The 121444-nt window shown below is 43.4% G+C and overlaps 6 protein-coding genes across 7 annotated transcripts; all 6 read left to right on the top strand.

Moving 5' to 3' along the window:
- The first annotated feature begins 4950 nt into the window (after positions 1 to 4950).
- LOC311031622 (NACHT, LRR and PYD domains-containing protein 3-like) lies at positions 4951 to 18682 on the top strand. Its single transcript, XM_084037993.1, has 11 exons — positions 4951 to 5014; positions 8752 to 9038; positions 10126 to 11884; positions 11976 to 12146; positions 12534 to 12707; positions 12820 to 12993; positions 13549 to 13722; positions 13803 to 13976; positions 14850 to 15023; positions 15734 to 15780; positions 17318 to 18682. The coding sequence occupies exons 2-11, from the start codon at positions 8765 to 8767 to the stop codon at positions 17887 to 17889; spliced, it is 3693 nt and encodes a 1230-aa protein (XP_083894119.1). The 5' UTR covers positions 4951 to 5014; positions 8752 to 8764; the 3' UTR covers positions 17890 to 18682.
- A 4261-nt stretch (positions 18683 to 22943) lies between these two features.
- Positions 22944 to 47342, top strand: LOC311030827 (beta-1,4 N-acetylgalactosaminyltransferase 2-like). 2 transcript variants are annotated; one of them, XM_084036845.1, is made up of 12 exons: positions 22944 to 23017; positions 31301 to 31434; positions 34011 to 34154; positions 34382 to 34488; positions 35316 to 35353; positions 41690 to 41756; positions 42945 to 43058; positions 43323 to 43409; positions 43904 to 44085; positions 44389 to 44532; positions 44749 to 44977; positions 45060 to 47342. In XM_084036845.1, the coding sequence occupies exons 1-12, from the start codon at positions 23015 to 23017 to the stop codon at positions 45257 to 45259; spliced, it is 1449 nt and encodes a 482-aa protein (XP_083892971.1). In that variant the 5' UTR covers positions 22944 to 23014; the 3' UTR covers positions 45260 to 47342. The 2 variants fall into 2 exon arrangements, with proteins under 2 accessions (XP_083892971.1, XP_083892970.1); XM_084036844.1 differs by lacking the exon at positions 22944 to 23017 and adding an exon at positions 28026 to 29096.
- An 861-nt stretch (positions 47343 to 48203) lies between these two features.
- LOC311031484 (beta-1,4 N-acetylgalactosaminyltransferase 2-like) lies at positions 48204 to 66198 on the top strand (the record flags this gene model as incomplete). Its single annotated transcript, XM_084037789.1, has 12 exons — positions 48204 to 48221; positions 50883 to 51016; positions 53015 to 53158; positions 53402 to 53508; positions 56446 to 56729; positions 61142 to 61208; positions 62777 to 62890; positions 63154 to 63240; positions 63735 to 63916; positions 64190 to 64333; positions 64550 to 64778; positions 64861 to 66198. The coding sequence occupies 12 exons, from the start codon at positions 48204 to 48206 to the stop codon at positions 65058 to 65060; spliced, it is 1710 nt and encodes a 569-aa protein (XP_083893915.1). The 3' UTR covers positions 65061 to 66198.
- A 1581-nt stretch (positions 66199 to 67779) lies between these two features.
- LOC311030829 (beta-1,4 N-acetylgalactosaminyltransferase 2-like) lies at positions 67780 to 84050 on the top strand. Its single transcript, XM_084036847.1, has 12 exons — positions 67780 to 67985; positions 70650 to 70783; positions 72614 to 72757; positions 73001 to 73107; positions 73768 to 73805; positions 80756 to 80822; positions 81390 to 81503; positions 81767 to 81853; positions 82348 to 82529; positions 82787 to 82930; positions 83147 to 83375; positions 83473 to 84050. The coding sequence occupies exons 1-12, from the start codon at positions 67968 to 67970 to the stop codon at positions 83646 to 83648; spliced, it is 1440 nt and encodes a 479-aa protein (XP_083892973.1). The 5' UTR covers positions 67780 to 67967; the 3' UTR covers positions 83649 to 84050.
- A 1918-nt stretch (positions 84051 to 85968) lies between these two features.
- LOC311031081 (uncharacterized protein) lies at positions 85969 to 87839 on the top strand. Its single transcript, XM_084037192.1, has 2 exons — positions 85969 to 86470; positions 86601 to 87839. Exons 1-2 carry the CDS (start codon positions 86341 to 86343, stop codon positions 87335 to 87337), a joined length of 867 nt encoding a protein of 288 aa, XP_083893318.1. The 5' UTR covers positions 85969 to 86340; the 3' UTR covers positions 87338 to 87839.
- A 7268-nt stretch (positions 87840 to 95107) lies between these two features.
- coa3b (cytochrome C oxidase assembly factor 3b) lies at positions 95108 to 96924 on the top strand. Its single transcript, XM_084036909.1, has 2 exons — positions 95108 to 95309; positions 96113 to 96924. Exons 1-2 carry the CDS (start codon positions 95141 to 95143, stop codon positions 96217 to 96219), a joined length of 276 nt encoding a protein of 91 aa, XP_083893035.1. The 5' UTR covers positions 95108 to 95140; the 3' UTR covers positions 96220 to 96924.
- Positions 96925 to 121444: the final 24520 nt, after the last annotated feature.

Here is a 121444-nt window from a genome sequence, read left to right as displayed (position 1 = left end):
CTACCCGGGTAGATTTTTTTGAGTGTCAATCTTATCTGTCTGTGAATGAAGGGGGAATCGATGATGCTGTGTTCTGCAGGAATCCTGCGGCTGGCCACCACCGCGTTGCTAGTTCCTCCACAGTCAAACCTTCACTTTAACTGGCTCGCCACTGAACACCAAGTTCAGGTCCCGATCGACTCGGTCTGGGTAAAAAAACAATCGGAGCTAAAGCCCGCTAACAGAGGCGTTCCGTTCCACCTGAATGTTCACACGTTTCACCCGGGAGTTCTCAGTTGGTGAACTGGGTGTTCTCAGGCAATAGGCGAATTCGACTTGATGTAGCCGCCTGCAGCGCGCTACCTAACGTGATGTATTGTGGGTTGAAAGCGATGCATGATGGCTAGAATTGTGTCCGACTTAGCAGCCGACTGCAAAGACGTCACAGGGTCGCGACCATATCACGTGACCCAAAACATCGCGGGAACAAGTTTTTAAGAGGCGCTTCTTGCGGCGCTTGGCAGCGCGGTCTACGGTGGCTGCAACTGGCTTGTCCACACCTCCGCTACAGCGGAATGGTTCTCATTGGTTAAAAGTTCAATGACGTGTGTTCAGGTCCGCACTCGGCGGCCACCTTGTGGTGAAATGATACTTTTTATTTTGATCTCATGGCTTGATCTAAAGTTCCGTGCATTGTGTTGTGAGTAGGCCTATTATATGTGAGGTCTGGTTAATACAAACATAGAATGATAATATATAAATATATATATATATATATATATATATATATATATATATATATATATATATATATATATATATAAAAAACATATCCTCTTTGGTGTGCTGCTGTGTTCTATCGCTTGAGCACCATAGTTGTAGTGTTTTGTGCAGGAGGCAAGAATCAGGCCGGCATGGCTTCATAACACGTCTTTACTTCGAGACTTCCGGGCAACAGACACACACACTACAGGTGCCGCTTGGGCTCAGCAAAACACTACAAATGTGTTGGCCAACCAAAACATAACGCAGCAAACTGGCTTTGCAGTAATGTGAGAACCTTAATTGTAAATCACTTCAATCTATTACATTCCTCCCCTTTTAGATTTTTATAACTTTAACCCTTGTAAGTTTAGGAATAATTAGCAACCGCTTACCTGTGCAGTTAAATCTCACAATAACAAAATAAATATACTGCCCTTGAAATTTTTTTTGAATCTTAGCATAATATTAACTTCCTACTATCAACATAAAATGTCTCTTGGCAGCTAACATTCACTGTGCAGATTTAAATAAACTGTAATTTAGAGACTCAGTCTTTGAGGAGGTACACGGACCCGCTCTGGGTACCGGCGTTTTTCAGTTGAGCTTTTGTTTGCTGTGCGTGAGGATACAGGTGATGATGACACCTCAACAACCTGTTCAGTTGGCTCAGTGAGAACAGTAGGTGGTGTTAGCTTCACTTGTGTACTAGGCAAAACAGCTGGAAAAACACAGTCCATAGTTACTGGTGGCACATTCTCAGCCACTGGTGAGGGCAAGCTCGGTGGAAGTGTCTCAACATTTCCTCGCCATGGCAACATGTGGTCAACATGCACTGTGCGCTGCCTCTGACCCTCTTGTATCAGGTATGTGACAGTTCTCAGTCTTTTAAGTACTTTTGCCTGAATCCATTTCTCCACTCCTCCCCTGAAATTTCGGATACGGACAGCTTCTCCTTCCTGAAAGAACCGAAGAGACGAGCCACCACGGTCATGATGAAGTTTCTGTGTGGCTTGTTTCTCTTCAATCCGTCTGGCAAGCTCTGGCTTAAGCAAACTGAAACGGGTTCGGATCTGGCGTTTCAGAAATAACTCAGCCGGTGTCCGTCCAGTCACGGTATGGGGTGTACTGCGGTACATGAGCAGGAAATTTGCAAGTCTGTGACTGAGTGGCAAAAGAGCCTTTCCCTCCGCCTCCAACACATCCTTCATCAGCGCTCGTTTCAGAATTTGCACTGATCTCTCTGCAGCCCCATTTGACGCAGGATGGTACGCAGGTACAGCAGTGTGTTTGATACCGTTTCTCTCCAGAAACTGTGTAAACTCCCTCGACACCAGCTGCGGACCATTATCTGACACCAGCTCTTCTGGCAGTCCATATGCAGAGAACAGGCTGCGCAGCACTTCAATGGTGTTGTGAGAGGTGATGGAAGTCATGGGAAAAACTTCTAACCACTTTGAATGGCTATCGATGACCACCAGGAAATACTGCTTATCCTTCTCAGCAAAATCAATGTGAATTCTCTGCCACACTCTTTCCGGCCATCTCCAGTGGTGCAGCGGTGCGACTGCTGGCATTTTCTGGACAGCTTGGCAGATGGAGCAACCTTTTACCAGCTCTTCAATGTCCCCATCACAGCCAGGCCACCACATGTAGCTGCGGGCGAGAGCTTTCATGCGGCAGATACCTGTGTGCACATGATGAAGGTCTTCCAGTAGTCGTTGTCGATAACCTGGGGGTATGATGACTCGCTGGCCCCAAAGAATGCAGCCTTGTTCCGCCGACAACTCCTGCCTGCGTAAGAAATAAGGCCGCAGTGCTTCATCCTGCACATGACTGGGCCATCCATTCATTGTGTAGCTCCACACTTTGTTCAGTACAGGATCTTTTAAAGTGGCTCCTTCAATGTCTTTAGCACACACTGGTAGTTCCTCCAAGTGTGAGAAGTAAAAAATACCTTCCTCTTCTCCTATGTTGTCGACTGAGGCTCTGGGTAGGCGAGATAAAGCATCAGCGTTTGCATGATCAGCTGATCTCTTGTACTCAATATCATAGCTGTACGCCATGAGGATGAGAGCCCAGCGTTGCATCCTTAACGCTGCTAAAGTTGGAACAGCTGACTTTGGTCCAAGGATAGTTAACAGTGGTTTGTGATCTGTTATGAGTGTGAATTTCCTCCCATACAAATACTTATGGAATTTCTTTACTCCAAAGATGATGGCAAGTGCCTCCTTTTCGATTTGTGCGTATTTTCTTTCAGCCTCAGTTAAAGTCCTCGATGCAAAAGCCACGGGCCGTTCCTCTCCATTTTCCATGACATGAGAAATTACAGCCCCTACTCCATAGGGTGACGCATCACATGCAATCCGGAGTGGCAAGCGTGTGTTGTAATGCACTAACACCTTATTCTGCTTTAATAGCTGCTTTGCATCCTCAAATGCCTTAGTACACTCAGAAGTCCAAACCCACTTAGCCTCTTTTCTCAACAGGTTGTGTAGAGGGTGGAGGATGGTGGAGGAGTTTTGCAGGAAACGGCTGTAGTAGTTAAGAAGACCCAAGAAGGACTTCAGCTTGGTGACATTTGTTGGCTCGGGCGCTTTGTTTATGGCTGCAACCTTTTCATCAGTGGGATGCAGGCCATCCCGGTCAATGCGATGTCCCAGATACTCCACACTGCTCTGAAAAAACTGACATTTAGACAGTTTCACTCGGACACCATGTTTTTCCAGGCGTGTGAGTACTTCGTCCAGTCTTTGTAAGTGCTTCTCCTCCGATGAAGCAGTGATGAGAATATCATCCAAAAAACATGTCACATGGTCCAGTCCTTGTAAAATCTGGTCCATAACAGACTGAAAAATTGCAGGTGCGCTGGAAACACCATAGCTGAGACGATGAAATTTGTACAGGCCCTTATGAGTGTTGATCGTCAAGTAGTTCTCTGACTCTTCATCCAAAAGCAGCTGCTGGTAGGCATGAGAGAGGTCAAGCTTACTGAATGATGTTCCTCCTGCTAAGGTAGCAAACAAATCTTCTGTGTTAGGTAATGGGTATTGCACTTGATAGAGCATTTACCTGATGAGGCTCACTGTGTCCAGAAAACTCCATTGATTTTTTGGACGCCAGTTCCATTGCTACTGCAACCTCACAAGCCTTCGGAAAAGTCAGATCTTTTTCAGACAGCAACCTGCGCTGCACGGCATCCGAGCGTAGTCCACTCACAAAGCGATCTCTCAGCGCATCATCCAAGTACTGTCCAAATTCACAGGTAGCTGCTAGCTGTCTCAAAGCGACCACATACTCAGAAACAGTTTCATCCTCTTTTTGGTTACGCTTCTGGAAACGAAAGCGCTCCGCGATCACAATCGGTGCCGGCTTGTAATGTGTGCTCAGTACTCTCACCAGTTCCATTGCTACATTGCATAGTACTCGGTACTGTCAGATTCTTCAGCAGCTTATAAGTACCAGCTCCAATCACCGAGAGAAACACACACACCTTCTTTTCATCCTTGATCTCATTTGCCAACATCCACTGCTCCAAACGTTCCAGATATGACTCAAAATCCTCCTTTGCGTCATTGTATTCATCCACACGACCGATTTGCACCGCCATGGTAGATTTTTTTTCCGATGCTAACTGCTAGTCCGACTCGTACCTGGTTCCTCCGCGAGAGAGAAAAAAAAGAAAAAAACTCAGTTTTCTCGACTACGACCAGTGTACGGTGACTTTCACAGTTCATTCACGCAGTGGTTTCATTTAAAATCCTCGTCGCCATTTGTAGTGTTTTGTGCAGGAGGCAAGAGGCCGGCATGGCTTCATAACACGTCTTTACTTCGAGACTTCCGGGCAACAGACACACACACTACAGGTGCCGCTTGGGCTCAGCAAAACACTACAAATGTGTTGGCCAACCAAAACATAACCCAGCAAACTGGCTTTGCAGTAATGTGAGAACCTTAATTGTAAATCACTTCAATCTATTACAATAGTCACGTTGACTTTGTTGTCCGACTTGACGGCGTTTGGCTGCCGTCTCTTTTAGAGCCCGCCCCCTCAGACACCTGCAGCTCTCGTCGGCGTGATAAGTCAAGTCAAGTCAAGCCAAGACCATCCCGAACAAGCCTCTTGTTCCTCCTCAGCTGCTGCTCCTGTGTCAGCTGATTGGCAGATAGCTCACAGACGGAAGTGCGGTCTTCACAACAGCACCACGCAGAGCTGGACTCCCCGCACCGAGGAAAAAGAGCTTCCACCGAGACCTCTGTCTGGTGAGAGAAGGTACTGTTTTCTGCCTCACTGCTTCCACAGAATACCCAATAATCCAATTTAGAAAAGTATTTTTAGCATTATAAGCATTCGATATCAGTGTCGGGCTTCAGACCAGCTATCTTACCTGGTTCACACCAGACGCGGAGCGCCGCGAATACGCGCGGCCCTCCCGCGCCGTGAAGCGATCGTTTCGGCGTCTGCTCTATTTTTTGCGCTGCCGCGAGCGAACGCGTCAATACTGGCAGGAAACCACACAGAAAAACACGAGACAATCCGGTCAATTTTCAAAATAAAATACCGCGATTGACAAACGCGATCATATTTGTGTATCTAAACTCGCACTGGGAAACAGGAAGAGACAATACATTTAATAAATGTGAAGAGTAGATAAACAAATATGTGTATTTCAACGGTATATCTGCACTACTACTGTCTACTACCATACACACACTCTCTGTCTGTGTGTCCCTCTCTCTCTCTGCCTCGCTCTCTTTCTCTCTCTCTCTCTCTCTCTCTCTCTCTCTCAGAGAGAGAGAGAGAGAGAGAGAAAGAACGGATAAATAAAAGAAGTGTACAAACTTCTTGGTTACAGAAACATGGCGTATTAATTTTATGGGGTTTAATGGAAAAAATAGCTCTGAATGAACAACAGCTGAGCAGAAGCGCTTGTCGACCGCCGCGGAGAAATACGCGTCTGGTCTGAACGGGGGGTGCGCGGATCGCTCGCGATTTTCGGCGGCGCCGAAACTGGTTCAGTGAACACACTGGACCTGTTTAACTGGTCCAGTGTGAACCAGTTAAACAGAAAAGGCTATCATACAGTATAATTAATGTTTTTTTCAATGAACGCTGTGGGAACTTAACATATTGAAATAAACATATAAACATATTGAAAGCAGAATGGTTGATAGTGTGATTACATGTATGTTTAATGGTTTGATAGTTACATTTACATTTAGGGCAGGCGCTTTTATCCAAAGCGACTTATAAATACATTAGTTGGAAGAAAGTGCAACCGTGTATTGCTATCAGTACAGTCAGGATTTCACAAGAACAAGTTTCAAGCACGCCCAATTGCTAAGTCAACAGTGCTAAGATGCAAAGTGCAAAATACTAAAGTAATTGCCAGTTCATACAAACAAGGAATGAATACTACGTTTTTGTTGAGTTTATTTATGGGAGGGGGTGGGGTTATAGAGGGAGAAGGCTAAGCAGAGTCCAGGTGAACTCTGAACAACAGGGACTTTAGTCTCGAATGGAATATGGGGAGTGACTCATAGTTAATAGTTAATATTTTTATTTGAATGCTTTATGAACAAGTCACCTTTTCAGCACTTGTGCATAGACATTTTGTTATCTTTTTTTATTCTTTTTATCATTTGGTTATTTTTCTTGGACACCAATCAGAGCAGTGTTTCTTTCTGGCACTAAAATGCCGCAGGTTTATTTGTTGTAAACAGGAACAAGAGAATAGAAAAAGAACAACTTGATAACAAATAACTTTGCTATTAACAAACATTAATTATAACTAATCAGGTTTATTACTCTGACACTGGTTAATCAAGCTTCAATTCTGAGAAAAGAAAAGAGACAGTGTTTATTCGACCACTGGGTGGAGCCATAACACTTAGAATTCACATTCGGACTGATGAAGACCTGATTGTCCATCAACTCGGCTGTGTGAAAGATGAAATGTAACAGGATCCTATGTGTGTGTGTGTGTGTGTGTGTGTGTGTGTGTGTGTGTGTGTGTGTGTGTGTGTGTGTGTGTGTGTGTGTGTGTGTGTGTGTGTGTGTGTGTGTGTGTGTGTGTGTGTGTGTGGAGGGCACAATGTGAAGTCGATCCACTAATTCCAAAATATAACATGGAAAATAAAAAAGTATCGAAAAACATCTATCGTCTGCATAAAACGAGTAGTGGAGTAGCACTGTGGTGAACTGTAGAGAGCCAGACTAAATGGGTAAAATTGAAAAAAAATAAAAAGTTAAAATAACCAGGCGCGACCTGCCGCTTACTCGCACGACAAATAGGACGCGAATGAGGTGAAATGTTTCATCACTCGAGTTGAAATATTTCAATGCGAGGCCTACAGCGGTGAGATTCTTCTCGTATCTTCACTTGTCAGTGAATCGGTAATGGCGGCAAACACAGCGTAGCGGTCTGTGGTCTCCCGGTGCCCTGAGATAGTATCTTATGATTCATACAGAGTCCAAACCAAACTTTGAGTACAAACTAGAGACTCCATGGTACAAACATCAAGGTCGCTGCCGTATTTATGTCGAGAACGCTATTTTCAGCGTTTACGGAGCAGCTATGGTGTTAGCATAGCCTAGCTCTGAGCGAGCCAAAAGCCATCGCCAAAACAAGCAAACTCAAGTTATTTGTGTATCCTCTTAACAGACAAACTTAACAAACCATGACCCACGATTAAAGCCTACGACATGTCCACACTGCGTACCTGTGCATGTGCTCATGCATGAACCGTACCGTATTCAAATCCACCTCGTCCAATCGTGCCAAGTTTGAGGAAGCGTACCGTTTTTAAGTACGGAATTAAGCGCTCACACTGGCCAAACAATCTGGACATTAGGATCAATCGTGCTTGAGCGTGGTTGGCTTTGTCAGAGTGCGCCCTAATGCGGCGTTCACACCGGACGCGATAGACGCGAATACAATCGCTTGGCTTGTATTGCGCCTCTTGATTATTTTGGACTATTTTCGTCATTCGCTTCATTCGCGCATGACGCTCATTTTTGAACCGGTGCCGCTCTAGCGGGGGAAACGAGGGCAGCGCTGGCGGGGGGCCAGCGGGTCACGTCGGCGGACCCTCCTCCTCCGCCTCGGGGTACCCGATGCCAGAGTCCGTGAGCCTCCTCCGGGAGCCACGTCCCTCGCACCTCTCCCCAGGGAGAGTCGGGGCCACATTCGACTACGACCTCAGATCAGACGAGACCCGCTGAATTTAAGCATATTACTAAGCGGAGGAAAATAAACTAACCAGGATTCCCTCAGTAGCGCGGGCGAAGAGGGAAGAGCCCAGCGCCGAATCCCCGTCCGACGGGCAGACGTGGGAAATGCGGCGTACGGAAGACCGCTTGCCCGGTGTCGCTCGGGGGCCTGAGTCCTTCTGATTGAGGCTCAGCCCGTGGACGGTGTGAGGCCGGTAACGGCCCCTGTCGAGCCGGGGTCCGTCTTCTTGGAGTCAGGTTGTTTGGGAATGCAGCCCGTCCATCTCAGCTGCGGAGCGCCTGTCCATCTGTCTGTCGGCTTGAACTCGTCGTTGATTGGATGTCGCGGCGCGATGCCGCCTGAAAAGTTCGATATTTTCAACTTTATTCGCATCACTTCAGACACTTCAGACGCGCCAGATGCTTCATTCGCGCCGCGTCTCATCGCGCCAGACGCTCCATTCGCGCCGCCGCCGCCTGAATCGCGTGTCATCGCGCCATTTACATTGATTTTCAATTTTGATGTTCGCGTCTATTGCGTCCGGTGTGAACGTCCCTTAACAGTCTCTCCCCCTCACATCCCACCACTCGTGAGAACTACTAGTTACGTAGCTAACTAGCCAGCCATCAGTCTCTGGAGCTCCATCCGCTCTCTTCCCAGCTGCAACAACACTGACTTGTGTTGTCACCATAATAACTAATAACAATCACCATTTTTACTAGTACTAGTCAAATGACCACATAAAAAGTTCAATGTCCATTTTACTCCCATTTCTGTCCGTGTAATGGTATTTCAGCAAGCAAGAAACCATGGCAACACCTAGAGAGCTGTTGGCGGCGTTGGAGGATTTGGCGGACGGAGAGTTTAAGAAGTTCAAATGGTTCCTGCAGCAGGCTGACGTCTTGGAAGGCTTCCCAGTGATCCCAAGGAGCCAACTGGGGAACGCAGACAGAATGGACACCGTGGATGAGATCGTAGAGACCCACAACAAAAATGCAGTGGAGGTGGCCATTAAGGTTTTGAAGTTGATCAACAAGAATGACTTGGTACAGCGTTTAACAAACATCAGCACAACATCCAAAGGTATGTGTTGGCATTTTTATTGTTTCTCACTGGAGAAAGTGATTAAAATATTCTCTGAATTAATTAAAAGCATTGATTGTAATTTGGACGATGAACCCATGACTCCAACAAAAATAATTTACAAGACTACCAAATTAGTAATCTCAGTATATTTACTTACTTAATCCCCGTTTTCCCTCATGGTACATAAGGCCATAAGGCTCCTCCCCCACCCCAAAATGCTGGGCATCTACCCCATTGGGTTCATCTCCCAGCACTCATCTGTCAGTTATGTGGTGATTTTTAGTCTTCTAATGTCTATAAGAAGACTATTAGCAATTAAAGTAATTATGAGTCTTTTAATATTTAGTCAGGCTGCTACTCTGCCTACTCAGGAATAGGTTGAATGGGTAGCATGGTTATAGAAATGCGTTTGCAGGGCTCCAGACAAACTTTTTACATTTTCTTTTAGATGCAGTGAAACATTTTCCCTGTGCCTTTTTGCCGTGCCCGCCCCTGCTGCATTGCCAATGAGAATAGTTGAAAAAAACGACTTATAAAATGTCATTACACGCTTTTATGCTTGCAGTGCTGGCATGTGAAAATGTCCAAGGCTATATTTTAAAGTTTACTCCACATGTTAATATAGTACAGATGTGGAAATAATGACAGAGAGATGGTGATAGGAAAAAAGGTAAAGGTTTCTCGTGTTATTCAATTTTATAAACTTTTTGTCCCCACCCCCACTTCTTAAATGAATCCTTTAACCGGGGACAGGGGAGACAGGTGGTGGAGTGACTACCTTCGGCGATGCTGTCGGGTCTGCTCCTATTTCATGGCGGCATTTTTCTTGATGAAAAAACAATCAATAGTTGTCTTCCTTTATGATTGCTGGTATGTTTTAAGGTTGCGATGTCATGTGAGGAGTACAAGGTGCGCAGAGAGACAGACCCTCTAAACGTAAAGCGCACTGTTGCGACCAATGAAAACGTTCAGACACACAGATTTTTGCATGTCATTGCACTCTGGAGCCCTGGTTGGTGTCTATTTGGAAATGTTTGCATTGCTCCACTTAGAATTGATGCCATCTCTTGTGTACTCTATTCAGAAGCTCTCACTGACTGCCAGCGTAAACTCAAATCCAACCTGAAGAAGGAGTTTCAGCATTTGTTCGGGCAAACAACAAAATCTGGGAAGCAGATGTTGATGAATGAGATCTACACCGAGCTCTACGTCGCAGAGGAAAAGTCTGCAACAGCTTCCAACAATACAGTTGATTCGGAAAACACCATCAACATAGAAGACCTCTTCGAACGCTTACCTGGTCAAGATGGATCAGTTAGAACATTGATGACAAAAGGAGTGGCCGGTATTGGGAAGACAGTCATGACACGGAAGTTTGCCCTGGATTGGGCAGAAGACAAAATTAACAACAACATCCAATTCATATTCCCTTTGACTTTTCGAGAGTTGAATTTGCTTCAGGAGAAAAAATTCAGCTGGGTAGAACTTCTTCATCACTTCTTTGCTGATACCAAAGAAACCGGAATATGCAGTTTTGATAAACTCCAGATTGTGTTCATCCTTGATGGTCTTAATGAGTGTCGACTTCCTTTGGACTTTGCCAACAACGAGATCTTGATGGATCTTACAGACTCCGCTTCGGTGGACGTGCTGTTGACAAACCTCCTAATGGGGAAACTCTTCCCTTCTGCCAGCCTTTGGGTAACCACAACACCCGAGGCAGCCGGTCAAATCCCTCCAGGATACATTCACATGATGACAGAGGTGAGAGGCTTTACAGACCAGAAGAAGGATGAGTACTTCAGGAAGAGGTTCAGGAATAAGGAGCTGGCCAGCAGAATCATCACCCACGTCAAGGCATCACGCAGCCTCCATGTCATGTGCCACATCCCAATCCTCTGTTGGATCACTGCAACCGTTTTGGAGGATTTGTTGAAGACCAATGATGGGGGAGACCTGCCGAAGACCTTGACTGATATGTATATCCATTTTCTTTTAGATCAGTGCAAAGTGGCGAATGACAAATGTCATGGAAGAGCTGAGACACATCTACTCTTGAACACCGAGACCAGCAACATGATTTTGTCTCTGGGAAAACTGGCTTTTGAGCAGCTGAGGAAAAGCAACCTGATCTTCTATGAAGCAGATCTGGTAGAGTGCTGCGTTGACGTCAGAGCGGCCTCCGTCTACTCAGGCGTGTTCATGCAGATCTTTAAAGAGGGCCGCGGGCAGAACCAGGACAAACGTTTCTGCTTCGTCCACTCGAGCTTTCAGGAGTTTCTGGCTGCTGTTCATGTCACTGTGTCCTGTGTCAACTCTGGTGTCAACCTCTTGTCAGAAGAACCATCAACCTCCCAACAGTCTGCTCTCATCCCAGGGCAATCTGCAGTACAACACCTATTTCAGAGTGCAGTCAACAAGGCTTTACAGAGTCTAAATGGACGTCTGAACTTGTTCCTCCGCTTCCTCGTTGGCCTCTCACTTCAGACCAATCAAGCACTTCTTCAAGACCTGTTAAAGCAATCAGGTAGCAGCGAACACAGCAATCAGGACAAAGTCCAGTACATCAAGACGATGATCAGGAAGAATCCCTCTCCAGAGCGATGCATCAACCTGTTTCACTGTCTCAATGAGCTGCATGACTGTTCTCTCGTAGAGGAGATCCAGCAGTACCTCAGCTGTCTGTCCACAGACAAATTGTCAGGGGGTCAGTGGTCAGCTCTGGTCTTCATCTTACTGTCATCAGCGAGCAAGTTGGACGTGTTTGACCTGAAGAAGTTCTCTGCTTCAGAGGAAGGTCTTCTGAGGTTGCTGCCGGTGCTTCAAGCCTCCCGGACATCTCTGTGGGTGCACAACTTACTGTACATATTCAGCAGTATAAATGATATATTTTAGGTCCTTGTTCATTCTTTCTGCTGATTTATTTTTTTTCAGGTTGAGTGGCTGTAAGCTGTCCCTGAGAAGTTGCAATGCCCTGGCCTCAGCTCTCAGTTCCCCGGTCTCCAATCTGAGAGAGTTGGACCTGAGTCACAACTTGATGAAACCAGAACTCCAGGAGATCCTGGGTGGCTTAACGTGCCCACAATGTAGACTGGAAACTCTCAGGTCTGCTTGTTTCATTTATTTCTTGAGTCAAACTCAGAGTCAAGCAGAGGAGGTTTGCACAGTTTGCTTGGATATAATGAAAAGTTAGCACGACCCATAGCGTCACAATGGTCAATTTCTTTCAGAAATATGGCAGGTTGAAATGTACTGGAATTTTTGTTTAATGGCACCTCAGTGATGTTATGATAAGGTTATGATGGAATGATTCTAACAATATGTGAATGTTCAGCACCAGCATAATAAAGATTTATGGAAGTAAGAGATGAACAGGACACAATCAAAATGAATAAAAAGCAACTTCTGTGAATAGGAAGTGTGTCTGACTGCATTGAGTCACAACTTACTTTTAAACGGGCATGTCCATCTTCATAATTTCTGCTTCTCCAGGCTGAGTGGCTGTAACCTGACACCCGTGAGTGGTGGAGCGCTGTCCTCAGTCCTCAGGTGCCAGTTGTCCAGTCTTAGAGAGCTGGACCTCGCTTACAACGACCTGGAGGACAAAGGAGTACAGCAGCTCTCTGTGGGATTGCAAAGTGTAAAATGTCGACTTGAAACTCTCAGGTCAGCAGGCTTTTGTTATTAACCACAACCACCTCTGCGCCGCCCCTGGCCTAGATTACGCCTGGTTAAATGGAAAGTTGCTGTTTTTCTGAATGCCATATTTGGTTCCCAGTTTAATTGGCTGCAGGCTGACATGGAAAGGCTGTGACGCTGTGGGCTTTTTCCTGAACTCCCAGTCCTCTGGTCTGAGACAGCTGGACCTGAGTATGAACAACCTGCAGGATTCAGGCGTGCTGGTATTTAGTCCTGCACTGTTGAGTCCAAACTGTAAGCTGGAAATTCTCAGGTCAGCTGCTTCCTGTACTAATCATTATTTGGTCTATGAATGACACCATACATTGTAAGTCATTTTGTGTGCAATAAGATCGTAGGTAGTTCCTCGGTACCAGTCGGGATATGTACGAATTTAAAATCTTGATTTAGTCAGTTAAATTTAATTCTGTTTGTGTGTAAAATTAAACGTCAATCAGGAGTAGTTACAGGTTGGGGGGGGGGGTGCACATTGTGAAATCGAGCCAAATTGCGAAAAGGTAAACAATTATTGGCTTAACACGGGGCTCAAAAGAGAATACCTACATGAACCTCCCATTACATCAGTCTTTTTTCAGCCCTCTCAAGAGTATCTATCTGCCATACAGTGGCATATTTTTGGAGTTAAACAGGATTGAAGGGGACATAACGTTGATTATATGGTTGAAAAGATTAGTTCACCACCTTCTCTCTTTTGAGAAGTTGCATGCATGTAATCTTCATCTTTATACACAGTGAATTTGGTGTCGTGGCCTTTTTGCTTTCCATTTCCAGCATCCACTAATTATATATATTTTTTATTCTTCTTCAGGCTAAGTGCTTGTAACCTGTCAGAACAGAGCTGTGAAACACTGGCCTCGGTTCTCACCTTCCAGACCTCCAGCTTGAGAGAGCTGGACCTGAGTCGAAACAACCTGCTGGATTCAGGAGTAAAGCTTCTTTCTGCTGGACTGGAGAGTCCACACTGTAACCTGGAAGCTCTCAGGTCAGCAGAGTAAAATATGATCTATTATAATTAAATCTTATCTTTAGATACGTGGATGTTTTTCATTGATTATTATCCAGGTTGAGTGAATGTCAGCTGTCAGAGAGAAGCTGTGAAGCTCTGGCCTCAGCGATCAGCTCCCAGACATCTAGTTTGAAAGAGCTGGACCTTAACAGCAACGACCTGCAGGATCCAGGAGTGAAGCTTCTGTCTGCCGGACTTGAGAGTCCTCAATGTAAACTGGAAACCCTCAGGTTAGAACTGACTTAAAAGCTCTAACATGACTCCAGACCAGCTGTAGTATAGATTGTTGTTACTCTTAAATATTCGTTCACACCAAACACAATGCAAATGAGACGAATACGCTAAATTTGGATCATTTGCTTTTTCGGGTTATTTGAAATATTTAACTGGAGTGAAAAAATGACTGGGACGCGGAAGCCTATCAGCATTAAGATTCCCCTCTTCAGAATTCGACCCTAAACACAATGTAGCGGTCTGAGCTCACCGAGAGCTCTACGATACAACCTCACATTAGTACAGTGACCGAGCCAGAGTATGTGGAGAAACCAGAGACTGTCTATGGTACAAACCACGAGGTCGCTGCCATATGTATGTCTATATGATGTCATTTTAAGTGTTAATAGAGCAGATACAGGACATTTTTGGGACAGGACTTTTGGTTTGGTATGTAACAGTATGCCCCGTTACCCAAACAGCGTTTTGTGTCTAATCCTTGCACAGGCAGAACAGAAATTCTGGAGCAAATTTTACCCAGAAAATTGAAGTTCAGAACATTTCAAAGATTTAATTAAGGAAGAGTCCTTCTCCTCACAGCGTTCAGGCTCCTCCCACGACAGATTCACACCAGGACGATGTAATAACTAATGTTATAGTGTTTATTGATGTGTTTTAATGCCAACAGGCCAGTATTTGAGTGCTTAAACTTAAACTTAACTGTTGAATGTTAATAATTTTCTAAATAAATTAATCAAAATGTTATTTCTGCATTTTCCTGGTCTTCTGAAAACATACCGAACCTTGAATTCTGTGTACCGTTACACCACAAACAACAGTGAGGACCTGCATAGTCAAAACAACAGTTGACTATTGATCAATGTTCACAGGTTGTCAGGCTGTCAGGTCACACAGGAGGGCTGTGCTTCTTTGGCCTCAGCTCTGAGGTCCAACCCCTCCCATCTGAGAGAGCTGGACCTGAGCTACAACCACCCAGGAGATGCAGGAGTGATGCTCCTCCGTGATGGACTGGAGGATCCACAGTGGAGACTGGACACTTTAAAGTATTTTTCATAGAGGGCTGAGAGCGTACAGTCTTATATGATAGAATTTGAAAGGGACAGTGTGTAAGATTTTGCGGCATCTGGCCTTGTGGTTCCAACTAACCAGGGGCGTTTAAAGAGGGTCTATGGGCTCCAGGCAAAAGTGATCTCGGGGGCCCAACCAGCCAAGTAAACCCCCTTTACTTTAGGCCTCTGGGTAAAAAGGCAAAAGGCTGTCTCTAGACATTCTAAGCTAATGAAAACACAATGATTCTTAGTTTCAGGTAATTGTACACTAATGAAAATAGTGAAAATAAGAGTATTATATTCTCATTATAGATCCCCTGAAATGCACACTGTACCTTTTAAGGCTTAAGTATGTTTATTACTTCTAGGGTATTGAGCTTAAAGAAAATCGGCAAATGGTAAAATGATCATCTAAACTGTCACACTGTTGGTGCGGTCAGGGTTATAAGTGATGGAAATATTTTCAAAAACTACTACAATTAGACCCATTGCATTGTAATGCTAAAGTTGAGCGGAGATTTCAGGCTAAATATCCTTCTTATCAAGATGATTTTCGGACATGATATTCATGTCCGAAAATCATCTTGATTAGAAGGATATTTAGTATTTTGTGAAATGTTGTGATTTCAGTGTGGTGTTTATTATGTTGTGTTTTACACCAGAGGGCCGCCATAGATTATGCTATTCTTGCTTTATTCTTTCAGAGTGGACCATGGCGGGATGCAGAGATTAAAATCTGGTCTACGGAAGTGTAAGTATATGTTTTTATTGGAATAAGGCTCTCATAAAGTCCACCATCGAAATCTGAGTTGTGGAAGCATCACAATGTCTGGTTGTTGCTTGTTCAGTTGTCAGAATCGATATTCCGATAGGGCTTCACGGTTTTGGAATCAAACTTACTTTTTTCTGCAATATATTTTGAACACATAAGGGAATTCTCAACCTAAATGATGAGCATTTTAAAGTTAAATGCATACATTTTGATGCACTTTGAGGAATAAATTAAGAGGCTAGATCTAGAATTGTGTTCTCTGATAAAATATGTATTCAAAACTCAGTGGTTGTATTGATAAGAAAGCAAATAAGTCACACTCATAAAGCATGGGTAACGAGACTCTGTGTTTCAAGAGGGGTTGCTTGGGTTCAGGCCCCTCCCACTCCGGACAGTCTGTCACGAAACTCCCCACAAGTCAGTTAGAACCAAAGAAGCCTTCAAAACCTCAAGCAAGTCTTTCAACAGGCAGAACCCTCATCATCACTTCATCACGTGGACATGAATTGTCCATCCATCCATTTTCTACCACGGGGGGGCTGACATGTAGAGACAAACAACCATTCACACTCACATTCACACCTACGGACAATTTAGATCATCAATTAACCTATCCCCATCCTGCATGTCTTTGGACTGTGGGAGGAAGCCGGAGAACCCGGAGAGACATTTGCTTATTGTAATTCCTTGAAATGTAACTTTAAAAAAAAAGATTTTTACAACACTGATCTAATACCACACTGTTCAAAAATATTTACTGGTAAATCTCAGGCAACTTTTAGAGAGAATCCCACTCCCATGGTTGTTCCCAAACTCTTTATATGAGTAACAGGACTCAAAATAATTAGAATTAGAAAATATATGGAATATATATATATATTGGTGTCCATCCTAATAGCACGAAGGGACTTAGCATATTAAGTACATTGAGATTGTCATTCTCAGTAACAGTTACAATATCATTAAATATAAAGAAAAGAAAACGAGAGAACTTACTTTACCTTGGCCTTCAGAAGACTTAGATGATGCAAATTTCTCTGAATATGTGACTTGTTTAAGTTTTCACATACTTCAGAGGGGGGAATGTGTTAGGGTAACAGGACGTGAAAAACCTCTCACATCTCATGTGTAATTTAATGAAAATATTATTGATTTATATTTCTGCAGTCCTGGGTACAGAAAAGCCCCCATTTGTCAGTAGTTAACATCTTCACACCAGAATCCAGATGGATCCAGATCCAGTAAGGTTGCTGCTCGGGGTGCTGCTATGCCGCTTGTCTACGTCAGATCCACCTGTCGCTCCTCCGCAGTCCAAATATGGTCACTTCCTTTTACTAGTTGCAAAAATGCCAAGATGGCAATGACCAAAACGTAGTCAAAACTAATCGGCACCATGACTTCGCCAAGTTCTTATGTATAGAGTATGGTTTCCTGATCACTGATCATCATCATTATTGCTGTTGACACATATTAAAAGTGTCTATAACAAGTACGTTCTGTTTCATGTCTCTATCAGATGCCTGTGAACTGACACTGGACCCAAACACAGCGCACAGATGCCTCATACTGTCTGAGAACAACACACGTGTGACGTACGTGGAGGAGGAACAGCCTTATCAATATCATCCAGAGAGATTTGATTACTTCAAACAGCTGCTGTGTGGAACTGGGTTGACTGGTCGCTGTTACTGGGAAGTTGAGATTAAGGGACAGTGTTACATATCTGTGGCTTACAGAGGAATCGGCAGGAGAGGAGATGGTAATGATTGCAAGCTAGGAGGGAATGCCAAGTCCTGGACTGTGAGCTGTAATTATCTTTGGCACAATCACATAGGAACATGCTTACGTTACAAAAACACTCCCAGATCAGCAGTGTATCTGGACTGGCCTGCTGGGACTCTGTCCTTCTACACAGTCTCCGCTGACACACTGACACACATCTACACAGTCTACTGCAGATTCACCGAACCCCTCTATCCCGGGTTTAGCTTTCAGTATAGTTTGGAACCCCACATGAACTTGTCTCAGACAGGATCCTCACTGTCTTTGTGTCAGATAGATGAGAGAACATCTGACAGACACAATTAGACAGAATTTTGACTCTAACAGGATGGTAAATTGCTCTGTGTAGTTATGTGCGTCAGTATTTCCCCTGTTGGTCATCTCTCTCCTCTGACAGAGCAGAGCCCCACACACACAGAGAGACACATTCTCACACTAATGCATCACATAACACAGATTGGTCAGTGTCACCAAGCTTCAAACTACCCCTCTAGCATTAGTTCTACTTGTGTCAGTGACTGCCTATCAGTATCCACTCCTTACATGCATAGTGTCTTTTCAAAATAAATTCTGTCTCCACAGGGAGTTAGGTTTTGGCAACAGAACAACTTATTTTTAGAGAAAGAGCATTTTGATCCCTGATACGTGACTGTCGAAACAAAATGTCAATGTTGACTTTTAGTTTTGCATGGGACATGAGCAGGGTTCTCCTGGATGAAAGTGTGTGTTTCTTTAACCCACCCTCCCTGTGTGAACTATCTGGCACCTTATACTATGTGCAGTTACAATATTGCCATTACTGGGGACGTACCCATTAGGGGTGTAACGATCTATCGATCTAGATCGATATATCAATTTAATGATCAACCAATGTCATCGATGCAAAGGGAAGACATTGATCGATATCGGCCCGCACGCTTATGTTTTGAAATTCCATGGCACATCTGTGACCCTGTTCTACGCGCACCTCCTTCCGAAACGCAAGACAGTCGGCGAGCAGGAAGTGTGAGCAGCTAGCCAGCGCCAGGCAGATGGCGAGCAGTCAAAAAAAAGACAATGAAGAAATATATTCCTCTCGTGGGAATAAAGAAGAAAAGACGAGTCAACAGAAAAAGCTCATGCCATATGCAAACAATGCCGTTACGAGATCAAATACTCACGACGAACCTCACAGTGCAGCTTAAATAAAAACATGGCATTGACACTCATGCAAGCACAGTGTCAAATGATGCTGCCTGCACGCCAGCTGTGACCAGCTTTTCTTTACTGTCTACAACTTTAAAAGGCCGCAGTGAAGAAAAGAAGGTCTATTTTTATTCAAAAGAAAATATTGTTTTTCACTTCAATGCCTGGAATAGTTCAATAATACAAATTTAAAAATATGTTTTTGCTGCTTTTGTGACTTGATATAATGTAACTGATTTTGCTCGATGGGCATATCGTCTCGTATCATATTGTGCAGACATGCCACAGCGACAGGGTTGTGAGGATGTGTTTACTTGTGCTTTAGAACGTAACCGCCGTGAAACAATCAGAAAACATTTTATTCTCATTAGTGACCTATTTTTTATTTACTCTGATTCACTGATTTTTCCTGCTGGCGCCGTCTCTCTCTCTCTCTCTGGCTTGTTGAGTCGAGGAGGCGGGGCTTACTTTGAATGCTGTATGTTTACGATCATGCTACAGCTCTGTTATAGTAAACAAAGTCAGAAATGAGGCAATGAGATAAATGTACACTTGATTACATGCATAGCTCCCTCCTGATGAATCAGTCAGGGGATTTGAATCCAGTGTGGGAATGGCAGACTCTGCTACTAACGATGACAGCTAGGGAGGAAATTAAAGAAAACAAATTGTTGATCATACATGTTTTTAAAACTGGGATTTGATTTCATGAAAATCTTAATGATTTTAACTTTGAGTGTCAGGACTCATTATGCATGCTGCCCTGCTGACCCGGCTCTATGTGTCCCTCCTGTTCTAGGATTGGATCGCATTTGTGCATTTTTTATCAAAACATCTGCCATATGAGTAAATCTTGTGGACTAATACTGAAATAATTAATGAATGTTTCTTTTTGTAAAATTTTCAAAGGAAATCAATATAAATGCTAAAGACCACCTCAGTGGCAAATGCAGCCTCTGTGTTCCCCCTATCCACCTTAAATACTTCATTACTATGCTTTGTATGTAGAAAAGAAACAAGGTCAAATCAAATTAAACATGCTGTTTTAGTGATTATTAGTGTAGTTATGAAATATACGTGACATAGCCTACTGCAATTCCATTGTGAAACTTTCGCTTTGAGGTTTAAAATCATTGTAAAACATTATTTGTCATCACAGTTTTGGGTTTTCATTATACCCGAGTGTAAGACACTGTGACTAAAACACTGTCAAATGATTACTATATAACTGTATTTGATATTAAAAGACAACTGCAAAATCCTTCAATAGATTTGTGTTTTATTTGCAAAATGTAGGTGAATTTGTTTCCAACAACCTGTTGCAGCATAAGTGACGAAAAATTATTCAACTTTTTATAGAAATCAGTATTGCAATAACATTAGTGTAATGCAATGACATACAATTTCACTTTGATTCCCAATTTGGTGTCCAGACTAATGAGTTCCACCCCTGATTCTCCCTCTTCTGCTTGTTTACTGCTAAAATATCACCTATCTACAGTCCCAAACCTGAATCACCTACAGTCTCCAGACCTGAATAACCTACAGTCCACATACCTGAATCACCTAGCTACAGTCCCAAACCTGAATCACATAGCAACAGTCCCAAGACTAAACACTTAACTCCTCAAAATTCAGTGGACTGAGATATTTCAGTCCACTGCCTTGCTTGGCTTGAAGGCTCACTTTTTCTCTTTCTCAACTTTCTCAACGCAGAGCTGGTTCTGGCTGTTAATACTCCATTCTTAACCCAGGTGAGCTTTATTCATGTTATGACACGGTTGTTAGTTATCTTGTGTTAGGCTATGGGAGGAAGACATCCATGGTGGCAGTTTAGGCACAGATAGGCCTGTTTAGGATAACCGGGATTATTTTTATTACCACCTTAACACTTTAAAATCATGCTATAGCTCAAAAATGTCAAAAAAAATATTAGCATCATTTGATATTGAATTGCTTTCTAGAAGCTAGTTAGCTTTGTTTATACCTTATTGGAGCTCCCAGACAAAAGCCTCAGGCAAATCTGCGTTGGCCAACAAATCGGTGCTCGATTCCAGATAGCAAGTGTCAGGATCTATCAGGGACCTACAGCCAAACAGAGTGCAAGACCGGCGTTGAGGGGAAACCCAGAGGGGTCAGATGTCACCGTAGAGAGGCTAAGACACGCCACTTCCTGTGGACAACCATGCAACCTTAATTCAGGCAAAGAAAATGTACAGTAGCAAATAATTTTTTTAATCCCGTTTGAATTGTGGCATGAATAACGCAGATGATGTGTGTATAATTTTGCAAATCATGAAAGTCACATTTTATATTATAACTGTTGAGAAAGTAAAAATATGTAATTAGACGCCACACATAAAAGTCACATAAGTGACATCGATCTAAAGCTATGAGGCCTGTGTGATTCATACCGTGATGTGCCGACACTAACAGGTTAGGAGTCACTGGTAAAACACGTCAGGAAAAATAATGTTACTTTTTTGATGGGACATAACTAAGTTATGTAGCTAGCTAGCCAGCAAGCAAGGCTAACATTTATGACAAAATGTGACTTTCTCGACTTGTTAAATTATCTTTTAAATTGATAAAAATCATATGTGTAATTCATGTTACTAGTGTGGAAGAAAACTCTTCAGGTCCAATTCTGTGGCTGATTCAGATGAGGTTTAATCATTGACAGTGGAAAAAGGCAGTCACAGCGCTGCCATAAAATCCTTTCTAACGAGTGTGGGGCTAGTCAAGAGTTTTATACAGTTTACAGAGAACATGGAGGAAGGTGTGATGAGTGGATTTGCATTGATTCAATACACGTCTGCTTCCGAGAGGAAGAGACTTCAGTCAAAGGTGTGGCTGCTCTCGGGCCAGACTGGTTTCTTTACACAATGTCACAACAGTGGCCATTCATCAGGCCTCGATCAGTCATGTTAGAAAAGGATGTTTCGGAGTCGTTCCAGGAAGGGGGAAAGACCAAAATGATAACAAAATTTAACCACAGTCAAATCGGAGCAGCAGGACATTTGATGAGTACAAGAGAAAGGAATATTAGGATGAGATTAAAATAAAACTGAGGTAACACATTTTCTTCTACAAAATACAAATTGAATAAAAAAAGTGAACTTGTCTCACATAATTGTTTTTCCCGAATTAAGGTCCCAGGGGGACACCAGAAGGGGCGTGACTGAGGCTATCTATAGGAATTTAACTGTTTGTGTTGCATTTGCAACATTGCCCAAAGTTGTTGGTGTTGCACCTTCTTGGATATTTGCATGAATAAACATAACACTTTAAGTGAACACATGTGCTGATTGTTATAAGAATTTTGTATAACCTCATGTCTTAAAGCTTCTTTGTTTAGGTTACAACCTTGAGGGCCTCGTTAACTTTAGGATCCTTGATAAGTTGTACGGCCTTGGCATCCTCGTTGACCTAGGGGGGGCCCATGTCTTCAAGCATGTGTTGAACTGTTTATGACTTTAGTAACCCACTTTAGTAGCCATATCTTAAAGTGACTAATTGTTATCAGGGGCCTTGTGCACAGGATGTCTTGTTCTACACGAAGATTAACTGTCAATGAAGCATTATCTCCTGAACCCTTAAAAGACTCAAGTCATAACACTGATTTGAGCACTTTCTCTGTAGCATCCTCATACGTTGTTGCATTGTAACTGCTCCTCTTGTACAAGATTAAAGTCCGACGTCGACTTTATTTCTCTGTCTCTGATCTCCTCCTTGGTTGATTTGTCTGTTCACGAAGAAATTCTTTTAACACTGATGATATTATCAACTAACGCCAAACCATTTCACGTGTTTTCATGTCAAAATGTAGTTTGGAGCCTTCATCGGGTTCCTACTGGGGACAGGTCTTGTAGGGTGTCACCCCCTGTCTAGCTAGCTGACTTTAAGATCGAGTTGGTAGAAATGATTTGCGTTAATATAACATGAAGCAATGAGCAAGCTTAGTTAGTGCCACTCATTTAGATAGCTGACTTTGGTCTAGGATGCCGAATCTTGAATTTCCTTCGGGATCAATAAAGTATATCTATCTATCTCTATCTAAACTTCAGATTTTTTTCTGTCTGCCTTCAACAGATAACGTTACTGATGAACACGTTTTTCAACATTTGTTGGGAGGGTTGTTTTGACTGTCAGCATTGTCTTGGGGAGGTTAGTAGATAGCAGGTAACTGGAGGAAGTTGTTTAGTGTTTTGCATACTCAACAAGAGTGGAGCGGTGAGAACAGCAAATGGTAAGAACTGATGTTTCTATAATATTTCCATCATTTGAAAATGATAATTTTGCCACCTATAGTACCATTTTCAGTAATATTACACATTGTACCTGTTATAAAGTGTACATTGGTGTGATAGTAACAGCTGTTTCTGGTACTCCTCTCCTTATTCCAAAGTGATTTATAATTTGCACATTGTTTAGGTCTGAACATTTTTTTCTTTGTCTTACTGGATTCTTCATTGAATGATCGTGACAGGCCACCATACCAATGTTTCTCCTTCTTTTTCTGTGTACATTTAGTATGAATTTGAATCTTGCTGATGTTTTAATCCTGGTGTTAGATAAAGGGCTCTCTTGTTTGCATTCATTTCCCTGGCAGCTATCGACCTGCACTGTGCGTGTTATGAAATGAAAGTTAGTATAATAGAAAGTTGTTGGCCATATTTCAGGGGAAAGTGTTGAGCCAGTCTGCCGTTTGTTCTGTTGGAAACCATCTTTAATGGCACAGATATCGTCCCCAGTCACACTCAAATATAATGTCCAAGTTTAGAAACAATCTGATGAAATATGGAGGAATGCTCGCTTCAATGCCTCATACATCTCAGGAAAGTAATAACTAATGATATAGAGAAGAGGCCTATAGTGACACAGTGGAGGGACCCCCTATTACATAATGTATAAAATTGTGTTGTTTATTAACTGGTCAATAATAATGTGTAGTGCAGCTTATAGTGCCATGTCTAAAATAACTGTAATTATGTATGTTTACAATGCTAAGGCATGACAATAATAATTGTTGACAGAATCATATATTTATAGAACATATTTTAATTCTATTTTGGCATTTCTACATCACATTCACCTCATAACATTGAATAAATAGGAGATTTATATCTGCTCATATAGGTTGTATTCATGTTAATGTGTATTTTTGGACATATTTAAATTTTTGGAAGAAATAAAGCTTGGGATCAAATCATTTTGGGGACTCCCTGCAGTAACTCTGAAGGATTTAATGATCTGAAATATTTCTGTCCCCGGGGGAAATTGGGTTAAATTTACATTACAGACATTTCGGTGGTTTATTTATTCATGTCTATTCATGTTAACATTATGCCAGTATTGCGGTGCCTTAACTGTTAAAGCCAATGAGTAGCTGCTGAATGTTTATGATTTTTGAAATTAATTAACCAAAAAGGTTATTTTCTGCCATACCATTACCCTGTTATTTAGTCTTATCACCAGTAGCATACCGTGGGGTTTCAATCAGGGCCTTCAGTAAAAAAACCACACACACAACCACAAAAAAATACACCGTCATGCACTAGGTATATGCACTAACGCCAATGAGACAGTTGATCTTCAACCACCACAGCGCACAGGCACACCACTGTGCATCATAACATCTTTAGGCTACTGCAGCATCACTACCAGATATTCCGTTATTATTCCATAGTCTGTTTGCGCAACTTCAACGGATTCAATGAAGTAAAGCGACAATATTAGTGCACCACCTTCACTTCAATAACAAAATGAAACATTAGTAGGGCCTATATGCCAAATATTTTACAAGAGCTATTCCAGCCAGAAGGTGTAGCCTAGTTGAGAGCCAGTTATTAAGCGGCATCCGCATCCAACTCAGCATCGTATTCTGATAGCAGAGAGAGTAATTATCTTGATTCAGGGACTCTTTCCCCTCGTCGTGTCCTCTGAAAGACAATTCTTGCTGTACCAAAAATATGACAAGGTTGAGGCGCTTCAGGTCTCCGCTGCTCATCCAGCTACAAATCGACCCTGGACTCACCAAAGGTCTTCCAATTTTCCCTCCTATAAGGTGGCGCTCGGATGCCTGATGTTTGATAGCTGCCTTGGTGAAGCTATTTAGGCTGTTAAAACCCGTGCTGTTCCATGCTCCCACACTGGTATTAGAAAACAAACAGGGTCAGCAAAATAGCTTGTTCCGCTTGGTGCTAGCTGTTAGCCAGTCATAGCGGTCGTAGTTACCCTCAGTGAAGTGCCACACAAAACCTTTGCCGGCCTTGGTCCGCCCATCCAGCTTAGGTGTAGGTCTTCCTCTTGAAATCATTTCTGTCTTCTCTCCAAACGAGCGCCTTGAAAAAGGCACACAAAGGAGATCGGAAACAGGATCGATAGGTGGTGTGAAGGCAGCGGCCATAGCTTAGTTCACTCACAATGCTCTAAAAAACCTGCCAAAGGTTCAAGCTTCATTGATGACATCAGCGCCAGACACATCGCTGGGCCACTGGGGCGTTCTGTCACTATGCATCAAAATTTGATTGGCTGATGACACACGTCAGTCAAAGTTATAACCAAATAGGAAATGGCAGCTTCAACGCAAGGCTAGCAATATTACTAGAGCAGGTCCATGGAGCTGTGATGCATTTAAAGACATATGGAAAATCCAGCTCAGCTTCACAAAAAATAACCATATTCTTTCTGCAAATATTATCGTAACGGACTGAAAAAGTAATTGAATTCAGACACGTTCAGACACATTAACTTAATTAAGAGACCCTCTCCACCACCTCTCCGTTGATGCACAGACGGTAGTGGTGTGTTTTTTTAAATTATTATTCCTTTTGTTTTCTCTGTGTTCATGATGAGGTCAGTGTATGGACCTCCTCCCTGAATGGTTGTGTCGTCTGCACATTTGATGAGTGAGTTGTGAGAGGGAGTGCAGTCATGGGTGAAGAGGCGGTAGAGGATTGGGCTGAGAACGCAGCCTTGGGGAATACCAGTTGCTTGTAGTCCTGCTTTGCTGATTGTATGCCTCTGTGTAGGTCTTGAATGCAACCTGAGCTGGAATTAACTTTCATTGTATCTTTTTAACACACAAAGCAACACACACACCCACACACACGCTCAGATTTCGGTTCGTTCGAGAGGAACTGCGCCTGGAATGTAGACGAGAGCAGGCGTCAGCTGTAGGAGGTGGAGTCTAAAAGCTGCGGTCCATTGGCCTTCTAAGAACTGATAACTGAACTGATTTCCTCTTAGATCTAATCTGTAAGGTTTGTGGTACAGCAAGTTGTGCCATATGAGTCAGGGAGGAAGAAAAGAAGGAAAAAAAAGAAAGAAAGAAAAGGATATTGTTTCTTAACAGATTGGACTTTTATTGCAAAACATGAGCCAAAGATCTCACGTTAAATATTAGAATCACGCAGGAAACCACTTAACGTGGTGTTTAGTCTAGATAACAGCAAGTGAATGCTCGGGATCAACACCCGCAGGAAGGAATTTAGACTTGACTCCTCCCCTTCTGCTTTCTGTGCCTCCGTTCTCAAACTCCTTTCGCATCGGGAAACAACAGCAGCAATCTCAGAGCTAGCAACCTTTACTTATGCCCGATGTTGGTCCTTGTTGTGAAACGGCCACCATCAGTCGGAGTTGTCTTGGTACATCTCTTAACTCATTGTTCATTGGTTTTGGTATTGGTTTACAGTGTTGGGCAAGTTACTTCAAAAGCGTAATGCATTATTTATTACTTGTTACTGTCATTTCAAAGTAATTAGTTACATTACAATATTACTGTCTTTGAATTGTAAGGCATTACACTACATTACTTTTGCATTACTTTTCAGAAAATAAAAGGAAATATGGATTCTGTGTTCTCAATAGATCTTTTTGTGTTCAATGCAGCTCATTACACAGCAGGATGTGATGTTTTTCGCTTCAAAATAAAAGAACGAAAAACGGAAAATGACTCGTATCCCGTTATTCGTTTTAAAAACGGAAAACGAGAAACGGAAAGCGACTCGTTAACTGATATTAGATATTGTGTTTATGAATGGGATTCGGGGATGAAATAACTGTGCCATTTTTCATTCCAGATTTGTCTTTTTTAATGACCCGGAAGGCGCTGTGTTATGCTGCGAAATTACCTGAAAGCCTACCTGAGACATTTAGGGGAGCTCTAAAACACTGTTCATTAACGCTCTGACAGCGTCTGACGCTCGCGTTTTGAAGTAAACCTACTGTTTTAAACTCGCACCTAAAGCGTTATGACGCGGACATAAAAGCGGTTCAAAACCAACAGAGAGAATCGGAGCCTCCGCCTTTTCGCCGCCCCCCCTCAGCTGTTGATCCTCGGTGTGACTGCAGGGGTCGGCTGCGCTCTGACCGACCGGGAGCCGCTCCGTGAGTCGGTGTCCAGCTCATGGAGCCTGCTAACAACAGCGCTTAATTAACATAGTGTAGAGTTACACGGGCCGGCTTTCACACTTTTGGCAAATTTGTATAAAAACAACACACCAATTGATCTCGGGTTTAAAATGCATTGTAACGCGCGTTACTGAGATTTGTACCGAGTAAAATATTACCGATTTTTTTTTTGTAATGCCTTACATTACCGCGTTACAGCAAAACGTAATGCATTACAGTAAGGCATTACTTTTGTAACGCGTTACTCCCAACACTGTTGGTTTAGTAATTTTGCAACAGCTACAAACAGCTAGCAAATCGTCTGTGTTTTTATTTAGTCCAGTGAGCTCCTCCAGAGCTAAAGTTTACGGACGGTTACCAACGATCAAATCAGGTGTTTCTTTTGTTTTAATTAAGGTCTCGTCACACAGTCAGCATACGTGCAGGTTTTATGTGGAGTTTTCTTTTATGTGGAATCAGCCATGTTAATGATGGGGCTCGACGTTCCATCCAAACAAGTTTCCTCCTAACACTTTTTTGCTGCCGAACCACAGCGGCTTCCGAAGCTTAGCACCGCCCAAGACCATAGTGATTGGTTGAAAGAAATGCAAACGAGCCAGGGCGTTTTATTCCCTCGATCCGGGAGGTGCGATATACTGTAGCCTAGTTTCGAGAGACATGGTGCCAGTGTCAACATTCCAAAGAATTCCTGTGGCTTCACCTTTCCTGCCAAAATAAGCAACCTGATGTAGGCTTGCAAATGGGATCAACATCCTTCCAACCATCCTACACGCGTCTCCACCTTCTCAATGGGTGGTGTTATGAGTAGCTCAAATGTTGACTTTATGTCTTGAACATGGCTTACTTCCTCTGACTCAGACACACTTCTATGTCACGTTCTCTGACAAAGAGCCGAGACAAAACCTCACAGACAAAAAAAAAAAAAAAGAGGTCATTTTCACTTGAGAGAGGGCATGAAGAGAGAGCCGAGCATGTAGAGACAGGGTTACAAGGCTGCTCTGCAAGTGTTTATATGTTTGTAACATTTTGACATTTCTTATATGTGTAATATTGCTAAAACAACCTGGGGTCAAATTGACCCAAAGGAAAAGTGATGTGTCCAAAGTGTGTACAGGACATAGATCATCATGTTGATTTTTTGTTCACCTATATGCCCCCAGTAAATTCGGAAAAGTCACTGAATATCAAGTAAAAAAAAGGTGTTAACCCTCCTTTTAGAGACTTTAAACATTGAATGGGCTGAAGAGGGGGGGCTGAGCTTGAGGGTAGCCATGTTGCATGTGGTTTAACGTCTGCTTTGTCACCTTTGTTTGCTGTGACTAGCTAATGCGCTTCTGTAACGGCTTCCGTATTGCAAAGTTAATGTTAGCTTACATGTAACTTACCGGTAGAAGCTGTTCATGGCAGTGCATTAGCTTGAAGTCAGTGTTATCTCGAAAACAAACTGTTATCTCTAAGAACTACTTCTTAAAGATCTGCATGGTTATAAAGGTAAATCATCATGAGATAACGAAAAATAATAAGTCGTTCACGAGATAAAATAAAATTCATAAAAAAAATCCACGGCCGTTCTCGGCTTCCAAAGGTGTGTGATCTGAAAGGATTAAGAATGTATTTAAATAAAGCCCTACAGTGGAGTGCTTTACTACAGGTGCAGAAAAAAAGACTTTGTTGTGGCCTGAATAAACATCAGCTGTGAGTGATGTGGCGACCCCTACTGGTGGCAGTGAGTTTGGCCAGTCACTCGGGTTACACCTGTGCCCAGCGTCGTGGTGTTGATTACATGCTGATTGGGTCCAGCTGTGTGTGTGTTTGCTCTGCTGTTCTGTTTGCCTGGCGTCGTGGTCTCGGGAGATGCACCATGCAGCTGGTCCTTCCCCTCTAATGTCCCATTGATGGGTGCAGCACAGAAGGTAGGTTTTGCTGAGACTTGTCTTTAAGCTTCTAAGACCTGACATTTTTCTCTTCTGTATATTACTTGTTGCATTCTGCAGCACACACACATATCAGTCATCCACTTTGTTATCGTAGGATTTCCTCTATTACCTTCACTCTGCATATATACTCTTTATAAGCTGCTAAGTATCATTTTGAAGTACTTATTATTATTATATACTTATTTTCTCCTGTATCTTCATTCTTCTACACATTCCAGAGTGAAATACTGCACTCTTGCACAACCAGTTAGACAATACAACACATTTGTTAGAATGAAACCAGTGGCTCCAAACCTTTTTATAGCATGTGAACCTTTTTAGAAAAGTCATTTGGAACCTGTTACATTTAAGATGTCTGAGTTGTTGGCAGTTTCCAGTTTTATTTCAATAATGGCTGAAGACTTTTTATTGTAATTGGCAGTCGGTAAGGGCATGTGCTTTTTTCATGATAGTGACAGAAACTGCCATAACATGTCCCAACTCACTAAAAAGCAGGTTGTCTACCCGCATACGCTTTTTGTGGGAACAGTAACTTATTTATGTTGTGTAAACGGAACGAAAGGAACTGGACCGCAAATGGTGAGAAAAGGAGTTTTTCCATAATATTGCCATGGCTTATAATGCTTTCAATTTAAATGAGGGAGCTTCTTCCTGGTGGATAGACACTGGAAATTTGACAAATACAATTTGAAGCCGTCTATGAAATGTGAAGATAAAAGTGTGGAGTGCATTTATAATGTGCATATATATATATATATATATATATATATATATATATATATATATATATATATATATATTAAGATTTTGATGGAATAAAAGGAAAATGGCTGAAGTTGGTACAAAAAGAGAGAATAAAACTAGAGCAGGACACAAATCCTGCTGCTGGTGAACTAGGTCCAGTAGAAAAGTGGTGATTCATGAAAGTCATTGTTCAAACGAAATCAATAATTTCGCTCTTGTTGTTCGCATTTGAGGTAAAGGCAGAAAAGATATGAAATCTCCAAACCAATTAGAAAAAAAAACAGTCTAATGCTCTGAATTTTACATATTGTTTCAGCTAATATTTTTCAACCTAATCAATTATATTTTCACCATTGATCATCTCTGAAGCTGTGGCTCTGGAGCTTTCCTGAATTAAAGAGCATTTTGAGCGTGAGAAATGTATGTATTTTATTTCTTAATTAGCCACTAGTTTACTTGTATTAGTTGTTAGTAAAAAGCTGCACTTTGTATGAAAATGTAATTGCGTTGAATGCTGCATCACATCAATCATTACGCATGCCGTGTCATGACTTAGACTACTCAATAATAATTCAACATTATGTATGCTTCAATTTGGGATGCATAAATATCTGAAATTAGTTAAAGAAGGATGAAGTTTCTGTTTCACGTGAGAATCATAACTAACATGTGTTTCTACAACTCAAACATGGAACAGTTGACAGGAGTCAAATTAAAAAAAATTGAGATTGAAATCTACTAATTTGTGTACAGGGACATGAATTGCCCACTTTTTTGTGTCATAACAACTTTAATGCTGATGTTTTCATGCTTGAGGCACGACAAACCACTGGTGTCATGATTGAACATTATTACCAAGTCAGTGGCTTTGATGGTGTCATAGTCAAATGGATTTATTTAATTTATGCGTCCACCATGAAAAGCGATCCCAATTGATTTTCCACTGGCACTGTTTTTGTTCCTAACGACACTTAAAGAAAAGAAAAGCCTGACAATGCTTGTCCCACTACATGAAACCAGTAGATTGCATTTGGTGACTATTTCACAGCCTGCTGCGCAACCTGATTGTGATATAATACATAATGAACATTTTATGAATGTGAACATTTTATTGTATTCATGCTCTATGTACAAAATCAATAAACCCAATTTGAGTTGTTTAACAATCTAAGAGAACAGACGTCAGACTTCCAGGATATAATTTGGTTCAATATACTTACAGATATTATAACATAGCAAACAAACGATTGCGAGAGTAGCAGCAGGTGGTTAGTAAGTCATCTTCTAGGGAACCTGTTTAACTGCAGCGTGCTGTTTGTTCTGTTGTTAACAAGTTATGAAGGGTGCAGATCCTGTTCAGTCTTGTGGCAGTGAACACAAAATCTTCTGCTGAGGGATTAAGAGGCTAAACATTAAGTGTGTTTCTGTCCCTGCAGATGGGTGTGTCTAACAGAGCACTTCAGACGGCCGCTGCTGTGTGTGTGATCGTTCTGCTGACGGTCTACTTCATGATATTCCACAACTGTCTTGGAGAGCGAGACCAAGACGCCCCCAAGACACACAAACTGTGGTAAAGCTCACTCTGTTCCTGCATTTGCACTTCTTACTGATGTACCTTAAAATGACACTTTACACTATTCTACATGACCTTTTATTTTGTTATTGTTCTATTGTGAGAAAAGGTGATTTAGAGACTGTGTGAAAACAAGTACAGGCACACAAACAGTCCGAAGAGAGAAACTGATGTGTGTGTGTGTGTGTGTATATATATATATATATATATATATATATCATGTACATGGTACCTCTCAGATTTTGCTGAAAAGCAGTGAAAATATGCAGTTTCAGTGAAGTTTCAGGTCAATATCTCAAAAGGTTTGCCTGTGGCGTCCATTTGAATTTCAAGTGCCACACCCCTTTTTGACACATTGCAATTTCGCATTTCATTTGTTGGCATTTTTGGAGGCCCATAACTTCTGTTCTAATACTGATAGAAGACTGAAATCTGAACGTTCAACAATGTTTCCAATGAACCAGTCATCATCATAGATATAGGCAATGTAAAATATAGTTTTGTGGTTGATCTGACTGCGAGTGTTCTGCGAGTGTTCTGCCTCCGGGTGTTCTGTATCCAAGTGTTCCGAATCTGATTGTTGTCCTGCATCGACATCTGTGAGTATTGTATCCTGTGATATTCTTTTCATCCGTATCTTATTTTTGGAAATTATGGTATAAAGCAATGATGTGATCGTGTTCTACTGATCGTTTTGGCCGAGGTGTAACGTCTCTCCTCTTTGTACATTTCCTCGTGTTTTTTAATATCTTCTGCACTAACAAAGAAGAATGTAATGTTCTAAATGTTTTCTTTTGCCCACTGAAACATCTCCATTGGTGTCAGAATATGGTTTGCATCAGTGGCCTGCAGACTTGGCCACTGACTTGGAGATAAGGGGTTAATTTGTGAGTGTGCAGTCTAAATATTTAATTGTTTGCCATCGCTGAGCATAATACTCAGTTATTTCCACAATTTTTATGCTTTATCATCACTAAATTATCCCTGATCTACATTCCAGACTTCTGGAAAAAATGTCCTAAATGGTGCATTATGAAGAATAAAATTCATATTATGGAGCTTCATAGTCAAAGGTTTTATTTCATTAAAAATAACAAATATGTATCTTTATCTGGTATAAATCCCATTAGGATCATCAAGTGCCCACATGGTCATTTGGGGGTCCAAATATGGGGTTCCAAAAGAGTCACCTCTACCCGAAAGGGTTTTTGGACCCCATAAAACCCCCACTAGTGGTACCATACCCTTCAAATTAATTTTGGCAAGAGCAAAGTTCCCAAATATAACAAATGATCCTGTTTAGAATAAATATGATAATTAATCGTGGTGCTAGTGGCACCCAAAAAGAGAAAAATCACACATGCCATCAAATTTTTTTCGGACAGGTGACCCACCTCTCACCCAAACAGTAAGGAATGTTGATTCTGCAGAATTGTGTAGTACAAACTACAATGAACTAACAGACACATTTTCAGTCTTCTATCAATATTAGAACAGAAGTTATTGGCCTCCAAAAATGCCAACAAATGAAATGCAAAATTCCAATGTGTCAAACAGGTGTGGCACTTGGCCACGGGCAAACCGTTTGAGATATTGACCTGAAACTCAGCAAAATCTCAGAGGTGTCATGTACATGGGTGGCTGAGTTGGCATGGAATGACCCTATATAGAGGTGTCATGTACATGGGTGGCTGAGTTGGCATGGAATGACCCTATATATAAATATATATATATATATATATAGGAAAAAAATAAGGATTGTATTATGTTTGCATTTCCTTCGAGATGTAGTTGGTTTACAGTGAATTTGTCATCTCTGGTTCAACGCATTGAGCCATATCCTTCAGTTTGTTATTGGCCCCAAATCCAAAATGGCTCCCACCGTCCATGTCACTAATGGTCTTTTCAAGGGGTTGGTGTAAAATGCTGAACATGGATTCTGGGACTTTTTGGGTTGAGGGGATTCATAAACGATGTTGTTGTGTCATGGACTGTAAAACTACAGGTACAAAAGAGGTCAAAAAGGTTTGTAATGGATGGAAATGAACCTTCACTCTCTGTAGTCGTGGAGTATCTGGAGATGACCCAACATTTCTGAATTAATTGAATGATTGTGTTTATTGGAATATATTGGCATACATTCCCATCAGTATCCTACGGAGCCCCGGAGAGGACATCCTGAGAAAAAAATCTATTTATTGAGGCCACGTTTTACTACATTGTTCGCACAAGATACAATTAGTTCCCTCGTTTTAATTAATTTGTGGCCACGAGATAAGTAAGTGTGCATGATTGCCCTCCATCCCCAAAAAAACACACTTGCAGAAAGTTCATGCGTATGCAAAATTATAGTATTAACCAAAAAACACTTCAAACCCTATGGCTCACTGGAAAAGCCCAAACGGACCACGATTGGGCTACAGCATCTTCGACTTGTAATAGGATGTTATATTAGATTGGTTAGGTCTTTAGTTGTTGTTTTGTGCAAGCCCTCCAGCAATGTTTTAGTGTTCTTGATAATATGACAAAACGGAGAACAGAATTGTGTCACGGCTTCCATACGACCCTTCCAGGATTCCACCCTCGAGTCAACCTCCCCCACCGGGTCCATGCACTTGTCCTCGCGGCTCCACGCTTCTCAAAGATCACCTCCCTAAGGACCACTATGAGGAGCTGATGACACGGCGAGCAAAGCAGTTCCAACAACACAAAGCCAGGTATAGATGGGTGGATGGATCACTGAGATGCTCTGTCCAATTACCACTTAGGCATTATTATCCTCATGTTTACCCCCATGAATATCCTATCATGGCATTTAGTACCCATTGTTATAAAAACGTTATTTAAAACACAATAAAAACACAATAAAAAAAAAACTGAAGCGTCAAATGACAAAAAAAAGTTGTTTGCACTTGTTGTGTATAAACCTTTTTCTTTCCAACAGGACTACGTCCGTTTTATCCAGACTGCTGTTTGCTCCGTCCAACTCTCCTCTTCAGTATCCTATCCAGGGTTTTACAGTGCTACCTTTGACCTCCACTCTCATACCAGGTATGCTGCTTTATCTCTGTCTAGTTTTTACAATACATCAAAGTTTTACAGCTTGCTGCAATCATCCATGTGGCAAAGTATAAATGTTGTCTTTGTGCACAAATGAACAAATTTGGCAGAACAATGGCAATGGATTAATGTCCTGGTTCATTAGTACCGTTGGTGTTTTTAATGCAAACCTTCAGACTGTAAGAGAAGATGACACGAAACTCTCTGAAGACAATACGTTTTGCAAGTTATATGTACAGGCACATTTGGCAGAATGAGCTAATGCTTGTTTTTGTTACAAAGTTAAGTTTCAACCGATTTTACAATTTGAATGCTTACTAACACGTCCTGTGTTACATTTAAACTGTTTTGACCAAATTTCTTGACTATATACAAACAAGAAATGTCACAGATAAGCCAACGTCTTTTATCACAATAAGAAAAATGGTAATGAGCTGCTCAGCTAATTTATCTGACTCAATTATTTTGTGTGAAATTCTGTTGTTGAATTCAAAGAATTCTTTAATAAATGTACACATAAAACTAATCAATTCAATAAAATGATTTATCAAAGGTAATGTGTCTGGGTTAGAATGGGTTAATGGCCTTAACTGTGCTCGACAGTGCAGTGAAGGCTGCATTCCAACCTTTTTTGCTTTGAGAATTAAAATTTATTTGTGCCTTATTTCATATCAGGGTAGAGTGACAATGGTAAAGAGGCAGACAGGAAACTGGAGACTTTTACAGTTTACCTGGAGGAAGTCCCCTGTTTGTAAAAGTCATCAAAGCCAGAGGTGAATGTTTCCTTCTGTAAAAGTATGAGGTCACTTTTATTTCAGGTTTAGCACTGCATGCAGGACAAAGAAGCAGCTACAAGGTTGGTGTGATCCCATTGATGCAACAGACTGCTAGAATGGTAGTGTTGGCGGGTTCATACAAGATGGCTGCGTTCAAGATACAGTACATGGGACGTGCTACGTATAGAACATGACTAACGTTGGCTCGTGGGTTATGAACATTTTGCTCCTGCCACTTTGGTTGTGGAGATTAATTTGACTCGGCAAAGATATTTTACAATGTCAAGATCACCTGGCTCATCTGGTCACCATCACTGCTACGAATCTTTACTCATTAATCTTTACTGCACGTAAACTTTACACCTGAATGTTTTCGAATTGTTGGATCTGATTTTAACAATTTATCATTGTACTGTCCAGCAGCCATCTTGTTGCACCCTCACTAACACGTGTTCAGGCCCTGAAACTGCTGCAAAAGATTAATATGATTCCAAAAGCCTTTATTTTGTATTTAGTAAGTTGATATCTTTTTCCAATAATATGTATAGCATGCATAGCATAGCATCTTCAACCGCTTATCCGGTGTAGGGTCACAACAGCTTCAGCAGGGGACCCCAAACTTACCTTTCCCGGCCCACATCAGCCACCTCTGACTGGGGGATCCCGAGGCGTTCCCAGGCCAGTGTGGAGGTATAATCTCTCCACATAGTCCTGGGTCTTCCCTGTGGCCTCCTCCCAACCCGGACCGGCCCGACACATTAACTGTAATTAAGAGCCTGAGCCCAATTTCAACCCGACAATTATTTTTAATGCATGAGGCTGTTGTATGTGCATATCCGTGGGAAGCGGCACCGAGCTCAGTCACAAAAATATAGGCTACAAATAATTTTATAGGCTACGTTAGTGCCGCGATTAGGATATGACTGGACAAAACCAACACGTATGTTATCGCCTTATTCTCCCACTAGTCACTTGAAATGATCCCGTACCTCGGACTTTCCTGATGACTTGCTCAACGTTAATTGTCCTGTTTTTAATTTATCCTTTATGTCTCCAAGTTCAATGTTGCACTTTTCGCGTAACTCCTTTATTCTTTGATTTAGCTGCACAGAGCGGAACCGTTATGAATGATGCACTATGTGTAACGTCTTTTTTTTTTTTTTTTTTACTTTGTGTAACTTTGTACACATTTCTTACGTAGACCTACTCTGCTAAACATATAACCAATAATGCCTAGAGTTCTCCTCAGATTAGGCCAATAAAGCAATGATAGAAAAAAAACAAAACATAAAACGAACGAACGAACAAACACAAACGCTTGTTTAAAGGCCCGACCCGGCCCGAGGGTAGTGGTGGGAAATTTTGGCCCGACCCGGCTCGGGCAGAGAACCTAAACTCTCTACTAGGGAGCCGCCAGGAGGCATCCTTACCAGATGCCCGAACCACCTCAGCTGTCTCCTTGCAACGTAAAAGGAGCAGCGGCTCTACTCCGAGTCCCTCACGGATGAGCTTTTCTCAGGGAGATGCCAGCAACTGATTAACCGAGAGACCGAGAGCATTGCCTTCCGGCTCAGCTATCTTTTCATCACAACGATGCGGTACAGAGAATGCAATGCCACCCCTGCAGCTCTGAATGTCCGGCCAATGTCGCGTTCCATTGTCCCCTCACTTGCGAACAAGACCCTGAGGTACTTGAACTCCTTCACTTGGGGTAAGGACTCATTCCCTACCTGGAGCAGGCAATCCACCGGTTTCCTGCTGAGAACCATGGCCTCATATTTAGAGGTGCTTTGGGCCTGTCGGTACCTTCTTCGGAGTCTTCCTAGATCATTTATTCCGGAATAACTCCTTCTTCAGTCGGACCGCTTCCCTGACAACCAGTGTTCACCACCGTGTTCAAGCGCTATGGCCCTTGAGGCACCTTAGATCTTTAGACCACAGCTCACCGTCGCAGGTAATGGAAGCTTTGAACATCCTCCACTCAGGATCAACGCCCCCAACTTCCACAGGGATGCCAGAAAAGCCCCGCCGTAGATGTGAGTTGAAGATCTCTCGGACAGGGGGCTCCTCCAGCCATTCCCAGTTCACCCGCACTACTCGTTTGGGCTTACCAAGTCTGTCCAAAGGATCCCCCCACCCTCTGACCCGACTCACCACCAGATCAGATGGTGATCAGTTGACAGCTCCGCCCCTCTCTTCACCCAAGTGTCAAAAACATGCGGCCTCATATCAGACGAAACAAGCACAAAATCAATCATCGACCTTCGGCCTAGGGTGCTCTGGTACCATGTACACTTATGAGCATCGTTATGTTCGAACATGGTGTTCACTATGGACAGTCCATGACTAACGCAGAAGTCCAATAAAATACGACTTCTCGGATTTAGATCAGGGAGGCTGTTCCTCCCAATCACGCTGCTCCAGTTATCTCCATTGTTGCCCATGTGCGCGTTGAAGTCTCCCAGCAGAACTATGGAGTCCCCTACTGGAGCCCCAGTCAGGGTCTCCAAGAAAGCCGAATACTCCGAACTGCTGTTGGTGCATATGCACAAACAACAGTCAGAGTTCCCCCCCCCCCCATAACCCGAAGGCCTAGGGAGGCGACCCTCTCGTCCGCCGGGGTAAAATCCAACACAACGGCTCTCAGCCGGGGATTTGTGAGTATCCCCACACCCGCCTGGTGCCTCACACCTTGGTCAACTCCAGAGAAGATAAGAGTCCAACCCCTATCCAGGAGTACGGTTCCAGAACCAAGACTGTGCGTAGAGGTAAGACCCACCAGATCTAACTGGTAGCGCTCCACCTTCCGCACAAGCTCCAGCTCCTTCCCCCATAAAGAGGTAATGTTCCACGTCCCCAGAGCCAGCCTCTGCTGCCTGGGTCTCGTCCGTCGAGGTCCCTGGCCTTCACTGCCACCCGTAGCCCGTGAGCCCACCGGATTGCTGAGAAGCAGGTGGCACGTGGCTTCTTCCGACTGTGCCTGACTGGGCTCTGTGAAAAGCCTGGTCACCAGATGCTCACCGACGGGCCATCCCTCTGGGCCTGGCTCCAGACTGGGGCCTGGGTTTCCTCCGGGCCGGGTCGCTCCTCTTATCCCTTGCTTTTCAAATAGAACTTTTCAAATACAGCTTTTTCCTATTGTCAAATTTAAAGATGATAAATACCAAAGCAATGTAACTATGAATAGGATGATGTTATTGGCATTGGCTTGGTCGTTCCAGCATTTCAATTTTGCAGGTAGTTTGGGCTCTGCCCACATCTAGTATGTCAAATCATTGCCAGTGTCCTATATATTTAACTTGCCGTTTAAACAACGCCTGCAAAACTTCCTTTGTGGAGGAGGAACCAGAGGAGCACTGCCAGAGCCCTACAACGGGACCTCCAAGTCCTGAAAGTGTCTGATGACGCTGTTTGGAATGTTATGCTGCCTGTAACATCATCCAGCATGAGCGGTTTGGTGGTCGGTCAGTGATGGTCTGGGGAGGCAAATCCTTGGAGGGTTGCACAGACCTACTTGTCATAGCCAACGGGACCCAGATTGCTGTTAGGAACAGGGATGACATCCTTAGAGCCATTGTCAGACCTTGCCCGTAGTTCCTCCTGGTGCAGCGGGCCCCAGGTTCCTCCTGGTGCAGGACTAGCCCGGCCTCAGTGAGTGTATAGGCAGTTCCTGGATGCTATTGCGTGGCCCTCATGTTCCCCTGATCTAAATCCAATCGAGCACCTGTGGGACGTTATGTACATCAGTAATGGTTTTTGATGAACTTGAATAATTTGTTCAAAATCTGATGTGTGATGTAAGTATTCCCTTAATTTTTTGAGCAGTGTATATAGAGGTATAGTGTATACCAAGATAGAAGATTTGGTCATATTGTTCAGCCCTAAATGAAAAGATATACACCCCTCTGTGAATAAAATGCTGGAGGGAGTAAACGGCACAGTACAGAGCCAATAAAGTTTGTGCCGCCGGTGTCTGGCTAGTGCTAGCATGTTCCTGGATATTAGCGGTAAGTAGGGTTGGGCATCATTTGGATTTTACCGATTCCGATTCCGATCCCAATCCTCTGTTTCGATTCCTGTTCTAAACGATTCTCGATTCCGATTCTTTGAGGTGCAGGTCAACAGGTCCAGTGTTGCCACAGTTACTTTGAAAAAGTAATCTGACTACTGACTACTCCTTTAAAAAGTAACTTAGTTAAGTTACTGACTACTTGATTTAAAAAGTAACTAAGTTAGATTACAACTTACTTTATTAGTTACATTCAACAGCTGCATCAGACTACCGATTTTGCCAATACTCACTTTATTGATGTGCTTTTTTAACAGTAACATCAACAATGTATCCACTGACATTTTAAGTTGCACTTGAAAACTATTTCCTGATAGAAAATACATGTTTTTATATAAAAAAATAAAGACAGTCTTTCTTGACTTCACTTAACTTAAATAATTGTTTGCATATTGTAATGGCAGTAACATCATGAATGAACATTTTATGAATATTGAACCGGCATTAGAGCAGCAAGGATTGGTTTTATGAAACAAATGAGCACAGTCCTCAAGTATGAGCGGCGTGATGACGAAGGGAGGGGGCGGGGCCAGCAAGCAGCGAGACATTTCTCCACTAAACACTCAAGAGAGACTCCGCTCGCATTTCAGCACAGACGGAGTTAGCAGGAGTTCCGTGAAATCGAGAACTCGTCTTGTTTATTCACACGCTGCGCCTTTTCACCATCACCGGGCGGGACCTGCTCTTTTAATGTGGTTGTGCCATGCTGTGACTCTAAATGTTTTTTTAAGTTTGACGTTGTATTCTTGAAAGTAGACAACACTTTGTTTTTAACACAGAGTGTACAACGAACCTTTATGTTGCCATCTTTTGCTGAGATGAAGTCGAAATAATGCTTGTATTTCCAGCTGGAAAATGCGTATCTCTCCCCCTCCATTGTTTACGTTTCTGCCGGTATAGCCGACTACACGCGACCGTCCGAGACGCAAGAAGAAAGCAGATCTTTTTTTTTACTGACAAAAATAGTAACGCGCCGTGTATTTGGATAAGTAACTTTAATCTGACTACTGGTTTGGCAATAGTAGCGCGTTAGACTACTCGTTACTGATCGTTCTATCGCGGAGTCTCCGCACGCCGGGCGGAGTAATACAAACAAACTAGTGCGAGCGGAGTAAAACAAACAAACTAGTGTGGACGTTTAAGAACCGAAAAAAAAGGATCGCAATTCCAACAGCTTCTTAACGGTTCCGGAACCGGAGGTTAGGAACCGGTTCCTATTTGGAACCGGATCTCGATTCCCAACCCTAGCGGTAAGCTCACAGTTCAACAAATAGACCTAGAACTAGAACCAAGGTTCAGTTGCCCGCCCGGTCCTGCTCACATTGAGCACTTTGCAGGGACCCTCGTGCTCTTTCCTGTACCGACTGCAGGGCCTCTTCTTGCTCTCTCAGCTTCTCTGATCTGATTTTGTGGTTTGGGGATGGCCTTCTTTCAGTTTGGTTATATTGAAGTCATTATAAACACAAACAAATGCATACTAAAAGCCTGGTGTCTTTTTGCTTTTACTCCAAGTTTTTTTTTTTTTTTTTTTTTGGCAAGCAAAATCATTGGTTGTGTCTAGATGGGGGTAACCCCTGATTTGCAGAAACTTGTGAAAACTCTGGCGAGACTTATTTCCCCAATGAACTCTCCTAACCTCGGGACTGAGTCATGCATTTTTGACATCCCTCTATTTGCAAGGTACCATACCAACACACAAAAGTCACATTTTCACACACTCCACGCAAATAGCAACGCTAGTGTGTTCAGTGTCAACAGCATTTAAACAAGAGAAATGTACCCTGTAGCAATATAATTTTCACAGTAGATATGAGATAGTAATATGTTTGTGAATGTTTGACGACTCCAGAGACCGAGGCCGACCACAACGGCTGCTGTTGGGTGAACACAACGCCCGCAGGTATAGGGAAACCAGTTAGTTTGAAAACTAGTTGGGACGTAACACTGGAAATGATGCACATGGTAAATGGTAAAATGGGCCTGCATTCATATAGCGCTTTTCTAGCTAACTAGCTACTGGTTGCACTTCACACTATATTCAGTCACTTTTACCCATTCACACACACACATTCATGCACTGATGGCAAAGGAGCCGCCTGCACATCTAACTCATTCATACACATTGTTTCATACACATTCACAAGCCGATGACGCAACAACATTAACTATTCCAAATCAACGCTCATCTTCAAGCATCTCGGGAGAGGTTAGAATTGAGGGTCACCATCTAGACACGACCAAAAACTATACAAATTACCAATGAATTCATTGTGCTTAGTGATCCTGTGATCTTACTGATCCAAGTACTTTCAGTAGTCCATGGTTTATTCAGAAATCTCTCTTCTAGGTGTCCTTGAATGTGTCCAAAGGGGTCCTCACCACAGAGACTACAGCTGATGGAGTAAAGGTCAAAGGTGAGTTTCCACTTGTGATGTCATGAGAGGCTACACGGCTCTCAGCGGGACAGTTCAAGTAGTGCACGGACACAAAGTTTGAATATCATCAAGGATTTAATAATGTTCTTGGGGATTAACAGAAATGGTGTTTCAAACTTAAACTGTAAATAAGGTTTCAGCTGCTCTCTAATGGTCCAAAGGTTAAATTAATGTCTGTCCAGCCCTTTAACGGTGGAATCCCAACTCAGGAACATAAACAGCCTTCGGGTTCAACCCAGTCAAACAATGTTCCGTCAGTGGGGAGGGGAATTCAGCCTCCCTCCAAACTTCGGCTCTCACCACTGTTGAAGTCTACCCCCGTAAACGCTTCAATCCACACTTAAGTATCCCAGTCTCCAGGTAGGTATTCCACCCGGTAACTTCCACACAGGAAACCCTCTTGTACTGGCTGGTCCTCTGCAGAGGAGACAACATGGAGCCCATCTCCACCACCACACTCTCGCACTCCCTGCGTCTCTAACCCTCAAAAGCCCTTCAGTCAATTAGTCACCGATCAGCCTCGGGTGTGTTGGTGGGTTGAGGTGTGGAGTTCTGAACTGAGCAATAGCAGTCAGCGGTTGGAGCCATCTCAGGGGAATATAGCTCTCCTCCAGGACACAGCCTCCCATGACCTCACACACTTAATAGTCATATTCATTCAAGAACTGGGACTATAACCTAGTTAAGTTGAATTTGTGACAACAAAAAGTCAAAGACTAAGAGACAATAGTTGATGACATGCTGCCTTTTGTTTATGGTTGAATCAGTCAAACAAAAGAAACGAATACTAACTGTTTCATCAAGATCTCCATTAGGAGAAAATAATGGCAAACCCAACTAATCAACTAGTGCTGGATGGATTATGGTGAGAGAGAACCAACAAACCTTTTTAAGGCATATGAAAGAGCGTTTGGACAAGTTGCCTTAGAAATGAAATGTGTTTTTAGTGACGCCATATTGATATAACTTGCATTAAGGTGTAGCAAAAAGCTATGATAGTCCTACAGTTAGGCCTGTCTTTAACTGCCAAAGTCACCTGTTAACACCTGAGATTCTTCATGACTTAACCTAAATGTAATACCAATCACTTTAAACAAACTCTCTAATGTGGTTAGAAGGTGGTGATTAAACAGCTGCTGTTTGACTATTGCGACGTTCTTGTATCAGGTGACGGTGAAACCGGACTGATTCTGGAGTCTAGCAGCCTGGTGCTCCTCAACTTTCTGTTGGCCAAAGTGTCCTACACCAGCACTGTCTACCACATACACACTGGAGACCTCGGTATGCTTCTGAGAAACTGGAAACCACAATCTACAGAGATGAAATGTACAAAATGGCATGCCTAAGTCACGATACAGGAAAAGTAATCAAAAAGTGCCAAATGTTTCTTTAACGTAAAATTTGAAATAGTGGGTTAGTGTGGAAAATGTTTGCATATTTTTCTCAGATACTCTGGCTGCTCGAGCCCACTTTGTTTCCTAAATGTCATAATGAACGAATGTGCTACTAGTAAGACGCAGCTTAGCTGTCCTTTCCTGTACTCAGCGTCCTTCCAGTTTGAGGACCACGAGGCGGTGTTTCCCATTACCATCAAACAGCCTCACCTGCCAGTCCTGTACGACATGGGAACAGGTAGGAGTGCACTCATCATGGTGGTCTTTTCAAAACATCACATCTGCTGTCTTATATTTAGGACTAGCCAAATTTTAAAATCAAACTACCGTATGAAAGATTCAGGATGATTAATCTAACTGTCTTTCTTTTGGGGAAACGACTCCGGACTAGTTTTATGAAGTTAAACGTGTTATTCATTCTCCATCCTAGCTTGCATCTTTTCGTGTAACAATAGTGTGATTCAAATACTTGTGAATGAATGAATACATTTATATAGTGGCTTTTAGCCACAGAATTATAACATAATAATATATAATAGAATAACGTATCCTCAAGCTTACAGCCAGTTGCTATGGATACATGTTTTGGCTGAGAAGGGACAACTGTTTGAAAGTGGAGACGACCATTCTGCCCAATTAATGCAGGTTACCTTGAAAAGGAAAACGTCCTGTTTTAACCTAAATCTAGCCTCATCTTGTTGCTCTAATTGACGCCACTTCTCCATCCGTCAGATATCAGAGCTCACGTCACCATCACCACAAAGACATTCCTGCGCTACCCACAACTCAGGGTGTTGTTGAGTAGCATCCGACGTTTCTATGGCGACATAGAAGTCATCATTGCCGATGACAGCTTTGAACCAGAGCACATTACTGGGGAACATATCAGACAGTACTTCATGCCTCCAGCCCAGGTACACACACACACACACACACACACACACACACACACACACACACACACACACACACACACACACACACACACAGACTCTCATTCTAAGACTTTTCATTTATTTGTCTGTCATCCATCAAACTGAGTTTTGTCCTCTTTTCGGGTTAATCTGTTTTAACACTGAGGATGGTGATTGTATAATGAATTGAAATACTACAGGTATCAATGTAAGTAAGCATCAATATGAACTCAATGTTTTGACAATGCTCTGCTAAATTTAACTATCTTGAAATGAAATGATGCACCGTGTTTCCTTCTTCAGGGCTGGTTTGCTGGCAGGAATCTGGCCGTCTCCCAGGTAACCACCAAGTACTTCCTGTGGGTGGACGACGACTTTGTGTTTACGGAGCAGACGAAGATAGAGAAGTTGGTGGAGGTGATGGAGGCGGTCCCTGAACTGGATGTGGTGAGAATGAAATGGCTCAGGTCCAAGGGGGTGTACTGGGGGGTTTACTGGAATAAAAAGTATAAAAACTTCTCTTGCAAACAGCGCTGTTCATCCTCCTTTGCACCTGTTTGTACAACTACAATGCGTCAACTGGATCCTATCCCAGCATGCATTGGGCAATATTGACCAGTAGTGAGTTAAAATCCTGGTTCTCTGGTCTCTCTGTTCTGACAGGTCGGCGGGGCGGTACAAGGGAACCAGTTTTATTTCTCTCTCATCTATGAGGAAGGAGATGAAATGGATGGCGGCTGCCTGCACAGGAAGTCTAATGGGAAGTTCCACTCACTTCCTGGCTACCCACAATGCTCTCTGGCCAGCGGGGTGGTCAACTTCTTCCTGGCTCGTACACATTCTGTACAACGGGTGGGATTTGACCCTAAGCTGCAGAGGTTGGCACACTCGGGTAAGTCCCAGACAAAGTTTGGAGTCCAAGTCGACGTTGTTCCAGTTTGTCTAAAAGGGTAATTGTCTGTTTCTGGCTCTAGAGTTTTTCATGGATGGCCTGGGTTCCTTGATGGTTGCCACGTGTAATCACGTGTCCATTGGCCATCAACCCAGAATGGTCCACAAAAAGGACGAAGAACCAACCTACAACCAATTCAGATACCCTGCAAAGAGTGACACAGAGTTAAAACTGCAGCTTCACTTCTTCAAAAACTACCTAAAGTGTGTCGCCTATGGATAGAAGACCACTAGAGGACATTGGTCATCGCTCTTAGGTATCCGTAGCGAGGATTCCTCACTCCGGGGCCAGTGTTTCCGGCGCACCGCGACCTGACTGGGACGTGTGGTGAGGGGCTGGACTCCCTGCAGAGAGCTGCTTTTTTACCATTACATTATTTTGTATAGTTTTGTTAAAGTTAAGCTTCCCCATATTTTCTATGGCCTGTTATGACAAAAAAAAATATTATTCAGTTAATAGTTATTCACACCATGAAAACGTCTCCACATGCTGGCACGCAATCAGATCTCAGTGGGACAGTGGCTTACCACCAAGAACAGGAGAATGTTGTACAGTCTATTGTGTATGTCTCCATTGTAATGTAAGAATGCATGTTTGTCTTGTGTAACGGTTCAGAGGTAAGTATGTTGATGATATTTTACTATTAGACCAGTATCAGTAAGATCCAGGAACGACTGCAGAGCCTGAAAGCCTGTGTCAGCAGAGATACCACACACACACACAACTGGATGGTTTGAATTCAAATGTATTGTACACAAAACAATAAACATAAAGTTACAGACCCTGCCTACCTAAGCCGGCTTCCTAGTGTGCGCATATGCACAATAAATGGGCCCAAAATAAATGAAATAAAATAGATAAACTTTAAATAAAGTGTCCTCTTTGGAGGTTTCCTCAAAGAAAATTAGGAGTAAAGTTCCATGTGCACTGCTCCTTTACGGAAAGAAGCAAAGGTCTCTTGTGTATGAGTGTGTGTTCTTGTAATATCTGTGTTCGAACTACCCGGGTAGATTTTTTTTGAGTGTCAATCTTATCTGTCTGTGAATGAAGGGGGAATCGATGATGCTGTGTTCTGCAGAGGAATCCTGCGGCTGGCCACACCGCCTTGCTAGTTCCTCCACAGTCAAACCTTCACTTTAACTGGCTCGCCACTGAACACCAAGTTCAGGTCCCGATCGACTCGGTCTGGGTAAAAAAACAATCGGAGCTAAAGCCCGCTAACAGAGGCGTTCCGTTCCACCTGAATCTTCACACGTTTCACCCGGGAGTTCTCAGTTGGTGAGCTGGGTGCTCTCAGGCAATATCTTCTGCCGAAAAGAGAGTGAATACCGGCTGAGACGTTTACTCATAGCGGACGCACTATTTCGAACAGCAAGCTCAGAAACCCAGGTGGGTTACACTTGCATGTGTGACGGCACTCTACTAACCCAAGACAAATTTAGGACAATGAAGTATATCTTATCGTATCCTTTATTATTATTATTGTTATTTTTACACACACACACACACACACACACACACACACACACACACACACACACACACACACACACACACACACTCCAAAAAGATTTCTGTGGGTATCTCTGTTAGTAATCGGTTCGTTCGAGAGGAACTGCGCCCGGAATGTAGACGAGAGCAGGCGCCAGCAGTTGGAGGCGGAGTCTAAAAGCTGCGGTCCATCGGCCTTCAAAGAACTGATAAGAAGTCATAAAAAAAATATAGGAAGGATGGATGGATGGATTATTAGGTATTAACCTTCTCAATCGATCTCGTTATGAGTTGCTCTTGGACATGGCTTTTTCCTCTGACTCAGATACACCTGCCACTTTGTTATGTTCTCTGACAAAGAGCTGAGACAAAACCTCACAGACAAAAAAACTTTTCTTAGAGGTCATTTGGAGGTCAAATTGGATATGTCGACTTGTCCTCTGGGCAGGTTGAGATCTCATAAAAAATGTTGTGTGCGGTCTGCTATACTATGTATACTAAATCCTCATTAGATGATAGCTGGTGTGAGTTAGTACTATACCCAGACTAGCTGACACCAGGACCAAGCCTACGTGATGAAAAGAGGGAAATGACACAATGATGGTGGGCATCCAGCAGTGGAGCCAATACCTCCTCTCTTGTGAGCTCTATAAAAAGGCGTAACATCATATTTTGTTGGGTCTATTGTAATAAACTACATTTGAACCTACATGGTTTGAGTTCCTGCTCGTCTCTACGTCATGCCTCTTTGGGCCACGACGTCACAAACAGGATTGGAGGAAGAGAAGCGTCTGCTGGCTGCATCTTGGCTCGGGGCAAATAAAGCTAGGAGGCGTTTTGCCACTATTTTTACTGACAGTTTAAATAGTATCCTCACATACTGCAGTGAGTTGGTGAGGTAGTCCTGGATCCCCACAGTGGGGTGGTGGTGCTCCCCTGTCCTTGTTGTTGAAGAAGGTGAAGAAATAAAAGAACATGATTCTCACGTGTATTGTCACATAATAAACGTAATATCTACCTGAGCAGAGATGAAGTCACTGTCCCACTCCCTGCTTTGTTTACATAGCACATTCAGTAATACTTATAGTAGTATATACACACCACTCCTTTTTCCTTCCTACCTATATTCTGAAGGTTTTACAGAGAAGGTTATTCCTATATCATGTACAGCCTCATTAATATAATATTTTATTCCCAGAAACATGGCGTGGAAGTTTATTTCTTATGGCTGTTGACATTTTTTTCCAAAATGTGTTTTTCTTTTGTTTTGTTTTTTTTAAACATAAAGTGGAGCTGAAGCCCCCGTCATGTTTTATAATATTTTTTCATAACACTTTTCATGTTGTTAAAAGGTGCACAGTATGACCGTGTGTGTGATCTGAAAGGATTCAGAATGTATTTAAATAAAGCCCTACAGTGGAGTGCTTTACAACAGGTGGGGGGGGGGAAGTCTTCTTTTGGTGTGGCCTGAATAAACATTAGTGATGTGGCGACCCCTACTGGTGGCAGCGAGGATGGCCAGTCCCTCGGGTTACACCTGTGCCCAGCGTCGTGGTGTTGATTACGTGCTGATTGGGTCCAGCTGTGTGTGTTTGCTCTGCTGTTCTGTTTGCCTGGCGTCGTGGTCTCGGGAGATGCACCATGCAGCTGGTCCTTCCCCTCTAATGTCCCATTGATGGGTGCAGCACAGAAGGTAGGTGTTGCTAAGGCTTGTCTTTAAGCTTCTAAGGCCTCACATTTTTCTCTTCTGTATATTATTTGTTGCATTCTACAGCACACACACATATCAGTCATCCACTTTGTTATTGTAGGATTTCCTCTATTACCTTCACTCACATATATACTCTTGGTAAGCTGCCTGGCAAAAGTACAGGTCCTGAAAGGAAAAGTAGATTTTCCATAATATTATATTGCTTATAATGCTTTCAATTTAAATGAGGGTTCTTCTTCCTGGTGGATAGACACTGGAAATTTGAAAAATCTAATTTGAAGCCATCTATGAAATGTGAAGATGAACGTGTGGACTGCATTTATAATGTAGATATAAATATTAAGATTGTGATTGAATAAAAGGAAAATGGCTGAAGTTGATACAAAAAGAGAATAAAACTAGAGCAGGACACAAATCCTGCTGCCGGTGAACTAGGTCCAGTAGAAAAGTGGCGATTCATGTGATTGTTCAAATGAAATCAATTGTTTCGCTCTTGTTGTTCGCATTTGAGATAAAGACAGAAAAGATATGAAATCTCCAAACCAATTAGAAAAAAAAACAGTCTAATGCTCTAAATTTTACATATTGTTTCAGCTAATATTTTTCAACCTAATCAATTATATTTTCACCATTGATCATCTCTGAAGATGTTGCTCTGGAGCTTTCATGAATTAAAGAGCATTTTGAGCGTGAGAAATGTAGTACATGTTTTTTATTTCTTAATTAACCACTAGTTTGCTTGTTAGTTGTTGGTAAGAAGCTGCACTTTGTATGAAAATGTAATTGCGTTGAATGCTGCATTACATCAATCATTACGCACACCGTGTCATGACTTAGACTACTCATTCTATCATACGAGTCACGTTACCAACTGACTCGGAGTTTCCAACCTTCACTCCGCTGGGATAATTGTTACCTTCTTCAATACAAATCGTATAAAACATACAAAACCAAAACATTCTTCAAAACATAAACAAACTGGGGCAATCTTCTGAAATGTGAATTTTTGTAATGGTTTGGCCTTGTATCATTAGCAGTAGTATGACTCCAAACATCAACTGAAAAGACATCTGGACATTGCAGCAATCATAAGCAATCAACATGTTATCTCTTGACAACATGGCTGACCCAGAGGAGAGTGGAAATTCTACCACAAAGAATAGGGATGACTATTATCAGTGTTGTCAAAGCGAGGGAAACCATAGTTCCTCTGAGACCACAGAATCCAGGCAGTCTAAATGGGTGCCATGGTCTGTGTTCCTCCATCTCTCCACAAGGGCGGCAGCAGGCAAAGTAGAGCGTCAAATGAGAATGTTAGAGTTTTCAAATCGGTTCTAATCTCGCTTAAGGCATGAGATGGTGGTGAGGCTGGTACACAATGTGTCAGGTGGTGCTAATTAGCTCCTGTTTTGCCTTTTACTTAAACTGCATGTGAGGTGCATTCAATTACCTCATATGGTCCTGTCCACCTTGGTTCAGACCACTTTCTAATGTGGACCTTTACCTGTACCCAGTCTCCCACACTTACAACAGGAGTCTTCTGTTAAGTTGTCTCAGGCTCTGCCTCCGCAACTGTTCCTGCACAAAACTCAAGTCATGTTAGTCAGAGCGGTCATGTATTCTTCTCCCCCCCCCCCCAGTACCTGTGCAAATTATTTTGCAATTTTTCTCTTTGTCTGGTTAGCTCGTTCTACTAACTCCTGTGAGGCAGGATGATAGGCACTGCCAAACCTGTGTGTGTGTGATCCCTAATGCTCTTTCTACTTCAGCTAAGCGTTTGTTGTTGAAATGGCACCCGTTGTCTGACCTAATGGAGCGTGGAACACCATATCTGGGGATGAGGTCATTTTTCAGCCATTTTTTTCCCACTGGTTTGGCATCTTCTTTTCTGCAGGGAAACTACACTAGGATATCTGTAGCCCTGCACTCTGTCGTCAGCCCCGATGTCAGTGAAGGCGATGTTGATGTCTTTGAACGGGGCGTCTCGAACAGGGAATTTTGTACATGTTGCATTCAGTCACATAGATGTCCACCATTGCAGCCATCATCTGTCCTCCGTATCCTCCTTTTTGGCCTTATTTCCTCTTGCCACGACTGAGGATTCTTTGATATGTCCTTTGCACTTCATGACAGCTACTTCTTTGGGGAGTAATACTGCTTTGATCAGTTCTTCCACTTGATGTCTGTTTCACAGGTGTGTTGGCAGTGGTGAGAAAACTCCTCCTCACTCATTGTGGACCATCCATGTGCACAGCTCCATGAGCATAGGCAGAGTCAGTGTAGATGTTGACTCGAAGTCCTTCACTACGTTGTAGTGCTTTCTGTCAGTCCAAGCACTTTAGCCATTTGTGCTGAGGCAGGTTGTGGAATTATCCCTTCGTCCATATGCTGGTCAATATACTTATTGACCTTACAGATATTGAAACATAGCAAACAAACGATTGCGAGAGTAGCAGCAGGTGGTTAGTAAGCCATCTTTTAGGGAACCTGTTTAACTGCAGCGTGCTGTTTGTTCTGCTGTTAACGAGTAATGAAGTTCCGGTTCAGTCACATAAAATGTTCTACCCGATTAAGGAGAGCCTTGAGGAATCTTTTGCTGAGGGATTAAGAGGCTAAACATTAAGTATGTTTCTGTCCCTGCAGATGGGTGTGTCTAACAGAGCACTTCAGACGGCCGCTGCTGTGTGTGTGATCGTCCTGCTGATGTTCTACTTCATGATATTCCATAACTGTCCTGGAGAGCGAGACCAAGACGCCCCCAAGACTCACAAACTGTGGTGTGTGTGTGTGTGTGTGTGTGTGTGTGTGTGTGTGTGTGTGTGTGTGTGTGTGTGTGTGTGTGTGTGTGTGTGTGTGTGTGTGTGTGTGTGTGTGTGTGTGTGTGTGTGTGTGTGTGTGTGTGTGTGTGTGTGTGTGTGTGTGTGTGTGTGTGTGTGTGTGTGTGTGTGTGTGTGTGTGTGTGTGTGTGTGTTATTAATGATATTAAATATGTTTTAAAAAATGGGAATAGTAATGGTTATGATAAGATCCATAATAGTAGTAATACCAATAATTCTACAACTAATAATAATACAAATCATATTCCCCAAAAAAAGATTCCAAAAAACACAGGATGAGATGTTGATATACTTGTGCAAGCACATAACTGTCAAATAACTAGTGGACTTGTCGGTGAATGGTGGATGGTAGACTTGAAGAAGTCTGGAGGAAAGAATTTAATTTATGGAACGCATCATCAGTAGTGCTTCCCTGGGTCATGGGGTGTTTAGACCTTTGACATTATACACCCTCACCAGAGGTAGCCAGCTACAGGCTGATCAGACCTGAGCTTGCGTCCCAAGCCCAATTAGCCATGAGTCACCTTGTTGTCAAGTGGCGTACATCTCAAGGGACTTCCCATGGCAGGGGTGTCCTGTTCCCTGAGTCAAGCCTAAGCTGACCGCATACCTCCTGTTAGCTACTTGGGGGCCCAACTGGGGTCATTCTTCTTCAGCCAGAGCCACTGGCTGCTTTTCTCTGCTGCCTCTGATACAGCTTTGATGGCTGTGTGCTGGCTCTGGCCCCTAACTCCCAAGTCCCTCAGCAGTTTTGTGGTAGATGTTCCCACAAACCCTCTGCACCCCACCTCCACTGGGCGGACTTCCGAGTTCCAACCGCGATGTTGTGCTTCAGTGGCTAACTCGGCATATCGCAGATATTTCCGCTCTTATGCCTCCAGGGTACGTGAGCTCAATTATATAAACCTTCTTTAGGGAAGGGGACCAGAGCACCAGGTCAGGACTCAAGGTGGTGTTGGCAATCTCTGAAGGGAACACCAGCGGTTTGCCAATATCCGCCAGCAGCTTCCAGTCATGTGCTAAGCACAGTTGGTTTCTCTTCGATGGTGTGGAGTTGCTTCTGGTAGCTGTAGCTCCCTCACGGACAAAGGCAGTAGCCCATGAGGTGTTAGATATTGGCGGTGGTAGAGCGTTGATGCTGGATTGTTTTTGCTCCAGTGTGGAAGCAAGGCTCTTCAAAACTTGGTTGTGGCGCCAAGTGTACCGCCCTTGGGTTAGGCTGGTTTTACACCCTGTGAGTATGTGACGGAGGGAGGCGGGCCTGGAGCAATAACCGATGTCGTGTCATGGACTGTAAAACTACAGGGACAAAAGAGGTCAAAAAGGTTTGTAATGGATGGAAACAAACCTTCACTCTCTGTAGTCGTGGAGTATCTGGAGATGACCCAACATTTCTGAATTAATTGAATGATTGTGTTTATTGGAATATATTGGCATACATTCCCATCAGTATCCAGCTTGTGCAAAATATTTTAACATATTCACAAAACTCATCATACAGAGCTTTCAGTATAACTTATAAAGGCTTTGTGAGGTCCCAGAAATGGTTTATGGTACCCTTTTTGTATTTGGGGAACTCGCAAAAATGCTCTGTGTTTTTTAGAAATATGCATGGGGGTAATTTTTTTTATTTAAACCTTCAGAGAAATGAATCTCCCCAAAACACACTTGCAGAAACTCCATGCGTATGCACAACGTAGAAATTATAGTATTAACGAAAAAACACTTCAAACCCTATGGCTCACTGGAAAAGCCCAAACAAGGGGCACGGACCACGATTGGGCTACAGCATCTTCGACTTGTAATAGGATGTTATATTAGATTGGTTAGGTCTTTAGTTGTTGTTTTGTGCAAGCCCTCCAGCAATATTTAGTGTTCTTGATAATATGACAAAACGGAGAACAGAATTGTGTCACGGCTTCCATACGACCCTTCCAGGATTCCACCCTCGAGCCAACCTCCCCCACCGGGTCCATGCACCTGTCCTCACGGCTCCACGCTTCTCAAAGATCACCTCCCTAAGGACCACTATGAGGAGCTGATGACACGGCGAGCAAAGGAGTTCCAACAACACAAAGCCAGGTATAGCTGGGTGGATGCTAGAGGCTGAAGGTAGAGACTATATTTATCATGACTATATGAATGTAATACTATGTATACCCCGGCATTGAGTGTAAAAACACAGCTCTCTCCTTCACTTGATGGAGTGACTGGGTTGGCTCAGTAGAGGGCTTTGGCAATAAAAAAAACTGAAGCGTCAAATGACAAAAAAAGTTGTTTGCACTTATGTTTATAAACCATAAACCTTTCTTTTCTTTCCAACAGGACTACGTCTGTTTTATCCAGACTGCTGTTTGCTTCGCCCAACTCTCCTCTTCAGTATCCTATCCAGGGTTTTACAGTGCTACCTTTGACCTCCACTCTCGTACCAGGTATGCTGCTTTATCTCACTAGTTTTTACAACACATCAAAGTTTCACAGCTTGCTGCAATCATCCATGCGGCAAAGAATAAATGTTGCCTTTGTGCTAAGAACAAATTTGGCAGAACAATGGCAATGGACTTAATGTCCTGGTTCGTACTGTTGGTGTTTTTAATGCAAACCTCAGACTGTAAGAGAAGATGACACGAAACTCTCTGAAGACAATAAGTTCGTAAGTGACACGTACAGGCACATTTGGCAGAACGAGCACATTTCAAAATGCTTGTTTTTTTTAAAGTTTCAAGCCATTTTACAATTTGAATGCCTTAACACGTTCTGTGTTACATTTAAACTGTTCTGATCAAATTTATTGAATATTTCTTACAAAACAAGAAATGTCACAGATAAGCCAACATCTTTTATCCCAATAAAAAAAAATAGTTATGAACTGCTCAGCTGAATTATCTGAATCAATAATTTTGATTTCATATATTTTCTGTTGTTGTTGTACCCATATCAGGGTAGAGTGATAATAGAAAAGAGGCAGACAGGAAACTGGAGACTTTTACAGTTTAACTGGAGGAAGTCCCCTGTTTGTAAAAGTCAGCAAAGCCAGAGGTGAATGTTTCCTTCTGTAAAAGTATGAAAGTATGAGGTCACTTTTATTTCAGGTTTAGCAGTGCATGCAGGACAAAGAAGCAGCTACAAGGTTGGTGTGATTCCATCTGGTCACCATCACTGCTACAAATCTTTACTCCTTTATCTTTACTGCACATAAAATTTACATTTGAATGTTTTTGAATTGTTGTATCTGATTTTACCAATTGAGTATTTTACTGTCCAGCAGCCATCTTGTTGCACCCTCACTAACATGGTGGAGTTCAGGCCCTGAAACTGCTGCAAAAGATGCATATGTGTTTGATTCCAAAAGCCTTTGTGAGTTTTATTTTGTATTTAGTTAGTTGATATCTTTTTCCAATAATATGTATAGCATGCATAGCATAGCATCTTCAACTGCCTATCTGGTGTCGGTTCTTGGGGGCAACAGCTTCAGCAGGGGACCCCAAACTTCCCTTTCCCGGCCCACATCAGCTACTGACTGGGGGATCCCGAGGCGTATTCAGGCCAGTGTGGAGATATAGTCTCCACCTAGTCCTGGGTCTTCCCTGTGGCCTCCTCCCAGCTGGTCGTGCCTGAAACACTTCCCGAGGGAGGCGCCCAGGGGGCATCCTTACCAGATGCCCGAACCACCTCAGCTGTCTCCTTGCGACAAAAAGGAGCATCGGCTCTACTTGAGTCCCTCACGGATGAGCTTTTCGCCCCATCTCTAAGGGAGACGCCAGCCACCCTCCTGAGGAAACTAATTTTGGTCGCTTGTACCCGCGATATAGTTCAGGGTAGGAGCGAAGATTGACCGGTAGATCGAGAGCTTTGCCTTCCGGCTCAGCTGTCTTTTCGTCACAGCGAATGCAATACCACCCCCTCTGCTCCAACTCTCCAGCCATTTTCCCGTTCCATTGTCCCCTCACTTGCGAACAAGACCCTAGGGTACCTGAACTCCTTCACTTGGGGTAAGGACTCGGAGCAGGCAATCCAACGGTTTCCTGCTGAGAACCATGGCCTCATATTTAGAGGTGCATCGGGCCTGTCGGTACCTTCCAACCTTCTCCGGAGTCTTCCGAGATAACTTATCCTGGAATAACTCCTTCAGTCGGACGGCTTCCCTGACCACCGGTGTCCACCCCCGTTCAAGGGTTACCGCCCTTTGAGGCACCTTAGACCTTTAGACCACAGCTCACCGCCGCAGCTTCGGTAATGGAAGCTTTTAACATAGCCCACTCAGGATCAAAGCCCCCAACCTCCACAGGGGTGCCAGAAAAGCTCCGCCGTAGGTGTGAGTTGTAGATCTCTGACAGGAGGATCCTCCAGCCGTTCCCAGTTCACCCACACTACTTATTTGGGCTTACCAAGTCTGTCCAAAGGATCCCCCACCCTCTGACCCAACTTGCCACCAGATGGTGATCAGTTGACAGCTCCTCCCCTCTCTTCACCCAAGTGTCAAAAACATGCGGCCTCGGATCAGACAAAACAATCACAAAATTAATCGACCTTCAGCCTAGGGTGCTCCGGTACCATGTACACTTATGAGCATCCTTATGTTCGAACATGGTGTTCGCCATGGACAGTCCATGACTAGCAAAGAAGTCCGGTAAAAAACAACCACTCAGATTTAGATCAGAGAGGCCGTTCCTCCAAATCATGCTGCTCCAGGTACCTCTATCGTTGCCCACGAGCACGTTGAAGTCTCCCAGCAGAACTATCCCCCCCCAATAATCCGAAGTAGAAAGGTGACCCTCTCGTCCACCGGGGTAAACTCCAACACAGCAGCTCACAGCCAGGGATTTGTGAGTATGTTTAATTGCCACTTGGGCAAATCAAACTTTTCAAATACAGCTTTTCCCTATAGTCAAATTTAAAGATGATGAATACCAAAGCAATGTAACTATTGTTAGGATGATGTATTTGGCATCGGCTTGGTCGTCCCAGCATTTCAATTTTGCAGGTAGTCCGGGCTTCGTCCACATCTAGTCCATGCTACATTCTAGACTAATGGGACATTTGGATGATTGCCAGTGTCCTATATATTTAACTTGCTGTTTATAAAATGCCTGCAAAACTTCCCTTATGGAGGAGGAACTGGAGGAGCATTGCCAGAGTCCTACAACATGACCTCCAATTCCTGAAAGTGTCCGACGTTATGCTGCCTGTAACATCATCCAGCATGAGCGGTTTGGTGGTGGGTCAGTGATTGTCTGGGGAGGCAAATCCTTGGAGGGTTGCACAGACCTCCTCGTCATAGCCAACTGGACCCAGACTGCTGTTAGGAAATGGGATGACATCCTTAGAGCCATTGTCAGACCATATGCCCCTGCTTCCTCCTGGTGCAGCGGGCCCCGGGTTCCTCCTGGTGCAGAGTAGGCCCTGGCTTCCTCCTGGTGTGGAGCGGGCCAAGGAGGAACCCTGGCTTCCTCCTGGTGCAGAGCGGGCCCCGGCTTCCTCCTGGTGCAGTGCGGGCCCCGGCTTCCTCCTGGTGCAGAGCGGGCCCCGGCTTCCTCCTGGTGCAGAGAGGGCCCCGGCTTCCTCCTGGTGCGGAGCGGGCCAAGGAGGGCCCGGCTTCCTCCTGGTGCAGCGGGCCCCGCCTTTCTCCTGGTCCAGCACCAGTCCGGCCTCAGTGAGTGTCAAGGCAGTTCCTGGATGCTAATGAGTGGCCCTCACGTTCCCCTGACCCAAATCCAATCGAGCACCTGTGGGACGTGCCCCCGGTGTCTGGCTAGCATGTTCCTGACTGGTGTAATGGGAATTTTGGATGTTTGTAATTTATAATCAGAATCTTTGTCAGGCCAGATGTTGATCCGCATCTCCTCTTCTCAACTGTTATGCTATGACTAAAATTAATGCCTGTTTGTAGGTGATATGAGCACATGACATAAGATAATTTCAGAGGACATTATGACATCTGTGTTCTGTACATCTTGCCTTTCTCTGTACATCTTGTCTTTGTAAGATAGGACAATAACCTTCTTTTGTCTACAGTATGATTCCTCCTCCTTAAAAGGGAGATTGCTGTTAGACTCAGGGTCGTTCCTGCTGACTCTGAACCTTTGCATCAGAAGGCAGGGGTGAACATTGATCTTGATCTTTATTGGGCAGATTCATTTTTCCACAACAATGGCTAGTACATAAGCGGTTATCTCGCAGTTCAACAAATAGAACTAGAATCAAGGTTCAGTTGCTCGCCCGTGTTGGGGTTGTAGCAGGAGCAGATTTGGTTATCAACAGTTAATTATTAATATCAATATGATTATCGGTATTAATAATTATATTTAATATATTATCATGATATAATCATGAATAAACTGGGCAGATAACCTAAAACTGTATTCAGTCTCAATATAAAGGTTTTATACTCACATGCCAATCATCGTGATCATTGGCATGGAAGCATAAAAACAATCTAACAATTAAGAAGGCCGTGAAATTCAAGCACTAGCCTTCACAACCTGCTCTTATCCAGTGACATATAGACAACAAGCACAAGAGACCACTAGTTATAATATAATAAGATTGATTAAAATCAGTAATAATGATCACAATCAATAACACTGCACACTGCAAAAGCCTTATTACCTAACTACCTAACACACAAAACTAAGCTAAACAGAAGGAGAGACACACGTGGAGTGTGTGTGTGTGTGCGTGCGTGCGTGTGCATGTGCGTGTGTGTGTCGAGAGAGAGACAGAGGGATGGCTATGTGCGGCCACCAGATGGAGCTATTCCTCGCAGCGTTCAGGGGCGGAGCCACTGACGTCTGATGGAGGAGGGAGGGAGAGAGAGAGAGAGAGGGAGAGGGAGAGAGAGAGCCGTATGCAGCCACCAGATGTAGCTATGCCCCTAGCGTCCGCCGGGAACAGCTGGCTTAGGACTCGTGTGTGCGGCGTGTGTGTTAGCAGACACAAACAAAGAGAGAGAGAATGCGCAAGCGATATTCTGAGGCTAAGAAGGCGTGCCGCTATCACACGGGCGCGCGTGAATGAACTGGCGTTTATTCCGCGAGACCGGTCTTTTAACTGATAGTAGAGGCTTTCTGAGCTCGCGAATATGGCGGAGGTTAGTCGAAAACACTGTTACAGAAATCAACCCAGCTGCGTGGGTACACGATCAGCATTCAAATACAGCAGCCCATGAACAAACGGACTCGGCGGTCCGCGATCAGAACTTAAAACACATTAACAAGAATTACAAGCATATCCTACACTATCGAATCTCTGCTTCTGCCAGAAAAATAGCTAGGGCTGCAGCTATCGATTCTTTTTGTAATCGATTAATTTAGCACTTTATCGATCGATTAATCGAGGAATCGGATAAAAAAAATTGCGTTTTTAAACAACCAAAACAAATAATGCATAACGAAAATGATGTGGCTGTAAAATGATCAAGCATTGGCCCTTTCCTCTCCCTGCCCTAAATATGTGTGTAGTGTACTTCTTCTGTGCCATTTATGTATTTAGCTTTCTCTATCACTACAGTAACTGTTTGACCATTCTTTTCTCTGCTTTGAACTCCTCCGTCTGTTTGGGCAAACGCAACAACTCACGGCCAAGCGTAAATCAGGCTTTCCGATTGGCTGTAAAAGCTGCTACGGGAGCCAATACGAGCGTCCGATGCATAAACGTAACTCTATACGTCACTCGCAAGATGGCGGATGAGAAGTGATCGATATACATAAACAAAACGGAGAAATGCGCCACGGAGACGAGGAGACATCTAGTCACACATTTTACAACTTTACGCATTCGTTTTGTTGTCAGAAATAAATCGCTCACATGGGCAAGCAGGATACCGTTGTTTAGCCCCATTTCTCTAGTTTAAGAGGAAAAAAAACACGCATGTTTCTAGCGCAACCATTACGGAGTTATGACGCTCTAAAAACGTCATTCTCTTCCTCCTTCAATATATAATGATCCCAAACTTTTGATACTCTCTGTCGTTTACGGACATTGTTAGTCTGACTTTCTGCCATCGCGCCAACTAAATTCAGAATGAATGACCGTGTATGACGCGCTGGTGTGCTTCCTGAACAACGGTCCGTGTGGAACAATCAGATCCCTGCACATAGGCGCGTCATAGGAATTTAACGAGGCTTCGAGGCAGATGTTTTGCCTCGAGGAATTTTCATAATCGAGTTAATCGAGTAACTCGATGAATCGTTGCAGCCCTACAAATAGCCTCTTACTTTTGTCGATGTGAGATGCGTCGATGTGAGGGTTTCGTCCCGTGCGGTGATGGCGTTCCGGCAACGGACGGTAGTTCGTGGGCGCTCGTTCAGCGCCGGATCCAATTGGTTGAAGAAAACTGTTAGTTATTCTTCCTTCTGCAGGGAACGATGAACAATCGCGGGGCTCAGCGATTTAGTCAGCTGATTTCAGACAAAGACGGGTCGAGTTATCCGTTCTGCTGGCAGCTGGGACGAAGAAAGTTTTTCTTCTTACCGCGGGGAACAGGAGAGTCGCGCTGTCGCGGCGGTCTCCTCAGGATCCAAAATGATAAACAAAAGAAAAATAAAACGAGTAGAGGAAAAGAGGGGTAAAACAGTCTGTTGCTCGTCCAGCGAGTTTGGGGGAAAGACTGCGGCCTAGGACAAAGGAGAACGCTGCAGACGTAATCTTCACCTCCTGTTGTAACGCGAGTTACGATGGAAAGAGAGCGTTCCTCCGGCGGCGCCAGATTATATAGCTTAGGCCGCTCCAGGGGACCCCCCGGGGTTCCCTGAAGATTGTCAGCCAATAGGGCACCAGTTGAGTGACGTCACATTTCTCACCTGGGTGAGATGTGAAACTAAAATGGCGGTGTAGTTTTTAATCCCCTTTGTCCCTTTGTCCGGGCCGCATGTGAAGGCTTTTGTAGGCCGCATTGTGTAGTCCTTCTAGTGAGGTCCCAACACCCGGTTCTGCTCACATTGAGCACTTTGCAGGGACCCTCATGCTCTTTCCTGCACAGACAGCAGGGCCTCTTCTTGCTCTCTCAACTTCTCTGATCTGGTTTTGTGGTGTGGGGATGGCCTTCTTTCAGCTTGGTGATGTTGTTGTAATTATAAACACAAACAAATGCATACTAAAAGCCTGGTGTGCATAACAGACTTTTTGTTTTTACGCTCAAATTTTTAATTTGTATTTTTTTTGGCAAGCAAAATCATTGGTTGTGTCTAGATGGTAACCCCTGATTTGCAGAAACTTGTGAAAACTCTTGCAAGACTTATTAGATATGAGTTAGTAATATGTTTGTGAATGTGTGACGACTCCAAAGACTGAGGCCGACCACAACGTGAACACCACGGCCGCAGGCGTAGGGAAATCAGTTAGTTTGAAAACTAGTTTGGACGTAACATGGGAAATGATGCACATTGGAGCAGAATTGATTAATCTGAGGAACAGGAAGAACAGCTTGTCATCATTTTTTTGCTGGGGTATGAATTTCATCAGGGAACATCACCAAACAGTAAATACTTCAGCAGCCCAGTAGTTGGCTCTTGGGGTGAATATGTTACTCATTGAGAAGTTATGAATCATTATCAGTTTAGGTAGCCCTCGACCGCAGCAGCCAACAAGTTTCTTCTTCACATTTTTCTTACTTTTTCATCCATCCATCTGTTCTTTTTTGATTCAGATCATTTCAGTTATTTAGCTGCAGGATTTTTGTTCTTCTCCCATTGCTTTGGCTTTGAAAGGCTATTGAACTTGGTGTCAACAGACCAGGCTACCTTTGGCTCCAGAGAGTTGGGGATGGAAGGTATGAGATGGAGCAAGTCATTGTTGAACCCAGCAAAACTCTGTTGCTGTTACTTATTGGTTTAATCTGGTTAGTTCACCCACATGGAACAGCTCAACATTAACTATTCCAAATCAACGCTCATCTTCAAGCATTTCGGGAGAGGTAGAATCGTGGGTTACCAGCTAGACACGACCAAAAACCTTGTCATACAAATTGCCAATTAATTCATTGTGCTTAGTGATCCCGTGATCTTACTGATCCAAGTACTTTAAGTAGTCCATGGATGTCTCATTATTCAGGTGTCTCTCCTGTAGGTGTCCTTGAATGTGTCCAAAGGGATCCTCACCACAGAGACTACAGCTGATGGAGTAAAGGTCAAAGGTGAGTTTCCACTGATCGTCTTATTCATTCAAGAACTGGGACTATAACCAACATAAGTTGAATTTGTGAAAAGAAAAAGTCAAAGACTAAGTGACAATACTTTGATGACATGCTGCCTTTTGTTTATGGTAGAATCAGTCAAACAAAATAAACAAATGGTAACTGTTTCATCAAGATCTCCTTTAGGAGAAAATAATAGCAAACCCAGAGTCTTAGCTAGCCGCTGGTCTGTAAAACCGGAATCAACTAGTGCTGGATGGATTATGGTGAGAGAGAACCAACAAACCTTTTCAGCCATATGAGAGTGTGTTTGGACAAGTTGCCTTAGAAATGAAATGTGTTTTTAGTGACGCTAGTGCTGGGCGGTATGACCAAAAATGTATATCACGGTATTTTTCAAAATGATATCGGTTTCACGGTATTTGACGTCAAGCACGACTGGGTGTTAACCTAATTTTCTAATAATTTAGAGTATAATTACTGCAGTAAATTGGCTTGGACTGACATATTTTAATGTCATAAGGAGTGAATATTGTAGAAAAACATTAATGTCCACACTAGCATTAATGATGTGAAGGAATCAGAATGCATGACTGTTGCAGTCAAAATACAGAACCCTTTATTGTTTTGCAACTTGAAAAAACATCTTTTGTAAACCAACTGGCTACACAATGTAAACAATACGTCTCCTGTAACTGCAATATGAAGACTTCTTTATCCACTGGACATCAATTAAGGCAACATCCATAAATAATATTGAAACAAATAAATTAAAAAAATAAATAGTTCCACAGTTTGCTTTTCTTGTCGTAGGCAGTCCCCCTAGCAAACGCGTCTTTGAGTGACATTTGACTCGTCTCTTCTCCCGCAGTGCGAACAGCGGCTACAACTTTAGCCCGACGGCATTTGCAGAATATTGTTGTTTGTTCGACGTCGATTTTTTAAAGCCGAAGAATTTCCAAACAACAGACACGGCTCCTCTTTTCGGCACAAGTTCTTCTGTTTCATTGCTTGCTCGTTCGGAACTTTCGGCGAAAGTTTCGGCGAAAAAAAGAAATGGATAAACACGGCGAAAGTTTCGGCAAAAAGAAACTTTCGCCGTGTTTATCTATTTTCCCCCCCCCATCTTACGCTCAACACAGGCTGTGCTCTCGCATGCTGCTTGTTTGGTGCAGCTGCTAAACAGCCCCCTCTCAAACAATGTCCGGCGGCGCGACGTTCCGCCGCTCTGCGTTCCCGACGTTCATACGCTACACACTCACCGGTATTGGGGTATATGAAAAATGCATATCATAAACAAAAAAACCACCGGTATTCGGTATGAACCGGTATACCGCCCAGCACTAAGTGACGCCATTTTGAAATAACTTGCATTAAGGTGTAGCAAAAAGCTATGATAGTCCTACAGTTAGGCCTGTCTTTAACTGCCAAAGTCACCTGTTAACACCTGAGATTCTTCATGACTTAACCTAAATGTAATACCAATCACTTTAAACAAACTCTCTAATGTGGTTAGAAGGTGGTGATTCAACAGCTGCTGTTTGACTATTGCGACGTTCTTGTATCAGGTCAGGGTGAAACCGGACTGATTCTGGAGTCTAGCAGCCTGGTGCTCCTCAACTTCCTGTTGGCCAAAGTGTCCTACACCAGCACTGTCTACCACATACACACTGGAGACCTCGGTATGCTTCTGAGAAACTGAAACCACAATCTACAGAGATGAAATGTACAAAATGGCATGCCTAAGTCACGATACAGGAAAAGTAATCAAAAAGTGCCAAATGTTTCTTTAACGTAAAATTAGAAATAGTGGGTTAGTGTGGAAAATGTTTGCATATTTTTCTCAGATACTCTGGCTGCTCGAGCCCACTTTGTTTCCTAAATGTCATAATGAACGAATGTGCTACTAGTAAGACGCAGCTTAGCTGTCCTTTCCTGTACTCAGCGTCCTTCCAGTTTGAGGACCACGAGGCGGTGTTTCCCATTACCATCAAACAGCCTCACCTGCCAGTCCTGTACGACATGGGAACAGGTAGGAGTGCACTCATCATGGTGGTCTTTTCAAAACATCACATCTGCTGTCTTATATTTAGGACTAGACAAATTTTAAAATCAAACTACCGTATGAAAGATTCAGGATGATTAATCTAACTGTCTTTCTTTTGGGGAAACGACTCCGGACTAGTTTTATGAAGTTAAACGTGTTATTCATTCTCCATCCTAGCTTGCATCTTTTCGTGTAACAATAGTGTGATTCAAATACTTGTGAATGAATGAATACATTTATGTAGTGGCTTTTAGCCACAACATTGTAACATAATAATATATATAATAGAATAACGTATCCCCAAGCTTACAGCCAGTTGCTATGGATAAATGTTTTAGCTGAGAAGGGACAACTGTTTGAAAGTGGAGACGACCTTTCCTGCCCAATTAATGCAGGTTTCCGTGACAAAGTAAAACTTCCTTTTTTTAAATCTAGCCTCATCTTGTTGCTCTAATTGACGCCACTTCTCCATCCGTCAGATATCAGCGATCACGTCACCATCACCACAAAGACATTCCTGCGCTATAGAAAACTCAAGTTGTTGTTGAGTAGTATTCAGCGTTTCTATGGCAACGTAAGCGTCATCATTGCCGATGACAGCTTTAAACCAGAGCACATTACTGGGGAACACATCAGACAGTACTTCATGCCTCCAGCCCAGGTACACACACACACACGCGCACACACACACACACACACACACACACACAGACTCTCATTCTAAGACTTTTCATTTGTCTGTCATCCATCAAACTGAGTTTTGTCCTCTTTTCGGGTTAATCTGTTTTAACACTGAGGATGGTGATTGTATAATGAATTGAAATACTACAGGTATCAATGTAAGTAAGCATCAATATGAACTCAATGTTTTGACAATGCTCTGCTAAATTTAACTATCTTGAAATGAAATGATGCACCGTGTTTCCTTCTTCAGGGCTGGTTTGCTGGCAGGAATCTGGCCGTCTCCCAGGTAACCACCAAGTACTTCCTGTGGGTGGACGACGACTTTGTGTTTACGGAGCAGACGAAGATAGAGAAGTTGGTGGAGGTGATGGAGGCGGTCCCTGAACTGGATGTGGTGAGAATGAAATGGCTCAGGTCCAAGGGGGTGTACTGGGGGGTTTACTGGAATAAAAAGTATAAAAACTTCTCTTGCAAACAGCGCTGTTCATCCTCCTTTGCACCTGTTTGTACAACTACAATGCGTCAACTGGATCCTATCCCAGCATGCATTGGGCAATATTGACCAGTAGTGAGTTAAAATCCTGGTTCTCTGGTCTCTCTGTTCTGACAGGTCGGCGGGGCGGTACAAGGGAACCAGTTTTATTTCTCTCTCATCTATGAGGAAGGAGATGAAATGGATGGCGGCTGCCTGCACAGGAAGTCTAATGGGAAGTTCCACTCACTTCCTGGCTACCCACAATGCTCTCTGGCCAGCGGGGTGGTCAACTTCTTCCTGGCTCGTACACATTCTGTACAACGGGTGGGATTTGACCCTAAGCTGCAGAGGTTGGCACACTCGGGTAAGTCCCAGACAAAGTTTGGAGTCCAAGTCGACGTTGTTCCAGTTTGTCTAAAAGGGTAATTGTCTGTTTCTGGCTCTAGAGTTTTTCATGGATGGCCTGGGTTCCTTGATGGTTGCCACGTGTAATCACGTGTCCATTGGCCATCAACCCAGAATGGTCCACAAAAAGGACGAAGAACCAACCTACAACCAATTCAGATACCCTGCAAAGAGTGACACAGAGTTAAAACTGCAGCTTCACTTCTTCAAAAACTACCTAAAGTGTGTCGCCTATGGATAGAAGACCACTAGAGGACATTGGTCATCGCTCTTAGGTATCCGTAGCGAGGATTCCTCACTCCGGGGCCAGTGTTTCCGGCGCACCGCGACCTGACTGGGACGTGTGGTGAGGGGCTGGACTCCCTGCAGAGAGCTGCTTTTTTACCATTACATTATTTTGTATAGTTTTGTTAAAGTTAAGCTTCCCCATATTTTCTATGGCCTGTTATGACAAAAAAAAATATTATTCAGTTAATAGTTATTCACACCATGAAAACGTCTCCACATGCTGGCACGCAATCAGATCTCAGTGGGACAGTGGCTTACCACCAAGAACAGGAGAATGTTGTACAGTCTATTGTGTATGTCTCCATTGTAATGTAAGAATGCATGTTTGTCTTGTGTAACGGTTCAGAGGTAAGTATGTTGATGATATTTTACTATTAGACCAGTATCAGTAAGATCCAGGAACGACTGCAGAGCCTGAAAGCCTGTGTCAGCAGAGATACCACACACACACACAACTGGATGGTTTGAATTCAAATGTATTGTACACAAAACAATAAACATAAAGTTACAGACCCTGCCTACCTAAGCCGGCTTCCTAGTGTGCGCATATGCACAATAAATGGGCCCAAAATAAATGAAATAAAATAGATAAACTTTAAATAAAGTGTCCTCTTTGGAGGTTTCCTCAAAGAAAATTAGGAGTAAAGTTCCATGTGCACTGCTCCTTTACGGAAAGAAGCAAAGGTCTCTTGTGTATGAGTGTGTGTTCTTGTAATATCTGTGTTCGAACTACCCGGGTAGATTTTTTTTGAGTGTCAATCTTATCTGTCTGTGAATGAAGGGGGAATCGATGATGCTGTGTTCTGCAGAGGAATCCTGCGGCTGGCCACACCGCCTTGCTAGTTCCTCCACAGTCAAACCTTCACTTTAACTGGCTCGCCACTGAACACCAAGTTCAGGTCCCGATCGACTCGGTCTGGGTAAAAAAACAATCGGAGCTAAAGCCCGCTAACAGAGGCGTTCCGTTCCACCTGAATCTTCACACGTTTCACCCGGGAGTTCTCAGTTGGTGAGCTGGGTGCTCTCAGGCAATATCTTCTGCCGAAAAGAGAGTGAATACCGGCTGAGACGTTTACTCATAGCGGACGCACTATTTCGAACAGCAAGCTCAGAAACCCAGGTGGGTTACACTTGCATGTGTGACGGCACTCTACTAACCCAAGACAAATTTAGGACAATGAAGTATATCTTATCTTATCCTTTATTATTATTATTGTTATTTTTACACACACACACACACACACACACACACTCCAAAAAGATTTCTGTGGGTATCTCTGTTAGTAATCGGTTCGTTCGAGAGGAACTGCGCCCGGAATGTAGACGAGAGCAGGCGCCAGCAGTTGGAGGCGGAGTCTAAAAGCTGCGGTCCATCGGCCTTCAAAGAACTGATAAGAAGTCATAAAAAAAATATAGGAAGGATGGATGGATGGATTATTAGGTATTAACCTTCTCAATCGATCTCGTTATGAGTTGCTCTTGGACATGGCTTATTCCTCTGACTCAGATACATCTGCCACTTTGTTATGTTCTCTGACAAAGAGCTGAGACAAAACCTCACAGACAAAAAAACTTTTCTTAGAGGTCATTTGGAGGTCAAATTGGATATGTCGACTTGTCCTCTGGGCAGGTTAAGATCTCATAAAAAATGTTGTGTGCAGTCTGCTATACTATGTATATTAAATCCTCATTAGATGATAGCTGGTGTGAGTTAGTACTATACCCAGACTAGCTGACACCAGGACCAAGCCTACGTGATGAAAAGAGGGAAATGACACAATGATGGTGGGCATCCAGCAGTGGAGCCAATACCTCCTCTCTTGTGAGCTCTATAAAAAGGCGTAACATCATATTTTGTTGGGTCTATTGTAATAAACTACATTTGAACCTACATGGTTTGAGTTCCTGCTCGTCTGTACGTCATGCCTCTTTGGGCCACGACGTCACAAACAGGATTGGAGGAAGAGAAGAGTCTGCTGGCTGCATCTTGGCTCGGGGCAAATAAAGGTAGGAGGCGTTTTGCCACTATTTTTACTGACAGTTTAAATAGTATCCTGACATACTGCAGTGAGTTGGTGAGGTAGTCCTGGATCCCCACATTGGGGTGGTGGTGCTCCCCTGTCCTTGTTGTTGAAGAAGGTGGAGAAATAAAAGAACATGATTCTCACGTATATTGTCACATAATAAACATAATATCTACCTGAGCAGAGATGAAGTCACTGTCCCTCTCCCTGCTTTGTTTACATAGCACATTCAGTAATACTTATAGTAGTATATACACACCACTCCTTTTTCCTTCCTACCTATATTCTGAAGGTTTTACAGAGAAGGTTGTTCCTATATCATGTACAGCCTCATTAATATAATATTTTATTCCTAGAAACATGGCGTGGAAGTTTATTTCTTATGGCTGTTGACATTTTTTTCCAAAATGTGTTTTTGTTTTGTTTTGTTTTTTGTTTTTAAACATAAAGTGGAGCTGAAGCCCCCGTCATGTTTTATAATATTTTTTCATAACACTTTTCATGTTGTTAAACGGTGCACAGTATGACCGTGTGTGTGATCTGAAAGGATTCAGAATGTATTTAAATAAAGCCCTACAGTGGAGTGCTTTACTACAGGTGGGGGGGAAAAGTCTTCTTTTGGTGTGGCCTGAATAAACATTAGTGATGTGGCGACCCCTACTGGTGGCAGCGAGGTTGGCCAGTCACTCGGGTTACACCTGTGCCCAGCGTCGTGGTGTTGATTACGTGCTGATTGGGTCCAGCTGTGTGTGTTTGCTCTGCTGTTCTGTTTGCCTGGCGTCGTGGTCTCGGGAGATGCACCATGCAGCTGGTCCTTCCCCTCTAATGTCCCATTGATGGGTGCAGCACAGAAGGTAGGTGTTGCTGAGGCTTGTCTTTAAGCTTCTAAGGCCTCACATTTTTCTCTTCTGTATATTATTTGTTGCATTCTACAGCACACACACATATCAGTCATCCACTTTGTTATTGTAGGATTTCCTCTATTACCTTCACTCACATATATACTCTTGGTAAGCTGCCTGACAGAAGTACAGGTCCTGAAAGGAAAAGTAGATTTTCCATAATATTGCCATGGCTTATAATGCTTTCAATTTAAATGAGGATTCTTCTTCCTGGTGGATAGACACTGGAAATTTGAAAAATCTAATTTTAAGCCATCTATGAAATGTGAAGATGAACGTGTGGACTGCATTTATAATGTAGATATAAATATTAAGATTGTGATAAAAGGAAAATGACTGAAGTTGGTACAAAAAGAGAGAATAAAACTAGAGCAGGACACAAATCCTGCTGCTGGTGAACTAGGTCCAGCAGAAAAGTGGCGATTCATGAAAGTCATTGTTCAAACGAAATCAATTGTTTCGCTCTTGTTGTTCGCATTTGAGGTAAAGGCAGAAAAGATATGAAATCTCCAAACCAATTAGAAAAAAAAGTCTAATGCTCTAAATTTTACATATTGTTTCAGCTAATATTTTTCAACCTAATCAATTATATTTTCACCATTGATCATCTCTGAAGCTGTTGCTCTGGAGCTTTCCTGAATTAAAGAGCATTTTGAGCATGAGAAATGTAGTACATGTATTTTATTTCTTAATTAACCACTAGTTTACTTGTATTTGTTGTTGGTAAAAAGCTGCACTTTGTATGAAAATGTAATTGCGTTGAATGCTGCATCACATCAATCATTACGCACACCGTGTCATGACTTAGACTACTCATTCTATCATACGAGTCACGTTACCAACTGACTCGGAGTTTCCAACCTTCACTCCGCTGGGATAATTGTTACCTTCTTGAATACAAATCGTATAAAACATACAAAACCAAAACATTCTTCAAAACATAAACAAACTGGGGCAATCTTCTGAAATGTGAATTTTTGTAATGGTTTGGCCTTGTTTCATTAGCAGTAGTATGACTCCAAACATCAACTGAAAAGACATCTGGACATTGCAGCAATCATAAGCAATCAACATGTTATCTCTTGACAACATGGCTGACCCAGAGGAGAGTGGAAATTCTACCACAAAGAATAGGGATGACTATTATCAGTGTTGTCAAAGCGAGGGAAACCATAGTTCCTCTGAGACCACAGAATCCAGGCAGTCTAAATGGGTGCCATGGTCTGTGTTCCTCCATCTCTCCACAAGGGCGGCAGCAGGCAAAGTAGAGCGTCAAATGAGAATGTTAGAGTTTTCAAATCGGTTCTAATCTCGCTTAAGGCATGAGATGGTGGTGAGGCTGGTACACAATGTGTCAGGTGGTGCTAATTAGCTCCTGTTTTGCCTTTTACTTAGACTGCATGTGAGGTGCATTCAATTACCTCATATGGTCCTGTCCACCTTGGTTCAGACCACTTTCTAATGTGGACCTTTACCTGTACCCAGTCTCCCACACTTACAGCAGGAGTCTTCTGTTAAGTTGTCTCAGGCTCTGCCTCCGCAACTGTTCCTGCACAAAACTCAAGTCATGTTAGTCAGAGCGGTCATGTATTCTTCTCCCCCCCCCCCCCCCCAGTACCTGTGCAAATTATTTTGCAATTTTTCTCTTTGTCTGGTTAGCTCGTTCTACTAACTCCTGTGAGGCAGGATGATAGGCACTGCCAAACCTGTGTGTGTGATCCCTAATGCTCTTTCTACTTCAGCTAAGCGTTTGTTGTTGAAATGGCACCCGTTGTCTGACCTAATGGAGCGTGGAACACCATATCTGGGGATGAGGTCATTTTTCAGCCATTTTTTTCATACTGGTTTGGCATCTTCTTTTCTGCAGGGAAACTACACTAGGATATCTGTAGCCCTGCACTCTGTCGTCAGCCCCCATGTCAGTGAAGGCGATGTTGATGTCTTTGAATGGGGCGTCTGGAACAGGGAATTTTGTACATGTTGCATTCAGTCACATAGATGTCCACCATTGCAGCCATCATCTGTCCTCCGTATCCTCCTTTTTGGCCTTATTTCCTCTTGCCACGACTGAGGATTCTTTGATATGTCCTTTGCACTTCATGACAGCTACTTCTTTGGGGAGTAATACTGCTTTGATCAGTTCTTCCACTTGATGTCTGTTTCACAGGTGTGTTGGCAGTGGTGAGAAAACTCCTCCTCACTCATTGTGGACCATCCATGTGCACAGCTCCATGAGCATAGGCAGAGTCAGTGTAGATGTTGACTCGAAGTCCTTCACTACGTTGTAGTGCTTTCTGTCAGTCCAAGCACTTTAGCCATTTGTGCTGAGGCAGGTTGTGGAATTATCCCTTCGTCCATATGCTGGTCAATATACTTATTGACCTTACAGATATTGAAACATAGCAAACAAACGATTGCGAGAGTAGCAGCAGGTGGTTAGTAAGCCATCTTTTAGGGAACCTGTTTAACTGCAGCGTGCTGTTTGTTCTGCTGTTAACGAGTAATGAAGTTCCGGTTCAGTCACATAAAATGTTCTACCCGATTAAGGAGAGCCTTGAGGAATCTTTTGCTGAGGGATTAAGAGGCTAAACATTAAGTATGTTTCTGTCCCTGCAGATGGGTGTGTCTAACAGAGCACTTCAGACGGCCGCTGCTGTGTGTGTGATCGTCCTGCTGATGTTCTACTTCATGATATTCCATAACTGTCCTGGAGAGCGAGACCAAGACGCCCCCAAGACTCACAAACTGTGGTGTGTGTGTGTGTGTGTGTGTTTATTATTAATGATATTAAATATGTTTTAAAAAATGGGAATAGTAATGGTTATGATAAGATCCATAATAGTAGTAATACCAATAATTCTACAACTAATAATAATACAAATCATATTCCCCAAAAAAAGATTCCAAAAAACACAGGATGAGATGTTGATATACTTGTGCAAGCACATAACTGTCAAATAACTAGTGGACTTGTCGGTGAATGGTGGATGGTAGACTTGAAGAAGTCTGGAGGAAAGAATTTAATTTATGGAACGCATCATCAGTAGTGCTTCCCTGGGTCATGGGGTGTTTAGACCTTTGACATTATACACCCTCACCAGAGGTAGCCAGCTACAGGCTGATCAGACCTGAGCTTGCGTCCCAAGCCCAATTAGCCATGAGTCACCTTGTTGTCAAGTGGCGTACATCTCAAGGGACTTCCCATGGCAGGGGTGTCCTGTTCCCTGAGTCAAGCCTAAGCTGACCGCATACCTCCTGTTAGCTACTTGGGGGCCCAACTGGGGTCATTCTTCTTCAGCCAGAGCCACTGGCTGCTTTTCTCTGCTGCCTCTGATACAGCTTTGATGGCTGTGTGCTGGCTCTGGCCCCTAACTCCCAAGTCCCTCAGCAGTTTTGTGGTAGATGTTCCCACAAACCCTCTGCACCCCACCTCCACTGGGCGGACTTCCGAGTTCCAACCGCGATGTTGTGCTTCAGTGGCTAACTCGGCATATCGCAGATATTTCCGCTCTTATGCCTCCAGGGTACGTGAGCTCAATTATATAAACCTTCTTTAGGGAAGGGGACCAGAGCACCAGGTCAGGACTCAAGGTGGTGTTGGCAATCTCTGAAGGGAACACCAGCGGTTTGCCAATATCCGCCAGCAGCTTCCAGTCATGTGCTAAGCACAGTTGGTTTCTCTTCGATGGTGTGGAGTTGCTTCTGGTAGCTGTAGCTCCCTCACGGACAAAGGCAGTAGCCCATGAGGTGTTAGATATTGGCGGTGGTAGAGCGTTGATGCTGGATTGTTTTTGCTCCAGTGTGGAAGCAAGGCTCTTCAAAACTTGGTTGTGGCGCCAAGTGTACCGCCCTTGGGTTAGGCTGGTTTTACACCCTGTGAGTATGTGACGGAGGGAGGCGGGCCTGGAGCAATAACCGATGTCGTGTCATGGACTGTAAAACTACAGGGACAAAAGAGGTCAAAAAGGTTTGTAATGGATGGAAACAAACCTTCACTCTCTGTAGTCGTGGAGTGTCTGGAGATGACCCAACATTTCTGAATTAATTGAATGATTGTGTTTATTGGAATATATTGGCATACATTCCCATCAGTATCCAGCTTGTGCAAAATATTTTAACATATTCACAAAACTCATCATACAGAGCTTTCAGTATAACTTATAAAGGCTTTGTGAGGTCCCAGAAATGGTTTATGGTACCCTTTTTGTATTTGGGGAACTCGCAAAAATGCTCTGTGTTTTTTAGAAATATGCATGGGGGTAATTTTTTTTATTTAAACCTTCAGAGAAATGAATCTCCCCAAAACACACTTGCAGAAACTCCATGCGTATGCACAACGTAGAAATTATAGTATTAACGAAAAAACACTTCAAACCCTATGGCTCACTGGAAAAGCCCAAACAAGGGGCACGGACCACGATTGGGCTACAGCATCTTCGACTTGTAATAGGATGTTATATTAGATTGGTTAGGTCTTTAGTTGTTGTTCTGTGCAAGCCCTCCAGCAATATTTAGTGTTCTTGATAATATGACAAAACGGAGAACAGAATTGTGTCACGGCTTCCATACGACCCTTCCAGGATTCCACCCTCGAGCCAACCTCCCCCACCGGGTCCATGCACCTGTCCTCACGGCTCCACGCTTCTCAAAGATCACCTCCCTAAGGACCACTATGAGGAGCTGATGACACGGCGAGCAAAGGAGTTCCAACAACACAAAGCCAGGTATAGCTGGGTGGATGCTAGAGGCTGAAGGTAGAGACTATATTTATCATGACTATATGAATGTAATACTATGTATACCCCGGTATTGAGTGTAAAAACACAGCTCTCTCCTTCACTTGATGGAGTGACTGGGTTGGCTCAGTAGAGGGCTTTGGCAATAAAAAAAACTGAAGCGTCAAATGACAAAAAAAGTTGTTTGCACTTATGTTTATAAACCATAAACCTTTCTTTTCTTTCCAACAGGACTACGTCTGTTTTATCCAGACTGCTGTTTGCTTCGCCCAACTCTCCTCTTCAGTATCCTATCCAGGGTTTTACAGTGCTACCTTTGACCTCCACTCTCGTACCAGGTATGCTGCTTTATCTCACTAGTTTTTACAACACATCAAAGTTTCACAGCTTGCTGCAATCATCCATGCGGCAAAGAATAAATGTTGCCTTTGTGCTAAGAACAAATTTGGCAGAACAATGGCAATGGACTTAATGTCCTGGTTCGTACTGTTGGTGTTTTTAATGCAAACCTCAGACTGTAAGAGAAGATGACACGAAACTCTCTGAAGACAATAAGTTCGTAAGTGACACGTACAGGCACATTTGGCAGAACGAGCACATTTCAAAATGCTTGTTTTTTTTAAAGTTTCAAGCCATTTTACAATTTGAATGCCTTAACACGTTCTGTGTTACATTTAAACTGTTCTGATCAAATTTATTGAATATTTCTTACAAAACAAGAAATGTCACAGATAAGCCAACATCTTTTATCCCAATAAAAAAAAATAGTTATGAACTGCTCAGCTGAATTATCTGAATCAATAATTTTGATTTCATATATTTTCTGTTGTTGTTGTACCCATATCAGGGTAGAGTGATAATAGAAAAGAGGCAGACAGGAAACTGGAGACTTTTACAGTTTAACTGGAGGAAGTCCCCTGTTTGTAAAAGTCAGCAAAGCCAGAGGTGAATGTTTCCTTCTGTAAAAGTATGAAAGTATGAGGTCACTTTTATTTCAGGTTTAGCACTGCATGCAGGACAAAGAAGCAGCTACAAGGTTGGTGTGATTCCATCTGGTCACCATCACTGCTACAAATCTTTACTCCTTTATCTTTACTGCACATAAAATTTACATTTGAATGTTTTTGAATTGTTGTATCTGATTTTACCAATTGAGTATTTTACTGTCCAGCAGCCATCTTGTTGCACCCTCACTAACATGGTGGAGTTCAGGCCCTGAAACTGCTGCAAAAGATGCATATGTGTTTGATTCCAAAAGCCTTTGTGAGTTTTATTTTGTATTTAGTTAGTTGATATCTTTTTCCAATAATATGTATAGCATGCATAGCATAGCATCTTCAACTGCCTATCTGGTGTCGGTTCTTGGGGGCAACAGCTTCAGCAGGGGACCCCAAACTTCCCTTTCCCGGCCCACATCAGCTACTGACTGGGGGATCCCGAGGCGTATTCAGGCCAGTGTGGAGATATAGTCTCCACCTAGTCCTGGGTCTTCCCTGTGGCCTCCTCCCAGCTGGTCGTGCCTGAAACACTTCCCGAGGGAGGCGCCCAGGGGGCATCCTTACCAGATGCCCGAACCACCTCAGCTGTCTCCTTGCGACAAAAAGGAGCATCGGCTCTACTTGAGTCCCTCACGGATGAGCTTTTCGCCCCATCTCTAAGGGAGACGCCAGCCACCCTCCTGAGGAAACTAATTTTGGTCGCTTGTACCCGCGATATAGTTGTTTGTCATGACCCATGACCCTCATGACCATAGGTCAGGGTAGGAGCGAAGATTGACCGGTAGATCGAGAGCTTTGCCTTCCGGCTCAGCTGTCTTTTCGTCACAGCGAATGCAATACCACCCCCTCTGCTCCAACTCTCCAGCCATTTTCCCGTTCCATTGTCCCCTCACTTGCGAACAAGACCCTAGGGTACCTGAACTCCTTCACTTGGGGTAAGGACTCGGAGCAGGCAATCCAACGGTTTCCTGCTGAGAACCATGGCCTCATATTTAGAGGTGCATCGGGCCTGTCGGTACCTTCCAACCTTCTCCGGAGTCTTCCGAGATAACTTATCCTGGAATAACTCCTTCAGTCGGACGGCTTCCCTGACCACCGGTGTCCACCCCCGTTCAAGGGTTACCGCCCTTTGAGGCACCTTAGACCTTTAGACCACAGCTCACCGCCGCAGCTTCGGTAATGGAAGCTTTTAACATAGCCCACTCAGGATCAAAGCCCCCAACCTCCACAGGGGTGCCAGAAAAGCTCCGCCGTAGGTGTGAGTTGTAGATCTCTGACAGGAGGATCCTCCAGCCGTTCCCAGTTCACCCACACTACTTATTTGGGCTTACCAAGTCTGTCCAAAGGATCCCCCACCCTCTGACCCAACTTGCCACCAGATGGTGATCAGTTGACAGCTCCTCCCCTCTCTTCACCCAAGTGTCAAAAACATGCGGCCTCGGATCAGACAAAACAATCACAAAATTAATCGACCTTCAGCCTAGGGTGCTCCGGTACCATGTACACTTATGAGCATCCTTATGTTCGAACATGGTGTTCGCCATGGACAGTCCATGACTAGCAAAGAAGTCCGGTAAAAAACAACCACTCAGATTTAGATCAGAGAGGCCGTTCCTCCAAATCATGCTGCTCCAGGTACCTCTATCGTTGCCCACGAGCACGTTGAAGTCTCCCAGCAGAACTATCCCCCCCCAATAATCCGAAGTAGAAAGGTGACCCTCTCGTCCACCGGGGTAAACTCCAACACAGCAGCTCACAGCCAGGGATTTGTGAGTATGTTTAATTGCCACTTGGGCAAATCAAACTTTTCAAATACAGCTTTTCCCTATAGTCAAATTTAAAGATGATGAATACCAAAGCAATGTAACTATTGTTAGGATGATGTATTTGGCATCGGCTTGGTCGTCCCAGCATTTCAATTTTGCAGGTAGTCCGGGCTTCGTCCACATCTAGTCCATGCTACATTCTAGACTAATGGGACATTTGGATGATTGCCAGTGTCCTATATATTTAACTTGCTGTTTATAAAATGCCTGCAAAACTTCCCTTATGGAGGAGGAACTGGAGGAGCATTGCCAGAGTCCTACAACATGACCTCCAATTCCTGAAAGTGTCCGACGTTATGCTGCCTGTAACATCATCCAGCATGAGCGGTTTGGTGGTGGGTCAGTGATTGTCTGGGGAGGCAAATCCTTGGAGGGTTGCACAGACCTCCTCGTCATAGCCAACTGGACCCAGACTGCTGTTAGGAAATGGGATGACATCCTTAGAGCCATTGTCAGACCATATGCCCCTGCTTCCTCCTGGTGCAGCGGGCCCCGGGTTCCTCCTGGTGCAGAGAAGGCCCTGGCTTCCTCCTGGTGTGGAGCGGGCCAAGGAGGAACCCTGGCTTCCTCCTGGTGCAGAGCGGGCCCCGGCTTCCTCCTGGTGCAGAGCGGGCCCCGGCTTCCTCCTGGTGCAGAGAGGGCCCCGGCTTCCTCCTGGTGCGGAGCGGGCCAAGGAGGGCCCGGCTTCCTCCTGGTGCAGCGGGCCCCGCCTTTCTCCTGGTCCAGCACCAGTCCGGCCTCAGTGAGTGTCAAGGCAGTTCCTGGATGCTAATGAGTGGCCCTCACGTTCCCCTGACCCAAATCCAATCGAGCACCTGTGGGACGTGCCCCCGGTGTCTGGCTAGCATGTTCCTGACTGGTGTAATGGGAATTTTGGATGTTTGTAATTTATAATCAGAATCTTTGTCAGGCCAGATGTTGATCCGCATCTCCTCTTCTCAACTGTTATGCTATGACTAAAATTAATGCCTGTTTGTAGGTGATATGAGCACATGACATAAGATAATTTCAGAGGACATTATGACATCTGTGTTCTGTACATCTTGCCTTTCTCTGTACATCTTGTCTTTGTAAGATAGGACAATAACCTTCTTTTGTCTACAGTATGATTCCTCCTCCTTAAAAGGGAGATTGCTGTTAGACTCAGGGTCGTTCCTGCTGACTCTGAACCTTTGCATCAGAAGGCAGGGGTGAACATTGATCTTGATCTTTATTGGGCAGATTCATTTTTCCACAACAATGGCTAGTACATAAGCGGTTATCTCGCAGTTCAACAAATAGAACTAGAATCAAGGTTCAGTTGCTCGCCCGTGTTGGGGTTGTAGCAGGAGCAGATTTGGTTATCAACAGTTAATTATTAATATCAATATGATTATCGGTATTAATAATTATATTTAATATATTATCATGATATAATCATGAATAAACTGGGCAGATAACCTAAAACTGTATTCAGTCTCAATATAAAGGTTTTATACTCACATGCCAATCATCGTGATCATTGGCATGGAAGCATAAAAACAATCTAACAATTAAGAAGGCCGTGAAATTCAAGCACTAGCCTTCACAACCTGCTCTTATCCAGTGACATATAGACAACAAGCACAAGAGACCACTAGTTATAATATAATAAGATTGATTAAAATCAGTAATAATGATCACAATCAATAACACTGCACACTGCAAAAGCCTTATTACCTAACTACCTAACACACAAAACTAAGCTAAACAGAAGGAGAGACACACGTGGAGTGTGTGTGTGTGTGCGTGCGTGCGTGTGCACGTGCGTGTGTGTGTCGAGAGAGAGACAGAGGGATGGCTATGTGCGGCCACCAGATGGAGCTATTCCTCGCAGCGTTCAGGGGCGGAGCCACTGACGTCTGATGGAGGAGGGAGGGAGAGAGAGAGAGAGAGGGAGAGGGAGAGAGAGAGCCGTATGCAGCCACCAGATGTAGCTATGCCCCTAGCGTCCGCCGGGAACAGCTGGCTTAGGACTCGTGTGTGCGGCGTGTGTGTTAGCAGACACAAACAAAGAGAGAGAGAATGCGCAAGCGATATTCTGAGGCTAAGAAGGCGTGCCGCTATCACACAGGCGCGCGTGAATGAACTGGCGTTTATTCCGCGAGACCGGTCTTTTAACTGATAGTAGAGGCTTTCTGAGCTCGCGAATATGGCGGAGGTTAGTCGAAAACACTGTTACAGAAATCAACCCAGCTGCGTGGGTACACGATCAGCATTCAAATACAGCAGCCCATGAACAAACGGACTCGGCGGTCCGCGATCAGAACTTAAAACACATTAACAAGAATTACAAGCATATCCTACACTATCGAATCTCTGCTTCTGCCAGACAAATAGCTAGGGCTGCAGCTATCGATTCTTTTTGTAATCGATTAATTTAGCACTTTATCGATCGATTAATCGAGGAATCGGATAAAAAAAATTGCGTTTTTAAACAACCAAAACAAATAATGCATAACGAAAATGATGTGGCTGTAAAATGATCAAGCATTGGCCCTTTCCTCTCCCTGCCCTAAATATGTGTGTAGTGTACTTCTTCTGTGCCATTTATGTATTTAGCTTTCTCTATCACTACAGTAACTGTTTGACCATTCTTTTCTCTGCTTTGAACTCCTCCGTCTGTTTGGGCAAACACAACAACTCACGGCCAAGCGTAAATCAGGCTTTCCGATTGGCTGTAAAAGCTGCTACGGGAGCCAATACGAGCGTCCGATGCATAAACGTAACTCTATACGTCACTCGCAAGATGGCGGATGAGAAGTGATCGATATACATAAACAAAACGGAGAAATGCGCCACGGAGACGAGGAGACATCTAGTCACACATTTTACAACTTTACGCATTCGTTTTGTTGTCAGAAATAAATCGCTCACATGGGCAAGCAGGATACCGTTGTTTAGCCCCATTTCTCTAGTTTAAGAGGAAAAAATACACGCATGTTTCTAGCGCAACCATTACGGAGTTATGACGCTCTAAAAACGTCATTCTCTTCCTCCTTCAATATATAATGATCCCAAACTTTTGATACTCTCTGTCGTTTACGGACATTGTTAGTCTGACTTTCTGCCATCGCGCCAACTAAATTCAGAATGAATGACCGTGTATGACGCGCTGGTGTGCTTCCTGAACAACGGTCCGTGTGGAACAATCAGATCCCTGCACATAGGCGCGTCATAGGAATTTAACGAGGCTTCGAGGCAGATGTTTTGCCTCGAGGAATTTTCATAATCGAGTTAATCGAGTAACTCGATGAATCGTTGCAGCCCTACAAATAGCCTCTTACTTTTGTCGATGTGAGATGCGTCGATGTGAGGGTTTCGTCCCGTGCGGTGATGGCGTTCCTTGACGCCGGCAACGGACGGTAGTTCGTGGGCGCTCGTTCAGCGCCGGATCCAATTGGTTGAAGAAAACTGTTAGTTATTCTTCCTTCTGCAGGGAACGATGAACAATCGCGGGGCTCAGCGATTTAGTCAGCTGATTTCAGACAAAGACGGGTCGAGTTATCCGTTCTGCTGGCAGCTGGGACGAAGAAAGTTTTTCTTCTTACCGCGGGGAACAGGAGAGTCGCGCTGTCGCGGCGGTCTCCTCAGGATCCAAAATGATAAACAAAAGAAAAATAAAACGAGTAGAGGAAAAGAGGGGTAAAACAGTCTGTTGCTCGTCCAGCGAGTTTGGGGGAAAGACTGCGGCCTAGGACAAAGGAGAACGCTGCAGACGTAATCTTCACCTCCTGTTGTAACGCGAGTTACGATGGAAAGAGAGCGTTCCTCCGGCGGCGCCAGATTATATAGCTTAGGCCGCTCCAGGGGACCCCCCGGGGTTCCCTGAAGATTGTCAGCCAATAGGGCACCAGTTGAGTGACGTCACATTTCTCACCTGGGTGAGATGTGAAACTAAAATGGCGGTGTAGTTTTTAATCCCCTTTGTCCCTTTGTCCGGGCCGCATGTGAAGGCTTTTGTAGGCCGCATTGTGTAGTCCTTCTAGTGAGGTCCCAACACCCGGTTCTGCTCACATTGAGCACTTTGCAGGGACCCTCATGCTCTTTCCTGCACAGACAGCAGGGCCTCTTCTTGCTCTCTCAACTTCTCTGATCTGGTTTTGTGGTGTGGGGATGGCCTTCTTTCAGCTTGGTGATGTTGTTGTAATTATAAACACAAACAAATGCATACTAAAAGCCTGGTGTGCATAACAGACTTTTTGTTTTTACGCTCAAATTTTTAATTTGTATTTTTTTTGGCAAGCAAAATCATTGGTTGTGTCTAGATGGTAACCCCTGATTTGCAGAAACTTGTGAAAACTCTTGCAAGACTTATTAGATATGAGTTAGTAATATGTTTGTGAATGTGTGACGACTCCAAAGACTGAGGCCGACCACAACGTGAACACCACGGCCGCAGGCGTAGGGAAATCAGTTAGTTTGAAAACTAGTTTGGACGTAACATGGGAAATGATGCACATTGGAGCAGAATTGATTAATCTGAGGAACAGGAAGAACAGCTTGTCATCATTTTTTTGCTGGGGTATGAATTTCATCAGGGAACATCACCAAACAGTAAATACTTCAGCAGCCCAGTAGTTGGCTCTTGGGGTGAATATGTTACTCATTGAGAAGTTATGAATCATTATCAGTTTAGGTAGCCCTCGACCGCAGCAGCCAACACGTTTCTTCTTCACATTTTTCTTACTTTTTCATCCATCCATCTGTTCTTTTTTGATTCAGATCATTTCAGTTATTTAGCTGCAGGATTTTTGTTCTTCTCCCATTGCTTTGGCTTTGAAAGGCTATTGAACTTGGTGTCAACAGACCAGGCTACCTTTGGCTCCAGAGAGTTGGGGATGGAAGGTATGAGATGGAGCAAGTCATTGTTGAACCCAGCAAAACTCTGTTGCTGTTACTTATTGGTTTAATCTGGTTAGTTCACCCACATGGAACAGCTCAACATTAACTATTCCAAATCAACGCTCATCTTCAAGCATTTCGGGAGAGGTAGAATCGTGGGTTACCAGCTAGACACGACCAAAAACCTTGTCATACAAATTGCCAATTAATTCATTGTGCTTAGTGATCCCGTGATCTTACTGATCCAAGTACTTTAAGTAGTCCATGGATGTCTCATTATTCAGGTGTCTCTCCTGTAGGTGTCCTTGAATGTGTCCAAAGGGATCCTCACCACAGAGACTACAGCTGATGGAGTAAAGGTCAAAGGTGAGTTTCCACTGATCGTCTTATTCATTCAAGAACTGGGACTATAACCAACATAAGTTGAATTTGTGAAAAGAAAAAGTCAAAGACTAAGTGACAATACTTTGATGACATGCTGCCTTTTGTTTATGGTAGAATCAGTCAAACAAAATAAACAAATGGTAACTGTTTCATCAAGATCTCCTTTAGGAGAAAATAATAGCAAACCCAGAGTCTTAGCTAGCCGCTGGTCTGTAAAACCGGAATCAACTAGTGCTGGATGGATTATGGTGAGAGAGAACCAACAAACCTTTTCAGCCATATGAGAGTGTGTTTGGACAAGTTGCCTTAGAAATGAAATGTGTTTTTAGTGACGCCATTTTGAAATAACTTGCATTAAGGTGTAGCAAAAAGCTATGATAGTCCTACAGTTAGGCCTGTCTTTAACTGCCAAAGTCACCTGTTAACACCTGAGATTCTTCATGACTTAACCTAAATGTAATACCAATCACTTTAAACAAACTCTCTAATGTGGTTAGAAGGTGGTGATTAAACAGCTGCTGTTTGACTATTGCGACGTTCTTGTATCAGGTCAGGGTGAAACCGGACTGATTCTGGAGTCTAGCAGCCTGGTGCTCCTCAACTTCCTGTTGGCCAAAGTGTCCTACACCAGCACTGTCTACCACATACACACTGGAGACCTCGGTATGCTTCTGAGAAACTGAAACCACAATCTACAGAGATGAAATGTACAAAATGGCATGCCTAAGTCACGATACAGGAAAAGTAATCAAAAAGTGCCAAATGTTTCTTTAACGTAAAATTAGAAATAGTGGGTTAGTGTGGAAAATGTTTGCATATTTTTCTCAGATACTCTGGCTGCTCGAGCCCTCTTTGTTTCCTAAATGTCATAATGAACGAATGTGCTACTAGTAAGACGCAGCTTAGCTGTCCTTTCCTGTACTCAGCGTCCTTCCAGTTTGAGGACCACGAGGCGGTGTTTCCCATTACCATCAAACAGCCTCACCTGCCAGTCCTGTACGACATGGGAACAGGTAGGAGTGCACTCATCATGGTGGTCTTTTCAAAACATCACATCTGCTGTCTTATATTTAGGACTAGCCAAATTTTAAAATCAAACTACCGTATGAAAGATTCAGGATGATTAATCTAACTGTCTTTCTTTTGGGGAAACGACTCCGGACTAGTTTTATGAAGTTAAACGTGTTATTCATTCTCCATCCTAGCTTGCATCTTTTCGTGTAACAATAGTGTGATTCAAATACTTGTGAATGAATGAATACATTTATATAGTGGCTTTTAGCCACAACATTGTAACATAATAATATATATAATAGAATAACGTATCCCCAAGCTTACAGCCAGTTGCTATGGATAAATGTTTTAGCTGAGAAGGGACAACTGTTTGAAAGTGGAGACGACCTTTCCTGCCCAATTAATGCAGGTTTCCGTGACAAAGTAAAACTTCCTTTTTTTAAATCTAGCCTCATCTTGTTGCTCTAATTGACGCCACTTCTCCATCCGTCAGATATCAGCGATCACGTCACCATCACCACAAAGACATTCCTGCGCTATAGAAAACTCAAGTTGTTGTTGAGTAGTATTCAGCGTTTCTATGGCAACGTAAGCGTCATCATTGCCGATGACAGCTTTAAACCAGAGCACATTACTGGGGAACACATCAGACAGTACTTCATGCCTCCAGCCCAGGTACACACACACACACGCGCACACACACACACAGACTCTCATTCTAAGACTTTTCATTTGTCTGTCATCCATCAAACTGAGTTTTGTCCTCTTTTCGGGTTAATCTGTTTTAACACTGAGGATGGTGATTGTATAATTAATTGAAATACTACAGGTATCAATGTAAGTAAGCATCAATATGAACTCAATGTTTTGACAATGCTCTGCTAAATTTTACTATCTTGAAATGAAATGATGCACCGTGTTTCCTTCTTCAGGGCTGGTTTGCTGGCAGGAATCTGGCCGTCTCCCAGGTAACCACCAAGTACTTCCTGTGGGTGGACGACGACTTTGTGTTTACGGAGAAGACGAAGATAGAGAAGTTGGTGGAGGTGATGGAGGCGGTTCCTGAACTGGATGTGGTGAGAATGAAATGGCTCAGGTCTGAGGGGGTGTACTGGGGGGTTTACTGGAATAAAAAGTATAAAAACTTCTCTTGCAAACAGCGCTGTTCATCCTCCTGTGCACCTGTTTGTACAACTACAATGTGTCAACTGGATCCTATCCCAGCATGCATTGGGCAAGATTGACCGGTAGCGAGTTAAAATCCTGGTTCTCTGGTCTCTCTGATCTGACAGGTCGGCGGGGCGGTACAAAAGAACCAGTTTTATTTCTCTCTCATCTATGAGGAAGGAGATGAAATGGATGGCGGCTGCCTGCACAGGAAGTCTAATGGGAAGTTCCACTCACTTCCTGGCTACCCACAATGCTCTCTGGCCAGCGGGGTGGTCAACTTCTTCCTGGCTCGTACACATTCTGTACAGCGGGTGGGATTCGACCCTAAGCTCCAGAGGTTGGCGCACTCGGGTAAGTCTAGACCCAGACAAAGTTTGGAGTCCAAGTGCCAGCAAGTCCACGTTGTTCCAGTTTGTCTAAAAGGGTAAATGTCTGTTTCTGGCTCTAGAGTTCTTCATGGATGGCCTGGGTTCCTTAATGGTTGCCACGTGTAATCACGTGTCCGTTGGCCATCAACGCTATCAGGCCGAAGCCTTCTACGACAAATTCAGACACCCTCCAAAGGGAGACATGGCGTTTAAACTGCAGCTTCACTTTTTCAAAAACTACCTAAAGTGTGTATGAATAAAAGACCACTAGAGGACATTGGGTTACATATTTCTCCGATTCATCTGTTATGCTTTTGTATTGCTGGATTATCTGATTAATTTATTTACTCATTACTTTTCAGTGCAAGTAAAGACATTATTTCTGAATTTCAGGTTTTGACTGTACAGCTGCAAATTTAATCAAAATCCGGTCACTGTCAAAAATGCTCTACGTTTGTTAATTGCTATTAGAATAAACTTTGTTAAAACTGTATTATCAATGACTTATTCTAAACCAAATGCACAGAAACCGATATATTGCGTCACATTAAGGAAAGCCCCAGAGATGATAATATTTGTACGGTTGTAAATTAAATTCTCAGTGTACAGTGATCATATTTTATTGGCTCAATTTCATAGCTCTATCGGTATTTTTAAAATAATTAAAATGTTTTAGTTTAGTCCAAACTCACACCCAAAATAAAAATGTAATCAAATAAAATATTTGTCACGCCGTTGACTACTGTACATATTTTTTTCTGAAAAGAGGTCGGATAGCAATCTACATCAGGGGCGGTTTCTCATATGGGCAGTATGGGCAGCCGCCCAGGGCGCCATTCGTGGAGGGGCGGCATGAGCGCCCGCACAAAAAAAAAAAAAAAAAGGTGCGTCTGCTGATGCTGAGAGAGACTGGTTCACACCGGGCGGTCTCGAAAGCGCCGCGAATAGGCGCGGAGCCCGCTTCCTTTCGGCGCCCTTGTTAAGGGATAGTTCGGAATTTTGGACATAAGACCTATTTTCCAAGTCAGCCGGTGTGTTTGAGACGTCTGGAGACGTTTTCAAGAAATTTCATTCAGTTCTTCTAGTTGCCGAGTTCGCTTGTGCTATGGCTAGCGCAAGTCAATAGTTCTAGCTAGCATGGCATTAAAAACACTCAAACCGACTCCACAGTGCACCCGAGGCAAATCAATCCTAACGGCAGACTATCGATGTACATATGTGTTGATAGAATGTTTGAAATAAAACCAACCTTGCATTTTTAAGGATTTATGTCTCAGCAGCAGCGTGTCATACTTCCTAGTAGGCTATGGCAGCGGCGGAGTGATATCACCTAGCACTTATAAGTTACCGGTTCTATAATAGTTTGTTTACCTGCTGTCATTGCTACAGACGCAGAGTAGCCTGCAGTGCTAGTTTCTTCAATCTCACAGAAATGGCCACTTTTTGAGAATATACTGAAACTTTTGAAGACTGATGAGTTTTTTTCCACCCAAACCCAACCGTAGGCCTACCTGTACGAGCCTGAATATACAGAGGAAGAATTGCGCAAGAGGGATGCTCAAACGGCAGAACGTGAACGAGCGTCTGTGGTGACCGAGATAGACCCCGCTGGAGCTGAGAAACGGGACCGAACAAACGGAGACTGGTGCCAGCAGGGAATCCCCCGCAACGCGTCCGAGGGTTTACGGTTCTCCGGACGGAGCAGAGGTTCGGGTTCGCGTGGCCGTGGGCTGCCCGGTCTTTGGGTGATGTCCAAGGGCTTTTCACCCAGGTCTGAGGGCATGAGGCCCGACAATTCGACCCGGTTCAATTGCCTATTTACGGGCAGTATTTCGGGCGGCGCGTCTTGAGTCTTGAGTCCGACGGTGAGTCCACATGTGTGGATTTGCGGAGCCGCCCGCTGCCCGGTGTTGGTCCGAGCTCCAAGGGCTTTTCACCCAGCTCTGAGGGCACGAGGCCCGACTGTTCGGCGTGGGTCAGGTCTCTATTTACCGGAGGGATTCCCCCCAACGCGTCAGAGGGTTTACGGGTCTACGGACGGAGCAGAGGTTCGCGGAACGTAATTGTGGCTTCGCGTGGCCGTGGGCTGGCCGGTGTTTGTGTGAGCTCCAAGGGCTTTTCAGACAGCCTTGGGGGCGTAAGCGCCGACAAATCGGCGGTGTTCAGGTGTGTATTTACCGGCTGGATTCCGAGCAGCGCGTCTTAAGGTGCGTGTCCACAGGCAGCGGTGTTTCCCCGCGTCCCATTCATTGTCTATGTGAAAAGCCGTGCAATGCATTCTGGTGGCGTCGCGGCGAATCTCGAGAGGCGGCGCGTCGAACTGATTTCTTCAGTCTCTTCCAAGCACAAACTTGTTTTATGGGGAACTCCAGACATTCTATGACTCTCCATGTAATGTATTTAAAAATAAGAAAGCTTAAAAGACTTCTCACATCTTGAAGAACACTATGGATTACATTGCCAGACGTTTTTAGTTGTTTTCTTGTTGATATGAAATCAAACTGTGTGTTCATGTACTTTGTAAAACTCCTCCATGTACTGTTATTTATTTTTGCAATGTCGTAATGTGGATAATAAAAGTTATTGAAAAAAAAAAAGTTGCCCGCTCCTCATTTGCATGAAGTTGAAGTCGAGTCTACTTTATGCTAATCAGAGGCGCCGGGCTCGACTCGCCGCCTCGGGAACGCTCGCAAAAATCTTCTTAACTGGATGTTGGCGATCTAAAATAAAGACAGATTCAGCAACTGCATAGCTTATTTCTCGCATGAAATGTTTTCAGAAACACATTTTTTGAACTATTGTCATAAAATAAGAGAAAGTTTCCAAACGAGCCGCCATGTTGGTCCGTTTTGAAATCCGGGAGTAGACAGAACAGCTGTGAAAGCGTTCGTCCAATCAGGTGCAGCCATAAATTGGAAATGTTTGCAGGTTGTTTTCATTCATGAAACATGGAGGAAAAACTTATAACGGCGGTGTCGGGATATCCCATTCTTTACAACCCTGCTCTGCCTTCATACCGCAACAGTGAGAAAAGGAACTCCGCATGGAGGACCATAGCTGACATTGTTGGTGTTTCTGGTGGGTTTCAAATATATATTTGTCTGTAACGTCAATCTAGATCCTGGTTAGATGGTAACATTGTATTTCTAAACACTGATTGACACTATAATTAAAGTGTTGTGATTTCTTTATCCTATGTTGTCCTTAGAGGACATCTGCCGCAGCAGGTGGAAAAACCTGAGGGACCAGTACAAAAAAGAAAAAAACAAAGAAATGGAGAGACGTAGGAGTGGGGCTGGGGCCCCATCACAGCGGCCATGGCGCTTTATGGCTGTGATGGAGTTCCTCAGGCCATTTGTAGAGGATAGGAGTACTTCCTCCAACCTTCACAGGAGGGAGCCAGCCGCAGCCAGCCACCCTCCCCTCCCTGCAGTGCAGCCAGCCACCCTCCACTTCCTGCAGCCACAGCCAGCCAGCCAGCCAGCCGCAGCCAGCCACCCTCCCCTCCCTGCAGTGCAGCCAGCCACCCTCCACTTCCTGCAGCCACAGCCAGCCGCAGCAGCCAGCCACCCTCCCCTCCCTGCAGCGCGGCCAGCCACCCTCCTCTTCCTGAAGGAGCAGCATGCTGTAGCCAGACGCCCTCCCCTCCCTGCAGCGCATCCAGCCACCCAGCCAGCCACAGCCAGCCACCCCCTCCCTGCAGCGCAGCCAGCCACCCAGCCAGCCACAGCCAGCCACCCCCTCCCTGCAGCGCAGCCAGCCACCCAGCCAGCCACAGCCAGCCACCCCCTCCCTGCAGCGCAGCCAGCCACCCCGCCAGCCACAGCCAGCCACCCCCTCCCTGCAGCGCAGCCAGCCACCCAGCCAGCCACAGCCAGCCACCCCCTCCCTGCAGCGCAGCCAGCCACCCAGCCAGCCACCCAGCCAGCCACCCAGCCAGGGTGAACATAGTGAGCCAGCTGCACCCACCCTACAGCCCCCTTCAAGGAAAAGGGGGCGAGGAGACACCAGCACTATGAGTGCTTTTGAAAAGAGACTCCTCCTTGCCCTGGAGGAGGACCAAATAAACCCCCCATCTACACCCCCACCTCCAGCACCCATCACAGATGTTGATGACTTATTTTTCAGGAGCCTGCTGCCATCACTAAAAAAGCTTCCTGAAAGGAAAAAGGAGGAGGTGAAACTAAAAATTCACCAACTTATTTTTGAAGCAGGAGAGGACTAAGCTCCGGTTTTTCAGTTCCAGTTATTTTATATGTTCAATTCAGTTAGGTATTTATTTTAGAAATAATATATAATTCGTCCCGCGACCCTAAATACAGGATAAGCGGTAGAAGATGGATGGATGGATGGAATATATAATTTGTTTGAGCCTTATATTATGTTCAATTTTGTCTTGTTTTATGCGACTGTTGAATTGTCAAATTTGTTGAATAATTAAATCTATTTTCCACAACAATACAACTTTATATTGCTTATTTTATAATCCACTTCTTATACCACAAGTAAGGCCACCCTGATAGTTGCAATAGTGGAACTCAAATGCTGCAGTTCGATTGTGCTTGTGTAGACAGTAGGGGAGAAGATGGGATTGGGCCTTTATATCGTTATGCTTGTGCAGATGAAACATTGCTCTTTATGTATTATATGGGTGGCTCTTAAAAGAGCCTTTGGTGTTGTAGGGCTCTACATGTTGTCTTGCCAAGGAACAGCACCCTCCTGGCAAAAGTGTGAGGTGAAGCTCTTTCTCACACGAATGGCCTCCCTTGTTGCGTTGGTTGAGCCCATCCTGCCAACATCCTGCAGAACAGCAGCAGCAGCAGTGTCCTCTGGCACTTGATGTGGTCCTGCCTCCCTCATGCCTGTGACCCTCAGGAAGTTGTGAAGGACACAGGTGGCTTTCACACACAGCTCTGCAGTGCCAGGGCTGACTCCAATTACACGCCGGTACATGCGCCACTGTGAGGAGAGGATGCCGAAAGCATCCTCAACAACCAACCTGGCGCGGCTGAGGCGGTAATTGAAGACCCTCTGCTCCCTGGTGATGTTGGAGCCTGGAAATGGCCTCATCAGGTTCCTGCGGAGTGGAAAGGCCTCATCTCCCACAAAAACATATGGCAGTGAGCCTCTGTGCTCTGCTCCTGCAACCACAGAATCTTGTGGGAGGTCCAGGGTGCCATCTCGGAGTCCCTCTCCAAAAGCCGAGTTGTGGAGAGACCCACCATCGCTGGTTCTCCCGTATCCTCCGACGTCAACGACCCGGAACCTGTATTGTGCATCTACGACTGCCAAGAGGACAATAGAAAATGTCCCCTTGTAGTTGTAGAAGAGAGAGCCGGTGTTGGAGGGGGCCTGGACGACGACGTGCTTGCCATCTATGGCGCCAACGCAGTTGGGGAAGTTCCAGCGACGATGGAACTCCTCTGCTATGGCCCTCCAGTCCTCCAAGGTTGGAGCAGGCCTCACCTCAGTGACCATCGACTCCCAGATCGCTCCTGCCACACCCTTTACGATCCTGGCCACTGTGCAGAACCCCACACGATAGTTAAAGGCTATCGTGCGGAATGAGTCGCCAGTAGCTAGATATCTGTAAATACATGGAGGAAGAAGACATTAGTGTTGTTTTCACTGCAATATGTAGATGTGTGGCATACATCAGTATTACTGCAATTTAAACAAACATAATTGCTAAAAACTAAAGGAAGGCTCACGGGATCGAGTATGAAATGGAGAGCTTTCTGTTGACATTATTTGTCCTAACTAATGTTGAAGTAGGAATATTATTATTATAACGTTATGTAGCCATGTTGCCTGCAGGCTACTTAATGGGCCCAACCACATTAATCCAAACTACATGAGGAATTTCACAACAAAAGTAATAATATTATGCCTAGAACTCTATACATGTTGATAATGTAATTTCCTCGCTCCTTTTATGGGAAAGCAGAAACGGTAACGTTATAGGTGTAGCTTATTATTTTTTTACAGTTTTGTCACAGATATTATGGCAGTAGGATCGACCATGGAGTCACGTAACGTCACCAGCCTGTTATTTACAGAAAAATGAATCACAGGAATGGAATTGATGCATTATAATTTCATATGACAGCAATCAATGCAGTTTACCGTAGGCAAATGGCGAGGCGCTCAGCTGGACCGATAGCCTCCCGGTAGGTGGTGTCCAGCCTCTTGATTCGGTCTCCGACTTTACTGAGCACCTCGTCAAACTGGCCTCTGGTGAGCCTGAAGTATTGCTGGAACATCGGCTCATCCAGGCGAAGCTCCCGCACCAACCGATGGTACTCGCCGTATTGTTTTCGGTTTCGGAGGATCGGGTGAACCCAGAACCGACGACGGCGGAGTTGGGACCTCTTGTACCGCAAGTACAGCAGGGCAATGGCGAAGATTCGCTTCCTTCTTCTCTCCATGATGTCAAGCGACAATGGGCTTTTCGCAATTCGGATCCCTCCAATGTTTTCAAAAAAGTAGGGAAAGAAGCCGGGGAAACGTTTCCTGTTTCCGGGAAGGAGAGCGCCCGCCTAGTGGCAGCCCACCAAGCGTGCAATCCTGGCAAGCGGCGCGTCCACACGCGTTTAAAATCGCCCCTGTGGACACGCACCTTGAGTTTTGAGTCCGACGGAGCAAAGTAAAATTCCGCTGCTGCTGAGAAACTAGTCCCTCAAAAAATGGATGATTCATGCGATGCAAGGTTAATAATAATAATAATAATACATTTATTTTGTATAGCGCTTTTCAAAGGATCTCAAAGACGCTTTACATATACGGTTAAAAATCAATACATTTAAAACAAGTACTATTAAACACAGGGAGGCTACAAGTGAGTGCATTAAAACAAGCAGGCTATTCTTAAGAGATAAGTTAAAGAGATGTACTGTGAAGTTATAAAACGGTTAAAAACAAGTAATATAAAGTTATAAAACAGTTTAAAAGCAGGCACATTTAAAAACAAGTTTGTGATGCAATACAGATGAAGTAGTGGATTAAGGAGGGTTGAAGGCAATTCTGAAGAGGTGGGTATTGATGAGTGATTTGAAGGTGGTCTGGTCGGTGTAGGCTCGGATGTGTGGGGGTAGTGAGTTCCAGAGGGAGGGGGCAGCAATTGAGAAGGCTCTGTCGCCCCAGGTACGGTGCTTGGTCCTGACAGGTGGGGAGAGGAGGTTTGTGTCGGAGGAGCGAAGGTTACGGGGGGGAGAGTGGTGGTGGAGCAGGTCGGTGAGGTAGGAAGGGGCCTGGTTGTGGAGGGCTTTGTGGGTGAGGAGGAGTACTTTGTATTCAATGCGTTGGGGAACAGGGAGCCAGTGGAGATTTTGCAGAACAGGGGTGATGTGGTCACGGGAGCGGGTGTGGGTAAGGAGGCGGGCAGCAGAGTTTTGTATGTATTGCAGTTTGTCGAGGATTTTGGCAGGTGAACCGTAGAGGATGCTATTGCAGTAGTCTATTCTGGATGTGATGAATGCATGAATCAAAGTTTCGGCAGCAGAGAAGGTGAGTGATGGGCGGAGACGGGCAATGTTCTTGAGGTGAAAAAAGGCAGTCCTGGTGGTGTGATTGATGTGTTGTTGAAATGTGAGGTTGCTGTCGAAAATGACTCCAAGGTTGCGCAAGTGTAGGGACGGGGACAGAGTGGAGTTGTCGACGGAGAGAGTGAAGTTGTGGGTGTTTTTGATGAGGGATTTGGGGCCGATGATTATCATGTCTGTTTTGTCGCAGTTGAGTTGAAGGAAGTTGTTTTGCATCCAGGTTTTTAATTCAGTGAGGCAGGTGGTCAGAGTGGAGCAGGTGGCTGTGGTGATGGATTTGGTGGAGATGTAGATCTGGACGTCGTCAGCGTAGCAGTGGAAGTGGAGACCATGTTTGCGAATAATGTTGCAGAGGGGGAGGATGTAGAGGATGAAAAGAAGAGGACCAAGCACCGAACCTTGGGGGACGCCTTGGGACAGGGGAACAGTGGAGGAAGTGCAGTTATTGATGCTGATGAATTGCTGTCTGTTGGTGAGGTAGGAGCGGAGCCAGGAGAGTGCAGTGCCAGTGATGTTGTAGTAGTTTTCCAGACGGGAGAGGAGAATGGAGTGGTTGATGGTGTCGAAGGCTGCAGTGAGGTCAAGCATGATGAGGATGGTGAAGTGGCCGGAGTCAGAGGAGAGGAGGAGGTCGTTGGTGACTTTTAGGAGGGCTGTTTCGGTGCTGTGTTGTGGGCGGAATCCAGATTGAAATGGTTCATACAGGTGATTAGAGGAGAGGTGGGTTTTGAGTTGAGCAGCGACGACACGTTCCAGAATTTTTGACAGTAAGGGAAGATTGGAGATGGGCCGGAAGTTGGACATGATGTCGGGGCTGAGACCTGGTTTCTTGAGGATGGGGGTGACAGCAGCAAGTTTGAGTGGAGTGGGGACAGGGCCAGAGATGAGGGAGGAATTTATGATTTTGACGAGGAGTGGGGTGACGGATGGAAGACAGGTTTTGATGAGAGCTGATGGGATGGGATCTAGGGTGCAGGTGGAGGTTTTCATGCCGTTGGTGAGTTGAGGTAGGTCCATGGGAGACAGCAGGGAGAACTGTGACAGGCACTGAGAGTGTGAAGGGGTGGGATCCAGTGGTGGGGTTGAGGGAGCCAGGGAGGTGGTCAGGTTGCTGTAGATGTTGTTGATTTTATTTTGGAAAAATGACAGAAAGGAGTTACATGTTTCCACTGTGAAAGCTGTAGAGATGTTATCGGGGGGGTTGAGAAGTTTGTTGATCGTGGAAAAAAGAGTCTTGGGGTTGTTGGAGCCGGAGTGTATGAGGTGTGAGTGGTAAGTGGACCGGGCTGTGTTGAGAGCAGTTTTGTATATATGGAGAAAGTCTGTGTAAGCGTGGAGGTGAACTGTTAGGCCGGTTTTATTGTAGAGTCTTTCCAGTTGTCGTTTGCGGAATTTCATTTGATGGAGTTCAGGGGTGTACCAGGGAGCTGAGTGGGTGAAGGTGACTGTTTTGGTTTTAGTGGGAGCCAGTAGATTGAGACAGGAGGAAAGAGTGTTGTTGTAGTAGTCCACAAGGTTGTTGGGATCATCAGACAGGGGGGGAGGAGAGATGGATATTGCACCGGTGAGAGAGGCTGAGAGGGCTGAGGGGTTGATGGACTTGATATTTCTGAATGAGATTTTGCGTTTATCTTTTGGGATAGGGATGGGGATGTTGAGGTCGATGATGATGGCGAGATGGTCGGAGATGTGGAGGTTGATGCTGGAGAGATGGTTTAGTGTGAGTCCAGTGGAGCAGACCAGATCGAGGATGTGACCATGGGAGTGGGTGGGGAAGTTGATATGCTGTGCGAAGTTGAAGCGCTTCAGTGTAACAGTTCCAGGAATTCAGTGGCAGGTTTGCAGTTGGTGTCATTGATGTGAAGATTAAAATCTCAGAGGAGGAGGACAGAGGGTGAGATGGCGCAGAGCTGGGTGAGAAAATCCGTGAAGTCTGAGAGAAAGGTGGGATTTGGTTTGGGAGGGCGGTAAATAATGGCAGTGACAAGTGGAGTAGGACCAGGGAGTTTGAGGGCAAGATGTTCAAAGGATGGGGTGGCTGGGGTGGAGATGGTGGTGATTTTGATGTCCTTTCTGTGGATGGCAGCAATACCACCTCCCCGCCCTTCAAGGCAGGGTTTGTCCGTGTAGGTAAATCCTGTGGGTGGGATCTGGTTAAGTGAAAAATAGTCCAGGGGTTTTTGCCAGGTTTCTGTGATGCAGAAGAAGTCCAGTTTATTGTCAGTGATGAATTCATTCAGAATGAGAGTTTTATTGCTGAGTGAACGTGTGTTGAGCAGAGCCATTTTCAGGTGTCGTTGTTTTTGGGTTGGTTGGGAGGACTGAGGGAGAGTTGCCGAGAGCCGCGTAGTGGTTCGACAGGCGAGGAGGCGGCGAGGCAGTCCCGTCTGAGTTCTTCCTTCGTCCTCGGACCACCACAAGCGGTTTGGAGTTGAGCAGGGAGACGGCCGAGGGCAGGTGGACGGGTCCCAAACAGCGGTGTCATGGATGGCTGCGCTCAGGGAGGCAAGTTACTGGGCCTGATCAGCGGCTAGAATCTAGCCGCTAGATCCATGAAACTGGACAACATTGTCTCTTTGCTGCGCAGTTCATCGGAGAGCCTTTTGATGTCATTCTTCAGGTCAGTGATTTTTTTATTTGCTGTTGTGAGATCATCTCCTTGACTGGGCATAGTTTGTGGGGCCTGGGCCTGGTGGTGGCTGGCTGCCGGTAGGGCCTGGTGGTGGCTGGCTGCCGGTAGAGCCTGGGCCAGGTGGAGGCTGGCTGCCGGTGGGGCCAGGTGGAGGCTGGCTGCCGGTTGGGCCTGGGCCGGGTGGAGGCTGGCTGCCGGTGGTGCCGCTAAACTCCGTGCTAGCTGTGGTGCGGAGCTAGCTGAGCTGTAGGTTAGTTTTGTTTCAAATATTCTATCAACACAGATATGTACATCGACAGTCTAGTGTTTTAATTGATTTGCCTCGGGTGCACTGTGGAGTCGGTATGAGCGTTTTTAATGCCATGCTAGCTAGAACGATTGACTTGCGCTAGCCATAGCACAAGCGAACTCGGCAACTAGAAGAACTGAATGAAATTTCTTGAAAACGTCTCCAGACGTCTCGAACACATCGGCTGAGTTGGAAAATAGGTCTTATGTCCAAAATTCCGAACTATCCCTTTAAGCGATAGTGTAGTTCACACCAGATGCGAAGCGCTGCGAATAGGCGCGGCCGTCCTGCGCCGTGAAGCGATCGTTTCGGCGTCTGCTCTATTTTTTGCGCATGCTGCGAGCAACTGTGTCAATTCTGGCAGATATTTTCAAAATAAAATACCGCAATTGACAAATGCGATATTTGTGTATCTAAACTCGCACTGGGAAACAGGACGAGAAAATACATTTAATAAATGTGAAGAGTAGATAAACAAAAATGTGTATTTCAACTGTATCTACACTACTAGTGTCTACTACCATACACACACTCTCGGTCTGTGTGTGTCTCTCTCTCTCTCTCTCTCTCTCTCTGAACAGATAAATAAAAGAAGTGTACAAACTTCTTGGTTACAGAAACATGGCGTATTTATTTTATGAGGTTATGATAAAAAAAAATAGCTCTGAATGAACAACAGCTGAGCAGAAGCACTTGTCGACCATCGCGGAGAAATACGTGTCTGGTCTGAACAGGGTCTGTGTGTGTCTGTGTGTGTCTGTGTCCCAGTTACTACTGAGTTGCGTTCAAAGATGGCCATCTTCTGGCCTTGCTTTTGCCATCAGCATATACTGCAAACATCAAAGATTTAATGCACCGCTGAGGCTAGAAGCTAGTCAAGTTGAAGCAGCCAAACTAGTGTCGACAAAACCCCACAGCCAATCTCCATTTACTTTTCATTGTCGTCGTAGCTTTTATCTATTTTCGCTGGAGGTGAGGTTCGCCCAGGGCGTCATGAAACCTAGGACCGCCACTGATCTACATCAATAAATCTGAGAGTTGATACTTTGTTTAATGTAGTGTGAATTATAAAATTCAATTACTGCCATTTTTTTATGCATTTTATTTTTACCAAGCCATATTGCAGGCCAATGTAATATGAAATAATAATTTTAAAAAAATACTCGCAATCGGATCGTTCGACGAAACGATTCTCCACACTCCTCTTCAGTGGGTGACGCTGTGGTCCATTTTCCTCTCTCTTTCCGGTTTACGTGACGTCAGGGAGCTTATTATCCAAACAAGTCATGGCGGAGAGAGGAGCGGAAGGATCCGCTAAACCTGCACTTACCGCGGCAGAGAGACAGCTGCTCCGCCGCCGTCAGGAGCTCGACTACTGGAAGACAAACGCGTCGCGGCTCCGCGGCAGGAACGTGCTGACCGGCCTGGCTATCGGCGCCTTCGTGGTGGGCATGTGTATCCTTTCTAGTCCAGACAATCAGCTGTCAGCTGCGACACGAATATATAAACGGTGACCTTCATTCAGCGACTCGAACGCTGTAAGACAAATGTTTAAGTCTACTTGGAGTCCCGTACCCTAAATTTCCCTTTTACATTTTAACAAAACCTAATAATTTAATATTCAAAACACTTTTCCTAATTGAGTACGTTATTCAAACATTGGATTTTCACATGTATTTGCATTACTTTGTCACTAGGGGGTGCCAAAGTATAAATAATGGGTGAAACAGAATTTGGGATAACCCTTCTGCTGAGTAAAAAGAAAAAGGGCAGTGTTATTTACGTATTGATTTGATTTATTTGAAAACATTTATTTTTTAAGTAATGTTTAAAACTTAAACTATGAAATAAAATGTCGCCTTTGTTAGTGAAGACACAGTTGTCATGTCCTCTTGATTTTAAAGGACATGACTGGTCTTAATCTTTTTTTCTTACTATCAATAGTAACTTAGCTGAATATTTTCAGATTCTCAAGTCTTCATTCCCCCTGAACTCATAAATCTTTAAAACCTAATCACAAACATAGTTGAATGAGACGAATCCACATTGGTTGCCCAGTGTGAGCGTCCTCGGGAGCAGTTTCTGTAGACTTGAGATCATGAATAAACCCCAATGCGTGTTCAAGCTAATAAAGGAACACGTTAAAAATGATTAAATTAGTCAAATAAAAATAGACTATTAAAATCTGCAGACACAACAAAATTCATGACTGTTTTTGAAGCGTTGCTGTGCTTTCCCTTTGACGTGTACTTGTCCAGTCAGCTACACCATCCTGTCAGTCAAACAGGAGAGAATCATGGAGGAGCTGGATGACGAAGCTAAGATCCACATCCTGAGGGGACCACGGACCGGCGCCAACTCCTGATGACACTGACCCACCACTTAAACAGTTCTGGTGTTTCGACCTTGAAATACCCCACACCTCATCAGAACCAAACCCGAAACCTCCAGTCTTTAGATCACTGACCTCTAACCTTCTCTCACGTTTAAAGGTCAAACTGAGAATGATCTATTTCACATTCACGATGTCAGCGCTTGGGCCGGTCAAGTTTGTAGCTGTCGCTGGCTTAAAGAAAATCTATGAAAACATGTAATGTATCCCCTGAATAACAATTTGCATTTGTTTCTACTACTAGGACAATACATCCTTCATACCTGTAGACAAATAAATGCTACATTTCTGTCATGATTCAAAACTACCTACAGCTGCTGGATTGGTCTAAAGTATCAAATATGTGAATTCTACGAGCAGTCTCTTTAAAGCTCCACCTAATTTTGTCTTTTATTTTTACTTTGAAACTCTGGTTGTTTTGTTTTTTAGGGCAATGCTCTCTGGGAGTTGATTATTAATTTATTTAACTTTTGGACTGAGGATTTGGAGTTTTATTTGGTTTTATTTTTAGTGTCGCGACAGATCTGACTTGATAAAAACTGAAATATTGTTAGATTCAGTGATGATTTATTTAAAGTCATAAAAGTTTATTCCTTGTCTGTATTTTTGAATGAATATATTTAGGGGGGAATAGGGGAACAGACCATCTCGTACAATTATTAAAATACTTCAATCTTGCATACATTTTGTTGATAAAGTTACTTGTAAGAAGTGCTTTTAATCAGGTTTCCTTTATTATATTTTATGGGCCAATTTGCAGTCGGAACAGATGAGTTTTCATTCTGCCACGGACGACGTGCTCCTATGACAACTTAGTTTAGGACTTTCTCGGTATACTGTACCATGAATTTTTTGAATCACAATGAATTGTTCTGACAGACTTGGACTGTTTGACAGAATCTTATTCATTTATTGACATACTATAAATATATTTTAACATCAGGTTCCACCATGGTCCAGGGAGCCCTGCAAGATGAGAGAGCACAGGGACTCGTTTTACGACCTACTATATATATATATATATATATATATTAAAAAAAAAAAAAAGTCAGCCTACTAACGCATCTTAAAGCTATCGTAAGTAAAGTCTGTGTAGTGAGCCCAAACTGTCAGAAAAACCCATAGTCAAATTTTAAAAAAGAAATTAATAAATTGAAAAAAATGATTAAAAGAATCCCTTGTATCGTCTGTCAAGCAAAGCGTGAGTATAGTGAGTCCAAAACATTCATAAAAACCTAAAGAAAAGTCAGTTTGCCACGATTAATTGCAAATGCCAATGCCACGGTTAAAAACTTCTCATTTACAAGCAAAAGCCAAGCCTCCAAATGTTATATTGCCATATTGTATGGAAGAGTTCAGGACTTAAAAGAGACGAGAATACTGAGGTTTAATAAATAGACTCGCAAATGTAATCCAAAAAGGCAGGCAACAAAAAAACACAGTCAGAATACAAAGACAGGGCAAGGAGAGAAAGAAAACAGGACCAAAGGTCATGAAAACTAAACTTACACAGGTAAAAAAAAAAAACGGGTAACAGGCTGGATGATGAGCTGAAAACCATAGGAGCACATGGAACCAAACTACACAGGTTGAACTGATGAAGACACACAGACTAAAAAATCAACGATTCTTCATGATCATTCTTCCCAGAGCAGCTGTGCCGGAACCTTCCAACATGGCCACCAGGGGACGCAAGGATGCTTCAGCGAATCATCCATCAGTGGGACGAGACACACTTCTCCTGGTTCAGACTGCTGTCTCCTCCCTGGAGATTTCATAGCCTGCAGCTTCTCTGTTTGCCAGCAGGGATCAATGAAATCCGCTGTGGAAAACACTGGAATTAACCCTCAACGACCAGTTGTTATTTACCACAAAAAGTGTGGATATGTGTATTTCTTTTTTGTGACGTGCCGTCATCCAATGCAGGGGTAGGGATAGAAACAAAGATGGCAGACTGGGACAGTTTTGAAGGAGGGGTGCATATTTATTAAATGAGTACAAAAAAATGTATTTAGACTCAGATTGAATCTGACTGGTTGGGGCCTGTGCCACACCGGCCCCCTTGGCCTCGCCTCTGCTTGATGTGTATCATAAGAGTTATGTATTATTAGAGAACACTTTTTCAAACTTTTCATATAACTCAGTGGTGATTTTCATAGCTGGCAGCTAAGCATACAGGTTATCTCCATAATCCAATCCAGACAGTATATATGGTGGATTCTATGTTTGTTTGTGTTTTCAAGGGTGATAGAAACTTGCCATTTTGGATTGATTGCACTGTACACTGCTGCAGAGGTGATCTAATTGATACAGTTGCAACCTGGAGAGCATGAATGAGTTTAGGAATAATAATGGTTTCCATTGTGAAATGCGCAAGGAAAAAATAAGAGAATAAAGATGTGATCCTGAAAAAGGAACTCAGAAATAATGCCCAGCCTGTGTGTGTGTGTGTGTGTGTGTGTGTGTGTGTGTGTGTGTGTGTGTGTGTGTGTGTGTGTGTGTGTGTGTGTGTGTGTGTGTGTGTGTGTGTTTTGCCTACTCTGGTTTGGATGTAGAAGAAAGCTAGAAAGACAGAGTTAAGAGTTAAAGCTCAGCCATGTGGGGAAAACCACAATACTGAAAGTAGACTTGCCCGTGTGTGTGATTACTGCAACATAGAATTACACGAGGCTGGTCTGCTGTTGGATGGCTTTAGACGGCTGAGGTCAACATCACATCCAGTTAAAACAGTGTCGAGCTTCAGCCAAGTGACCTGATTGGTCTGGCTGAGAGCTCCCATAATGCACGGCTAGTTTGCCAACTCTGGTGCTTTCTGCTTCCCGACTGGAGAAAACAGTACACGTGTATAACTATGGGTGGATGTGATCATCCAGCAGAGGGAGCTTTATGTTGGCTTTGATGTAAAGAGATCCAGAAACACCCACTCACATGCTCACTCGACTGTCAACGTCAAAAAACACAGCCGTGAAACAGTATGTGGCTCGCTATTATTGTAATGCATCATTCATTGTAGAGCACAGGGCAAGGAACACAAAAAGGTCTCACACATCCACAGATCAAATGTTCCTCTGATGATTACACGTAACTATATGCAGCTCCAACTCGGAACAGGAAGCAAACCAGTCCCAGATGATCTGGTGTGGGGAGATTCATATCTGGCAAGCAGGAGAGCCATTGATAATGTTAAATTGTTTGCTGTCATTTTAGCAAAAAAGGATTCAAGAGGAATGATCCGGCTTCATGTGAGAAGGACACTTACAGGTGACACGTCATGCTCAAGTCCATACATGTATTTTGGGTTTCGACTAGAACATGTTTACATGCTTTAATGTTAAAGAAAACACTGTATTTGTCTGAAAAGTAGTTGGGTTGTGACAGGCAGCCGGGATCACAGTATGAAAGGACAGTGCAGAAGTCATCAGGCAGTTTTGATTTGGACTAAATGGCCGTCTCTCTGCCAAGTATATCAGACTGTGTTGAAGTGGTCGAAATGCAGGCAGGCCAAAGCAGGATGAAGCGTGCCTTAAGCTGCATTCATTCAAAATCCGGCATCTTCCCATAGGTTTTCGAGAAGGTGTGGGTGTGTTTATTCATTCTGAAAAAATCTTTGTGGGCTTTGTTCTAATGACCGATGCTCCCCTCTTCATTCACTCTGTAGCTCGCTCGACTGCCGGAGACAGCAATCAACAACCTAACTATACATCATACCTTTAACTAGTTCTTTTCAACACAACAAAGCAGTGACACTACTTAGTATCTAATCTCCTCACTCTTTATGTCATTATGGGTCATGATGAGGTCGACTCTTCTTCATCTCATATTCATTTGTCAGAACGTCCAGGATGTGTGTGATCCTAGATCAACCATAATGCGTGTCCTGGCTTGTCTCTATGTGTTTGTCAAAATGTCAAGGCAGAGGTCACACCGGTGGAACTAAATGGGCCTACAGGTGTGTGTGTGTGTGTGTTGGTGAGGGGGGGGGGGGGTTAAAGCTTGGGTGGTCATGGAGTAATCCTGGCCTCCAGGCATGTTTATCTTATTTAGCATTAATGTAAAGAGCTGTAGCATTTGTAGTCTTAGTTATTAGTACTTGTGCCTTGTCTCTGAATTGAATGACACCAAGAGAGGTTGGTAAAGAAAAAGCAACACCTATGGGAAGAAAAGAAGCTCAGAGAGGACAGAGAGGGGGAAACTCTTGGAAGAACTGGATTGGAACTTGAGGTATGCTGGAGGCAGGCACAGGCAGGCTGAGTGAGAGAGGCAGAGAGAGAGAGGGAGAGAGAGAGAGAGGCATAGATGGTTTGAAAAGAAACAGACAGCAGTGTGAATATAGAGGGGTGTGTTCCATTTAGGTTAAAAAACGGCACTATAACACTATGATTAGCTAACAAACTAACTAACTACACTGCAACACAAAACAAGAACAATTCATACTGTCGTCCGCATGCTCATCAGCTGGTAACAGTGGTGGCAGTCAACTCATTGAGCTAATGTTCACTTAATAAGCTAGCTAGCTACATCTCCGAGCAGAAGGAACGCATGAGTAGGCGCATGATGACGAAAGGCCTTACAGAATAAAATCGAACATATAACCCTTTAAAGACAACTGTTTCTGCTCCAAAAGATAATAGAAATGTGTCAATAAACGAAGAAGGCAATGCTGGATTAATGCCTGATGATTCAGACTTAAGGCCTTTACAATCTAATAGTCTTGACTCTGACTTTTCAGATCAAGACACACAAATAAAATACATGATAAACTTCAAATGTAACATGCTGTTTAAGATTAAGCCAGTGGTTCGTGTAGTTAGGGCCATTGTCAGTCTGTAGATAAGTTGTCTAGTTGCTGGCAGTTCCACCGACGACAGATTTGAACTCCTAACTTTTTTCTAACTGGTGACTATAAAAACTAGAATGCAGTAGAACGCAGATCTTTGCCAGGTGTGTTGCCATCTAGTCCGCTAGCATATCAGACATGTGTTTGACATGTTTCCCTCAACAGATGGATCAATGGCTGGCTTCTACAGTCTGTAAAATATGTTTTCAAAATTCACCACAATCATGTGAGGCCCTTGACAATACAGTCACAGATGAGCACAAACAATATTAGGATGATGGGTTCAGCAGTGTGTGAGCTAAGGTTTGGACAGACAGACAGACAGACAGCACAAACTCACTCACACACACGACTGACCACATAATCTTGGTGGAGATTTGACAAACAAATCATACACCGGCTCACAAAATAAGACACATTGTTTCACATTAAATGACCCACCAGTAGAAAAAGCTAAAATTACATCCACCTCGATTACAGTAAATTACGACGGCGTATTAGGGCCACTGTCGGGAAAAAAAAAAAAAAACGGAGCCGAGAGAGGTGGGCAATATTCTGAGATTAAAAGTCACAAATTTGCTAGTTTTAAAGTGGCAAATTTGCGACTTTAAAACTAGCAAATTTGCTAGTTTATTACGATGCTAACAACCTGCATTTATGCTAGCTAACTTCGCTTCCAAATGTAGCTTTTATCTTTCTAATTAATTCATCCCAACGTGTGACGCTTTGCTAAGGCCCTTAAGGTAATGGCTGTTGATGGTTATTGTTGGTTAATTTTATATGGGCCAAATTGTCATCTTATTTGTGTTTATTGAGCAGGTAGTTTGCCTAAGCTAGCGGTAGCTTTCACTTGTTGTCATAGCAACGGCAAACATCCGGGTCAAGCTACGTGATTACTTCCTCTATGACCGCTAGCTTAGCCAAACCACCCGATCAACAAACACACATACCGTAAGATGACAATTTGGCCCATATAAAATGAACCAACACTAACCATCAAGCGCCATCACCCTAAGGACCTTAGCAAAGCATTGACACACGGAATGGATTAATTAGAAAGATAAAAGCTACATTCATGGGAAGTTAGCTAGCATAAATGCCGGTTGTTAGCATCGTAATAAACTAGCAAATTTGTCACTTTAAAACTCGCAAATTTGCTAGTTTTAAAGTCGCAAATTTGCCACTTTAAAACTAGCAAATTTGTGACTTTTAATCTCAGAATATTGCCCACCTCTCTCGGCTCCGTTTTTTTTTTTTTTTTTTCGACAGTGGCCCTAATACGCCGTCGTAGTAAATGCATGATAAAAAAAAAAAAAAACTTCTACTACTAGTACTACCACCTAGTTCATTTGGAGAATCATATTTACCTACGTTTTCTTAAGTGATATTTTGAATGTTGGCCTTGTAAACTTATTTTTACAGTGCGGTCTGGCTATTTGTGGACATCAATACTTCTTCCACCATTGATTTTGGGATCGTGCAGGAATGATGACACAATCTTTCCTGTTAGATGATTGGTCCGTGGCTGGCTGTACAGTTTTCAGCACAGATAGACAGTGTCTATTCCTGTTTTTCATGTGTTTGTCTGTGTATTTCATTTGACTCGAAGACACACACACACACACACACACACACACACACACACACACACACACAGAAAAGAAACAGATTAAAAGCGTGAAGCCGTTTGGCTGTCCCTCTTCAAGTCACATTCCAGGGGAGCTCTCTAGCCCTCTAGCTCGGGGTGAAAGACACACCCTGTGAGAAAGGAGGCGTATACGTCAGCCTCCACTCTGCTTCATGACGGAAACCTTTTCCTCATCTGAACCGAGGGCGGAGCGAAGGAGGACATGTTGCTTTAATACATGGGCTTTTGTCTTTCTGTCTGCCTTTTGAAATCATATGTTTTTTAAGGCGGTGGTGGGGTGATGGCGTTGGGCGGTACAGAATGTTTTAGGTTATACAGTTCGCTACACTCATTGAAACGGAGGCACAGAGCCTCATGAGGGAGATCTAAAGCTGTGTAGACTGCTAACAATGTTCAATCACGGCTGAAATAACCACTATTGCTGCTTTTTACGATGTGTGTCCCAGATGTACCAGATTGCTGCAGATTGGTGATGATGGATCAATATCTCAACCCAATGAGAAAACATGACAAAGATATATATATATATATGATATATGATATCTTCATGGCATGTGTTCCTTATGATAACGGAATCATTTGGTATCTAGTGACGAGAAAATATATCATAATATGAAAAATTTGATAATGTGAAAAGATGAGTTTTGTAATGGCAGCAATATGCTGCTTCAGCATCTCTAATAAACTCACTGTACACTTACTGTCCAGTTATTGTTAGTCCATTTTAGTTTTATTTAGTTAATATAGTATTAATACTTATATTTTTTATTTTATTTAACCTTTATTTAACCAGGTCAAGCTTATTGAGATATATAATCTCTTTTGCAAAAGCGACCTGGCCAAGAGGCAGCAGAGATACACATATAAATAACATTCGTACAAAAATCCAAAATCAAAGATAGATTAAAGAAGTGTTACATCAGATTTAAAAACAGTGACAAAGCCCTATGTTTTCGAGTTCCTTGGTTTTAAGAATTTCGACAAAGCTATTAAGAGGGATCAGGTCCGACATTTTTAATTCATCTTGCAGGGAGTTCCATGCCGACGGAGCAGCATAACAAAATTCCTTTTTCCCCAGTTCTGCCAGTGGATCATAGGCTATAACATCCAGGATTCCTAACAAGATGAATTCCAAGATAAGATGGGACCAAACCAAGTAGAGCCTTATAAATAAAAGTCAACCAATGACTAAATCTTCTAACAGACAGGGATGACCATTCAGCTTTTTTGTACAAAGTGCAATGATGGGTCAGAATCTTGCATCCAGTGACGAACCTCAGAGCACAATGAATAGTATCCAGAGAACGTAAACATGAGACTGGTGCATGCATATACAGTACATCACCATAGCCAAGCAGTGGAAGAAAAGTTGCTGACACTAGGCGTTTCCTGGCTCCACGAGAGTAAGTAAAAGCCCAATTTTACCTTAAGTTTAGAAACTAAACTTGAAATATGCTACCTGAAAGTTAGACGTTCATCAACATGGAAACCCAGGTACTTATAAGACGAGACCAGGTCTATGGCTGTACCCTGGCAAGTTAAAACAGGGAGATTTTTTTGGACAGCACAATAGCCCTGGAAAACATCATGACCTTTGTCTTATCAGTATTCAAAACCAGCTTCAGACTTTGCAGACGGGCCTGAACAACATCAAAAGCTGACTGTAAAAGAATGAATGCTTGCACAACAGATGATGCATAGAAATGATACAAGGAATCTGACAAATTGTTGCAAAGATCATTTATATAGATTGAAAACAAAATGGGCCCTAACACCGACCCTTGTGGTACCCCCTTTGAAACCCTCAAAAATGTTGATGAGGACTACTATTACTCATACACTCTCAAATGCACATATAATAATAATAATAATTTGAAAACCATGAAGATATACACCCACCCTTATTTTACACTTCTCATTAAAGTTATTAAATATATACATGCAAAAGAGAAAACAGAAATGCTCTCTCACACACACCCAAGTCATACCTGAGGTTTATATTTGTTAATAATCCAACTTTTATGTATAACATGCTTTAATGGAGCTTTGAAAGGACATTTTTACGCTGTTTGTGTTGACTTTTTCCAAATCAAATAGCGTCTGAAATAAGTTCTTTGTGAGAACGGTTGATTGCAGTGTAGACTTCAAGTAAACGCACACCAAAACCAGCTTGCGTTCATTTTCTGGTGTGACCTTATGGTGAATCTGCTTTTTCCATTCTGAGAACACAGACTGTGGAAGGAGTGTGAGTCTGTGTGTGTGTGTGTGTACTTGTCTGAAAAAAAGGAAAGACATAAAGTCCAAGCAAGTAGAAAAAAGCAGAGATATATATAAATTATCTGCCCAGAGTGCTTGTCGCTGACATGCCTCGTCATCTACACACAGCCAATCAGAAACGACCTCTCCCAGCCTTTGGCTCCACCCACTTCACCCAAATCTACACACACACACACACACACACATAAACACATGCACATCTGGCCTGCTGATGTTGCTTGCTGATCCACATCAATAGCAGAGGACGGTGTTCTAGTGAGTTCTCCCCACTCCAGTTTATGGCTCCGCCCCCCTCTGAATTCAATTCCTGACTGTCCAGCGCGCACACGCACACACACACACACACACACACACACACACACACACACACACACACACACACACACACACACACACACACACTGCTTCGCCTGCAGCTTGTGATCTCTCTTCCAAACACATATTGTAACATAAACTATCACACTGAGTCCTGCGTTGGTCCAATAACCACTTTATCTCTGCAAAATGTACTTGAACCAGAGTCATATACAAACATATATAGATTTGTTATGTGAAACAAATAGATTCCACAGTTAAACACATATGCAAATGTGTGAGATAATATGCTCCAGCTAGTCCCTCTACTATACCAAGTCTCACAAAATGAGTCACACATATAAAATTACAGCTATAAAAACAATTGAGTAATTTCCCTAAACAACTGGCACCTGTAATTTAGTAAAGCAAGATGAACTCAAATAGGAGTGCATTTGTGGAGTGCTAATTGCTCATTGGTTGGGAATTACTTACAGTTGTGGATTGATTTTTGTTCTTGTGTCCTACAAGGGAAACTCATGAACTCACGAATGTCTGTGACGTCACCAATCTGGTTTCAAACTCACTTGATGTCACATTGTTGGTTGTTCTGCAGTATCATTGGCCTCTCTCTCTTTGGTCTTCTCTACTGTGGACAAGAAATGTACTTCTCAACCGCCAACTCACTGCCACCATGCTGCTCAACTTAGCAGCTTCTTGACGAGTGCTGAACGAGTGCCAGTGACACCAGGTGGCCACCACCGCTTCTGAAAAGTGAAGCCCATGCTGAAGTGCCCTATTCTCTGACTCATTGCCTCAGTAAACACTGTAATCATTAGTTTATGGTCTCAATCTCTAGTTTTAAGTCTTCTTCAATACGGCATGATGTTCATTTAGTAAATTATGGACCATTTAGAGTCAAATAGACCATAAAGCAGGGGATGATTTAGGGCGGGGCTACCTTGTGATTGACACCTCCACACACATCCATGCATTGCTTTCATCTACCCCATTGTTTGTTTTGTGTTAACTTTTATAAATGATGTAAGTTGTTAGTACATCTCTTCTTACTTTGTCATATACCCTGAGCCAGTTTGTGAAGATATGATCTGGTCCACTTATCATGTATTTGTTCGTTCCTTGTGTGTGCACATGAGAGTTGGAGTGTTTTGTTCTCCCTCCTTCTGCCTTTTATCAGAAAATAGGACACCTCCTTCCTTTCTATTGACCCCGCCCTTCCTCTTGAAGACCACGCCCCCTGCTCTCGCCACAGTTCTACCCTCTGCAACCCCTCCCTCTCTCCCCCGACACCCCCGAACCTGCAGCCTTTTCCCACATATAGCATATAGTGATTGCTCATGTTAACCGAGCAGTCCTGTGCGTTGTCTCTTCCTCTTCCACCACCAGTAGCCTAAATGATACCACCAGTAAGACCGGTAGTAGCATCAGTAGAGCAGCATCTTCGAGGAGCTGTGGGGATCCAGGGTCTGTGTGTGTGAATGGGAGTTCTGGTTGTGGGAGTGTAATCAATCAGTGTGACCACCAGGGGCCGCCAGGACAATTCTACCAGTCAACGTAGAGCTGCTGAGATCTCAGACACTTTTACAGTCATTGCTTACCACTTATACAGTCATGGGCACACATGTTAACTCTTACAAATAGGAAAAAGAAGGCTTGATCAAAACACCTGAGGCCTTCACTGACCTTACTACTGTTAGGTGTTGATCATCTGCAAAGCCATTTACATTTTTTAAGTCAATACAGCCAAACCAACAAGCGTTAAAGTACAACTCATTTATAGAGAGAAAGTAGAGCTAGACTGGTTCCAGACCTTTGAGTCATTGCCCACATCTGTAGAGAACAAAACTACTGAGCCAATCAGTGCTTTGCAGGCGGGATTGAGGATGGGGACGTCATACTCCCGTGCCAGAGCAACAGGTGTGGGTGAAATCCAGGCAGCTGTACAGGTTGCTGTATGTCAACTTACAGAAATAGCAACGCCCCTGAAGACAAACCTATTTGTGACTAATCATACAGCAATCAATGTTCAGCACGAGAGTGGTATCCCTTGACCCATGTGGCCTTCTGCGAAAAAAGCAAATTGTTCCATCCCCTAACCTGACCCCATTGATGAAACACTTGCATTACATTTGACGTGGCTGGCATTCAATGCCTTTTTTTCCCTTGTAATATCTGTGCACGGCTTGGTTAAAATATAGTTATAGTGTGGCTACAATTAGACTAAAAACACTTGGCTGTGGTTCAATCAAAGTTAAAACCTCACACATCCTTTCATCGCCAAGACCTCGACACCGCACAACATAAACACACAACTATCATCCGATATGGGAAAGTTATGGGTAAAGTCAAATATACAAAGAGGAAACACTTTGCAGACGTAGAAAACACACAGTCAACTGTTATTGGACGGGAAAGTGAACGTCACAGTGCCATAAAAGAGGCCCAGGACCATCAGAATGTTGCTACTATTACAACAATGAGGTTTACTTTAAGAATAAAAGGTGACTGGGATTGTGTTCGGCTTGGATATTGTGACCACGCGCCTTTTCTGTCGGAAGGAAAATCTCTGATAGGGAAGAATAAACAGTGAAGATGAAAGGGACAGACATAGATAAACACAGAGAAAAGCGACAGAGAGAAAACCAGGCCACACAACAGTTACAGTGTAGGCAGTGATGAGTAATACACTGCCTGTGTGTGTGTGTGTGTGTGTGTGTGTGTGTGTGTGTGTGTGTGTGTGTGTGTGTGTGTGTGTGTGTGTGTGTGTGTGTGTGTGTGTGTGTGTGTGTGTGTGTGTTGGTCCTCTGCAGATCTCATCAGCTAACTCAGATTCCAGCAGCTCCAATGTCTCAGTGCCACAGCAGCCAATAGTATGCTTCCTACCTTTGATATTGAATCACCGCCAGACAGCTTGGCGGTGATTGGTCAATAATATCTGAGCTCCTCCCAGCAGTGGCTGCAGGGCCCAGGCTGTCATCTACTGCAGCTCCAAGGCCCCTTTTCTGAAGGCAAGTGAAAAACGTTCTGCTCTCTGCACTGCATATTAAATCTCCTTAATATTTCTGTCAGAAAGCACCTTTCGGTTAGAAGTCCTGCATGTATTCCTCATCACACAAACTTTACTTCATTGACATATTAAAATTTGACTGTGCATGTAACCCATAATAATCTTTAAGAGCTCCTTGGGGTTCACTGTCTTGCTCAAGGACACTTGAACAAGTGATTAAAAGCATTGAGATTAAAAGAAAACCATTGCACCCAATGAGCTACATCTATCCCAAAATTAGATATTTTTTTATTATAAACTAAAATGTAACCTTTACCCTAAACTAAAGTTTAAAGAACTGAAAAGCACATTGTTTAGAATATAGTTATTTGGCAAAGGTTCAAATATATATACAGGGGATTACAAGTGTTGTCTCATCTGCCTGAAAAATTATAATAATATAATATAAAAGAAAATGTTCAAATTATGCTTTTGTTGAATAAAAAAATGTTATACAGTTATGATAGGTTTGATTCCCTCCACATATAAACCACACTAAGTCCCTTTAAGCAGTATTAAGTTTAACTAGTGGAATTCCTCTGGAGATCCATTATTCGCTAACCTAAACCCCTAAACTAAAGTTTAGTTCAGTGCGAGTGCTGATTGTGAATAAAAAACATGAATGAGAAAGATGTGATGATAGAAATCCTGATAGAAGATAAAAATCAGAGTGCAGAGAAAGTTCTCTCTATATTTTGCTGCTCAGAGGGAATTCCTCAGTTTCACTGCTGTTCATACAGAGTCTGAACGCGTCAGGAATCATTTCTCCCGTCCCGGATGGGTCGCAGTCCAGTTGGGTGTCTCTGATTGTGGCCTCTGGTCCCCCATATAGTATTATAGCTACTTTTGGTTCGGCACTGCAATAACATTTGAAAACATAAGGGAATCACATACTGATAACGTGGTTACATAGCTATGAACAGTGCATGAGAAAACAGTTCTACCAGTGGATTTTTGTAGTTTAATTTTAATATTCAGACTTCAACAACACAGATGACTATGTAGATGTGACTGCAGGATTTTGCTTGTTTGCCCCGAATTATGCTCCCGTCTTGTTTCCAGACACTCTTTCAGCAGTTATTTCTGTATTTTTCTACAATTCTTGTGCACTTTCACATATGCTTTTGCCCACTGTACTGGAATGTGTATTTAGGAGTAAAGTCGTGTTCAGTTTGCACAATTACTGCTATATTATTCATTTCAATAAAGGCACATTGACACTGGGAGACCTACTCTGGAGGCAAAACAAGTTGAGGAGCATCTGGCTAAACAGCTAAACTCTAATGAGTGTGTCTTTTGCAGGATTGGGTCTTGAACCCTGGGAGAAAAATAAAGTGTCCCACCGTGAAAAAGGCAGCTATAAACTTTTGTAAGGTAAAGCCCCAGAAATCCAATTTAAAACACCTCCATAAAACTTCAAAAAACGTGCAGGTCCTTTCTAAGCAGTTCCTCCTCCTCGTCCCTACAATGTGTTTATCCATAACCCCCCTGCTAACGTGGCTAAGTGCTAACAGAAAACAGCAGTGGGTTTAGGTGTGCAGGACGGGGGCGGTTAGTTAATAGGCTTTCAGAGCAGCTAATATGGAAAGAAGGACTGTTTAAAATTGCTGAGAGGGAGGGAAAGAGCGACATGAAAAGAAGAGAAGAAAGGAGAGGAAGAAGTGACCCGTGCCCCCCCGATGTCATACTGTAAACTACCAGAGGGGGGCCATTTTTAAACCCCTCCATAAAGACATTTAGGAGTTTGGGGTGTGCCAGCGTGGCAACCAGGTAGCTGCGGATCTTTCTCCCCAACGTGTGCGTGTGTGTGTGTGTGTGTGTGTGTGTGTGTCCCAGTTACTACTGAGTTGCGTTCAAAGATGGCCGTCTTCTGGCCTTGCTAATGCTAGCTTTTGCCATCAGCATATACTGCAAACATTAAAGATTTAATGCACCGCTGAGGCTAGAAGCTAGTCAAGTTGAAGCAGCCAAACTGTCGACAAAACCCCACAGCCAATCTCCATTTACTTTTCATTGTCGTCATAGCTTTTATCTATTTTCTTTGACATGGAGCAACAATAGCATTTATTTGGAATTGTGTTTCTGGCCTCCAAACAAAATGAATCCCAACATTCACATTTCTTACCGCCCTGTTTTGGTCTTCTCCTTCTGCAGAGTTGGGGCAATCCATTAATGGGTTAATCACTGTCTCACATTATGCATTTCCATTTAATATATTGTTTATGTCAAAATATTGATTAGCTCCAGCTTAAAATTAGGGATACATCTGATTTATTACAAGTCGGGTCATATTTCCAGAGCTTTGGCTATTGTTTCAGTTGGGCAAGATAAAATTGTTGTGCAGGGCCAGTCTTTAGGAATGACCGTAAAACCCAAATTGAGTACACGTGAAATGTTAATAACATCCTCAGGAAAAGTCTGTGTTCACATGGCAAGTGTGGTGGGTCAAAGTTGAAGCAGGAAGTTGGTCTGTAGGGTGTGATGGAAGTTTACAATGGGCAATTTGGGGGATTTACCCTTTCTGGTGTTGTTTCTGTTATGTTAGAATTAACCCGCCAAACAAAATAAAATCTACACTGATATAAACACTGGTGACATTATTATTAAGCTCAGTGCTCTAAAGAAGGTGGAGATGGTTGTGAATTTCAGAAGGAACGCAGCCCCATCACCCTTCGCCAGGGTAGAATCTCCAGGCAGGACCTCAAGTGGGAGCAAACCATCAGCTGCTTCACCAAGAAGGCTTAGGCAGAGGATGCCTACTTCCTGCAGCAGCTGAAGAAGTTTAAGCTGCCAAAGGCAATGATGGTGCACCTCCATCATTGAGTCCATCCTCACCTCCTCCTTCACCGTCTGGTACGCTAGTGCTACTGTCAAAGACAATAGTATACGCTGTGCTGAAAAGGTGACTGTCTGCAACCTGCCATCTCTCCAGGACACTGAGGCGAGCAGGAAAGATCATGGACGACCCCTCCCACCCCGGACATAAACTTTTCAATACCCTCCCCTCCGGCAAGAGGCTGAGGTCTGTCAAGACCAAAAACCTCTTGCCACAAGTTTTTTTTCCCATCTGCAACTGGCTTCATCAACAACAAGCCCCCCCACTGACAGGCACACACACACACACACACACACACACACACAGTCACCTGCCTCCAGGCATTGCGTAATGTCTTGGACTTTGTCTTTACTGCGAAAGTTTTGCAACAATTTGCACAACCCCTGATGGTATATTTTTGCACATCCTAACTGTCGGTTGTACATCATCTGTTTGACTGTCCAAAGCAGGAAATCATTTAGGTAATAAGAATTTGCTAGGATGGAGAAGAAATGCAAACAAAGAATGCAAGAAGTGGACATGATGATGGAAGGAAGACAGGAAAGCTAATCAAAGTTGTTAGAAGCACGTTTAAATAAGTTATTTTAATGCTAGGATCTCTCTCTCTCTCTCTCTCTCTCTCTCTCTCTCTCTCTCTCCCTCGCTGACTTTACACAAACACACAGTAACAGGCCAATAAGAGGTTCTGGTTCCTAAGGAAGCAGTAAACACACCAGGTACCCAGCCATGTGCGCCACCTTCCTTGATCTTTTGACGTGTAAAAAACTGCTGCCGCCAGCATCATAAGCCACACAAACACACACACATACACACACACACACACATGCACACTGAAGTAGTAAACTCATGTCCACTGCTCTTTAATAGAAGTTTAGTGCAAACCTTATCAGAACGGTAGCCGTGGTATAAAGGACATTTTGATCATATGTGTGATGTTAGCGCACTTTCACCATTCAACAACAACAAGTTGTATCGAGAGCCAAATTATGACAGCACTTTGATTTAAACCAACTGTTTAAAGTTATAATCCTAAATAATATTGATGATTTTTGCAATACCCATACAATGCACATTTTGTAATCACCTCTTTATATATTATTTTTAATTTCTGTGCTGGATTGAAAATGCCTACTTAAGCACGAGGGATTCAGAGGAAACTATCCATGCATGTATTTGACTCTTACTGTTTAGTATTCAGTCCCTTAACGCTATGATTGAGCTATGCTAACTTACTGCTAATGCTAACCCAATACTTCCTCCTCTCGCTCCACATTCAAAGATTTTAACTGAACCACAGGGTGGCTTTTAAAACCTATAACTCAGATATTCATCACCGAAGTACATGTATTATATGTCGTCGTAACTCTCGATGATATCTTGTGGTGTTAGCTTGCAAAGCGGCTACCTGCCCAGGGGGCCCAGACCTCAAGGAGCCTGCATCAACCCCAGGTTTACCATGTGGCATTTGGTTTATGGTAATGTATTTCATTTGAACTTGGTTTGAATTTACATGCTCATAAACACAAATGTGACTTGAATCAGCTTTTTTTTTTACCTCCGTGCCAGCGATTGTTGCAGCTGTAGGCATTATGTTTTTGTGTTGTGTGTACGTACCTTGGCTTTGGGATGAACTGACTAGATTTTGGTGTTCAAAGGTCACTCTGCCATCAAGTTATGCCTAATCGTTTGAATGCATTATCTTGTGAACACTCCTGGGGAGTTACTTCAAATTTAGCAGAACTGTCCACTGTGACCTCAAAAAACGACTTTTTGACATAACTCAATCATTCATATGATAATTAGGACAATATTTCACACAGATGTCTAATAGGATAAAATGATGAAGTGACTTTGCAACATGACTGGTTGGTTGAGGCATACAAGCGTGAGGCAGTAATTCTAGTACCTTCATAGACTATTCGGTTATTTGTTTGTTAGGAAGCTATTCAGCCTTCAATTATGGTATTCGGATATCCGTTAGGGTTGTTTTTTTTGTTTTTTTTACCTCAAATATGAATATATTTAACATCAAACTTTTTCAAAACATGTCTCATTCAATAACAAATAAAAATGCATACCACACTGTAGAATAACAGAATCCTTAAAATGAATGCTTCCTGCTAAACTGAAAGATACGCGTTGCGGCGCTAAGTCGTCCATCTGTTGCTGCTGATTTTACTGCAACTTGCAGCTGATTGATTCCAAGATACATTTATGGTTTACGTTCAAATCATTTTCTGACCTCAGGCTCCGAGGGAACTGCTGGAAATACCTGCATATGATATCATGTAATACACAGCTGACCACAGTATACACCAAATTACAAAACGCATCCAGGAATGACAACAACATAGCTGACAGCTGTTTTGAAGCGAGCGTTTTAGCAAAGTTTCTTTTAATGGAAGAGCACCACTGGCTGTTATGTTAATAGCACGGCTGCTTAAACACACACGGCGTCTCTTCTCTCTTCGCCGTGTCTCTAAATGAAAAGGTTGGAGGCTTTTAAAGGCCTCATCACACCTGCTGCCGAACACAAAGTATGTTAAGAGCAGAGGTAGCGTGGAAAAAGCAGGAAGCTACGTGTTGACGGACGCTTTGAGTTTTATTTCTCATCGGACGGTTGACGGGGCCACCACGTCATTACAGAATTAAAAAAGAAAATCCACTGGTTTAGTTTTCCCAGCTTCAAAATCATACCACGTCTCCGCCAGTGAGAAAAAAAAGTGACAGATGTTATCATCATACTGTACGTGTGCCGAACAACCTTTAAAGTTACGGAAAACAAAAGTACGGAAAAAAAAGACCAGTGGTCAGCAAGGAGAGGCAAACATTGTGATGTACACACACATGGGCGAACACACACTGTTCACCATCTCTCAACCCAAGGACCATTACTTCCTACATACACACACACACACACACACACACACACACACAGAAAGGGAGTCTCTAATTTGATGCGTATTTATAGCAGTCTGAGTGGCCTGGATGCCACGGTGGATGGAGGAAATGTAGAGGCGTGATTACACACTGCTATTCCCAGCCCTCCCCCTCCCTTCCTGTAACCAGTACACCAAAACTTTACTGTTGGAGCTTTTATTCTGAAAGGAGACGAAGTAAGAACTATTGCAAACAGTCATTTACGATTACCAATAATATATTGAAGCAATGGACATGAGTTGATGTAGAATCGTAACATGGAACCGTTTCCATGCAGGTTTTTTCTCCAGGAAACTGATATTCATCATGGTTTCAGCATTGTTTCAGCATGGTTTTTATAGTGGTTTTTATTATGGTTTTAGTTGGCTTTCATCTTGACTTTGGAACTGGTAACCTCATATACCGTTGTTCTGCTCCACAGCTGAAAATAGCCTAAAAAACAGCTGTAGTAGTCTTTTTTTGAGTAATGTTTGTTAAACTACAATGGCCAGCTATTTAAGAAAGTTACTGATGATTTTTTGTTAAAATTCAAAGTCTATATTTTTACAACATCCAATTGGAACCTTGTTACTATAGTACAGTATTTAAAGTGTACCTTCAACTCCTGGTCTGACACTTAAATCCACTGCAAAATTTTTAAAAAATGAAATGAAAAACAAAAGGGCGCTGATCGATTAAACCAGGCCCGCTTCTGTATGACAAAAGCCTTGTCAACAGAGATGACCTCTACAGTACCTTGGAATATAGCGATATGAAATGGGGCACTGAAATTGAATCATTTACTGTTGTTTTTTTTACCATAAATGAGACAAGAATTACATTAAATGGAAGTTAGTGCCATTGTCAACCATGAAACGCCGATTTTTATTTGATAAGAAATGTCAATATTACCACCAGCATTGAGTAAAAGAGGACTTTGGACATCCAGATGGAGCTCATAGTAGACCTGCTGAACGTTTCCTGTTGAAAGGAGCCAGTTGAGGTGGTTGGGGCATCCAATTAGAATGCTTTCCTGTCCAACAGGGAGGAAACCACGGGGCAGACCACGAACATAATGGGGGGCTTGCATATCCCATTCGGCCTGGTAACATCTGCTCATCCCCCAAGAAGAGCTAGAGGAGGGAGAAGGATGTCTGGGACACTTAGCTACCTCTGTGACCTGGCCCCATAAGTGGCAGGTAATGGACAGATGAAAAACTGCAGTGATAGTGAGTCAAATGTAGTCCAACAATGTCCAATATTAATGTCCAACAATGTCCAATATTAATGTTAATCACATTGTTCCAATCGATCGGGATCGCTTCATCCCGCCGTTTCATCGGAAAAGTGCTCCTTGACAATACATCACCACTCTGACCACTGTTGTATGACAGACTAGCATCTTCCCTTTTCTTTTGTTATTTACTTGGGTTACTATCAATTTGTTTGTCACTATGACATCGTCACCATTGGAGACACACGGCGATGAAAGTACAGGGCTCACAGGAACATGCAGTGTTCGCCCGGCCGATCTGCTCCAACAAATGGGCTTTTTTATTAGAGTTTCTGACTCACTTCTGACTCTCTGAAGCTCAAAATCAGTTTCTCTTCCATATTCTACAGTGACATCATCAGCGCTTTTGTGAAAAGTAAAATTTTCAACTTGAGACGCTGGGTGCAGTTCTTTTTCTCAAGGCCGCAGCATACTCATTCACCTCGTTGAGAAAAATTGAAAAAAAGACACTGGTGCTCAAAAAACAAAACGCTATGTAGTCACAGGCCTCTAGAGGCTATATGAGGTGTTTATGCATCTGTATGAGAGCATACTTGCTCGAATATTTTGAAAGGATGAAAGCATTGAAAAGAATATAAGGCGATAATTCATCCATCCATTATGATGATCAGAAGAGTCACATTTAAAATACTGTAAGAGATCAAATAGCTTCATAGATAATAATATTCCTGCAGTGTGAATGTATGTATGTGTGTGCATGTGTGTGTGTAATGCATTGAAACACCTGGCCTTTCCTAAACCCGGGAGGGGAGGAGGGGAAAAGGTGTGGTTTCCATCGGCAACAGTACACCTGCAGTACAAAAAAGAAATCAAAGTCATGAGTTCCTTCCATGTGTTTAAGTCATCACAGAAAAAGACACATACACACTCTCACCTTGAGCGATTGTCCCTTCTCCTCTTACTGCCACACCAACACCAGTGAGAATTTCTGGAATCATCTTCCTTTTTCCAGATGACTGTGGGATCAATCTTCTTTTCTTTTCTATTCTTTCTCCTTCTCCCTTTTTTTCTAGTTTTGGTTCATTTTCTATTCTTTTTAACAGGCATGCTGACACATTGAAGTGGCCCAGTGAAATTCATCTGCGTCTTTGTACCATCAGTGTCATACCTGTATAATGCATTTGAATGCAGAATCGGTAGGCAATCTGACAAGTCTTTGGTATTGAAAGCATTCAGTTTGTAGTCCGAATAGTATTTACCAATCAATTGAGCAGGCTTTGGTTGCAGGTAAACAGAAAAATTAGAAAAAGAGACTGAACGCATAACCAAAATCTTGTATTCGTAATCTTTGATGACGCTTTAACTTTTTATTAGCACTTTTAAAAATGTATTCACTAATGGCACACTAGTGTGCAAACATTTTTGGGAAAAGTACCCTCATATCCACATGCCAAATTTGGTCTTTCACAGATTTTGGAAGTTTCGTGACTGATATTTATGGTAATTTCATTGTACTAATTGGGCCGATTAGAATGAATTGATTTTACAGTTTGAAATGCTGGTGTGACCTTTAATTATATTGGAAGAACATTCTCCAACGAGCATAAACATAAACACACACGCACACACTCCGCCCACAGTCACATCAGCTCAAGTGTCCTGGTGGAAAAACAGCAGCAGGTTTTTCAATCGGGCGACCAGTTGACACACACACACACACACACACACACACATATATGCCTTTATTCTGCCATTATTCAGTATTTATCTTATCTTATCTTATCGTGTGTTCTCACTCTCAATATTTTGGGGATTTTCGCTACCCTCTTAGCAGAGCCCAGCTCCATTTGTTCCAACTGAGGACAGAAATCTTACGACTAAAGATATATAATTTTTTTTAAAGCACTCAATAATTACCTCAAACAGCTGGCCACTGTCGTTTTTATTTGATGTTACTCCAACCCGAAAAATTGTTGAATTTGTTGAGGCCTGTTGTCGGTCATGGACTGATACTGAGTATTTCCGACACCAGGACAGTGGATTGACGGAAATAAACTACAGTGTGTGTGTGTGTGTGTGTGTGTGTGTGTGTGTGTGTGTGTGTGTGTTTTCATGGTAAGGCAGGACGATGTCAGCCAGTGCAACAGTTGAAGAGTTTTTCATTTTTCTCTCCCTCTGATTTTTGTCAGATTTGACGACAAAAACAAAACAAAAATGTAAAATATCACCCGTCCTTTTCATCTACGTGACGTCTCAGAGTGAGGAGAGGACATTGAGCAGTTCACTTAAGCTCAAACTCGTTCCTGAAGTTCCCATGCATGTGAGCTGCTCTCTGTGAGGCTTTCTGAAGTCCGCCCTGAAAAGAGAGAAGAAAAACTCACCGCAGATCGACTGACCTCTCCGTTAAGAAGTTATTATTGTCCTCTGCCTCTCTTTTTTTTCTTGTTTGCTTCAGCCATCCTTTAATCGCTGAAAGCCGACAACGCCTGATCACAGGGCAAGGCTGTTTTGTGTGTGTGTGTGTGTGTGTGTGTGTGTGTGTGTGTGTGTGTGTGTGTGTGTGTGTGTGTGTGTGTGTGTGTGTGTGTGCGCGTGTGTGTGTGTGTGTGTGTGTGTGTGTGTGTGTGTGTGTGTGTGTGTGTTGGGGTTGACCTTGTGACATCTTTGCATTTGTTATGTTGCTGATCCAAATCCATAATGGAATAAACTCCTCACTTTAAATGCTGGTGTGTGATGCCTCTCCTCATCCTCATCTTCCTCCTCATCACCCACACACACACACACACACACACACACACACACACACACACACACACACACACACACACACACACACAAGTAGGAGAACCTCTAATCATAAGAAAATAACAGGGGTGTCAGGGGTGATCATAAAAGCTCACATATTTCTCTCTTCTGCTTCCATAATATCACATATTACAGAGCAAACGGCATCATGGGAAACACCTGCTTCAGAGCGCCCAGGTGGTACGACGAGAGAAAGACAGGGAGGGAGGGAGGTTTACAAAGGGGGGAGGGGGTCTTTAGGAACGTATAATTTCAAGTGTTTTAACAGAACAGGTGCGGCCTAGTTGAGGAATGTTTTTTAAAGAGTATAATTATTTTTTGCTCAAGGAATACAGTTTGCAGCAAATCATGTGATGGTCAGCTTGTTGAGAGTTGGATCCGTGCTTAGTGGGCCATGCATTGTTCCAACGCATCTCCAAACTTTATGAATCGAAGTCAACCAAGCTGAACAGCAAAGTTGGTCTTTTCTCATTCGCTGCAGGAACGACCACATAAGTGTTTTTCTGATCTGCCACTTCTATGCTAAAGTCGAGCTGAAATGAAAAGTGCCCTTTTAACCCTTTTAGATCACACACATCATTCTCACATCAAAATCTTTGCAATCAGATATTTTTATATTCCTGAAAATCAGCTAATGCAAATCAACCAATTTCAACACTTTTCTCGCTTGAAATCGTCACAATACGGATATTGATATTTGTGAAATGCTGTTTCATCTCAACTCAAGGTTTGGCTGCTCTTGTTCACTTAAGTCACTTAGTTAAAGGAATAATTTTACATTCGCAGAAATACATTTGTTCACATTCTTATGAAGCTGGTTAGCTTAGCTTAGCACAGCAACAGGTAAACAGCAGGCCTGGCTATGTTGGCTCCCCCCATTTCCAGTCTTCATGCTAAGCTAAGCTAACCACCCCTTGTTATTATCTTCACATTTTCCATAGTTGAGAGTGGCATCAACTTGTCCTTTAAGTTATGAAAACGTTGTATTCGTGTTTGAAATGTATCAAAGTGTTTTCTCATCCTAAAGATATTTTTGCTGCACGAAATAAACATTATGTTTAAACCAACTGGCAGTCGAGCCAATTCTAATTACTGTATATGGCCCAGTATCACATTCAGTGTCACAATAGGTTAAACTGGTTGCCATCAGCAACAATCGCCGGCCTGACTCAAGTCAAGAGCAAGACATAAAAAGAATGAACTCTCATTAGAAGATCAACAGTTTAATTATAATTATTCATATCAATTATTATTAATTCATAAGTCCACTCTTAAACTTTTTTTTTTTTTAGGTCTGTGCTAATTGACCTCATAGTTCGTTGAGTTCGTTGGTTGAATTCAAATGTGATACATTTACATGGCAAACAGAGAGAAAGCGGACAAGATTATGACTTCAGGCAAACGCAAACGGAGTAAGAAAGAAGGGACAGAAGGAAAAGAGGAAGTAGGTGGTCATGTGGGTGAGAGAGAGAGAGAGAGAGAGAGAGAGAGAGAGAGAGAGAGAGAGAGAGAGAGAGAGAGACACACACAAAGTGAATATACAGACGGCAGTAACAGGAGACAGCAGGAAAAAGGGAGCCGTGCCAGTAAGGAACAGCGAAGGAAAGAAAGAAGACGAATGAGGGAGAAGAGGACAAAATCATTAACTTCAGTCACGCGTCACCGAGCTACCGCATAAAATAAAGTCTAGTCAAGGAAACAAGAGTGGTAATGCATTGTGAAGATGCGTGGAAGTATACTTATGCACATCATCTGTACATACGAGCAAAATATCATTCTGTAGTTTAATTCTCTTTCTTCCCGAAGAAGATTTCAACAAGTTTCCACATCCAGCTGAGAGGAAGGACTGGAGTCAGACACACACACACACACACACACACACACACACACTGCTGCGGTGGACTTACTCATGTTAGGGAGTGGTGAGAGTGTGAGAGAAACCAGAGCAGAGAGGAGTCGTTTACAGAGGTTAACTCTTCATATTCCAGCCCCACTGACCGCACACAGTGAAATTACAGGGCTACTGATAAAAATAGTACACATCCACGTATCTGAATACCTGTCACGTTTTGCTCCTTTGGATTGAATTCATTTTCAGTCTCATTTTTTTGTTCTTCTGAGGGAACAGCTGTGAAAATGCATGGACTATAAGAAGCGGATGTATTCAACATGACATCACTTTTAAGGTTTTTGGGCTGCCGTCTTGAAGCCTCAAGGTTTGACATTTTTAGGCTGTCGCCATCTTTTTTTGCAACCAGAGAGTGACACAAGAGGGTGGAGCTAAATAGAAACCTGAACACCGAATAAGATATTTTCAACTGACCAAGAAGGTTGCAATTAACTTTCATGACCTGAAAAAAGGACACAACGGACACAGACAAATCCCCGACCGGACAACAGCGTGGTAGCAACCTGTCAATCACAAGGTAGCCCTGCCCTAAAGAAAACCCTGCTTTATTGTTGATTTGACTCTAAATTGGACCATCAGTTACTAAATGAACATCATGCAACGAGTGTTAGTTAACAATGTCGTTCTGTCGGGTATTGTTAAAATCTCTGAGCTTGTTTCAATCACACACCTTATTTCAGTTATCAACTAAAAACACATTATTTTAAACCTTGACTTCGAGATAAGGGAACCAGAAGTGCAAAAGGCTAAATTCCAGATTTTAGGACTAATTCCTGCAGCACTCTTTTTGTGCAACAAGTCAAGCAACTAAATCGACTTCTGAACAAAACATATGTTTAACACATTATACCAATCAAGAACTACAATGTCAAGTTTGGGGAATTTGTTTCTTCAGATATTTTCTTCCTGTCGGCCTGAAGCAAAGAAAATAGAAGAAAATCAAAGAGGGTAGACGGGGACAGGACGGCACAAAGATGGAGGAAGGAGGGGAGGGAAAACTCAGAAATCTGGCAGGAATGAAGTCAAGGGAGAGAAAAAGGGTTTTTTTTAAAGAGAAATTGGGAAAAGGACAGTGAAGATTGGCTGAGAGGGCGGAGACAGAAAGTGGAAAGATTGATGTCGCAGACAAAAGGGAAGAGACAAAACGACAGATAGAGAGAAGGAAGGAAGGACAGAAGGGGAAAAAATAGGATAAAACCAAGCAGACAGGGTGACGCGTGGATAGAGAGGAGGAACAAGCATGAAATACGTATAGAGAGGATTTGGACCTGAAAAGAGGGGACATTTGAGGAGAGGCAAGTCAGAAGGAGGGGAATGAAAGGAGGTAGGAGGAAAATTGAGGGAGGAGAAAGACAAAGAGGCAAAACACTTC

The sequence above is a fragment of the Eutrigla gurnardus genome, assembly GCF_963514095.1.
Source record: "Eutrigla gurnardus genome assembly, chromosome: 20".
Lineage (NCBI taxonomy): Eukaryota > Metazoa > Chordata > Actinopteri > Perciformes > Triglidae > Eutrigla > Eutrigla gurnardus.
The sequence above is the reverse complement of the archived record's forward strand: the minus strand, read 5'-3'. Positions and strand labels throughout refer to the sequence as shown.

Bases quoted from the DNA above. Each gene is read 5' to 3' on its own strand.
- LOC311031622 (XM_084037993.1), top strand. From the start codon at position 8,765: ATGGCAACACCTAGAGAGCTGTTGGCGGCGTTGGAGGATTTGGCGGAC. The intron at 13,723-13,802 runs GTCAGCAGAGTA...ATTATTATCCAG, and splicing joins TGTAACCTGGAAGCTCTCAG to GTTGAGTGAATGTCAGCTGT. The intron at 13,977-14,849 runs GTTAGAACTGAC...CAATGTTCACAG, and splicing joins TGTAAACTGGAAACCCTCAG to GTTGTCAGGCTGTCAGGTCA.
- LOC311030827 (XM_084036844.1), top strand. The intron at 41,757-42,944 runs GTGAGTTTCCAC...TTCTTGTATCAG, and splicing joins TGATGGAGTAAAGGTCAAAG to GTGACGGTGAAACCGGACTG. The intron at 44,086-44,388 runs GTACACACACAC...TTCCTTCTTCAG, and splicing joins ACTTCATGCCTCCAGCCCAG to GGCTGGTTTGCTGGCAGGAA.
- LOC311030829 (XM_084036847.1), top strand. The intron at 70,784-72,613 runs GTGTGTGTGTGT...CGACCCTTCCAG, and splicing joins CCCAAGACTCACAAACTGTG to GATTCCACCCTCGAGCCAAC. The intron at 81,504-81,766 runs GTATGCTTCTGA...TCCTGTACTCAG, and splicing joins CATACACACTGGAGACCTCG to CGTCCTTCCAGTTTGAGGAC.
- LOC311031081 (XM_084037192.1), top strand. From the start codon at position 86,341: ATGGAGGAAAAACTTATAACGGCGGTGTCGGGATATCCCATTCTTTAC. The intron at 86,471-86,600 runs GTGGGTTTCAAA...TGTTGTCCTTAG, and splicing joins TGACATTGTTGGTGTTTCTG to AGGACATCTGCCGCAGCAGG.
- coa3b (XM_084036909.1), top strand. From the start codon at position 95,141: ATGGCGGAGAGAGGAGCGGAAGGATCCGCTAAACCTGCACTTACCGCG. The intron at 95,310-96,112 runs GTATCCTTTCTA...GTACTTGTCCAG, and splicing joins CGCCTTCGTGGTGGGCATGT to TCAGCTACACCATCCTGTCA.